At 39.9% G+C, this 144,179-nt stretch overlaps 1 protein-coding gene and 1 long non-coding RNA gene across 3 annotated transcripts; one reads left to right on the forward strand and one right to left on the reverse strand.

The window, feature by feature from the left end:
• The first annotated feature begins 5,779 nt into the window (after nucleotides 1-5,779).
• brinp1 (bone morphogenetic protein/retinoic acid inducible neural-specific 1) lies at nucleotides 5,780-109,282 on the forward strand. Of its 2 annotated transcripts, none has more exons than XM_020082579.2 (8): nucleotides 5,780-5,916; nucleotides 30,957-31,224; nucleotides 55,763-55,953; nucleotides 63,922-64,091; nucleotides 81,442-81,547; nucleotides 94,426-94,662; nucleotides 98,528-98,750; nucleotides 107,784-109,282. In XM_020082579.2, exons 2-8 carry the CDS (start codon nucleotides 31,007-31,009, stop codon nucleotides 108,922-108,924), a joined length of 2,286 nt encoding a protein of 761 aa, XP_019938138.1. In that variant the 5' UTR covers nucleotides 5,780-5,916; nucleotides 30,957-31,006; the 3' UTR covers nucleotides 108,925-109,282. The 2 variants fall into 2 exon arrangements, with proteins under 2 accessions (XP_019938138.1, XP_069369950.1); XM_069513849.1 differs by lacking the exon at nucleotides 5,780-5,916 and adding an exon at nucleotides 21,943-22,016.
• LOC138405424 (uncharacterized) lies at nucleotides 55,142-57,911 on the reverse strand. The gene is made up of 2 exons (XR_011239161.1): nucleotides 57,798-57,911; nucleotides 55,142-55,443 (listed from the first exon to the last, which is right to left on the reverse strand). It is a non-coding gene; the product is annotated as an uncharacterized lncRNA (long non-coding RNA).
• Nucleotides 109,283-144,179: the final 34,897 nt, after the last annotated feature.

Genomic DNA, 144,179 nt, shown 5'->3' on the forward strand with positions numbered 1-144,179 from the left:
AGGTAATACTTTTAAAAGTTGATGTCATCGTGTTTGGGATCCGGCTCGGCCGCCTGTCTTATTACTGAGAAAACTTGCTGAAAATGTTTGTTTTTCATTAGACTAGCAGAGAGGCTGGGATGGTATCATCTGCATTCATCTGTGATTCTCCCACTTGACCCTCCCCCGCAAGACATAAAATTCTCATGACTGATGGACCTGCTGGCTGTTTGGACATCTGTCTCCTCCCTCATAGCCCTGGCAGGGTAAGGTCTGGGTACAGCGTGACAGGCTTGCGCGGCAGCATGTGCTAACACAGGGCAGAAACATCTCCGCGGCCTAAGCCTCAGAGATCAGCCATTAGTAGGTTGTCAATCTTGCGAGCTCTAATAGTCTTCTGGGCGGCTAGGAAGCAGATTCAGCCCATGGCTTCCAACAAGGAGGTATATTTGAGATCATTACAGTCCAGATAAATTTAGCTGCTGTAAGGGAATTATGTCTGTGCTGGTGGAGAATGAAGCATAATTATTGCAGTCATGTGGATGATGGAGTCAAATCTGTGCTGCATAAAAGTGTATTTTTACTTGACAGTGCTATAAGCCCAGAACACTGAGTTTCAAACTTTGGTAATATTTGGCAATAAGGAACATGCGCCAATTAAATGCTGACATGCATGATGTTAACATAGTACTCCTTAATTCCCCCTTACAAGACGGGAGTTGATGCCCGTTAATGAGGTTACTGGTGTGCGTGACCCTGTCAGCTACAGGGCTAATAGGGTGTTACTACCAGACCTACTCTTTACTACCATGGTAATGTCTGTTTTTAATAATTTAACTCAGGAATAATAATTTGCAATGTAAGAAATTACAAATTCAAATTTACATCTAGACCTTTTTCATCCATTTGTAATCTCCACAAAGTTTGTTTCTGTTCTGTGCATGTGCCTCTGCAATGTCAGTGATTCTGGATATTAGAATCCAACTACATGTAGGTGAAAATCGTTGCTGAATTCATTTCTAAATGTGTGACTTCCATGAAGGAGGTTGTGTTTTCACGCCTGTTGGTTAGTTTGTTTGTTTGTCAGCAGGATAATGTGAAAACTACCCAAAAGATTTCCACAATACCTGCAGGAACATGGGCCAAAATAGAACCCACTGAATTTGGCACAGATCTGGACAAAGGGGAGGATCCAGGAATCCTTTTTTTCACTTTCTTTAGCAGTGCAAGATCAAAGACAATTACACAAATTTCCTAGGGAATAACTCATAGAATTAGGGGACTGAAATATGTGAGTTTGTGCAGTGTGGGGCTTGGTTGACTTTAAGGGGCCTTAGTGCAGGTATGCCTTCTACTTAGTGCCGTTGTCATTGTTAATATTTGAGTTATTGAAAGGAATAAACCCTCCTCGGTCCCTCAAGCCTCAAACAGAACGGGCAGGAGGGCATTCAAGTAAACAAGTCTGTGATGTAACCATGTTACACTTTGAGGACAAACAGCATTTGTTAGCAATGGCATTGAAGAATAAAAGGGGGGGGGGGTATTTAGCATCTAAACAGTGTTGATGTTTGCAGGCACATTTTGAAACTGCTCTGTACGCTACCGCTGTTTATTCGCTGTTGGCCATTTAGAAATTTTGGCAGAATGCTAAACAAGGGTGGGGAAAAGGGAAGAATTCTTGAAACTAAATCTTAGAAGCACTCACACATTATTCCAAAAAATAATAAAACCCCATTTAGAGAGTTTTAGAGAAGACATTTGTATTCTGTTGCAGAATAAAAAGAAACAAAGAAGTAAAACTCAGAAAAACTTGCAGCCTAATTCCATTTGGACTTGAGGAGTTTGAATTGAGTCCTCATCCAAATTCACTAATAAGACATTCATGCGTCTGTCACACAGTTGGCTGTGCCTGAGGCGCACAGTCCCTGAACTAACCTGCCTGTAACGTATAGAATCAGATCAACAGAATACCTCATTTTATCCCTAGCAGCCTGACAAGAGTCTGTCTCCTCACCACTTCTAGTCATTGCCAATGATCGACAAATTCAAAACTATCAAAAAAAGACGCTCTGCAGCTCTCTATCTGTACTTACCTTTTCAGAAGCTATGCAATAGCCTTGAAATACACGATATTTTGATATAATTGTGACTGTGTGGTACATAATGGACTCCAGAACCCATTCAAGTAATTCAATCATTCATAAAACTCAAATAATTTATAGACCTCATCCTTTCTTGCCAACGTTTCTGTCTTCTCAGTCTGTTTGCCTCTTCTTTTAATCCCCCTCTTTCTTTATAGTTTGCCAACAGCTCCTCACCAGCACTTCCCCTCTGGAGACGGGGGAATTTAAAATATGGATCCTTCAACACTCTGCTTGTCATCATCCAACCACATGTGCACATGCACACAGAGCAGTGCACATTTCATCAGACAGGTGTACTCAGTGGTATTGATGGTTCGATATCACATTCATGACCAGTATGTAGTTTTCATTCCCTGTACATCTGCACCAGTAATACATTGAACATCTAACTGCATACCATACCATACAATCCATGTGATTTACTTTTGATTTTGATGAAGGCTTGACTGACATGCATTTCAGATACACAGTTTCAGAGCGTGTCCTTGAAAAACCTGTTCAGTCTTGTGTAGCAGTACAAAATGTGTTTTTTGTGAGTTTGTTGTTACATGCAGTATAGATTATGCAAAATGATGCAAGAGAAGTGCAACTCAAAAGTACTTAAAATAAAGTGTAAATGGCCTCATGACAAATTACAAAAGTAACATAAGATAACACAAAAATAGAAATAAGAGGGTAAAAGAAACAATGAATTAATCCATGTTGTCAGAACAGCAAATTAATGATCAAAATATTTTTGGTGACTCATATCCTCCAGTTCCAGTAAATCTCAGAATCTCATGATGAACAAAGTTAGAGGAAATGTTTCAAATTAAATTTCATGGAATTATGAAACGTAATGACTTCAATGATCCCTGGAGAATAATATGTCTGCTCTTGCAATGGCAACTTGTCACGTGCCTCCATCACTCCCAGGCTAATGACTCTGTAATGGCACCATTTATCCATCCAGCCTCATTGAGTACAGTGCGGAGCCCGCCAGGTTCTTCGCCTGGTAGTTGACGCTTCGAGCACTCGATTGCGAGCGGAACAGTGGAGAGCTGTTGAGTCGCGAAGCTGCAGGTGATTCTAACAGATACAGTGGCATCAAAAACAACAAACAAGTCAAATGTTTCCTTTTCTACCTTTTCTTCTATGATTGGACTTTGATCGACAAGAGCAATTATAAATTAACTTCTAACCTTAAGTTGCTGTCACATATACTCTTCAACTTTTGGATCATTAGAAGGGAAATATAGGTTCCTTTCATAACTTTAAAGTTACACCATAAAGTGTTTTTTCAAACTGTGATTACATTATCTGCTTTTTATCATATTGGCATTTGCTTGCCGATATATAAAACGTTTCTCTTAATGAATTAACAGTGTAGGACATACATACATTTATGTTTAACATTACAATGTTTATTTTTTTGATTAAAGTTCTATACTTTTATTTATAATGAGTTTATTGAGTTTATTACTATGAATGATCAAGTCTACATTTCAGTTCTTTTTCATAAGGTTTTGATAATGATTAATTGTTAATATATCAGCCAATATATCTGTATCAGAGATTGTTACTGTCTAATATCAGTGTTGGCAGTTGCCTCCTAAAAACACTTATCTGTTGGGCTCTGTCAGTGCGGCTGTTGTCTAGAACCAATTACTATGAAGTATGGGAGGAGGGACAAACCAAATTATTAAAAGGTTCAACCAAACCAAAGTAAGATAAGCCCACTGTTTGTTAATCAGGGTATCGCATCACGTCATCAGCATCATGCCTCTAAACTGAGTGGAGTGTTTTAATTTATATACATTTACATTATTTAAAACTTTATTAGAGGCGGACACTATTCTACGAGTGTTACCTGGTAAGCTTGACTTAAGTAAAAGCAACTGGCTTTGTAATATGTTGAATCTATTAGCATAAATATCATTAAGCAACAATTACATGATGAATGTGGTTCATTATTTGCTGAAAATTATGCCAAGTATTCATGTGATTTGCATGTGCAGCCTGTGCTTCTCAAATTATCAAGTGATCGGGGGAGGTGAAGTCATGTCTAACAAAGCAGACACAGAATACAACACAGTGAGCTGAGCTGTTTTATTTTGTGACAAAATAAGGGTTATACAGAGACTCAATAAGTTTTCATATCTTTTTTTTATTGTCAGCCAATATTGATGTCTAGATACCCCAGTCATCAGTGCTGTTTTTATAAATACTGATGTGAGGGGTCCCAAACCCCCAATGCAATTCCACAAATGTGACAATTTGTTTTTCTACTTTTTCTGAATTCATTTAACTGTTAAAATACATTTCTTGTCTCTCGTCTGTAAAAGCCTTTTCCTGCAAGGCCAAAAATATAATGTTAATCAAGAAATACAGAATCCATTCATGTTTTGGCCCATTCATGTCTTTGGGCTCAAACTGTCAAATCAAACACTAATATAAGAATCTGTATGAAAAACTTATCATGTAAAGCACTGGAGCCAACTGCCTGCTGATCTGATAAAGCTCCATCCACTGTGGTGTTTAAAACCTGACTGAATCACAAGTGACATTAATTGGACTATTTTACAAGCTTATACCATTATTGTATTTGATCATTCAACTTGTTATTTCTCCTTCAACTTGTTAATTCACATTTATCCATTTCATTTCTTACAGCTCTTTTAATCTCTTTTCATTTAGCTTGATTCTTTTCAACATCGTACTTTCTGATTTTAAATTGATTCCTTTTGTTTCGTTTTTAAAGCCCTGTACATCACCTTGAATCTACCTCTGTGTATAAATAGTGCAACATCTCCCCTCAGTGAATTGAGCAGCAGAGATTACACCTGTCACATGTTCAGTTAACATAAAGATCGACCTCTTTGGTTTCAGCACCACTGACAGCAACCAGCAATGTCTCTATATTATTGAGTTTCAGCACCATAGACAGGTAAAGCAAACCCTCCTCAGCTGTGGGAGAGTTTAAAAAAAAAAGAGTTTTGCAGTTTCCAACTTTACATTAAGTCACAGTCACGTTGGGTTTTATGCAAAGTACACTTCCTACACGTTGCAACTCAACGCCTTCTCACTTTATGGTTTCTTAAGAATCTCAAAGCACACAGCCTCTCTGCTCCTGCAGCTGTTAGACCTCCACTAGTTTGGCCCACCCTTGTCCACCCAAGCCCCCTGTGGTGGTGGGCTTTACACCCACAGCCTCGGTGTGAATATTTACCTATCAGCAAAAAAAAAAAAGTCACGACACATCTTCTTCTCCTCACCCACCTCGGTTCCCTTCCGCCCTCGTACAGTCCGGACCCACCCCTCACTGCCTGCCATGACCGTCCTCCACAATACGAGCCTGTGTTCTTTGTACCTCCCCTTCCTCGCCCTCAGTCTGTGCGTCCCAGCCTCCCTTCCTAGATATCCCTAGCACACCACTCCGCCCGCAAACGGCTCCTACGGTGAGAGGAGGGGGTGAAAAAAGAGGAGAGAGGAGAACAGTTTCAAACACGTCGGCATAAATCTCGCATCTAGAGGCTCCCTTTCTTTTTTGGTGTTGCTTTCTCCAGCTCTCTTCTCTCCTGACTGGACTTCGCCACTTTCTATCCCTCTGCGCGCCAATGCCCGAGACCGCGCCGAAACGACGGATTTTTCCCCCTCGAGCATGACAAGGATTGCCGAATCATCCGCAATCCAACATCACCGACCGAGCCACCAGCATGAGCACTGGATACATATGCTCCAGCAGAAGTTGTTGGCCGGAGAACTAAGACATCTTGGAGCACAGATACAGCGGAGAGGGAAGAGTCAGTTTTAGGTAAGTGCGGCTTGGACCTCTCTTCCCATCATTTGGAGATATCTCGCAGATATTTTTCTACCACGAGGTATGTGCTCCGGTAGGCAGGGCTGTAGTATGGCACAATTATGGCGATGTTGCGTGGTCAGCATGTTACTGAGGTGGCCGGTGATGTCCTTTGCGGGATGGAGGCTTTTTTCCCCCTATAATAAATAATCGCTCTGCTGGTCCGTCGACGTTGATGCTCTTTAAAAAGACCACATCATGCGCCTCCTCATTACCGTATCATCTCCAAACATTAGGCAAACGACTCGAATTATATGTGTACTCGACTGCACACGAACGATTGTCCCCCCCCCACCTGCACGGTGTGAGACAGCATCTTTCCCGAGGTGATGCTGCAGAAGTGCGGACACGTACACGAAGGAGTACCGAACACATGGCGGAGAAACAGTGGGGAGAATTTGGTTGGGTTCGCACATCATTACGCAGAGCTGCCGGTGGATGAATGGCATTAGAAGAGGCAGAGAGTGAAGGTGCGCTGGCAGGCCTGCGCATCAGTATTTGTATTCAGGAGAACTCCATTCGCAGTCCAGTCCTGGTTGTTTATTTAATTCTTTCTCATCCATGTTGATCAATTCATCCCATAAACTGCTGCTATCCATGAAAGTGTCACCCCCATCAGTCTGGATGTTGGACCGCGAGTTGCTGTCACGCTTCCTGTGATTTTTATTTTTATTATTTTTCTCTCTGGATTCTATTTTATGGATGAATCGCTGCCTCTAATGATTTCTGTGACAGCAGATGTAGTCAGCTGCCTCTCTGTGTTTATGTGGACGTGCTGGTCTGCCTTGTACGTGGCTCTGAGCGCATGAAAGGGCGCGTGCACGACAGCGAGCACGTACATGCTTGTTTTCTTGTACGCTGTCTATGCATGTGTGTGTGTGTGTGTGTGTGTGTGTGTGTGTGTGTGTGTGTGTTTCACCACTGAGGCAAAGTTGGCCGTTCTCTGTTCCCCTCAAGTTGCTTTGATTGCTGTTCCACTGACTAACTGCGAGGGGAGCTCATGCACTTTTACGCTGGGTGTCATCATGTGGCTAAAGGCAAGATAACTGTGCATGATACTGATACCAACTCTATGAAATTAGAGAAGCAGCTTCTGTTTGAAATTGGTCCGGAAGCATTTATCTGCACTTCCCTGACTGCCACTGCAGCTTTTTTAGTTTTGTTTGTCATTGTGTCTGTGTTCGGAGAATGGCTGAGTAATTACATTCATGTAGAGACCAGAAATGTATTTACAGAAAAAAATGTGCACTTCATGCATTCATCATTGCATGAGGTTTAGAGTAGGACTCTCACCCTATTTAAGAAAAAAATGAATGGGCCAAAATGCAAGATCTTAATCTAACTCAAAGTCTGTTTAGCTTAGCCTTTAAAGAGCAAGTCTCCAAACTGTCTGCGAGGCACCCAACTGTGAATAATCCCTCCATACTGAATGTGAACTTTGAGTCAAGCTTTACTGTTTGAAATTAACATTATGCTGACAGCAAATCAATCCACGCCGCGATATGGTTCTGCCTCCATGTGCGGCGCAGAAAATTGCACCGGCGGCGGAAATGGCAGGAAGAAAAAGCCGGCCCCTATTCAGCACGCCTCATTCAATCCGGTGGCCTTTTCAATGGCAAAAACGCTGGCAACATGTAATCATTTTCCCAAGGAAAGCATTCCACATGACATTGCCAAATGGAAATGCCAGCAGTGGCTCAAAACTATATCATGTCATGGCTTTAGATGACCTGATGATGATAATGATGATGATGCCTCCAGGGTCTGGAAAGAGAACTTCGAGCAACAGCAACTTAAGTCGACTGATGACTTCTCCCAAAGAATGTAGCTATGATTCTTAAAATAAAAGGAACACCCATCAGTATAATTTGAAGGAATGGATAATAGTTTATGCATTCACAATATGTATAAATATATATATATATACACACACTGCTGCTCTTTTCCCTTGTGTATATACATACATTTTTACAAACAGTCTTTGTGGTGGATAGAGAACACTATTGGCAGAACCCACGCTCGCTCCCTCTGTCTGTCTCTCTCTTCCTCTCTGTTCTCTCTTTGTATTTCTGTACTGGCACGGCATTGTTTTTATGTGGGTGCTGGCTGCAGCTGTAACGGCCAGAAGGCTGCCTCCCAAGAGGTTTGGAAAAAAAAAGAATCTGTTTTTATCAAAAACAAACAACAGGGTCCCATAATGACATGTGACAAAATCTCACACAAATGCTGGCGAGCTTACAATATTTTTGGAAAAGCAGCTGAACCATTTGACCTCCACTGGGGCCGGTGTGACCCATGCACCGCTGATATAACTCCACATGAGACCCCATGCTTGTGCAGAGTAATGATGAAATCAAAATAATTCTCAGCTGGAGTTTCATAATTAAAGGGTTGGTAGCGGATCATAAGTGGTTAATTGCATTCCTGCACAGCATCAAATTTCAACCATGTTAAGCCTTAATTAAAAATTCCAGGAGGGAAAGGGTATTTTTTGTTTTAGTTCCTCACAATGGCCTTTTAAGAAAACTTTCATCTGAACACCCTCCGCTCAACTGTAGAGAAACACTGACTCATTGTGTGAGTCGGCATCTGCAGTTTTGTGAAGGAATGTTTAGAAATTCATAACAGGATCCGCCACTCTCCACCATCTTTGTCAGTTACCAAAGCCACAAAGTATGGGCACAGTGTGAGGCCTCCGGGGAGCTGAGAGTGGGCTCGGAAAATCATCACAACGGGGACAATTTTATTGTTACAAACTACTTAGGCATTCAAAACACACCATTCTCCATCTGAATGCAGTGGCCTCACTCTGTTCTCTCCCTGTGTCAACCTCTTTCTGTGCTCGCAGCAGGCGACCGCAGACTGGATGTTTGTGAGTGAACAGAAAGCACCGCATTTTATGATACAATCAAGAAATGCATGGCACATCAAAAGTTAGTGAGCAAACAGAAATCTATTATTTATTAGCCAAACACACATGCACCTTCAGCTCCTGAAAGCAAAGGCTGCTGCAGCTCGCGTTCCAAGTGCTGATCAACCTGAACGCGATGTTACTTAAAAAATCATTAATATTAAATTCATTCATGGGAGCTGCACCTGTGGAGTGTTTTGGAATGGATTAAAACGGGCAATATTATTTGATTGTGCTTGGAGTGTAGTATTTGTGAGAGAAAAAAAAATCACGACATCCCAGAGTTCCTAATTGATACTGATGTTGCTGGTAAAGTTTGAGTAGTAGGTATCATCCACCCTAAATTGCCTTCACTCATAAATATAATTCCTCTAAATATGCCTCATGTTTTTATCAAGATCCATGAATTATTAAAAACTCCCAATGTTAAAGTAAGATATCTGTGCACATAAATAATGGCGCTCTTTCTTGGCCCATGTCCCATCCATCCACCGAGTACCACAGAAACCGCTCAGTAGTTTTTGCACAATTCTGCTGCAGGGGTGAAAACATACACATTTTCTCAAGCACATGTTTTCAAGACTTTTGCTTTCAAATATGCAAAATGCAGAGCTCACATTTTGGTTTAATACCCTCTGCACCTCTCTGCAACCGTCCATCTTGACCTTACACGTAGTAGTTGCCAGGGAGGAGACACTGGATTGAAAAACGAAGCTAAATTGAGCACCTACAAACCCAACCCCTGTGTCATTAAGCACTGCCAGAGACTTAGTTATTACTCCATAAAAAACATGATAACTCTGACAACACAGTAATAACCACAGAAATTCATCTTTCCTGACACCCCCCTTGGTCTTCGCTGTCTTGCTGATAGCACCGGTTATATTTCTTGTTTGAATTTTCTGCCCTGTGTTGCAGTGGTCTTTCACATCGCAGCGCACAACAGAGGCCTGCGCTGGCCGGTGATTACACGTAGAAGCTTTAACTTGATTTGTTTCACTGTTGCCTCCCATCTTCCCTCCAGTGGTGTAATTTGATCTGATCCAGTGGAGAAGTTATGTCTGAGGCTTTTCAAACTAAATAAAAGTCCTCTCGTTTGCAAAATATCATAGGACCCCGATTTGTTTGGAGATGAAATGCAGTTGTGATCATGACTTTGCAATTAGCTAATTTTGTTGAGGAGATTTTCTTTCCCATCTGCATCTGTTTGGTAATTTTGTGGGCAGCCGTGGTGTAAACCCATTTCAAGGGAAATGTAATACTGTCTGGATTATGTTCTATATCAGCGAATTATGTTGATATAAACTTTCACAGCCAGAATATTCACAAATTCACAAACATATTCTTCACTGTGATTGTCTTGTTCCCCTTTTAGCAAATGCATTCACAGGTTATTTATGTAGTTCAGCTGCTTTTATCAGTATTTCTCCATTATATATGGATTCGACGACTGTCCTAGTGATGATGGACCCAAAGACAATTATCACCCATCTCTGCAGTTTCCACTTAGTTCATTGCTCAGGCTCCAGGGCCCGTAACTTTAATGTTCTCACTCACTCCCGATGCTCACACATACATCACCACGACACACTGGCTCCACATAATAAAGCATTTAGCAGCTAAACAGCCAAGTAACAGGGAGATAAGTGATTTTTCAGTGCACAAGTCTTCAAACGGACACAAACACAACTCCATAAAAGCCAGTGATGCTCTGTCGGCTCAATGTTGGAGAGAAATTTGTTCCATGTTGCAAAAAAAAATTATTAATGCAGGCACAACCTCCAGCAGTAGAAGTTAAAGAAAACTCCAGTCCAGTTACTTTTACCATATCTTCCAACTGTAGCCATTGCGATCAGGATTTGCAGATTCCTTCAACCCCAAAACACTCACACAATCAGGCAGCTTGTGTGAAAGATAAGCTTCTAGCCACTTGCTTTACCAAAGCTTTTGCACAAACTTCTCCAGACTTCTGCAGCACACATCCAACCGGTTGGTTATAGCTCAGTTTTATTGTCCACTGTGCCAAAAGTTTAATCAGGCTCCACATGGAAAACAATATAAAAGTGATTTGTTGGTGGATTTAGTCCAAAAAAAAGAAAGAAAATAAAGCACAGAGTTACTACCACAAGATTATATACAAGTTGTCAGTTCTATTAGATGCTTATCTCACTTTAAGATGTTAGCAATGGCTGCCTTGTTTCATGAATATAAATAAACCATTCATCTACTGAGTGCAAACTCTCTTTGGAATTGATGAGTTGATTCAATAAATTGCAAAGTTATTAATTGTTGTTCAAATTCTGGGCTCAGTTCCTCAAGTTGTCGTTTTTTAAACAAGCCCAAAACTATTATTCATGTCTGTGACTCAGCTAAGTGTCTGCCAGCGTTAAAAAAAGTGCCACATTTTAAGATGTGAATAATCATAGGAAAATAATCTTTCTGAAAGCAGAAAAAATAATAATTATGCCTCTCACAGAGCAGGCTTTAATCTTTCCAATCTTCCTCATGCTGACTAGCAGGCGAGAAGCACTCCCTACTGGAATATTTTAGGGGCCCTCAGTTATTCTAGTTATAAGGAGTGGAGAAACGTTTGCTGAAAGATTTCAAATAGTCTGGGACTCCTCGTACGAAGGCAGGAGAGGGGGGGTGAGAGGCTGCTATTTTCAGTGCATACAGTATGTACCAGTTTTGAAAAATTTAACAGCAGAGCGGTCATTTGGGAGAGTGAGGAGATTCACAGACTGACCCGCGACCACTGGGATGTTGGTAAGTCAATGCACAGTTGGCTCATGCTTGTGGCTCGCTGCATTGGTGACCTATATTGCAGCTCGGGGCAGCAGCAGTAAACGACTGATCAGATAAAAAAAAAAAAGAAGAACATTGTGCAGTGTAGTCAAAGCTTTCTTATCTGGATAAGCTGCTTGGGAGACATGCATCAACTCCACAGTTTTTGTTTTATTCTTTATAAGGTCCAGTGAGATTTAGGTGAAAAGGATCTATTGGCAGAAATGGAAAATCAAATCATTCTAGTGATGTTCTCACTCGTGTGTTTCATCTAAATAGTACAGATTGTTGTTTTCTTTACCCTTAAACAAGCCCTTTATGTTTAGATACTTTATGTTAACATCAGGAGCGGGTCCTCTCTACGGATGCTGCCATATTTTACAGTAGCACTGGACAAACTCAACACCTTTTGAGTTTTTATGACAATTTATGACAATTTATGACAAAATTCTACACACTGAGCCTTTAATCTTACATCACAAAAAGCCATTGGATCAGCATATGTGCACTGATTTGATTCCCAATTTGTGACCTCCCCTTGGTATCTAATTGTAAAGTGTGTCCTGTGACACTGTGATTGCGAGCTGCAGCTTCCTGTATGTAAATGTACTGGATTTTGTGACAGTCCGATAATCAAATCTATAAAACAACTGCACATTAATTTAACTTTGATTCCCCCAAGACCCGCACCTCTTTTTGTAGAAGAGTACTCATGCTAATAATGGAGGCTGCGACCAAAGAAATTATCAAATGCATGGGAGATGGTGTCAGCTTCACTAGAAGAGACATAGTGAGTGTCCCTCTTAATTAAGGCTTCAATGGCAAACTGATTTTAAACCACACCTCTCCCTCAACATCATCACCTTTTCAATTCACTGTTTTCCAGAGGTGATTCTGCTCAAGGTGCCAAAACTCGCCAGAGCGTGTAAGTGTCTCTGTGAAAGTCCCTTTATGCTTTAGAAGTAAAGCTGTGAGGAACATTTACGCTAGCTTGCTTGTGTTTGGGCAACAAAAAGCTTTAACAGGTAGATGAGGATGGCAAATCGAAGTGGTAGGAAAACATAACCGAGGCAGCAGCGTGTTGCCTTTAAATTGTAACTGTTAATGCAAAACTGAAGGAGATGCATTTCAGTGGCGCAGCGTTCTTCTTTCAAACAACTTCACAGCTGTAAGAGGTATTGTTGTGCATCTGACTCCTGTAGCACAAGGAATGACCTGACACTGCACTTTCACAGAAGTACAAACCTCTGGAGTGTTTTATGTACCTGACCTTGCCCGTGTGTGTGTGTGTGTGTGAGCCTGAAAATCTGCCACGGCAGCGGACACATATAATAATTAGAATTCTAAACATCGCCCCTTCGTGTTCACTACTGTCAATCATGTCCCAGTGGTGAAAACATTAGTTCACTTTCATTCTCAGTATGTAAGATTTACTGCATAAGCCATGCATCCTGTCACATATAACCCGAGGAACGTTGATTGACTTGACACCCATGCATATCTGTGATCATTTAACATTGCCTTCAGGGCTGTTGCTATGGCAACTCTTATAACCTTGTATCACGTCTTCAACCAATGTTCTTGTATTTGCTCAGTATAAACTTCTATTAGCTTAATTTTCTACTTATCATTCATGAAGTTATTATTTGGAATATATTTTAAATTGATTCAATGAATGAATGATAATTAAATAGAGCTTTATATCAGACCTGTCTGTTCCACTGATGTGAATTCACTGCTATAGCTGGATTTTCCACACTACTGTGTTTTAAAAAGCGGATTTACTCCTGAAGGCTGTAATATTGTTCTGGACATTATTAAATATAAACTGGATTTGCCTTGGGATGGAGAATATGATTAAAAAGTAATGAATAAAATATGAAATTGCCTCCAGGTGTATATCCATTGTTGCTGTTATTGCCTGGCCTCTAAACAGTCTTTATGTTTAAGTTAATGGTTGTCTTTAGAACTATGTATGCATGGACTGTTAACATCAATATCCACATGTTCTAAAGAAAAAATAAGCTGTTTTAATGAATTTTAAAAATCTGTAAAAAACAAAACAAAACAGGGGCATCTTCAGGGCATCTGCCTGTGCTTTGTGCTTTATGAGTTATTAAAGCTGTATGTGCTTTGAAATGAACAAATAATGCATGCAGAGATGTGGGGGTATAGTTTATATACTCTACTTACTACAAAATAAATATTTCTCATTTTATTTTTTAGTATTTTTCAGTCGAAAGAGGCTGAACTGGGTTTAAACATCTAAAAAAAAACGAAACTAAAGCTGAACCCTGCCAAATCCCTCATGTCATTTCCACTGAAGATGAAGCGAGCAGGCTGATGTTGACTGAAAGATATTGAAGCAGATGGAACTTGTGTACCTTAAAACCAATAATGAAGAAATGTACTCAAAAGCTACATCCCCAGTTAAAGAAGATCACTACCACAGTCTTGGAAAACTGTAGATGAAAAAGAAATCCAGCCTCACTGTAGGATACTTAATACCAAGATATTATTTTCAGCCATAAATACGACCAACTGCGTTATTAAAAGTTAGGAAAAAATCCTGGATTAAAAAGGTCAGGCCACAAAAGCACTCGGTTTGCAGCAAAGAAGGTTAGGTCAACTGCCAGCATGGTTTCCGAGAGAGAGGATCAGACGTTGCATATTTAAATGTTGAGAGTGAACTGTGGCCAGAGAACTGCTATTAATAGATAAAATGCAGAATAAAGTGAATATAAAAACACAGTGGAACAAATGGGACACACTGGGGACTCAGTGCAGGATTCCACTCATTGTTGCAGTCATAGCAGTAATTTCTTAATTCTTTTCACCTTGGTTGAAATTGTGTTATTTCCTCTGACCGTGTGAAGTCCTTAACATTTAGGTCAAAGTGTTTATAACTGGAAATATGCTTCAAAATCGCTGCTGCTCCTCTCAGTGTCATATATTTTTTCCAGGTCCACTGCGCAGGTTTTCACGTGGCATAAAATCAATAGCAATGAAGAGGGTCAGTGCAAGAATGGGATACGTCTTCATATTGAGTTTTAAGTTAAATTGCAAGTGTAAGTACTTTTTAGGGCAATTATATCAGCTCGTTTTTAATTTAAAGGGGGGAAAAAAAGCATTTTTTTTATAAATGTTTAGTCGATTGTTGCAGTTTCCTATAGACACCCTATGTTAGATGAACCCTGGGAAGGTTTAGAATTTCAAAATTAAAAATGGTGCTAGCCTGGTTCAAGACCTCTGGATTCTTGCAGGTCTGGTGTTGCTCTCGGTGACATAGGTTTATCCTGGTTGGAAAACATCAGAGCTTTTGTAGTTGGGATTAAAGATGGAGACGTCATCTATTTCCATAGTTGGTGTACAAAAGCTTCACCGTCAAAAATAACCGTGACAAAAATGTGCACAGGAACCCGTTAGATTGAGGCGTCTGGACTAGTTGTCAGTTTTCTTATGAGCGGTCAAAGTCAGATTCCCCCACAAAAAGTTCAAAGTTGGTTACACCACATCTTCCTTTATTAGGGTCCGACACATGAAATTTCTGTTCCATTGGTTTCTTACTTAAACAAATCAAACATGCAAAATGTAATATTTCCTGGGTTTTTCATAAAATGTGCATCAGAACTGATCAAAGATAATCACCCAACCCAATATTAGGTTGCATGAAGATGATGACATGTCAACATATAAATAATACATTTGTATAAAGATTAAACTAACTTCCCACTAGGAAAAAGGATAGATGAAGTCATTTTCTCCCTGTTATGGATGATAGCGATGTGATTTATACGTATGCCTCTGCTTCCACTCTTAAACCCTTGGGGCTGTTTATCATTCTGCTCGTATTTATCACTGGGGATGTTTACAGCACTTATTGCATCCTGGATGAAAAAAAAAAGTCGGGTCGTCGTGTCTGTCCGATTGGCGTGATGGGCGTTCGCATGTTTGTTTACAAGACGTTTATTGAGATGCGCAGCTCTTGTGTTAGACTGGTGCTCTGAACCATGTCAGACTTGGTCTAATGACTCGCTCCCACTGCCACGTCTGTCGTGAGCCTTTCAGATCTGATTTCGGTTTGTATGCTCAGAGCACCTGCAGCTCTTTACGCAGCGGCCTGAACTCTTTGGGAACCTAATTGGTCAATTTAAATCCATGATCACGAACCAGTGTTACAGATTTGTCTTAGATATCTTGTATTTTATTCAGTTGTTTTTGTATAAAAAATGCTTTAATTGATTGTTTTCTTCTACCTTGTGTCTTTTGAAACAAACCACATTAAACCCAGTCCTAAATGAATGAAGTGAAATGAGAAAAGAGTCCAGTTTGATTATCAACACACGACCCATATTTTTTGGCCTGGTTTAGCTCATCTACACTATCTAAAAAGAAGCTTTCTGGCACATTATATTAACCCTATTATTTCAAGAGTACACTGTGTGTGATGGTAATGCCCAGAGCCTCATCACCACCTGGTTCCTAGCTAACTCAACTAAGCGTTCAAATTCTCCTTCATGACAAAATTGACCAAAACAGTCTCAGTGCAGCAGAGGCTATCATGCACTATTGGACTCCATTCACCTCTGCTTTGGTCTCCGTCAAGGCTGTTGGGATTACCAATAAACAATGGCAGCGGGTTGCCAACTGGCAAACTAGCTCGATTGCCTGGTGGAGGGTGAAGACCCAGCCAGCTGGCCGCTCTTTACCACTGGTGCCAGCCACGGTCACTTATAGAACCACATGGGTAGTGTTCAGTATAGATGAGTGCTCGCTCTGTTGGGCATTCATCATCCTCTGCAGGTTATAACCCTGTCAGGGCCTGGAGGTAAGAGCAGTGCTGTATACTTATAATGGCAGTTTACCCGTGTTAGATAGTAGAGTGTACTGCCATATAATTTTGCTCCAGTGTGAGCTTGTGCCATTGTGCACTGGCTGCAGCTGCCCTGTTCGAGTCTGGTACTGTGCGTCCCACTTCACAGAGGAGACGATCGGAGGGTGAATAAAAGCTCAAAGTCAGTCAATTGGCCCTGAATTGCCTGAACTTAACTGCAATATCAGCAGTGCACAAAAGAGCCGCTGGCGTGGTCAACTTTCTTTTTTTTCCACCCAGCTTAACTTGCTCAGCCCCTCACATTGACATCAGGGCCAGGTGGATAGGGAGGAAGTGAAAGGAGAGGAGGCAGTGTGCTCGATTTATCAGTAATTATGGAGTGCTATTTTCTCTGTCTCCCATCTATGTCTGCCCCGGGAAGCAGTAGCCATTCTTTAATCTTGACACCCGGTGATCATGTAACGCAAGGAAGTGCCTATTATAGGTGGAGAGAAATTGGAGGGGCCTTTCTCTCCTGATCCTCTTCTAAAGGAGCTGGGGTGGCAGGGAAGGTGAGTGTGGGGATACCTGAGTGAGGGGAGAAGGGGGTCAACAAGAGATGGAGCTGAAGGTAGTGCAGACAATTACGGAACTGGTTTTCCAAACTCAAGAGGTTGTGCACAGTTGAGGCGTTAAAAGGAACATCGAGGCATTCTTCAGTAAGTTTTTCTTCATGAAAAAAAAAAAAACTTGCCAGAGGACATGAGAACTAATTTGATGTTTTAGATGAAAACAACTGCAATGTTGTGAAATGTGTAAAGCAGAGCAGGTCTTTATACTTTATGCTGCTCCCTCTGGGCTCACCTTTTCACTCAGGCAAACACAATCAAGAAAATTTAGGGATATACTTTGAGATGATTGTGTATCAGATAATATTAATCAGCATATGGAGATGCAAGCCGGGAAATGCTGAGTTTAAGTGCTGCTTTTGATTTGAGTCAGTATCTCGCATTAAAAAAAAGAAAAAAGTATTTCCATGGACATTGAACTTCACAGTTAATTCTTTCTGTGTTTTTAATTGGGTAACTAGAAACCCCTTATTAATTCAATCCATGTGCGTCTGGCTCAGGAGGTGATGCAGTCTGCCCACTAACCAAAAGCTATGGGCAAGATACTGAACCCCAGATCTATGTACCAATGTGTACCCCATCTTTGAAGAATATTTGCTAAACCCAGATAAAACAAAAATGTTATTTTCCTGTAATTTAATTCTTCCTTGCTAACCCAAAATTGCAGTTGCGCTGTACTGCCACTAGCAAGTACTGTTTTTAGAGCAGTGAAGAAGAAGTCATTTCTGGTAATGTCGCGTTGCCAGAACTAGCTTAAAATTTGGTGATATTTCACACTGAGAAGTCTCACTTGTAAACGTGTACCAAATGCAAGACTTCAGTGTGAAGTTCCAATCATAACTTTTGCAATAGGCCATACAACAATGATAGCAATTATCACATCCACGCAGTGTTATTACCATACAGCTTTTAAAATAGTTGTTTATTAGTTATTTTTTATAATGCGTTGATATTGGTTCAGTACTAAGTCCAGGTATCATCTCTAGGTAAGACTAGAGAAACATTCCATGCAGGAAATACATTGATTTTATTCTGCGAAACTTCAATGGGTGACACACTTGTTTTCTTCAGTGAAAACAGCAGAGACTTTGGAAATGATCATTGACTGAGTGTCTTAACATGAATAATTTGTTTTCTGAACCGCCTGTGGTACTAATCTGGCACCTTACTCCACAGACATCCCTCTCGATAAATTCGCAGCAATGTGAAATCACCTCGTGCTGAGATAATTTCTTTCCATCAGGCCTATATGTTGTTCTTTACACAGAGAAGACAGACGTGTGCAGACGCTAAGTGGTTGAAGCATGAATGAAGAATCCCAAATCGGGGCCCACTGTGGGTCTATTTGTTACGCTGAATTGCCGTTTTATCACGAAAAACTGACAAAAACCGACAAAATCCGACAAGCACGCCTGATCCAGACAGGGAAACGATTTGTGTTTCAGTCAGATTTGTGTTAGAATAAAACTGCTGACTGTGTTCCGTCTGAGGAAAGATGCTAAGTGTGCACTGTAAATACAGAGCAACTCATATATGATTCAGTCAGCCACTGCATACCGCGAACATGTTCTGCTATGTCTAATTCCCGGCAAGTTAATTATGGATGCAATGCCACAGTGATGTGGGTATTCCACTGCGGTGTTGAAGTTACATCATAGCTTGATGCGGTGCTTGGTGGAGGGTTGCTGTGTGGTGGAAATGCATGTTGCAGCAATGTTGCCTGAAGGTTGACAATGTTGCGTCGCAGTCAGATGGCGCTGCGTTCAAACCTCAGCCCTGCGTGGTCGCCTTTGTGCGGCGTTTGTGTTTGCTCTGATTCTAAATAGATGTAATGAAAGCTCTCGACACTTTCACCAAACTGACACTGGCCTCAGAAATTGATTCAGGAAATAGATGCTAAAGGGACAGGATGATTATTATCATAATGCTGTTACAGTTGCAACAATAAGATATTACATTATGTGGTCATTAACATGTATTTAGTCTTTTATGAAATATGACACATTACCAATACGTTTTTCATTGATCCTGTTCATTGATTCTGTTTCTGTTCACTCAACCACATAAATACATATGATCTGTACTGTGCCATGTTTTGCAAATGGATGATCATTGATTAAATCTAAGGGGACATGGACTTGTATGCGTTTATATAAGCATGAACAAGTTCACAAATCACACACGTCTGGGCCATCTCCAGAGACCTCGGTGCTGCTGATGGAGCTGGTGTTAGTTTTAATGATGGAGAGGCCAGTCCAGGTGAAGCTGCAGCCTGGGCAGCTCTCCGGCGTTTTTCGCTCACTCAGCACACCAACATGACACCGATGTAGGACAGAGAAGAGGCAACGCGGCACATTCAAGTCACAGTGGTGAGCATAAAGAAATTTAAAAAAGCAGCAGTCTATAGCCTTTGGCTGGGTAACAGCCTGGCTACGTTCAAGGAGCAGTCGTTCCGAAAACAAATCACTTTTAAAAGAGAAACAGATAGTGACATACTCTGCCAACGTATTATTGAGCACAGGAGGGATTCCACAGAATGTGCTTGTACTTTGATGCTCCGCGCCAATGTTCTTTTGTGTGAACGGTTCATCAGACAAGTCTTTTATCACTGTAAATGAGCTTAGCGAAAGTTTAATAAGGAAGGCTACTTTTTTTTAATTCCTTCACCTCCAGGCTACTCCTTCATTCATTACTCCTGCGAAGCCACGCCTTTTGGCTGCCATCCTTTCAATACCACCTCCTTCCATTATCACAATGGTTTAAAATTCAGGAGGCAACCTCCTTGCAGTTCTACCTCCAATCAAGCAAATCTAAAATATACTTCTCTCTTGCTCTCAAGGGAGATTATCACTAAGCAATGATCTCTATATTAACCCATTCAACTGAACTGCATAACATTGACTTTGAACTGAAACACTCAAGTTTTCTCCACATTTTCTCCCATAAAAGAAATACAGCAATGTATGGCCTCTGTCCCTAGCAAAGAAAAAATGATCCACAATGAAAGCCAAGACCTTGAGTCCAAACGCTATCGCCACCTTACTGACGACTGTTCAAACTGCCTCCAGCCACATGGATAGAAAATGCAAAGGTTGTCTCGTGTGGACAGGAAAAAAAAGGTTTTCACAGCAACAATGGCATTGATGGAAAAGCAGTGAAGCAGGCAAGAAAAAAATCAACCAACTGAAACCGAGTCGATAAGAAAGTTAGGGGAGGAAATTTGCCAGCCGTCCTTATCGTCCCTAAACACACCATGAGGACAATCTGTTTTGTTAACGAAGTTCACTCTGAATGGCAGCACTGAAATGCAGTTTTTTTTTGCTGACAGCCACTTGTGATATTATCAACTTCTGACTTTTAATATCTTTAGTAAAAATGTATTGTTTCAACATTAAACTATAAAATCAAATCCACTGGCTTATGTTTTCGAAAGAATCAAAACTAAATGTAATTTTTTGCCTCCATGTTATTTTAGTTATAGGCTCTATAGTAATTTTTGTGCATTGTTACACAATGCTTGTATTATTATACAACAGTTCACCTTATGACTCATTTGACTTCTTTCCTCAAGAGGAAGGAGGCCAAAGAAATGCTGGAGCATGGGAAATGAAAATGCTAGCCTTGTGGCAAAAACCTCTGAGCTACGGCATAAAAAGAGGACAGCTTAGGGGGAGGACGGCGGCGGTGGAGAAATTTCAAAGGCACGAGGTCAAGAGCACTCTATTTTCAATCTTAACATGGGGAATGGGTACAAGTCAGCCGCTATAACCCATATCAAGGGCGCGTTTTTGTAAACGATAACCTCCCAAGAAGAGGAGACGGAACGGGCTGCAGAAACGAAAGAGCTTTTCTCAGCGAAAACCCACAATCCTTTTAGTCATATCAGGCCTAAAAATGTCTGCTCAGGATGCCTTTCGCACATGTGGCTCTGTGTACCAGGATTGTGTGCGCACATGTTAGAGCACTCGTGTATACAGTGCATGACAGAGCATCTCCCCAAAGGTGCAAAGCAACTTATTCTTATTTGAAGCACTCATGAAAAACATTAATTTAGACAAATTAAAAACAGTTTTGACCTCTATTTTTTCCCCACGTAATTGCACTCACGTGTCTTTCAGATCTATCGGCCAGTTATATTTGCATTTGTAATCAGACAGTGACAAGCACCCAAAATATGTCCAAATGAATGATTTCCATCCGTTTTGGGTCTTAATTGTTATTGTCCTTGGCAGTGCTGGGTAATCACTACAAATGCCCCCGAGGCTGAATGGCAGATGTGTCCAATTCAGCTGGAGGCTAGAAGCAAATCCATAGCCCATCCCTGAAAGACTCTTTATATTTATGAAATATTGCAGCTCCAGTGTTAGTATGATTTCAGTATGAAAAGTAGTGAAATCTATAGGTACTCTCTATTAGTCGACAAGCTGTGAGGAACTACACAACACTAAATTGCAAATGACTAATACTGTAGGTTAATAGATGACACTAATTTGCAGTTGAAAGTGTGTGTTTGTTCTAAGTGTGATGGGGATTGATCCTGGCACCGGTCAAAACACCCTAAGAATATTGATGTTCATGCACAATGCTCACATGAGGTGTACGTGCTGCGAGCAGTTTAGCTTAGCAATGCTTAATCTGCAAGGAATTGGGATGGGAGTGTGTTCTTTTTTTTTGTTTCACCATCTGCTCTGCATCTCTGCAGATTTTGCTGATTTATGAAGCCTGCGGAGTCTGTGTCTGCTTTCTGCTTTCCTTCCATTTCAACAAATTTATGGCTTTGAATTAGGAACAATAGGAACAGCGGCTGTCACCTTAACACCCTGTTCTTTCTGTTGCCAGCGAGCAAGGCGGTGGGTCAGATTGGGGACTCTTGCCAAAGTCTCGGGAGTGGTGATCCGTCAAAGGGGTGAATAAGAAGGTAAACATCAAATAGAGAAGAAAATTAGGTCAGTAAATCTAGGAATCGCATAGGAGTGCAGCGAGCAAAGGCAAACAAAAATAACCTACAGCAGCTGGACAAAACCTCTCTCCACATAATGCCAGTAGTTCACTCCCTTGAGAGGGCGGCAGCTGTTATGTATTTCAGTCAGAGAACCACCCCCTCCTTAAGAACGGAGTAAACATGTAAAGTTGTCATGAAAACATTAGTTGAACACTTTCCTTTATTTTTCCCCCTTTTTTAGTACAGACCATTTTTCCCTGTGATTTATAAACACCAATAAACGGCAGACATCGCACAAGTATGGCAATTGTTCCGAGTGCAAGCGGGGGAGGGAGTTAGGGTAGAAACACATTGTATTGTTCGAGCCTCATCTCGTGCAGGAGCTGATAAAATCCAGGCTGGGGAAGAGGAGCAACATTTCTTTTTTCCCGACCAGAGTTCTGTGCCTCAGATAATGAAATGGGATCAGCAAATCTAGTCCTCACCCTGATAAGGTGATACTTTCCTCACATGTGTCTTTCTAAAATAAAAAGCAGTGCTGCAATCCAATTGCGTGTCGTCTCACAGTTGCCTCGCAACAACACTTCATCACTCCCACCCCGCGGAGCTGATAGTGAGATTTGAATTAATTGTTACAGACACAAGCAATTATGACAGATCAGTCACAGAAGGGAAAGAAGAGGAAGGAGGATCTGCTGTTTAATTCTGCTGGTAATTACAGTAAAAAAAGATGATGATGTGAGCTTCATCGCAGTTCCATTAAGTGCAAACTGCGGATGTTATATTTTATTGAATGTTGAAAACACAACTTGAAGGGCACACGCAGAGCACATACCTCCGTCAAGGCCCAACAGTTTTCTCATAAAACCACATTTACATTCAATAGATCCAGATTTTCGTGTGGATCAGCACCAACTTAATAATAACCAATGATGTCAGTGCCCTGAAATTACATTTAGATTCATGAATGGATCTGTGAAATCAGTTTAAATGGTAAAAACGGCCCATCTCGCCCTATCCAAACATTTTATGGGTTTTTCCTTCAGTCATGCCCCACCCCTCCACAAATATTCACAGAAAAAGGATGAGTAATTCTTGTGTAATGCGGAGGTAACAATGAAAAACATCATGCGTGCATACAGACATGTATAACCAGGAAAGCACCTTGGGTGTATGTTTTACTAATCTCACAGACTTATATGCACTCTCTCACAGGAACACCTTTTCCTACTCATTCTGAGACCCTCTTTCCTCCCTGTTCATCCCTTCTTTTTGGTCCAGACCTTTGGGATGTAGTCAGTGGAAACCATAGCGTTGATAACGTCACTTGACATTTACATGCATGAGCAACGAGGAACTGCTCCACGAACAGGGTCATTTACATCCTCCCAGCAACTCCTATTCTGCCTCTGATTCATGTCAGGGGCTCCTCCGGGTGCATTTTCAGTGTGACCAGTTAAGGGAATGGAATTTGATCCGCCATTTTTTTGCCTCTAATCATACATTTCTCAAGCGGAACATTAGGAGAACAGGTAGCATGCAAAATCTGTGAAGATTGGAGCATTCTGCACAATTTTATTCGCCCCCCTCTACTGCCTTTAGAAGGAAAGGTGAGAAACGACATATTCAAAATAAAGACTATGCCCAGTGAAGTAAATCGAAGGAAAGCAGTCAGTGGTTTCTCATCAATAAAAACACAGAGTAATTAGAGAAAGCACTTGAAAGCCAATTTGCGAGTTGACAAATGATCAATCTTCATCTGTGCCGTAGCCACAGTAGCATAAAGAAGCAGCGGTGGATGTGCTGACGAATGGCGTGCCTGAGTAGCTAGCATCTCATTCTTCAGTTCTAATAAGGTAGAAGGCTTCTGTTTTCCCTATCAGCTCCAAACACCTTCCCCTGGACAAAGATTGAACATGGGAATAAATCAGCGCTGCCATGCTCTTTTTCACTTCATGTGTTAAAGAGACATATGTTGCGATAATCAGTTGAGCTCTCACAGTCACAGCATTAAAGAGAAGATGTGTTGTGTGTATAAAAATATCAAACCGAAGGAGGAAAAAAAATCCGCATGGAACAATAATAATTCAAGTGTTGCAATATTTTTTTTACATTGCTCTCTGAGGAATGAACTTTTTTATTTCATGCAAAACGTTATTGCTGTTCCGTTCGTTTGTTAGGATCCTGTGCCTATACCTTTACCCTGCACAGAGATGGCTCTCAGGCTCATTCTGAAACCTTATTAATTAGTTTGCTTTATGGCAGAGACGGCGCTTGTTTAGAACCCTCTCGTAAACCGCCCCCACAGTCTTGCTGTTCAACTGGGCGGCGATCAACTAAACCTCGCAGCAAACCCTCGCGCCGCTTCACATGACAGATGCAGCCGACTCTCCCCCCCACCCACTCGGGCTCACATCCTCCCCGTCTCAGAACAGGTTTGGACACAATAATTCAGCAGCCAGGTAAATTGGAATAACTCTAACCATTAGTGAATTAGTTTGCTCTTTAAAATCAGCCATTGATCCCCTGCTCCGAGCTGGGCAGATTGGTTGCTGACCAACCAGAGAATTTAATTATCAGGCAGGAGTGTTGCTTGCTCAGCCATGTTTTCTGAAGGTCAGGGTGCCACTGCAGTCCTTACTAAAGAAACAACAGGGCCGAGGCGAGAGACTGGGGGGAAAGAGAGAATCCAGTACAAATGTAGTTAGCCACGCCGGCTCTCCCATTCCTCTGTTGCTTCCCGGCAATAGCAAGTGTCAGACCATTACCACGCTGTTTCAGACGTGGCTCTGAGCTAGGTAATAATAACTCTGAGGAAAAAGAGAGCAGAGTTGCATCTAAATGTGCTAAACCGGTCATCTGAATTCCCACTCTGTCATTCCCTTGCATCAGCCTCACACAAACCTTTGGTCTCCATGAGGTCATATTAATATGAACTAACTTATGATAACCCAGAGGAGTATAACATTTTTAGGCTGCCAGCTATCCATAACCCTATGTCAATGGTTTTTGCTTGGCTGTGCGCATTATACCTGTATCACTGACTTTGAATTTGATCGGAGGCGCTCATGCTAATAACAGTTCAGAAAGAAATCCATCTCCTGATATTGTTACATTCCCATCCAGAAATAATGCAGGAAATAAATACTGCATATTGGTGACCAAGCCTTATGCACGAGCAAAGAAAGAAAGATGGATAGTGCAGAGATACAATATATCTACTCCAATTCCCTCCAGTTTACCTGTCCCCTTGCAAAAGGCCTCATTCTTCCCTGGTCTCTTGCCTCCCTGGGATGAGAATACAAATAAGGAGAACAAGCCCCCCCATTCTTATGAACTTTATAGAATAAAGAGGGACACTAAGGGCCCCACACAGGGGAGAGGGGGATTGATTGGCAAAGCTTGTGACTGCACCAGAATGGAGATTGAATCCCCTTGAATTAACCAGAATGGAGGAGGAGTTGCAGCATGAATAAGGCTGTTTAAAAAGAGGATGGAGAAAACAAGCCCCCCCTTGTCCTATCTTGTGATTTCCTGAAGCAGACATCCTCCCCTTTTTACCCTGCTCATTCAAGGGTAAACGTGATCCACTTTCTGTCTCTTCCTCTCCCCCGTGTCACTAATCCACTCTGCAAATAACAGTAATCTGCAAATAAGAGAAAATAAAGAACATTATGCTGTCATGGCATCAGGCAAACATGTGAAATGCATGTAGGGGTTGGTGTATGAAATGATTTCACACAACAACAGGACAAAAATACTGCAGGATGGCGAGAGAGGTTGATTGAGTACACTGGGGTGGAATGTGATGTGTTATTTTATTCGTTTAGTAATCAAACAAGTGCTCTTAAAATGTAGAAAAAGGTGTCATTTGTTAGCAAGAATCTATTAAAAGGGGTTTGTTGAACCAGCTCTGCACATTTAGTCTCTTAATATCAAGGTGGTTTGTCTTTATGATTAAAAGTGCAATCTTTATAATAAAAAATATTACAAAATGAATCTGGTGTGGGATGTTGGTGGTGGTTTGGGAGACGTTTGCTCTCGCCTCAGCCTTTTCACATTTTGTCTTCCTCTTCGAGCAAACCAAAGTCCCGTGAGTATATCTTTCCCCATCATAGTGAGATCGGCCTTAAGCATCCCTCTCAAAGAAGCCATTTCCCATTTGAACATATCGAATCCACTTCAGCGAGAGGGGGAGAGGAGCACGGTGCCAGCTTCACTTCAACGCCGCCAAGCTCCTCAGTCTACAATCTACTCAGACTTTGACGTAGGTGTGACACAGGCTGTTGTAGCTCTTCATGTCTAATGGAGGGATCGAATGTATTGTTCACAGAACGTGAAGAAAATGTATTTAGATTTGAAATTGGACTTAATGACCAGTCCAACAGATTATTGGCATTGCTGCTTGTGAGCAATGAATGAAACCTGACAGGCACTATTTAATTGACCTTAGCGTTATGACAGTATCACCAAAACTTCTGTCACTATGACATTTATAATGTTGGAGTTTGTCATCTCCTCATTAAGGATGTAGCTGATTTTTGATACGTGTCCCAAACCCCCCAGATCCCCTCTCATAAACACCCAAATATACAGAATTGGAATCTTTATCTTAACTTTATCTTTAAATATCAACCTCCAACCCCTTCAACCTTTTCCACTTTTGAGCTGGGCTTGCAGAAACAGTCCCATCCTCAGTATCAGCGAGGGACTGGCTGTAGTGGATGGACCCCGTCCAGCTGTTAAACTGTCCCCGTGGTTCTTCGCCAAATTATTTGGCTCTCCTTGCGACGGCATTGAATCTGGGCAAAGATTATTAACCAAATGTTTTATCTCCCCCCGAGCTAATTTCACATCATCTGCCCTCAGTGGCTTATTTACAAGGTTTGATGTTTAGCTTTGGCGAGTCAGCACTTCCTGCGCGTGAATGCGAGATTATTCTTGGAATAAACTTGTCTGTGAGGTAAATGCTGTCAACCGCTCCTTGTAGCCTCCATATTTGAACTGAAAGTCTGCTGTAGAGTCTGCATCTTATAAAGAGAAGAATTAGAGTGTGTGGTTCCAAATCGTAGCCCATTTCCTGCTGTGCAGCTGGTACGCTGCACCACATGACTCCAACCCTGGAAATCACCCCACCCCCATGAGAACAAGGTTTTGCACCAGTGTTCATTGATTCAAAGCGCGGCCCTCAAATTGTGCCGGGAGCCTGCACTACATTCATTTCGAGCAATCCATTAGTCTTTCTTCTGATAATTATGTTTTCCAACTACAATAACCTTTGCTCATTATTAAGACAAATGTGATCTTTTAATCCTGAGAAAATAGTTTGAATAATGGAAAAAAAAGATATGACGCCACACACTGATCAATCGCAGCATTAAAATCAGATTCCTGTTTAATGTTGAGAGCTTAAGTTACCACAATGACTTGTATTTGCTCATTATTCCTCTTTATCACCTGCTGTTTGTTCCCTTTTATATCCCAATAAATTATGGTTTAATGTGTGATGATGTTCAGATGTGAAACACAGCGCAGACGAGCAGAAAATCCGGCGTGAGATGAGACCATTTTCATGGCAGCACAAAATAGAGTGATCACATACGAATAGAAATGGCTTCTAGAAAGACGCAGTTTGCTCTCATCATGTGGCCATAGGAATGTTAATGTTGTCACTGCAGGAGTGTTCTCAGACGACAGTGATGCCTCAGGTGGTGGAAATCACTGAGCCTCTCGGTCAACTGCAGGACTGATTTCCCTGGTACAGCAGCACATGCTAAAGCCCTTTCTAACCTGCAAGATGGATATGTGTATCCTTTATTCCACCCCAACGATCAATATGCAAGGTATGAGCATGTAATCGAGGGGCGTTGTTGTTCCACATCGGAGGTAGTCACGGAGACAAATCGATGTTTTCGTAAAAAGGGACAGATGGAATGATGGGACGGTGTCACATGTTACACCTCTGATCCCAAAATTGTGTCAGCGTGTTTGGTTTAGTGTTTCAGTCAAGCAAAGACAGGATATTTAAAGTGTTGTCCTAATGGCAATAATTTATAGCTAAGGTGTAGCCTATAAATCCATCAGTCTCTGTGTTTGTGTCTGTAGTAAATTGGCTTATGTGGTGTCCATCAACAACCAAAACAAAATAATCCAAATAACGTCTCCACGTCTTTACAGTTTTCCCTGGTCTGGAGCAAATTATTTATGTGCTTCTTTTAATAGTCAGTAATTTTTTATGATATGCTTCCAAAATCATCTGTGCTCATATAACAATTTTTTGTGGTCCTCTCCTGCAAAGATTGGTCGGTGGACAAAATCTCCAAGGGCCAATATAAAATCATACAATAATATACAGCGGAATTCCAAATGCAAATACACACATTGCTTTATTTAGTCCAATACTCCAATAAAATCCCATCCTACATTTCAAACACTCATCACAATGTGCCAATGAGACAATTCAGATTCAGAAAGATTTTATGGGGACCGCTGTAGTGAAGTAATTTATTTAAATAACTTCATTAATCATTAATTTGCTGAAGCATTGCTTGGAGTCGATACTGCATTTTCTAAAATGGTCAATATTAAGTGCTGAGAAGGTTAATGATCACAAGCACACATGCATACTGTATAAACACCCATCATTTAAAGTGACCAATAAGAACTGGTATTTTCTTTAGATATGTTTTTCACTGACACTTTTTTTTTATACATCTTTTTATATATATATACATATTCACTCCCCATCTTTTCAGAATATCTTTACAAATCCTCCTTCTTAATCAGATTGCAATTCTTTTATTTTGACAGCCGAACTCAAATTAGTCTTATATAATTAGCAGGCATGTTAAGTACACTGACATATTTTGTCAATGCCACTGAGTACCTGACTGATGGAAGGGGAAGGAGGCAACTGCAATTATATCTGAAATGCAGTATTCTTAGTTGATGGAAGAAAAGTCATTACAATCAGTCTTAACTGATTATACTTTACATATGGCCGGAAAATTATAGTTAGTTACACAAGTAGAAACATTCAAGTCATCCCAGATTTTTCCAAATAGTTGAAGCAGCGTTTTAATATTAAAATACTGAATGAATTTAAGGTGTCATAAGAAACTGACACAATAATTTTAACCATGAAAAAAGATAAGAAAATAAATCACCCTTTAAGAATGCCTTTGTGATCACTTTTAACTTTTTGCAATCGAGGAGTTCATCATCTATTTAACAGGAAAAGATTAAGCCCATTAAATTCTCTCTGCTCTTTTATGATGTGTTATTGTCTAATAAACCGTGAAAAGGGTGAAGAAATTTTTTTTTTTGCATACACCAGCACTTGATAGTGTGCGGTTATGTGTGCTCCGCGGCCAGGGGCCAAAGTTCTTAAATGCAATTACAGATGAAAATCATTTCCTTATCAGTAACACAGACATAATTTCACTGCCAAGTTCATAATAATATGCACAGTCATTTTAATGATCTGTTTGAAATCTCTTTAACCATGATGTGATGTTAAATATTCTGTTTTCTTTCAGTGTAATGGACTTTTTATTGCAAAATAGCTGCAAATATATAGGAAATCTTGTAATGCTCTTACAGTATGTTAGAATATCAGTCATTGTATTTGCAGCCTAGAGTTACCTTTAAAATGCCCAATCTATGCACGGCATTTTTTATAATTTGGGCTCTTAAGATCTTTTTTTAGTAGATGTGTTTCTACAGATCTTGCACCGTTGCTGATCTGAGTGCAGTTTTTTAGATGCATTCTCTCTTTCATTATACACTAGGTCACGCTTTGTATTATTGTGCCATTGTGTAATGCTAAGGGCGACATTACAGTTGTGTTATCCATCTCCGGTAGCTTAAGTGGAACCAAAGTGAAGTCTCATTTTGCGTCTGATGACAAAAAAGGAAACATTTTGTCGCACTTTATTCTTTAACAATTCATGAAGTTCTGATTCAATGGGTGAAAGTTGAAAATCTATCTCTTTTTTTTTCAATTATTAACCATAATGTGGTGTCCTTTCAGTGCAGTAGACTTCTTGCTGCACAATATCTGGAAATAAGTAGTAAATGATAGTAGTACTATTATAATATGTTAGAATATCTATCATTAGTTATTGTATTTTATGCCTGAGTAAAATTTAAATTGCCCAATCCATGCATCATTTGTCCCTTTTATTTTATTTATTTTCAAAGGCCATGAATCTGGGCTTGTTAAGATCTGTTTTTAGAAGAGGTTTCTACAGATTGATGATCTATGTGTAGTTGAAAAAAGAAATAATTATGTCTTTTATTATACACTGGGTCATGCTTTGTATTATAGAGCCATTGTGTAATGCTAAGTGAAGTTTCATTTTGTGTTTGATGAAAAAATGGCAACATTTTGTTCCACAATGTTTTTCATGAAGAGGCGAGTCAATAGTTGAAAGTTTCCTGCAGCAGTAATTGACACCACTGGGTTAGGGGAGGTGGTGTTCTCCCACATTAATGGCTGGGTGTCATAACATATCATGAAGCAGCCTTCTAACCTTGTCAGAATTTATCATGACACCAATTATATTTAAAAAAAAAAAAAAGAAGAAGGAGACAGCCACACGGCTCTGGATGTACTTCATGCTCATCTGCAAAAGGGTAACAGTCTTGTATGGAGGAGTACAATCTGTGTGGTGTTCTTAAAAAAAAAAAAAAAAAAAAACTCAGGGGAGGCGAAATCTGAGAAAGTGCAGAAAATAATACAAATCATGTCACAGCAAAGTGACAGTGACAAGGGCAGTATCTTATTTGTTCAGTACAACACAATTAACCTAACACTGTGGCATTTTCTTGTTCTGCTAAAATAGACTTTGTCATGTAACAGCTCTCTTTTCTGTGTCTCCCTCCCTCCCTCCTTCTTCTCTTCTCTCCCATCAGGTCTCCAAATAATGGAGCGAGAATGAACAGAGAGCGGCTTAAAAAAAAGCATGAACTGGAGGTTTATTGAGGTCATCTGCTTCCTGTTTATATGGGACCATATAACAGTTCAGTCTTCCCGCCAGGACCCATTGGCCACTGAGCAACATGTCACCAAGCAATATGACTGGCTCATCTCTGACCGCGGACCTTTCCACCACTCTCGAAGTTATCTGTCCTTTGTGGAAAGATTCCGCCAAGGATTTACGACCAGATATAAAATTTATAGGTGAGTTCACTTTCAGCCTGTGTACTGATGCCACACAGGCTTTTTAAGAGACTGTCTTTTTAACAGCTTTTCTATTTTCACATTTTAGCTGCAAAAAGCAACACTGTGTACATTTTGAATATATTAAGTATGCATTTTTAATATACATCTACAGCCACTCTCAGCGCTGCAAAGTACTTTCTGCTCCCTGCACTCCTTTACTCACGTTCCAAGTCTTTAGACTGTATATAAAGATGGATGACACGTCTCTAATTTATCCCACTATCCAGAAATGACACCAAAATATATTTGACTTGAATGCAGCCACCCTGCACCGATGACATCATTAGCGCTGCCATGGTCCCCCTGATAACATTCATTCAACTTATCACGAGTCAGTCTCCGCTGTCAATTATGACGGTTCCCCTCATTTTTAGAACCACCTAAAATGACAAACATCATCTGCCAGAACAATTACTGGATTTTGATTATTTAGTTTGTTCTACTAACATGGAGGAGGGAGAATTTATGACCTTTCCTGACAGCCACCAGTGGGCGCTCGGGAGGCGATGGCTTCACTTTATGTGGAGCCATCATGTCATCCTTCTTTATATACAGTCTATGATTCCCTCAAACTGAATGACGTGCAATAAAAAAATAGTGGGAAGAGTAAGAATAAGTAATAAAACTGCAGGATGTTATTGCACGGATGCACATTCATATTAAACTGCCAGTCAGTAACATGTACGTTGCAGAGAACGCCTCTATAGAAATATAGCATTGTCAGGTGCAGTGTGCCTGAGTGAGAAGTGCTGCCTCACTTTTATTAATTTCTACAAATCTGCTCAAATAAAGGGGGGTGGGGGGGACTTGGATAAAAGGGGGACAGATTTCAAAAGAGGAAAAATGGTACAGCAGAGACAGAGATATCCTGACCTTTATTCTGTTGTACGGGTCAAGACCCAAAAATGCTGGATTCTGCACTTCACATAATTCAGTCTGATTGCGTTTTTCATTAGATTCTCCCAGTCTGGGATGCTGCATGACCTTCAAAGTGCAATATAGTGCCCCAGATGATAACACAGCTTTTCTCCTATAAATCCATTAATGACATCACCAAGATCACGATTTACCTTTTAGATTATATATGAACCAAATACCAATAAATTCAACATATGTTTTCACAGATGTAATATTCTTCTTTGTTTGGTTGCAGCCAAGGTCAGGGTGCATTACCACCATCTACTGTGATGGTGCACCCTTCCTGGAGGTTCTGCATTAATATATTCTGATATGTGATACTAAATAATATTTAGTGGCTGCAGAAAACACATTTGATCTTCGTATTGACAAAGTACATATGGCGTGTTTTGGCACATTGAATATGACACATTAAAAGATACAACTTCACACCAAAGTTATTTCAAGCCTAAAATGTATAAAGCCATGTTGAATCTGCAATCTATTGTTATTAGGGAGTCATTTAATTTAATTAAACCCTGCTTTCGAATTTCAGACACATCAAAATATATGACAACAAGAGGTTTTCAATATTTCATGCGAACCTAAGTCTTATATTATGGCTATTACAGATTGAATCATTGATTATGGGGTATGGATGAACGTATGGGATGTTCTTTATGCGTCCCAATCTGGGAAATTCTGTCAATACTCAACTTCCATGTTTTCTTCCTTCCTTGTGACCAACTAATACTGTTTGACATTCAATAACTATATTAGGTTTTTTATTTTCCAACTGACATTTTTCCCTCTTATCGCACATCTCCTCATATTTCACATACGGAGTCACATGTAAAGAAATATAAAGGCTAGACGCCCTCTTTCTTACACTGAAGTGCTTTGATTCCTTTGCATCCCTCCGCAGTCTGCTCACCCACAACTGAACAAAGACTGAGAAGGAGTCATTCGCCACATTCTTTTGGCAGTTCTCTCACCGAGTTTGTTCTCTTCCTCCCCCCCGTCTCTCTTGGTAACTTGCCACAGCCCCCCAGTCCCCACTGGCTTTCATGCCTTGATATTGTCACATGAACAGTAAACAATGCATTTGCATAATGTGTAACTTGACAGAGCGCGATGTTGCACAGAGACACGAATCTCCGAGGCAAAACTTTTAAAGCGGCTTTTCACAGACACTGTACAGCCGTGGAGTGTTGCCTGTGATGCTGCAGTGATTTATTAAAATCAAGTGCGTGTGCTTGGATGTCGGGCGCTGCTGGGAGCGTCGCCGGGCCCAGGTGGCTCCTGTTGTTTCTCCCTCTTAACAGAACCATTAGTGGCTCCAATTCCACCCATCAAATATCCCTTTCCTCATTACATGACAAGTAAATCTTGCATTAGGTATGGAAACATGGACGTAGTTCTCATTAAAAATTAAATGACGGCAATCAACAATCCACGTTCACTTCTGTCAGACATCTGCAGACCTGTCCGACAAGAAAGGTTTGATAGATTCCTTGTACTTCTGCGAATCACTCAGAACATCACTTTGAATAGATCCTGTATCCCATGCTATAACACATAATACATTTCTAGAGTACTGAGTTGACTGAATGCAAGATGCTTGGAAGATATGAGTGAATAATCAAGTACAGTATTCAAAGCAAGGGTGTGAAACGTTACTGCAGAGGTCCAAGTGTTTCCAAAGGATTTTCATCCACATGGACTACGAGTTAATTTCAGCAATTAGTTCATCTTTAACCAGAGGGTGAGAAAAAATAAGTGCCATCAGCTGGTGTAGTGTTTGGTTGGAATGAAATCATACATACCCCGAGTCCTCACCGGTACATGATTGCCCGGCTCGCGCTCCCCTCTAACCAGCAATGAGGACTGAATCGCTTTGTAAATTTCCCCGGGGACTTTCTCTGCCTTGACGATTTAGTGGTGGAAAGTGGTTGAATCAGATTTGGGGGAGAGACAAAGCATCCATTCCACTCTGCTTCTTTTTACCGAGAGCGATTACCCCCGGAGGCATGCAGCGTGGACAATGCCAACCTGATCAGGAACAAACAAATCTGCCCCCATCTTTAATAACACGGGCATTGTGCCTAATGTGAAGGATAAACACGGATTCAGAAGGTGCCAGTCTCCTACCTGGCACTCTGAAAGTTCACTGTCGCTTGAAGGATAAAGACGCACCACAAGGCACCAATTACCCTCTCCCTCCTGTCATTTGTCTCTTAAAGAAATGACAGAAGTGCCTTTTGTGCAAGTAATTGTTCTATGCTGCTGCAGATTGCAATCTTCCAACTGAGTTCCCTTTTCTTTTCTAAAATTGTATACATGAGTGTACATTTCCTGGTATTCCTCAGTGAAAAGAAAGCCACTCTTACCGCTGCTCTTGTGTCAGAGCTACGGCTCAATAACATGCATCGATGTGTGCTTGAGTCGCTGTTGAAATCCGATGGCCTGTTTTGGTCACACAAGCATCTTTCGTTGTGTCGCTTGTACTCTATTATGGAGGTTGAATGTGTATCAGATGATGCGTGTTCTCTGTTTGGTCTTTGTTCACGGAGCGCTATCTCAGGTTCTTGTGGAAATCCAATATAAATGCAAATCCAGTCACCATTAATGCATTTTAAAGGGCTCAAATCAGCATTGCACTGTAATCAAAGAAGCGAGTTGGGGGCTGTTATTTAGAATAATAATAAAAAATGGAAAAAACTGTTATGAAAATGCATAGCTCTGATTGATCGCACATTGAATAGAGAGGGTTGATAGAGTCACTCTTGTCACTGGGCCAGGGCAAAACAAAACATCAAATATCTATCTAAGAAATTGAACAAAGTCCTCTAATGACCTGTGAAAAATAAATTCTGAATCAAATGAAAATCAACATGGTGCCAAAAAGCGGACATGTCTTTGGACTTGGTTGAATACATGCTAACAGTGAATTAATCATCCAGAATCTGAAACATTGTGTGCTCCATAAGTATGATAACATAGTGGAAAAGCCAGTCTCATTAAAAAAGGAAACTGAGCCAATGTACCTTTTACGGCACTGTCTCAGATAATTGGAAAGCCGATGGTATAATGTCTGTTATCATGGCACTAAATTACAGGCTCATTAAAACCTAGTACATATACACTGTACATACAGTATGCTACCGACATCACATTAATTGTCTTTCTGTCCTCATCTGACACAGATTATCTTTTGTGTTAATACTATTAGCTTTAATAACATCTGACTGATGCAGCAGTTGAATCTGCTTTTCTTATGACTAATGTTGTGTCCACTGATTTCTCAACTGTATAAAATAAACATGTTTTTGTGAAGCTAATGGCTAACAAGGTAAAAAGTCAACAGCCTCTGGTGGTGGTCACAGAAAGCTCCTGCAGAACCGGGCACTGATTGACAATGACACGATGTACTTTACAACTGTCACAGTAAATTCTTGGAGAATGTAGTTTTACACAATGTTTACTGATGAGCATATAAACATTATGTAGTGAAGATGCTGAAACAATTTAAATAAAGGGTATTAAATGTTTTTTCGTTATAGAAGGTGTATAAATTCTTGAGTTGTGGTTGATAAATGGGTTGCAAGGACCTTTGATCCCAAATTCTAATCAGTTCATCCACGTTCGTGCAAGTGAACATTTGTGCCGAATTTGCTACAGGCGTCCCAGACATATTAAGTTCATAGTGCAAAAAGAGGCCAGTGACCTTGATCTTTATCATATTCTAATCTGTTCATCCTTTAGTCCAAGCAAATCTGTTTGGACCAAATGTGAAGACATTTCCACGTGGTGTTTCTTCCTTTCATAAGAGTGGGACGGACAGAAAAGCCATAAAAACATGTATTTCCATTGACTCTATGATAACTGTCATACTTTGACATATGGATATTCAAAATGGACCTTAGTCCCTCACCTAACACCACTGCTTCATCAACCCTGCACGTCATGTAAACTTGGACAGGCATGACATGGTTATATTTTATTCCAAAACATTATGCACAACTCTAACTGAACATTTCCATCATGAATTAATTATCCCTAACAACCACTTGATCAGCATTAAACCTTGAATGAATAATCTGCAGCTCTAATTTGCATCTGCAAACGTCTTTTATTTCCGTCTCTAATTTAAACCGTTCATCAAACAGATCGCCCTGCGACTCGGGTCGCTCTTTATTTCAATTTTTTTTTTCTTCTTTTAATTTGTTGTGAGCGCAGTGCCATCTGTTGCAGCGAGGAGATATTGTAAAGTCTTTCAACGAGCGGTGACGACAACACATTTGAGTTTTCCTTGTGTGGACGTGTGTGTCGGTGGCGATCTGGGCCCCATTTGTTTTAAACAGTAACAAGGTGTAACATTTGTCCGACTCAGGTCTTGAATTAGTTCGGATGAGCCATCTGTAATTGGATAGGGCGAGGGAAGGCGGATTTGATGTAGTCGGCAGATTTGCTGGGAGAGGCTGCGGCTATGTTTAATTCAGCAGGCTGTAGCCGAAGGAAGGGAGGGAGGAGTGGGGGATGAAACAGACTGAAGAAAGAGGACAGGGACATCAGTGGGGTCTGAGGAGACGTTAGGTGGTGAGACAGGAAGGTGCTAAAAGTGTGTGATGAAGAAAACCTGTACAAAATGCTAAAGCTATAGAGGCAAGGTCCAGTGAGTAAAGCGTCCAAACGAGGGGTGGGGGGAGCAGACAGGTAGGCGGGCGGTGCGGTCATCGTCAAGGTGAGAGGGAGACGCCACACTGAGGTATTGTAGCGGCTCGGATGAGTCACAAACAGCTCATACCCGAGTGCGCCACTCTCTCACAAACACATAACTACTTATTCTTAAGGTCTCCTCTGCATCTTATCGCAAATGTACTGAGAAAATCACATGTTTATCGCCAGTTAAAACGTTTTCACTTACATGCAGGACTTAGACAAGGATTAGAAAATTGCATGCTATTTAACTTTTTTAAATCCCTCCTTCTACTTATCTACCAATGCTCAGTGGCTGACACAACGTTATTTTATTTATATATTATTCATTTCTTTATTTATTTCTCAGCAGTGACACATGCGGTCTCTGAAGGATGAACATGGAAACAGGAATCAGGCTGCTGCTACACTTGAGCAGAACTCAAATTAAAAAAAAAAAATGGATCAAGATGCTGACCGCAAAATTCACTATTTAAATGTGCTGGGGGTGTCTGGGGGTGTTGCAAGTCAACACTCATTTCCTGTCAGCTCCTGTTGGCTTTTGAAATAAATGTAAAGGTCTACTTAAAGGACCAGTGTGTTGGATTCAGAACTGGAATATAATAATTCATAATTTTCATCAGTGAATAACTACAACAAACTAAGAACCATTGTGTTTTAATTTCCTTTAAATGAGCCCATATCTAGGAGCAAGTCTGCCATGTTGCGATGTTGTGTTTACTACAGTAGCTCAGAGACCACAAACAACACTGGCTTTAGAGGGGGCCTATTCATTTTTATGTTGAAGCCACAAGTTGTCGAGTTGTTGAAGTAATAGCAATAGGTGAGTTAACTACAATTAGTTCCTTCCTTAAGTACATGATGCATTTTAGCTGTTGGCTTGTAATTCAGGATGCTATTTTTCCCAACAGCCCTTTGGGCACAGTCAGAAAAAAGATAATTGCAGCAGACATTTGCTATAAAATCTATATATTTTGCACATTTTCTAAATTATGCTGTTACAATGCGATCCAGAAAATCAGACGGCTCATGAACATGGTTTCACCAAAATAGGATCTTGGCCGTCACCTCGCAGTTTGGCAGCAGATGTAAATTCCTGTTTGCTGACTGAAGCAATAAACATTTCCAACACTTGGATTCTGAGCTTCAGCCAATCAGAGGAGCTGAAATGACATCATCTCTGTTGGGCACCAACTGATAAGAGCATCTATGTTTTTCTTGTGAAGAGGAAATTATTGTGTTTGTATTATTGCAAAGGGGCATTTGCTGTACGGCACATGAGAATATCATAGACATATTGTCTGTCATACATTTTTTTAAATAAAACTTAAGACTACATAACTGAACATAGAAATACAATTTCTATAAATATAAATCTAATAATATATATATAAATATATATTTATTTTATATATAACATTTTTATTTCTTTTACAGGAACAAGCAGACACATAAATACACACACACACACACACACACACACACACACACACACACACACACACACACTTAGAATAATATCCTGGGGCTCCACTTTAAATACATTAACTGGAGCACTGCTGATACCGGCGTTGATTTGCATTTAAGTTTGGGAAGATCAACAGGGGCAGATCTGGGGAGGGTCTTTGTGTCACTTCCCTTTCCAACCTAGTGGTAAAAAGCCCCCCCTCCCAGTGGGATGACTTAATTACTGGCAAGGAATGGATGGTAATTAGAGGAGAAACAGGAGGCTAGAAGAAACTGTCAGGGTTAAGTACTGACTAATTCACTGCGTGGGACGCCTGTGCCACTCTCCTCTGAGACTGACAACACAGCGTCACAACAAGCTCTGAAGCAGCCGTGTCGCATGTTTCCGTTTTCAAACAGATTCCAGCCCTTGGTTTTCTGAATATACTCGCTGTGGCAACACTTTCTCTGTTTAATTCACAAAAGTAAAGCTCGACGACTCGACCAATGCTCTCTGCATCTTCTGCTTCTGCTTTATTTAGTTTTATCTTTTAAAGTAAGTCAGTCTTTTCATGTCAGCTGATTGGACCTTGTTTCAGGTTAAAGTTTGTCGGAGCTGAAGTCCCCAAACTCAACAAAATAAATCTGTTAGTAGTGTTTGACCTAATCACAACACTAATGACAGAGCAGGGTAAAATAGATCTCTTTAGACCGGCACTTAAAAGGGTTAATGCTTAAAAACAGGGAGGGAAAGTGCAACAGTTTTTAGGTCTCAAAATAGGTAAAAGTATAAGCTGACTAATAACAAAAATGATCAGTCACCTTGTGAAACCACATTTAAATTTACAGATAAATATTTTTATTTGGATCTGTACCAAATGGCACACATTCATAAATATCAGTCCCCTAAAGATGCCAATTAAAATGTTGCAAAACAACCTGTCCTCCAAATGATAAAGAAAGTATGGGAAAAAAAAAACCTGGATTGGCCTCTTGATCTGAATCTGTGCCAGAATTTAATGGGTTTTTCCTTGAGGCAGGTTGAGTAGTATTAGCGTAATCCTGTTAATTAAACAAACAAACAAATGCAGATGAAAACATAAAGCCCTGACAGGAGTAATAGTAATGAAAGGTCAAGATTTAGGTTTTTCAAATGGATGATTTTTCCAATAATTACCAATACCCACAAATAACTACACCCTGAATTACTCACTTAACCAAACAAGATACATACAAATGACAACATATGGTTTAAAAATACATGAGCTCGGGACATGTTCCAGCTGGAGCCGGTTTAAAACATCTCTCTCTCTCAACACCTCGGCAGAGACGTCTTTCCTCTCATATTCCTCTTTGCCTCAGTCATTGTGCGGCTTCTGTGTTATGTATGACCCACGTGACTACCAAGAAAGGGTTTATTCCAGGCCTCCTTCAGTACGTCTGCGTCTGTTCACTTCCAGCGAAACACTGAAAATGTCGGACATGTCATCTCAACTGTGCTAGAAACGTGGTGCAAAACATGGTTTGTTCTGCTGTGGGAACTCACAAAGGTTACGTGTCCAACATTAATTTCAGTTGAGTTGTTATGTGCTTTCTAGCTCAGTATGTTGGCAGCTCACCAGTTTGTGCTGTGATCCAGTGGAGACACCACAGTTTGATGTGTGTATTTATTTGTTACATAGCTCAGTAATTAAGTAACTAATAAATGGTAATTTCAATATCTGCAATTGGCAATTTATTAAAAGCAAAATGTAAAATTGAATTTGTAGAGTTGACCTCTATGCAATGTTCAGTTTTTTAAAATCCTATTATTGTTGCTGTTCTTGGGTAAAATTGTCCCCCAGATATGTTGTAGCTAGGTATAGATACATATGGTTCTAAAGTGACATTTGTATTTATTATTTTAAACAATATCACATCAACAAATAAGGTTTGGTAACCTTGTATTCCTCAATGAAACGTCAGCTTCAGCTTCTTCTCGTCATTAATGTCCATAGACTAAAATAATTTACAAAGACAGTGCAACTCTATGTCAAATTTCATGTTGTAGTCAGTGCAATATATTTAGTTTGATCCGTTGTAACTTCCATTTACATTCATGAAAGGCAGAGCAGACCATAACTTCTCTCAGACGCTCTTTGCAGTGAATAATGGAGCCTTAACATAACGGAAAACTTACATCAGCTGGATGTTTGTCATTTAAGGATCTTTGGGTCAAACTGACCCCGTGGAAAATCTATTTAAAGACGTCGATTTGTAGGGAGGCTGAAGCGTGAGAACTGTTGTTTTGCTGGTCCTTGACAGATAATAAGCCAAAGCCACAGTAAATCATGTTGAAAACAAAGATTTATTACATCATTTCTCTTTTAGTGAAAAGTGCACAGTATGTATAAAGGGAGTTTCAGAAAGAGGGCACAGAGTTGGCCGGCCTGATATCCTCAGGAAGGTTGTTCTGATCTCTAGGGGCTCACACAGCAAAGGCCTGATACGGGGGGTTAACAAGTAATGACATGTTTCTCATTTTCAGACTTGGAGCAGCGAAGCAGCAATGGTGTTATAGATTATCGCAGACTTGTGCATGCTTGTGTCCTTTATAACACCTCTGACGTGATATCTAGGAGCTAAAGATTGATTTCAAAACACAAGGAGATATTGTGAAAAAGTTCATATTAACCAAAGCCAGTGGGTCTCTATGAGAAAGCAAAGAGACTGTAGCTTATACAACTTTTCTTTCTTGAATCACTCGCCCTGAGCTTCACATTATCTGAAAAAAAACGTGTGTTAAAACTAGCAAGACAATGGAACTCATCAGCTGATAAAACAATCTTTTGTCCGTTGTTACCATATTAGATGGTTTTCTTAAATAATTATTGTGATTACAAGAAAATAAAACATGACGGATTATTACACGTTGGAATATGGATCCCTGAGCCCATCTGGTTCGGACAAAACATTTTTCAGTTTTTGTCACATCCTATTTCGCGTTCTCTTTTGTCCTCTGCATGTGTTTGATGCCTTGTCTACACTTCTGATATTTACCTGAATATTTCCCCCCACCACACAACCTTCATTTTACAAAATATCTCCGTCCATACCTTAGAACGAATAGAAAAGCTCAAACAAGCAAATCAAAGATCCGTCATTTACCAGAGAAGAAAGCTGTGGTCCAACCTGAGGAAATGCCTCACATGTTTGTCTTGATAAGGGGACATCAGGTGAACAGCGAATCTCAAACTGAATTTTTTTTTTCGAGATGTGTTTTTCAATTCAGTTTGTAAAGAATGTTCCCCGAACACAAAGGTTTCTTTTAGTGAGAAAACTGTCTCTGTCCAAGGTGCTGAAATCAAGCGTCTCTTCACAGATTACACTGCGGCTCTCAACAAGTTGACAAAACAAATTTCAGGTATCTACCTTCCAAACAGCAATATTAAACAAACTGCATTTCGGATATCATCGCATGGCCACATACAATATAAGAATCTTGATAGTGAAGAAGCTATTTAAATATCATGGTTTTAAAGACAGTGAAGCAATTTGTAAGAAGCTTTTCCCCCCTCGGTAGATAAAAACACGAATGGGCTTATTGGATTGAAAGGGGCTGTTTTTTTTTTATCATTATACTCACAGCAAATACAAAACATAGAAATCATCAACATAATGCTGTTTTATTTGGGGTATGACTGACAGTTATTGTAGGGCAAATTGAGTTCATCAGCAAATGGATGATATGCAATAAGCTGCATCTAAGGCACTGACAATAGGAGCGCTTTCTTTTCACTGCCTGAATGCTTTGACCTTGGTCGTTTTCACGTTATACATAGAGCGGGAAAAACATTGTTTGTGATTTCATTAAAGGACACCGACGGTGATGAAGTGTTTCATCAACTGTAAACAATATACAGAATAGAGGGGGAATTTTCCATGTGAGACAGAAGCACATTAGAATAGATGGAATAATCTTTTGAACTCCACTGGCTCTTGTGAATGCAACGTAAACAATATTTTCCGAGGTGATCATTCATCCATATGCTCTCCCCCCCTTCGTCAGAAATTACTTTCTAGATATTTTGAGTTTCCACACAACTCTCTGTTTTCACTTGAATGCAAGTCGGGGTCCGTCATCTCATTGTCATATAGGCTCATCATAATTGCCATTCACTCCTTGCCCACACAGTCGGAGTAGTTCATCAGAAGAACTTCTCACATTACACAGTTGATTAGATTCAAACCCATGCTCGTGTCACTCACCCGTGCATTCGCTTCCGGCACCGTGTCCCATAAATTTCTCCAGATTAAAGTACATTAAGAGATTGTGTTTGATTACAACCATTTTCATTTCCATGCCTCGTGCGCAAACAAAGTTTTTACACCAGCAATCATATTCCATTTAGGCAAACATGTTCCATTTAACGATATGCTCAAATGAATGGTTAATGACTAGAATGCTTGAGTGAACATGGAATCTCTTTAGGTATCGTGGTACATAAAGTTCCTGACTATTTCAGGATGAAGTTTTGAAGTTTCACTGTCTTAATGTGAGGGTCCGCCACAAGAATAACTTGGTTAAAAGTTTGTGTCGTTTTACCGACAAGCAAACTTTATTGAATTCACTGTGTCATTATGGTAGTAAGTAAATTAGATTTATGCTGTTTATTTCCCCTCTGCCTTCACTTGAGTCTGCAGACAATTTATTACAGGGTCAGTCCATTTCCCGCAAGCCCAAAATTAAATAAAATGATGACCCAGCCAAAAGACTCTCTGAAAACAATTTATTCCAAAAGCAGCGCAAGTTATTGGAAAGATTCTCAGAATCATTTCATTCTTTTCCCCCCTCTCTACCTCTGTACATACTTACTTAGTGCATCTTGCTTTACTGAATGGAAGAATACAACTTTTCAAAAGAGAAACTGTAAAATTTAGTTTTTCTAGCACATCCAAAATCTGAAATCCTCAAAGATCTTCCCAAACTGAGGCCTCACACTGTAAGATTTAGCCAGAGGTGGTAAAAGTACACGCATTCTTTTTCAGGTAGAAGTACAGACACAAAAGTACAAAATGCACTCAAAAGTATAAAAGTAAAAAGTAATATATATATGTATCATAATTGTTATTTATTTATTTAATTATATGGAAAATATGTGCAAAATGGCATTTTCATTTGAAATAGTGCAAGTAAAACAAAGACAGCGGAGGCTTTATTTAGGTAGTAAGAGTAAAAGTCATAAAAGAAAAACTCAAGTACAGATACCTCGAAAATCTACTGAATGTACTCTGTTTCTTTCCACATCTGGATGCTAGAACATGTCTTAAGGCACGAGCTGTACCTTGTAAAGAATCCTGAATAGACTAGATCATAAAACCAGAGATGGGGGTTGCATGGCACATGTCGCACATGTGTTGTATGGCACCCTTCCCCCCCAGATGCAGCCAACCGTCTGTCGAACTGGGAAACATATCAAACGGATCGTGTTGTCGCGCTGACACAAGCACACAGTTGAGGTTCACGGCAGATTCGACTGATGGAGGCAGCAGGTGCAGATGGACCTTGACAATCATGAAAGCGGAGGATACAGAAACCAAAAAAAAAAAAACATGTGCGATGCAGTGACTGTATTTAAGAGCCAGACTTAAACATCATGTCACAGCACTCTGGAGTGAGCCATAATAACAAGGCTGCTGCACGTAGGTGACCAGTGAAAGTATAATTGCGGCTCTCTCCCCAATCATCTCAATACGAGTCTGGTCTTAAAATAAAAACCTGGGGGTGTTACCAAGACGTCTGCAAAGTGGCGAGACTTGCCTATAAGGTCTTTGTTAAAGGCTGTGTTTCTATACCTGCACGTTGACCGTGTACATCACCATCATTTTGACATAATTATTCTGATTCTCTCTCCGTCTGCTCATCTTTCCCTCCCTCACATCCTCTGCTCTGACAACAATATGCTCGTTTCCACACTGATGTCAGTATTTTACACAGATGGATCCTGCATGCGTCAGACGTGACATCAAAACCTGAGAAGATGTTGATTTTTGCACCGGTTGTCAGGCTACAGTCTAAGTCAGAGTCTAAGTCAATAGCTTCTCTAAGTGTAAGACTATCATGTTTAAGACTAAATATATATATAAAGGATATATAAGGACAATGAATCTTTCTATACTTTCTTAAGAAAAGCAACTACTTCTGTTAGTGTGTACAGTATCATTAACTTGACAGAAATGTGGGGCCCTTAGTGAGTCCAACTCAATCCACTGTTAACAAACATCTAATTTGATCGAAACCTATTAGCCTGGAACTCTCACTTGGATATTTTTACATGGCCCCTGTGCTGATGTTTATCTTCTTTTTTTCTTTAAACACGATAAGAGAATTTCAAAATAGCCCCTCTGATTTCCTGCACTATTTACACCTCTGCGTTGAGAAATCTCGGCCCATGCCAGAACTGAGGTGAAAATAAATAAAACAAGCAGAGGCAAAGAAGCTCGGGCCAACCAAAATAACATCCCGCCTCTTTCTGCCTTAGTGCTTCCCTGTGCACCGGAGCGTAGGATTAAGATTCATTCTATAATATTTTGAATGGTTTCGGTGGCTGAAATTCATACAGGATTTCAATTGTATCTCTGTCTGTTTGATTTATTGCTGTGCTTTGCCTCCTTATTACCATGAAAGGCCTGGATTTCTTATTTTTTTCATCCTGTCAGGCTGCTGCATAATACTGTGGCAGCACAGGAACAAGGCTATAGGTTCTTAGGACTCAGATTACAGGGACCTTTCCCAAAGAAATACTGTTATTACTGCTTTCCAGGGAACAGGAACATGCAGATACTCAGCCAGGACCCCTCTGTGTTGCATTTCAATGTGTGCCGAGACAAAGTACTTTTTTAATGAATGATGTACTACATTTGTTAATGCCAGGGAGTGTTTGGGAAGGATGACGGGTGTACAAAGCGTTTAACTCTCTAAGCAGACACCAGGGTTTGCATTCATGGTCCTGTCTCTGCTTTAGACAGATTTAGACAACAGCACTGCTTTTGTTATAGATTGTGAGCAACTGTGGTTAATTTAAGGACTCGGCTTTGGTTAGAGGAAAGATTGTGGTTTGGTTTAATACAGACAAAAGTTCCCCATGACTTAACCCTGTATGCAGTGGACTGCGGTCCCTGTTGTTCATGTATCAAACTTCAGTGAAAGTCTATCAAACTGTCCTGCACCTTAAACAAATGAAGCTACTGGGGTAATCCTTGTTGCTTCATTGATTTAGTCTGCTATTGTTAATAAAAACCACAAACAACCTAAAATTAAAGTGGATAGAAAGAAGAAACATTTTAATGTATGGATTTGATATGATGCTGATCCCTCATAACTACAACTGAGCGATGTCTTGTGACATAAAACGATTGGTGTGTTAGAAAATGCTTGTCTAGTTCCACTGTATACATCTCTGACGTGAATAGGTTTGGTGTTGAGCTGCCACAATAAATCATTAACGGCATTATCATCAGAAGTAATGTCATTGTTCTACATAGTTATCAATCTATTTAGAAAACGTGACACAAACATGGGATAGCTCGAGGTAAAGCTAGTACTATCGAAATATCCATTTAGATAACCAACCTAAATACTGAATATAATGCAAAACATGTTGAGTACATTCTTTGACCTAATTGGTTCATTATATGATAAATAAAAAAAATAAAAAATGAATAGAGTCAATTATGTGTTACTGTGCTGAAGGTTGTGTCTGATTTCAGGAGGCAAATCCCTCAAAATCAGCTTCTCTGCTTTTCAACAACTAATACGTTGATAAATGAGGCTGACAGAGCTTAACCTTTCCAAAGACACAAATTCAGTCAGGCAATGAGATTTTTCTTGCCCAAATTTCACAGGAAATGTATCATTTGCAACCCTCACTATGTCAGGATCAATAGTATGCCATTTGGTAATGGTGCAGTCTGTCCTCGTAAATTCGAGGACAGCCTGAATGAAGTTTTATTTACCAGGTGTTTGCCCTCTAGTGCTCATCGGTCAATGGCAAATCACATGAGCTGGACAAATGAAAAAAGCCGCCGTGGGATGTAAATCTCACCCAGCTGCTTGTTGGTAGCCTTGACAAGTTGCTCTCCTAAGGAGGCACCCTCTGAAATTCAACGCATATGGACAACCATAAACCCTGCTGTGCAACATGGCAGTCTAGCAGTAATAACATTTTTATGAACTCCCTGAGAAGATATCATACCCAAGTAGAGGAGATCACGTGGCGCTGTTTCTGTGTGGGAACACCATGTACGCAATGAAAGGGAATAAGTCAATACTGTGTAGGAAGACAAAATCGCTTCACAAAGTCGTTCATGGGGGAATTACCATTATTGGATCAAAGTCTCTCCCGGTCCTAGCAGCTTGCCAGTGTTTTCTGTTGAGACCATCGTGGTGCACCATCATCAGTCACGATGTGGCTCCATAAGAACAACGTGGCACAGATTCAATCAATGGTTTCTCAAGAATGTTTAATGGGCTTCTGTAAATAATGCAGGAAGCTATAATGCCAAAATCCCCACGTGTAGGATCATTTCTAATTCATTTTAATCAAGACACTATTATGGCTGTAGGCATATGAAGTCATGGAGATGAATATAATCCCTCTCTACCCTCGGTCATATACTGGGTCACTACAACACAGAAGTGGCGTTGAGTTTATTTCTACTTTTTCGGCGAGGCTCAAACAGGCAGACTGTTTTGTAAAGTCACCCTGAATTTGATAGTTTAAAAGGAGATAGTTGAAAATCATCTTCTTGCGTTGTATCCCTGTCAACCAGCAATTGAAGCATCAGTTAAGTCATCCCCAACAAGCAAGTGGTGGAACGAATGACTGAAAATGAAAAGGTTCATTTTTCATCGAGGCATGAAAACAAACGCAGTGTTGAAAAAGTGTCTGCTCGTCCTCAAATGAGGAGGAGCAGACACTTTTTCAAAAACCAAACACACGGAGTCTAATCAGGGAAGTTTTCCACTTCCACAGGCACCACGAAAATACTCCGTCTCTTGAAGCAGATTCAAAATTTCCTCAGTTAAATTCAGAAGCTGATTCATGTATTTGATTTTGGTAAAAGCTTCTTTCCCTTTTGCCCTGTCCATAAAACAATGAAGCATTATCCTCACGTCATGGAGAGCATCCAGGTTAGTGACTGCACCACTAAAGCTTAGTTTATGCTCACCAGTGCTGTCCTTGCACATGGCGGCACGTGCCAGAAATGACATCACTTCCGCTGGCACGTGCCGTTCTTTTTCGGATGGTCATGCACCTCCCAAATAGTTTTAACTTGTTGCACGTCTAGCGAACATGGATTGAGCTGGAGGCAAGTCTGCGAAGAGACATTCCCTCATGGCTCCTCCAGGGAGAGTGCAGAACTAAAGGTAAAGACGAAGTATTCTGCAGGAAACTGTTGAAAAACATCCGTGACCGGTTTGTCAAGGCAAAAAATCACTCACAAGTCCGAGTCTGTGTTCCTGGAAGAAACAAGCCAATTCCAAAATTGTTCTGTGTATGTTTTCTTCTTCTTCTTTTTCGCCTTTTTCTGGCGGTGTGATTGTATTTTTCTTATCAGCAACAACTAACATTTAGGAGAAGTCTCGAGCAACCACGCCTCAAGCGAGAGTGAGAAATGGAAAGGTGATGTGTCGATGTCACAGTTGATGCGTGCAATGACCAAACTGTCGAGCATATCCACAGGGTGAACTCTTCATTTAACTCACGCAGCATTAGCTTTCATTCATTATATTAATTGACAGCAGTGACTGGCAACCATCCAGCGTGCGGACATGAGTTTCTCTCAGATTTATAAATATATATCAAATATATGTATCATGGGAACATGGGTGGACTGACTCCTCAGACGTGAACAACTGGATGACTCCAGAGTAAGTGGGAGGGAAACTGATGGAACCACCAAGTAATAGCCCCCATGGATGAGAGGGCTTTTAGTGGACACTCTACAGCAGACGCAATGGAACAACAGGGTTTTCCAAATAATGTAACTCTGAATTAAACATTCGGATGGTGACTTCAGCAGCATAAATATTGAATGTCTGAGTAAAGTGAGACTTTCAGCATGATGCATATTGTATCTTTATCTATAAATTAAAGCTTTGAGGCTAAAAATACAAAAATGCCTGACACAGATTTCAGATATTTTATGATTTATGCATTTAGCATGTGGTTTTAATATCCCACCCAATCTATAATTGATCATAAACCTAAAGTGACAACAGACTGGTATCATCACCTCTGTGACACTGTAAAAAAATTATCATCATAGGATTCTCAGCAGGACAGGAAACGAGAAGTCGCTTCAGGAGTGGCTTTATTTTCGTCTCGCACAATTTTTACATTTCTTGTCACGATTCAGTTCAGTAACTTTAAGCCCAGAATGTGCAATAGGCTGAGTTCAGTTGTGAGTCTTATTCGCACAAGAGAGAGACAAAATATAAGTACCATCATTTGCATTTGGAAAAAAAAAGATCAAATTAAAAGCACTGCATATTTAGGGCAGAAGTAAATATCTACCAAACATAACTGCTGTCGCTGAAGGAGACGAGCGCAGTCATTCAGCTCAGATGAAAAATCTGAGATAATGTAAGATTTATTTTGGCCGCCTGTTTCTTTTTCTTGTATCATTTTTTTGTCGACAACAGACACATCCTTTAAATCATACTCATGAAATGCTGAGTGTCACACTGTTGCCCTTTATTGTCTGCTTCAAATAAAGTCAGGCTGTTTTGATAACACAGACGTGTTTATAGCTGGATGTAACATTTTTGTTCGTCTTGTTTCATCCTAAGTGGTTGTCGTTGCTTGAAGGAGGAAATTGCGCAGGCTTATTTGTCAGATATTCACAGTTATTTTATTTTTTTTACCACAGCCTGTCAAAGGTCAAGCTGTAAATGAACAACACATCCCTCTAAAATTGTGTAGTGTTTGACTGTAAAGTGTTTGATACAATGTGAGTGGAGGACAAGAGGGAAACAAGAAGCCAAGTATGACAAGTTTCTATAATTCACTGACACTCGTGCTTTTATTGCTCTCTGATGTCATTTATGAGGCGCCCGAGAGCATCTCCGTCCTGCGCAGCCAGTTTCCCATGCAATTAGAAGGAGATTTTCTTCCAGCATCTCTTTGCCGGCACACTTCCACTTTGAATGACTGTCATACGCTTGCAATTTTTTATTTATTTTTTTATTTTTTTAAATCTGGGCTCCAACACCGGGATCAGGATAGCGCCTGTGGTGTCTCGCTGTATGATGGTCGTTTCCTGCCACTGTCAGAGCTCCGGGGGATATTCACTGGATGTCAATACGGCCCAGCTCTAATTGAAGCAGACAACATGCTGCCTGGAAGGTGTTGTGACATTCTACAGTCACACTTTCCACCCATTATGGTTACAGAGGCTTTAATGTTCATAACACCAAAGGACTAAAATATCTAACATTTATACTGCCTGAGAAATTTCACAGTAATTTAAAATAAAAGCTGACTGGTATATAGGTATTATGGTCATATGCATAATTGCTTCAAACTGTAAGACATCATTATTACTCTAAAGATGTGTAGTGATTTACACAGTGGAAACTAAAGCGCTATAATGGATCATACATTTGGGATTTGTAAATAGACTCTGAAAATAACATTCACTTGCACATTTCTTTTACCTAAAGGAACCATGTCTGAAGTCAGTGGTGCAGCATTTTAAGCGCACATTATCATGGAAGTATAGGTGGGTGCAAAATCCAAGGACGCTCTGCACACATGCAGATCACTTCCTCTGCAGATGAGCGTTCTCTTTTACTGTCTGGCAAATCATAACAACAATTTGCTGAGGTGCAAACATCTTGCACAGTAACTTTCCTTCCCACTTTTGAACTAATGGTTGCTTTGGACATTCCCTAAATGCACTTGTGTGAAGTGCTTTAGTCCATGCACACAGATTGTCTCAATAGAGTTGTTTGTTGGTAGGAGTGGAGAGTTTACTGGGTTCTCCTTAAATGCTCTGCATCGCTACCACTGGAACAAAATAATAAAACAAACTGCTGATTTGGTTCACGTGGGCTCTCAGATTTCAATCCTGCAGGTAAACACCATGTGCTTTCTTAGATCCCTGAATTATGGTGGCAGCAAATGCTCCCTTAGCGGAGCCTTGATTTAGCAAAGACAACTGAAGAGCGAACGTGCCACTACAGGCGGTGTTTTTGTTTACAGTGCAGCCAGACAAACCGGCTGCAAACTTTATTCCTGCTGTGCATGGTATGAATAGTTTACTAGGCAGCAGCAGAGAGGAACGGTAATGGAGTTGGTTACACTTAGGAGATGGAGTTGTGCAGCCTGTCACCTGCGACTCTTCATCTAACATCGTCATCACTGCGGCTTTTTTGTCTCGTTCTCTGCAACGTTTAAAAATGATCCGCTGACAATAAGTGACAGGTTTCCTGACAGACACGTTTTTAATGAATGACCCTCAGGGACAAACACACTGCATACACCTGAAACTGTTCCACAATAAAAGAGATTCCCAGTTGGGCATTTTTAAAGTGATCCTGCGTCAGAAGGAAACATCCAGTTTGCATTAGCAGTAACATAATGCAGCTGTTTTAGGAGAGTGAACAGTAAACAGTGAAAACTATATAAATGAGATTAAATCACAAAGCGTAATAATGGAGAACATACATGCATTGTTTCCTGTGTATCCTTTGTGTGTGGTTAAATCCAATGAGGGAACACTGGACCCTGCCAATAAGTAGATTGTAGTGGCATTACTGAATGTATATACACTAAATGCCTTTATAGATAAACTAAACTCCAAAAAGAACATTACAGCTTAAATGTTTCACAGGAAAGTTGTACTCTCCTGTTTTAAAACAAGTTTGTCTATTTGAAAGTGCCCAAAGTTTATTTCAAAGTATTTTCAAGCTGCTCGCGGATGAAGTCGAGCAGAATAATGCTGTTAAATTGGCATCATTTACAGCTGATGCATCGATGCAATGAATGAATCATTGCGCCCCTTGTAAACATCACTTAATCCAAAATAACAAAAACCGGGACACTGGCTAGAAATGCTTTGGTACATTCTGTTAAATATTTTATTTGTTTTCATTCTGCCATCTTTAATTTGTTTGATTCTGCTTCTTTTGGCATCCAGTGGATCCTCCAACGATGACTTTCAAGTGCGTTCAAGAACGTTCTCGTTAATTTGGCTCTAACAAGGACAGACGGACACGACAGACTGTACATGCTCCATGCGGAAAAAAATAGAAGCCAATAAAAGTTACTTTTGCTAGGTTTATTGCTCAGGTGCTGATTGAACAGGCTTAACTATAGTTGCCTCTGCTTGATGTAGTTTCTCTTTACAGGGTTTTATATTATTGATTATAATCAATAAGCGCCAAACAATATTTTTTTTCCTCTGGCCTTTTCTTGATTAAGCTCTAAAACAGCAGCTGACATGATCGAAGCCTCGGGTACATTAACAGGAGCAACTGATCTCATTCTCATTCTGATCTGTGTTAGATGAAGGAATCGGCTGAATGATTACAGTAATGCATTTTCGAGCTACCGCTGTTCCTGTTTACTCAGCTAAACTGTGCTGAGACAAACATTGGAAAGGAATCAGATAAAGCGCCGGTTTCAGTGGGGGCACTGAGGGATTAGCCGACTTTAGCTAACTCTATCATGGAGCAAAGTCTTTGTTCAAAATGCCAAAACGTTGCTTGTTGCATGTGTGTGGGATCAAGGAGTGCACATTATCCTTGCATAAAGATCCAACGTTTGGCAGCATAAGCCTTCACCATTAAAAGAAAAACTTAGGTTGCGTGCATCGTTCTCTGTAAGAATTATAAATGATCCTATTAAGACCTGAGAATAAAAATGCACACAAAAACCTGAGCATTGTTTAAAACCCGAGGAGCTAACAGAATTGAATAAAAAAACTTAAATATGTGCTCTCCATTATAAATCATTGCCTTTTCCCTGAAGTTCATGGACATAAAGAAAAAAACTAATAAAGCCAGCAAAATCGCAGAGATCATTTTTTTTCATCAATTAAACACTGCTGTCCTTTGCGGTTCAACTTCTTTGTGAGCTTAGAGCACTGAAAATACATTCCCCATAATGCATTTTGTCTTTCCAATGAGTATTTCAGTGAATCACAATGTATTTTATCCACCATGTGTCTTAAAAAAGATGACATCATATGAAATTCTAAAGGCACAGAGGCTTAAACAGGAAGAGAAAGTGCCACAGGAAGCAATTGTTTTATTCACATCCTCGCTCACACATTCGCAAACGTGTGACCATATAAGAGAGAAGCACGCAAAAATCGCACCCGGTCCCTATTCATTTATAGAAACTACCATTATTTAATGCATATTGTATTATCTTCACTTCCACATATGTGAATGTAACGTATCAAGCTTCTCACACCAGTTACTCAACACCATAAAGCAATAATCACCTATGTTCCCATTTTCTCCTATGCAGCTGCTGCACCATTTATCTCCTCTTAACATCTTCTGATAGGTCATTAAACGGGTCTTGGATGTGCGAAGTAAAGCACTGAATCATGTCGCAGGTTCCATCTGCTGGCATGCCTAATCTGGGGCAGAGGGGTCCAAGTACATATGGCTGCCACATAAAGTTTTATACAATAATTGGCACTGACGCAGCCGCGAGGAGGATTCGGTGAAAATGAATTGATATCTAATGCAGGCTGATACTATAACAGGATACAGTGAGAGCCCAGCAAAGACTGGGGAAAAAAAAGAAAGACCTGCTGCAAATCTAAAAATGTCTCTTGTTTTTCTCCTGGTTCCAATGTTTGCTCCAGATTTCAGAAATAACAGCAACGTGTACTTCTTACACAGCAATGGAGGAGTGGAAACTGAGTCAGCATGTACTCGTATGGGATGTGAGCCTTGTCTCGCCAGATGAGAACTTGGAATTGCAAAAGGTTTTTGCAAATTTGCCAATGAAAGGGTTCATAGAACATGTGGTGGGAAAACATTGCTCTGTGATATATTTACGATTAGAAAGTAAATAATCTAAGAAGTCCTTCACTCATTCCGACACTTCACGTTCTCTTCTTTCTGCTCTTTGGCAGTTTCCTGTCTCTAAACTTCCCTTCCATATTTTGGGAGCTGTAACGATATTTCGATTATTACCTCAGAAATGCTGGCTCCATTATAAAGTTGTAGCATTGCATAACAGTCTGGCGGCAGAAAGGAATGAAACTTAAAAGGCTAATATAAGAGTGCTGAATGGGGCATTAAGGAGCGCTGCAGTGAAGCCGTGCTAAGGCAGACTGACACATCGCTGACTCCGTGTCAGAGAATTCAAGCTAAGTAACCAATCAATTTGAGGGGACCCACCTATTCATGGTGGAATCATTATGCTGCGCCCTTGAGGGCTGCGAGGAAAAAAAAATACTTGGAGGAAAGAAAGCTTTGCATGAAGCTGCTACTGAGCTGCATTGTAGCTTTAATCCACATCACACTGTGCACAAAATAATAGTGGGTTTGTCATAGTGTCCTGAGGAAACCTTTACCTCCAATATGTGCTACTTCAGACAATTCCTCCTGATACGTCTCGACTCCGATTCAGTGTGTTCACATGTTGAAGAACAGACATCCACCAGGAGTATGATTAACAAAAACACTGTATAATAGAATGCATTTGCTAAATGATTCAGGGAGTCGACCACATTAAACTTGCATAATTGCTTCTAATATCATTGTGTGTTTGGGCCTGAATCATCCGGGTTTATTTTTCCCCACAAGTAATTATGCCAGATTTTTAAAGTGCAGATCTGCAGGATTTCTTGTTGGCAAAGCAACCTTGACAATCTTTCTGAAAAGGGGCCATTGGCTTTAATTTTTATGGGAATAACAATAACAAGGAAACTCCCCCCCTTTCTCTCTTCTTGTTGTATTGTTACTGTTCTGTTTATTATGTGGACAGCAGGGAAATTTACATTTTATTATCACAAGATGTGTTAATGGGATTTAAATCCACACAATAATCAAACCTAATAAACATGCTTTCAAGTGTGTGAGATATTATTTGCATTTTAATTTTACCTGCACCTGTGATTTTTATTTTGAAAGGATGTCGTATTTACGTCCAGAGGTCAGATCTGGATTAAAAGCTTTCAGGGTAAAAGTGTTGAGACAATGAAACCATTAGTTTGTGCTTGATCTGATGTTGTGTCTGTTGCACATGATGTCACAGATTAACTGTAATTACGCTCATTGTTTACACACTTATGGCTGCATTTAATATGGTAAATACTATCAATAATAAGGAAACCACATTCCCCCTTGTCTACTGTGTGGAGAGAGCGTGCCCTTCTCAATGAAAGTGTGCTCGTGTATTTGCACACAGCTCAGCATGTGCATCACGGATATATAGACGACAGTGCATGTTTGATGTGGTGTTGAGAATCTGCCGTATGGAAATAGAAACATGTCTGTATTTGACAGGAGATCATGAAAACCACAGCTTCTGATTAAATTAGCATTAAAATGACAATCCTGCTTTAGTGAACCAACACATCAGAAAAACATCTCCTTGGTTGTGTATGTAAAGCAAACAAATGGATTTACATGTATGAACTACAAAACAATGCATTTGTTTGCAACTCTATACTGACTATTTCAGCACATAAAAAATGTGTATGCATCACTTACGCTTTATCCTCTGACTCAGTAACAGTGTTTTCTTTTGCATTTTGCACACCTCAAGAACACCTGGTGTTTTTTAACCACAGGACGCAGTTGTTTGGTTTTTCTTTAATATATATTCTGTAGCCCTCAGAGAAACAGATTTCTGTAACATGATTTTTAGGGGGAATGATTTCTTGATGTGGGTCTCAGTGGGGACAGAGGCAAACATGAACGTCCACACAAATATTTTTGCAGGATCTTTTTTTTAAACGTCTACGCTGTGAAGTGCACCTTTAACTGCAGCCAACAACAACAAGGCTAGTACAAGGTGAAGTTCAGCGGGATCATTGTTGGTGGATAGAATTCCTTGGTTTTGGGGGGGTTGTGTCGGAGCAGAATGTGAGGATGGTTACCTGAAAGACATCACAAATTATAATTAAAAACAGAATTTGATTGAAGCCTAAACAAACACAACAGACCAGACTCATATATTAAAGATGTGTGTGTTGCTGCTGTCAAAAAAACTTTCATGTTCATTTTCAGATCTAAGAAATCAAAGCATCTTTAGTAAATGTTAAAAATACTCCCAAATATTACTTTTTCATCTTAATCATCTGACAGATTGGGCCAAAAAAACTGCAATTTAAAGGGTTTTACGATCGTTGTTGATAGCGTATTTGTATCTTCTAGGTAATTTTGTTCTGAGCTTGTGTTTATTCCTGTGATTTTCAGGGAATTTGCACGTTGGAAGGTGAGGAACACAGCGATCGAGAGGAGGGACCTGATCCGGAACCCTGTGCCGCTCATGCCTGAGTTCCAGCGCAGCGTTCGCTTGTTGGGCCGCAGGCCCACCACTCAGCAGTTCATCGACACCATCATTAAGAAATATGGAACCCACATACTCATCTCTGCAACCCTGGGAGGTAAGAGTGGTTCACTGGTTTCATTTGCTCTCTCCCATGCTTGATTAACTCATTGTTTTTAAAAGCCCTCTACATGTGCTTTGTGTGCAAGATACATTTCTTATGCTGCAAATATGACTTGATCTAAAAGTGGTACTAGGTACCAAACTGCTAATTATTGATATGAATAGTTAATTTGAATTGTATTAATTAAACATAATTAATATAAATAATTTAAGATGTTAAATTTTTTATTGATTGTATAATTAATTATCCCGGATAATGCATGCAATAGTCTATAAAGAAAGACAGATCCCCTTTCAACAACTTAATGAATAAATATTTCTCTGTTCGTTTCAGCAAATAAACATCACAATTCAGTGACCCGATATTATTGTACTGTGAAACGGCGGCGCCTCATGGTGTCCCGGATTATTCATCTGGCTGTTTGCAACAATGTCAAAACAGCTCAGTGAAACAGTTTTGGGCCAAGTTGTTCTCCTGGGTGCTGAAAAAGTCTCCCCACAGCAAAACTGCAGCTACATCACAAGAGGGCAGGACAAAGCAGAGAGGAGAAAATCTCACAAACACACAACTTTTTCTGCCGAAGCATTTGAGTGACCTTAAAGTTGCCTCAGTGTGAGACCGAAATGTATGTGAGATAGAGCTGCATCTGTACATTTATGCTGAAGGGAAAAAGAAAAGATGGTACTTGGCAAAAACTTTGTACAAACAACAAAAGCTGAGTGTATTACAAATTTAGAGCCTGTAAGACTAGGGTTGGGTATCGTTTGGGTTTTATCCAATACCGGTGCTAAATGGATACTTTTAACAGTACCGGTGCCTAAACGCTGCCAGGACAAATACTTCTTTCTTAAAAAAAACACATAATAATGGAAGTTGAAATTCAACATTAAAAGTAGACTTAAGTGCAAAGCTCTTAACACATTACAAACTCAAGAACTAAATACACGTTTTGTTGCATCATGTGCTGCCACAGCCATGAAAAACGTGTGTTGCCACCAGGGTTAAGTGTAATGTTAACTATATGTCAATGTTGCCTGTAAGCAGGGCAAATATTTCAGTACATAGCTCAGGCACCGGAATGAGGCACCGGAATCTGTGGTGTGATTTGGTCTGGTAGGTCCCCCACATGTAGGAACTGGCACCTGATTGGCTCTGGATTTCGGTGCCCAGCCATATGCAAGACTTGGGTTTACTGTACATGCAGTCATGTGGATTTGTCAGCTGTCTCCGGTTGGGAGCCACTCTATTCCATCTCCTCTGGCTTTCTATGACGGAGCTATCTGATATCCACTGACACCTCACCCCCACTGAACATGTGTGGGAACATTTGATAAGTGAAAATTTAAAACTTGCAATATCATAAAAAAATAATGTGAATTCTCACAAGATTGCAGAAGCAAGATGTCGCCCCCAGATGGAACCTGTGCCCCAAATATCCTCAACTCAGACTTTCAATGAATAATTTCCTCGTATCTAAAACAATACATATATTGGATCTAATGCATGTGTTGGTAAAGTCTTTTTGGGTAAAAAAGATATCTCAGTGAAAACAATGAAAATGAACAACTTCAAATGTGTCGAAACAGATTTAGAATCCAGTTGGTGTCTCAGGAAACGAGGGGTTTGACAGTGACGCTGTGGATTTTGTGGGAAGGTATTTAAGCCCTTGACCGCACTTCATCTGGCATTTGAAAATCAAAATCAACTCCAAAAGGAAGTTGTTTAAATCCACATTGACTTTATATCCACACTGTGTGCTGTTTTGTTTTGCTACAACAGATTGAGAGACCAAATGTTAAACCAATATGACGATCATAGGAAATCATCATTTCACTCACCGAGACCATTACAGTCATGATCCGCCTCCTGTGGACTGCGTCTCTTCATTATTCGACTTCCTGTTCTTGTTCTTCCATGTCTTGTCACTTCCCTTCTTGTTATGTCATTTCCTGCTTCCCTGTCACATGACTCATACTCACCTGTCACCTGATCAGACCAGCCCCTGTGTTTCCCTCCAAGAAACCCCATATATACCATGCTTTGAATTCTCTTTGTTGCCAGATCGTCTTCGAGTTTAGTGTCTTGTATAATATACTTCAATCTTTTTTCCTGTTCCCCCTGGTTTTTGGACTTTGCCTGCATCATCTCAACAAGAGCTACTTCCCTGTTGTTTCATTAAAGCACCATTTTGGTTTTCTGTACTTCTGGGTTCTTCTGATATGTCTTTATACAGAAAGGGACACAGTCATTGCATTTTTCTGTAAAAAACAAATTCAACCTGACAATTGAATAAAATATGATTAAATACTTCATCATAAATACTTTGAATGTGATTTATCTAGAAGAAATGTCTCTGACTTTTTAGAGTATATCGTTATTAGAGGAAATATGACTCAACAGAACCAAAATGGTTCTTTAATTGTTTTCAATGTAATTATTTTTGGGAAAATAAATAAACATCCCCAAAATCCAACTATTGTAATCAAATATATTGTAAAGTCACATTAAATTTGCAGTTGCACAAACTCACTGAGGAACGAGGAATTAATTTATCTTATGGATGATTTCAGTATTTTGGATGTGCTTCCCAAAATAAAAAGCGAAGCCCCCCCCCTGCCAAAAATAAATGGCTTCTCCCTCGTATCTCTTATCTTATCTGGAGCTGGAAGGGATCCATAAAGGCGGCTAACAGTGATAACTTTCCCAATTGCATTTTAAAGATATAATTAGGAAGATAATGCATTTCCTCAAACCCTGTATTACATAATTGTGTGCATGAAACATTGGCAAGTACTTGCTTCAAGTTTTCTAAAATTATATTTGCAGCTTAATAATATCGTCAAATGCTTTTTAGAAACTGTCATGATACTTTTCATATCACGATTTACCTCTTTAATAAACTGACACTCGAGCATTTAATAAAGAAATAAATCTTGGAGGACGTTCAAATATTTCAGTCCATTCACCATAGACTTTGCAATGATACTTTTGTGTAATGGTGCAAAGGAATATCTGGTGTCAATGGTTAGAGTTGCAATATCACGTTCACTTCACTTTGTAAGGTGATTCATGCTGCCAAACTAATTTGGGAAATTGGAAATCCAATATTTGGGGGAAACATTATATGAAGGTAAAATGAAATTAAGTGTTTCTAAGCCAGAGGGGATGTAAAAATGGCTAAAATTGGACAATGGATGAATAATTCCTTACAAAAATAAGTCACAGTATCATTTTCAACCACAGCATCCGTCTTCGTCTTATTGTGTTGCATCACCACATATTTCACGCTGTCGTTGCATATCTCGCCTTGCATGCATTCTTTTAACCTCTGTCTCCTCTTCTCCACCTTTGAGTTATCACCATATTATCTTTAACCTTGAAGCCATTTTGTTTCAAGTCGTGGGTCAGTACGCTCTTATCTCAATCTTGGGGTTGCCCATTAAAGAGCGCGGTTATATGAACCAATAAATGGGCACACCGGCACTAGTGATAAAGAAAGAAGAGGAGGCCCATTCTCTCTTTAGCCATCCATTCTGTGTGGTCTCAAGAGTCATCATACACTTGAGGAGGGGGGTTGAACTCTTCTTCTCCTAGGCGATGTGAAGTTTAGTGGAAAGAGTTTCTCAATAGAAATGGTTATAACTGTTGACATTTATCAAGCTTGTTCTTTTTCTTTTATCGGCCTGCTGGTTTTGTGAGGCTAACAAATGTGCTTTACTGCTGTGATCGAGTCTTTCAAGTGCTACATCACCACCTGACATGAATGAAATACAACTGACTGAGCTGATAACCACTGAAATGTATTGAGGAGTCATTTTGGACAATTGTGATAAGTCTGCAGTCTGCCTTCGGATATTGGACCATACACTCCCCGCTCTTGGAATTACTAAATTAACTAAATATGTTACTATATTAAGTATTACGCTTAATTTTAAAAAGCATTTAAAGGAACAATATTTACACTTAGCACTAGAACTGACATCATTTGCTGAAGCACTTACCTGCTGCTTTTCTCTGAACTCAGAATTTGCGTAGATATGCAACATACGACAGATTTCCCAACAAAAAGAAAACCAGTGAGTGTGAAACTGAAAAAGACATCAAAAATGGTTTGACATAGATGCATAGATTCGCCTGCAGTCACTGTGAAGGATACTGGAGATTTAACTTTATTGACAAATCCCAACGTCTCTACGTGCCCAAGGCTGTTAGGATGGAGGCTGCACAACCAAGGCTGTGATGCAAATGCAAGAGGAAGCCATTGCTCTCGAGAAGAAAAAAAAAAATGAAAGGGTGATGGACAGTTTTGCATTTCGCTAAAGCTGTGAGCGACACGTTTCAGCACATCTGTCACTTTCGCTTCCTCGTGTGTTTTCAAATCGGTTTTCCACTGCGAGAGCGGCGCTGCGGTTTCACTGCGAATGCTGAGAGGTCTAGAGCTTTTGAGTCGAGAGAAAAAATTGAAAGAAAAATCATGGCAGAGCGGGAGCACAAACTTTATTTATTATATTCCCAACAAAAAAATCCATTGTTGTAAAGCTCGTTGTCCTGCATGCAGGGCAGGAGAGGACAAAAATACACATCTCCAAATGGGAATACTGAAGCTATGAGTGACAAATGCAAAATAATGGTGAATGCTTGGCACAGTCACACAAGAGGTTAATATCAGTCACAGGTTATATTCAATTGAAGAGGGTTGCAAGAGTCTGAAATGTGTCTAAAAACTTAGATCAAAAACAGTTTTGTTGCTGATTTCTTTATTTTTCTTCTTTTACACCGATGAGCCAAAGATTCAGCTTGTAGGAAGGACTGCATGTTGGCTCCAAAGACTTGTTTGCCCTGCTATTCTCCTGTGAATACACAACCTCTGACTGGATCAGAGACCTTTTCAGCGCAGTAGTCGGATGCATTCAGGGCTGAGGAGGAAGAAGCGGTTTACTGAAATGACTCGCAGTCACTGGAGCCTGAGGCTAGAGTTTCATATGCACAGCTCTGGCAGTGCCCTGGGTTGCATTTGAAGACTACACTGTCTGTCAACACTACTACCTTTTGCCAAATCACACTTGAAACTTTTTTTTGTAGTTGGAGTAGTTCTGCTGCCAACATAAAAAGTACAGATCATACTTTGACATTGACATTTCTTACTTAAACCACCAACAAGCTTCAGCCGAGTAGAAATATGATTAATTTAATTCCTCTGCTTATTCAAATATATATTTTAAACTTTAAGCCATGACATCTATAAAAATGTTTTCAGAGTAGCTGGGTTTTACCACACACTTTTCTTTAACTTCATGTCTACAATTCACACACAGCAACTATAAGCTACAAGCAACTATACTTCCACCAAGGGAAGTTATGTTTGTTTGTTAGTTATTTAGTAGTTTGTAAAAGGATGTGGTATGCGTCAGTTAAGAAGCCATTACATTTTGGTGTGAATTTGGATCAGTGGGGCAGTTCCAGGGATTATTTTTTTTAAATGTAATATTGCAAGACTGTGTGTTTTTTAACGTTGTCATTGATTCTCAGAGAATATGAATGTGCGAAAATTCCAGACATACTAGTGTGTGCAATCATGTGTGGATCAGAACTCAAATCTGGATCTAGTGGCTGTAAATGGGGTTTTTATATTAGTGCATGGTAACAAACAGCTGGAAACCATCAATGTGTAGCTTAGAAATGTAACAGGGGCCTCAGCTTTAAGGCTTGTTTTAATCTAAGTTTTATTTTTATTTATTAATTATTTTCTGCAAATATCACAAGGGAAGAAAGATGTGCATGCATGAGAGAATGAATGAAGAAGGATAGTCTCTAAATGTCTTTTGTTTTTATTCAATGAAACTTTTCTCTCACCCTTTCAACCTTTAAAAATAAAACACTCAAACAGCCTTTTAAAGTTGTTAGGTAGTGAGCACCTGCTGCAATGTCCTCATTTAACTAGAATGTCCACCCAAGATATAAACCCCTCTTGCTACACAAGTTCACGTAGATATACACAAATTATATGTGAATACTGCATATTATTTATTAGATCCCCTTACACATGGACTGATTTTGAATATCAATACTTAAAGACCTAAGCTCTGTATGAGCTGATTAATTCTGGCAGGGTTCCAGTGAGCCGTCTGATAATAATGTACCAGGACGTATTACTTACAGATAGGTGAGCACAAATGGTTTTTTTAAAGCCACAGAGGTAATGATTTTTGCCTGAGCTGCAGCAATAGCCACAAAATATTTATGTTCAGAAGACCGACTTAATGCCACACTAAGTTGCAATAGAGATTTAAAAAAGGGCAAATCAAGGGCTTAATGTGGGCCCATTATTCTTGCGCAGTAGTGTAAGTCAAGTGTGTGTAAGTAACTTCGCTATCCCCTGAGGGGGAGAGAGCGTGGCAGCGTCAGAGAACGGGTCCTCGTCCCCCCTCAGTGCTTCTACTCTAACCAGGCATGAGACATCGGCCCTGACTGCTACCCACCCGTAGTCACGGTCACCACAAGTTAAGTGACCAATTCCAACGCGTCGCTCCGGGCCCCATAAGCATTCGCAGCACTGGAAACCTGAACATATGTGACGTGCTCTTGAATGAATTCCAAGCATATGGTTTGCCATTTGAACGGTAATCTTCGAAGGAAAGATTGTGCGAGCTGGTGGAAGTGAATTGGTGTTTGCTTTTTATGCATCTGTGCCTGCTTGTCGGAATGAAAGATGCAGAAATATGTCGCGGAGAGACTGAGCAGCTCAAGCCTTTATAGTGTGTCAATAAACAAACATATGACATGCAAATAGGAGCGATTGTCTGGTGCTGTGCAAATATTTGGCCCTGCTGCCGCTCTAAGAGTTTGCTTTCTGCCCCACTTACTGAAAGGTCAGCGGTTCAGTATAAATACGATCTCTGTATTTCCTGTGGAAATTCAAACCTCACCTGCAGCACATTAACCTACGATGAGGGTCATGTTTGTGGTTTTGAGGTCTCTCTTCTTATGGAATAGAGTTTTTTTTATTCACAGCAGTGCTTTAAAATCTGCATCCCATTATCTACCTCTACCTCGGCAAATGAGTTTGGATTTCAGGGTCACTTTAGTGTACGTTTGAATGTCTCAAGTTTGACACCACCAACAACCAGAACAATGGCTCGTCAGGTGTGTTTGGCTTGAGTCTATTTGACAGTGATGTCTGTAAAATACTAAATTATTGAGATCACATTTGATTTTATCTCAGGCCTTTTCAAAACGAGACAAAAAACAAAGATATAATTTAACATACCTCCAGGCAAGGTCGGTAGACGGGGTCTGTAATTTAATTTGAGCAATGCTCAGGAATTATTTTTATTCAATCATCCTAATTATAATAAGATCTGTGGAACTGTGTTAATCCAGGTGAATGCAAAACAATTTCATTTTACTGATAAAAGCTAAAATCCTCCTCAAGTTGCTCCACTTGCTTAAATACCAGCGGCAGCCGCTCCTGTTATTTTCTATTGTGTTTATTTCCAAAGGATAAAATTCATTTGGTATTGAGGCAAAATTTTTGTCCTTGGGGAATTCATACCACACCAAGAGGAGTAAATCTGGAGACATTTCTGGGGATGGTTCCAACTGCAGATAAAACAACAAATATGGACACTGGTCCTGGAAAACTGGGGCATCTGGTTTCTCCAGCTAAAACTTCGTTTTCAGACTTCTGACTTATCTCAGCGTGGTATGAGCTCCGCTGGCTGCCGCGATAAGCCTGAATCGAGCAGCTCTCACAAATAAAAACATCAACAGGACACTCATATTATTCATTCAGTGCTCCTTAAGTAAATATAATTTCTTCGCTTTAGACCATGAATACTTCACTCACCATTTTGCTTTAAAGCTTAAGTACATCAAGTACTTTCCCCCCAAAAAAACTTCCAAGTCACTAGAAGTGGAAGTATAATCTTTAACCATATTTCTCTTTCCTTGTCCTTCCTGCAGGGGAGGAGGCGCTGACTATGTACCTGGCCAAAAACAAGCTGGACAGGAAGCTTGTCAACACCACTCAGAACGTGGAGGCCCTCCATCAGCTCGCCTCCTCATACTTCATTGACCGCGACGGCACGATGAGGAAGCTGCACGAGATCCAGATTTCCACCAATGCCATCAAGGTTGGTGCATACTCAACCAACGTGTATTTGTTTTCTTTTGCAATGTCACACACGTGATACCTGGTCTGCCTCCTTTGTGGTAGAGTAACACATAACCAAAACGAGAGGGGGGAACAATCATCCTTTCTCTTATGGAGAGGGAAAGATTGCTCACACATTAACAGGTTCTAACCTGTGATCTCAGTTGTCAAGTTCATACTCTTTAGCTGCTTTCAGACATGCACTGAACTCTGGATGATCTCCCGACCTTCTTCAGAGGGGCTGAGTTCTGCCAGTCCTCCAGTAACAACTGTGGATAATGTCCGAATGAGCCCATATGAGAACACAGCAGGAGATCCTCCAGAGGATCCACCTTTACTGCGTTCATGACGTTTTTAAAATGCTACAGACACAAAAATTAAAAATAATATAAACATCTATGACAGGGGCTGACACTGGTGTGGATGTGCTGTAAACAAATACATGTGATCTCCACAGTGGGATTTATACGTCATGTCCTGCCTCCTGTCAGATACACCAGCCCTCTTCCAAACACTGCACAGATTTGTGTTGTTGTGAACACATCCGAGCGGAGAATCTCTTGTGTTCATTTGTGAAAGGCAACCTCTGGAGAAGGTCCGGACCTTCTCTGGAGTTCATGCCTAAAAACGTTTTCTTGCATATACCTAACCTATAGGTGAGAAATGTTGTGAATACTCCCACCTACCCCCACCTTCACTAATGACACAGAACAGTTAATAGAAAGAGGGTTTAGTGTTAGGAAAATATAAACTCAGCCTACACACACAAACAATGTGTTCTGACATCAAGTCAACAATGTATTTTCACTCTCTCTTGTAACAGATGGTGTACACTACAAATAAATACAGTAAAAAAACAGAAATGCAAAGATGGTGCATCTTACTGAATTTTCCATAAACATTAGTTTAAACTAAAACATTTTTTTTACAAAGAACTCACATGGGAGAGTAGGTGTGATACATATCCACGCATGCAGATGTGGACGATGATAAAAACATACATCACATAACTGATTATAAAATAACTTCCTGTACTCATATTCATTGTGGGTCAGGGTCATATGAGATCCGGTTTAAAGAAAAAGCCACCAGGAAGTGCTGAAAATAAGAAGCTGGAACACAGAGATTGATTTAGGCATTTGAGCAAATGACCCATTGTGTTTTCTCTACTGAAGAGAGTCTCCTCTTTCTGTTGTGTTATCAGACAGATTAAAAAAAGGAACAAAAAAACCCATTGTGATTTGTAAACAGTGCGAGCCTTCTGCCTGCAACTGACTTCTGGCCAATCGTGGTCATTCACATGCTCATTCACGCAGGGACCCTCAGGAGAGAGGGGGCCGGGAAAAGCAATTGCAGAATATAAATAACTTTAAAACCCAAATAGGCCTGAGTTTTGGAAAATCCCTCCCTCGTGACAGTGTTCATACAACAGGGTCATTGTTGGTAAAATGCATGGATAATAAATTCTTCGAACTGCAGGAAAGAAGTGATGGAAAAATAAAAACTGCTGAATATTCACTGACATTATAAGGTCATACATTTTAAAGAAATGTGTCTGTTTGTTTTAGTTGTTTTTGTGTTTTTTCTCCGAGGAACCACATTGCTTTACTTTGCACGCTCGCATGAACGTGATGGCACCACAGATGCCACCGCTTGCCGAGTATTATCATCTTGCGAGGTGAATCACGCCTGATATGTAACCGGTGATAGCCTTGCATCTGTCCACTGCTCTCACCTCATCCAAATCAGTATGTTGTTTTCTCCTCAGTACGCCCACAGCCATGTAATGAATGTAAGTACTCATCCTCATGTGGGAGGAGGGAGGCAGCATGAGCTCGGATTAAAGGCTCCATTTAAAAGTTATTTTTGTGTGTTTCAACTGACTGTTTTTCAGCCTAAAAGAACATTTGAGGTCCACTAACAAATCAAAAAACTGACTTTAACTGTTACTTTTATTTATTTATATGATAATAATAATGATCATCTATTGCACTTTATATTTATTGAAATATTTTTGCTCTTACAATATTGTTATTGCCTATTGTAGTTATATGATAATGACAAAATAAACAAAGTTATGATTTTTCATGGTAATAATATTAGTATTGATGAATTGAGCAACCATGGAAGGCTGTGGCCCTGTCGTTGGAGCAGGTTGTCCACTAACCAGAAGGTCGGTGGTTTGATCCCCCTGCGCCACCAGTCCACATGTCCTTGGGCAAGACACTCAACCCATAAATTGTCCCTGACGGCTGCTCCAGCAGAGTGAGAATGATGTGGTAGAAAAGCACGACATACATAGAAAGTGCTGTATTAATGTGTGTGTGTGAATGGGTGAATGTGACTTGCAGTGTAAAAGCACTTTGAGTGGTCGTTAAGACTTGGAAAGTGCTATAAAATACAGTCCATTTACCATTTAACAACAGGGCTTCATGTTTCACTTCCTTCAGAGAAATGTTGGTCTGTTTACTATATTTTGAAAACTAGAGTTGTGCTTAATGTTATGTTTTCATCTGTGTTTGTTTGTAATTTAGCAGAATGACAAAGTTTGGTTCAGGATCAGGGCGTGGATCCAGGAATTTCTTTAGAAATGCGAGGAATTTTCAACATTTACATTTTTTCTCATAGTATAATTCATGGAAAATATGGCATGTTTAGAGGACTGAAATTTATAGTTTAGTGAAATTTGGTGTAGATCCAAATAAAAATTTGATCAGATCGAGTGAATTTCAATTTGGTTTCCTAAGGGGACTGTTGGAAGTGGAAGTATGCAGTCACCAATTCCCCTTATCAAATAACATGAATGTATCGCATGAATTAAATTAGGTTTCCTTCACATTTTCCTTTAAATCTGCCATGAATCTTATCAGATGTGTATCAAAATGAAAGAATGGCTGCATAACAACAAAACCAAAGTATTAACACGGAGCACGGCCGCACACACCAGCATTATGATTCCATGTGTGTACCTGTACGACAAATAAACAATACTGCTGGACTCGTGGCCCCAGGGCAGCAATTCTTGTCTGCAGTGACCTTGCTCATATGCAACCAGTTTGCAAGTTAATGCATGCATGACAAAAAAATATAAAGCCAGAGTAAATGTGAGCGTGCAGCGCTGCTTCTGGGATGTTTTGTTATGTGAGTATGTCAACTTGATTAACATGTTTGCAGTTCAGCAGCACGGACTGCTCAACTCCATTATTATCATAGTATAGTTGTTGGGACACAGTGAACCCTGAAACATTCAGTGTTGATTATGGACTCTGCAATGCATCAGTGTAATTTGAGTATTATTCCATCACACCACTCAGTAATGTATAGAAATTGCAAATACAGAACAAGAAACATATTCACTAAAAGTATATCTAAAGCCGCATCCTGACACAAACATAATACACATAATGGGAATGATGCTTTTTCTTTTCAACATTTGGACACATCACTACAGGCAAACTACCTGTGGATGAAAGAGTTGTAAAAGCTACTTCTGCACGTCCACTGTACCGCTCCTTGAAAAAGCACGAAGAGATTGAAATGGGAAATGAGACTGAATGTTGTACAGGAAATTGACAATGTGCTGTTTGTTCTTTTTGAAGCAGATAAGGTGGGAGAAAACACAGACAAAGGAAACCATTGATGCCTCTGTACCAAAGTATTGTGTTTATTTTTGAGATAAACTCTGAAAAATACGTTCAACAAAGCCGCAGGTAGAATCGTGTTACTTGCTACCTACCTCAGATTTTTACCAACACTGAATGAGGTGGTGGGTGTTAATTTCAAGCCCTGGTGATCATAATTATTTAGACTTCTCTGGTTTTCCATGGGTCTGCAAACACACAATTCATTTCTGATTGCAGATGTGAAAATAGACTGAGCCAGAGAAAAAAAATGGAACGTCTCATGATGGTAAAGACTTTCATTCTGCAACAGTCCATCAGCTCTTGTAAATGAAAGGGCAATGATTTTCATTTAAATACATATCTGTATCAATCTCTGAGTGAGGTGATAACAGCAATATTTGTAGTATTATGAACTTTGTGTCTGAGGTAACATTCCCAGAAATAATACAAAAAGAATCCTACTGTTGCACTTTCAAATTAAAAGCATTTAACTAGCAAAACATGAGTTAAAGTTTACTACGAGGCAGTAAAGGCAGCATGATTATCAGTGAGCTTACACTTACTGTTTTTCATCAAACACACAAGACGACAGCCATTTTCTGCAGTTTCTGACAGAGGATCAGTTTGAAATATTGCAGGGAGTAATGAAAGGAGAAGAAGCAGCCGCAGTGAGCTGTTAGATGAAGAACTGCAGGTGTCGGGCTGCACACCTCCAACTTCTCAGCAAGACGACCAACTTCTCTCACAGTGCCCTGCTGTTTGCAGACTGATGCCGTGTTGAGCATAAAATCAGATCACTGCTGCTCACAGAATGATGGGGAGAGGCCAACTACTGCCAGACTTCTTTATTAAGATGGCTATAGTTTGTTTTGCTGCTTCCAGAATTCTCTGACCTGTAGCACCGACAGTAGCTGTATTATTTACTGTTAGCACCATTATGGTGTGTGCAATTCAACCAGGACTGAAAATGAGTGAAGTCCTGGCTAAAGGGCAGAGTTGGGGGTTAGATACGCTAACCCTAGTGGAAGTGTTTTTCTAAACCTGACCAAATGGTTTTGTTGCCTAAAACTAACCAAGATGGTTTGTAACCTAAATCCAACAAAGCTGCAAATTCAATTTGAAAATAACCTAAATCATTATTTCGAACATTATGCTTTTTGTTTAACACATGGTGTTGAACCCTATCTCTTGAGTGAAAGTCTTGTACACATTTGCACACTTGTCTAAGCCTCCCTCTTAGAGAGTGGTGTTTGTTTATCACCTAATGGTGGCACCCAGCTTCCCAACCATTGTAAGACGCATCCTTTTTTGCACTGCACTTAAATTGAATAAAAATAAAGCCCATTACTTTTTTATTGCTCTGGAGTGAAAGTATCCCACACTGGCCCTAATAGAAGACAACATATCTGTCTGAAACTTAGTTTTAATAAAGTGAGGGCTGTTTTTTATTTCAGGACTAGACAATTATCTGTTCCCTCCACTGTCACTGAAGTCTTTTAAAGAGAGTTCCATTATGGGTTATTTGTAGCCTTATTATATTGTTAGGCTAGTGAGTATTTTGACTCAATTTACAGTCTGTCACAGTCAATCAGCCGTAAAAGTTTTCAGTAACCAAGTACTTCTGTTACCTCAACCTAAACTAAACAAGAGTAATTCTAGTTTCACCTGCAGGAGTTCCGGAATGCTTGCGCAACACGTTCTTCTGCCAAAGTGGAAATAATTTATAGTTTTCAGCCTCCTCCAAAGTCTTCACATTCACTTTTCATCAAAAGCGACTTCCAGCTGAACTAAACAACTAAGGATTCAGGACAGTAGCAGAGCTTGAATTAAGTACCAGATGCTACATTTGCTCAATAAATTGTAAACCATCAGACAAAGAGGTGCACCAGAGGGCGTAGTGAGCGCTAGTTAGGAGCGTTAGAGTGTTAGAGGTGTTGGGAGGGGAAGTGCTCTGTGCTGCAGAAATCAAGCGGAGAGAAAATCTGTCAGACAGCCAAGAATTATGCCTGTCACAGATGATGAGCTCGAAAAGAGTCTGAGAAATTTTAAGAAAATAATTATGTGAGGAGAACGAGAGCGAGAGAGGAATCGGCTCGCGACAGAAGCTCAGGCAGTTGACTAGCGGCCACCGGGAGAGAGTCTGCAGACGTCTGACCGAACCAAAAATTTGGTAAGCGGCCAAAAGCTGTTACACATTCGGATGGATATGGGAGGATGAGAAAATTGTTCAAATCCATTCACTGTGCTACTTGGTACTTGTACGGCACACACTGTGATCACTCACATACATCTATAGGTTTCACAACCAAGTACTTACTTCATCAGATTGTATTAAAAACAATTTTTTATATATACTTTTAACAAAATTTCAATGGTAATTGTCTGAAATGATCTAAAAATATATATTTAATTCACAATGCCCCCCTTTACTTATGCAACTTTACTGTACGATGTCATTAATTCCCACAGCAATCAGAAAGCAGCAGTTACAATAACCTGACAAAAGTCTCTATGGTAGGTGTTCTCACCAAACTGACAGTTTTCTGCAGTGCATATCGGTGAGGGTGCATCCTGGAGGCACACTGGACACAAGCAGGCAACAGAGATGTGTGAAAACAACTAATTTAAATGTATGTCTGCATCACCACACATCCTCGGGGCTGCCCATTCCTGCATGTCTTCTTTCCACGTCTTCAGCTCAGTCTGCTGGGGGGAGACAACTGGAAGCCTCATGCTCCTGTTTGCCAGTGGCTCTGCCAAAAGTAGCAATGAGAGAACACATTCTAATTGCAATAGTCAGACGGGTCTATGACAAATAAAGCTTCTAAAGAGGTATTTTTAAAAAGCCTTCAAAATACTGTATATATAGTACTTTTTAAAATCGATTTTGTTAAGTATCTTTTCAAGCTGCTTATTTTAATTTAATAATTGTTTAACTGTATTTTGAGCTTCGCCATGCAAGAAATAACCAAATTAAAAAGTTTGACAATTTGCAATAAGCAACCATTTTAAACATAGTGAGCATGGATAACAATCTTTTTAATATATTTCATATACATCTACATATTTCATTACATCAGAGTTTAATATCAAAAACTGTTTTACATCATCTTTGTAAGGTTGGTTGGTGCATTGACATTATTTTGTTAGATTATTGGCTTCTGCAAGATAAAATAAAATTGTCCATACAGTAACTCCAGCTCTACCACAGCTGCCGCCATGCACCTGTGCCCGTGAGCCTGCAATAACACCTCCAACCCAGCCGTCCCGCACACCCACCAGTGCTCCACCTCCCCGTCTCCATTCAAGGTGCGCCATCCTAGCTTTTTGTTGCTGTGACTGACAAGTGGATTAAGGAGCTCTGGCAGATGAGACTCCGGGTAGCAGGAAGTCAACCATGACAAAATTAAGCAAACCTGACAGTGGCTGCTGAGTCAGTTTCTCAGGGAGGGAAGGCAGGAGGCGTTGAGAGGAGAGGGTATCGATATGGTGCACACATACACGCACACACACACAAAGTTACTGCAAAGCTGAGTGGGCTGCACATCTGCTGATCAGGACGGATGGACCTGCAGCATCTGTCAGAGGTGAGGCCTTGTCTCAGTTTAGAAAAGGCTCACGATTGGATTGGTGACTGAGAGAGTTAGTAAGTTAGTTAAGGGGAACGCAGCCATGCAAGATAACTTCTCTTTCACCTCTCAGATGTTTGCATCCTCTGAAACTTGGCAATGAGTTGTTTGAAAGTTGTTTGTTTCTTGTTCTTGTATAAATTAGAAACTCAGTTTTAATCTTTCAAGAGAAGCAAACATGAGTGTGCTGCAGAAAGTTGCTATAACAGGATGTATGACTGCAAAACAGTGGCGGTTTTTTTTATGTTACAGATGCCGTTAAGTGCAGTTAAAAACATTATAATGCTGGAGATCATTTTTGGAGTGGATATCTTCTGCTCCGTTAAAAAAAAAAAAAAATCTGTCCACATATTTATTATTTTTCAAAAATATCTCCGTCCAGACGAACAGAAAAATAACTGCTCAAACAAGCATGCTGGCCCAGCAGGAAGTCTACATCACCCATCAGGTGCTAAATTTAGCTGCAAAGTTGTAATTACACCGAGCAGTGCACTGGGATGTAGCTGCCATTGCTTGTTGTTGTTTCTGGCTCATGCTTTCTGCGCACAGCAACAGTTGGCCTATACAACAACAATGACGTCATTGTTTCCCATAGAAACCAGAGTTATTGAAAATCTGCACTTTAGAAGGCGTTTGGAAAAATCTCTATTTTAGTCACTTAAAACAATGTTTGTGGTGTTACATCAAAGTCACGTTTTGGGACACATTGTGTTTTTTTATGCGTAATGATTCAGTTTCAAGCTTAATTACTGAGCAAAACAATCCAATGCCCAGGGGGCTTCTAAAACCCCCAGGTTGTCTGTTTGTGTCATTTGTCTATGCTAATTAGATGATCAAATTCAATGATATGTGCTTTAAAATGACATTTTAATCCAATCTCAAGGTCTTGTATGGAAGAGATGTCCAATGTCAAAATTAGCTTTCCTTTTTGCAGCTTATATTGTGAATACACGATGCGTCTCATCGAGTCCCTCAAACTAAATGACACAAAGAACCAGAGAGCTGCACGTCCTTTAAGTAATGTATAATTCTAATGTGCTAAAAGTTTTCTTAAAACCCGGTATGAGTTGTATAGGATGGGATTTCAAAGATAACGTAGCTGTGTAGCACTTTACATAAACATTGCACCCTTTAAATTATAGGCTATGTATTGATGCACAAACTGATCATTATGTTGTCAGACAGCAACATCATGAGAATTTTATATCACATAAAATACAGAAATCAATGTTGGCAGACCTTGAAATAGACAATCATAGTTTGTGGTTTTATTTAATTTCACTGATATAAATAATAAGTTCTTATACTCTAAAACAATGTGCAGGATTGTCAAATATTCAGTATCCGAAAAATCATCTATGACTCATCTGCGTCCTGGTGTCTCTGGTGTACAGATAACGGCAGAATAAACTGCAGTTCTCCAGTCACGTTGCCGTCAGACAGACGGTGATCAGAATGTGCAGAGGAAGCAGAGTCCTGCAGAAGGCAAGGATCTATAAACACAGAGAACAAGGGCTTTGCTCCCCCAATATTGATTCAGTGTGGCTGCGAGACCTGCTATGGAGTGCAAACTTACAATCAGGGTGAAAAACACATGTCAATACAGCAGGAGCTGTTTTAGATATTTCCTGTCTGGGTAAGTAAGCAGGTCCACTTTGTTCCACTGAAATATGCTGCGTGGCAAATGTAGCTTTAGCCTCTGGGATTCATGGTTTCACTCGTTTACTCATAGTTTACTCATTCACCCACTTTATTGACAGCATTTTGCACCTTACCACTACTAAATACTTCCAATGGAATCATGTATGGTAAATAATAAGCAGTGAATCTGCCCAAAAACTACACTCTGAATACATAAATCATAATAATAATAACTTTATTTATACAGCACTTTTGCAAAAACACGTTTACAAAGTGCTTCACAGACGTAAAAACAGAAAATACATCGTTACATGCAAGTTAAATTTAATGCAAGAAAATGGATTAAATAAAAGTGATAAAACACACATCTGGTTATGAGCAGCATAATAAAAACAATGAAATAAAGCAATACAAAAATAAAAGAGTAATGCATGCTCTTCTCAATAAAAATAGCTTTAGAGTGCTAATTATGATAATTAATATTCCACAAGTAGTGTCACATTTTTTATTATATTATATCATATTTTAAATCCATTTCAATTTTGAACTTAGATTGACAAACTCCCCAAGAATAAAAATTACAATAACAATTACAAATCCAGCAAGATTTGTGTCTTAGCTTAGGTCCAGCGTTTCCGGATGGGAAATGTTGAAGCATTGTACAAGAAGCTTAAAATTATCCTATATGGAGGAAAATGTATTGTACACAACCAGAGTGGGACTGTGTCGAGATTCTGGAGCACATTTGTTTTGAAAACACTGCTCCGAAATTATCGAGAATTATCGTACATCTGACAACACTGCTCATGTCACTAGAAGTTAAACGCTGAAACCAGTGGAACATCCAGATTTAAACATCTTGTGATAAATAGAAAACAGGTTTTACTAACTGGAAATACATGTGGACACCAATGACTTTTCATAGCAACTAAATGTTTGTTGTTCTGTCCAAGATTCTCCTTCTATTGTCTTCAACAACATTAAACTTGAATACCAAGGAAACAAAAGTGGTCAGAAAGACCTTGTTGAGGAAACCCTTGTTACCCAGGAACGGCCCATTAGCAAATACAGTGGCTTTATTATACTCCAATTAGAATTTTGAAGAGAAAAGAGGCTTTGATTTGGAGATGGCTGCACATTGTGCAGATGTCAGGGACAAGCTGGTGAATGCCCCCCCCCCCTTTCAACAAAATGTCCCCAATGGTTCTCTGCCAACTTTTGTCTGGCTCTTCGCCTGGTATCACAGAACTGTTTCCTGTGGATAGCAGTTTACCCTCGGACCAAAATTAAATAGTAACCAAGACTGAGACTTTCCTCTTTGGAAGAACACATTAGTTTCTTGGGTATTTATCTCTTTATATACAGTCTATGGTATTTCTATAGAGTGGGGTTCACAAATGACAAACCCTGTATTCCCAAGATGTGTACCTTTGATTTGTGTATTTATATTAATCCATTTTATACATAAAAGTGATTCCTCTTACATCAAAATTAACTATATATATTTAACTCTTGAAACGTAAAACAATTTAAATGAAATTGTAAATAGATGTGTAACTGTAGTATATCAAAACACAATGCTGTGTACCCATTTTGCAAGTTTTATCTGATTAAGAGCGGCACTATCAGAATATTAATGATGCTGCAGAACGGTACGTGAACATCAGGGCAGCCAGCAGGACTAAAACACGTCCGTCTTTGATGACATCAGACATCTGTGCAGGCACTAATGCAAAACTTTCTCATTATAAACACAGTCGCCTTTTCATCTGCAAGAAATACAAACAATTGTTTGATTGTTATTGGACTCCTACAGGTTACACATGCTGTGCGAGCAACAGCGGTTTGAATACTGAAAACACATAATAGAGCGCTATTAAGGTTACATGTTAAATTATCCCCCAAGGAGCCGTGATGTTATTGTTAAATAAAATTCAGTGGTAATTAAAATCAGTAATAAGTATCGTGACATATGTTTTGAACAGCAAGCACTAGTGTGTGTGTGTGTGTTTGTCCCATGCTAGATCAAATTGCTTCCCACCAAATGTGTGGACTGATGGACTATGTGCATAGAGGCTGGCTGAATTTATCAAACCTTTCATCCTTTCTGGCTCCCCGAGCCTCTGAACTAAGAGGTCTTAGCGGCATGTACGTTAATCAAAACAAAAGTCACATTGCAGCTGTGCTGCCGGCTCCCTGAGCGCAACCTCAGCCTTGTTTTTTACCTGAGAACCCACCTATCTAGAAATACATCTGCTAAAAACAAATGCTTTGTGTTGCTGCCCCGTGGTGCATTGAAAAATACACCAAGGCAGTGTGAATGAAGAACACAAAATAAAAGTTCAAATATAAGCAAAGAACAAATGGCAAACAACTCAATCACGGATGGTACTAAACTGTAAGATCCTTTTCACATCTGCCTGTCTTTCACTCCCTCGTTTGAAACATGATCACATGCAGCTATGACACCTTGCAATCATGCATGTATACACTGAGACACACAGGCACACAGCAAACCCACAGTACCGAACACGTTTGCCTGGGGTTAAGATCTAATGAGATCGCACAGTATCGGAGGGGCTCCTGCTGTACATCATTTATCTCCATAATTGTATCACAGCTCTTTTATTAAACCGAAAAAACATCACAGACGCCATTTAGCATAGAGGTATTATCCATTTTTACTGGTTCATCAATCATATTTCAGTCACTCTTCTGCCAAAATCTGTATTCATTATCATTTTCAAATGCCCTGCTGACACACGCACACACACAACCGCTGGGCTGCACAGCACGGACACAGGAAACATTTCTCTCTATCTTCATTACAGATTTTTTTGCAGGAAAAAGAAATCATTTGAAATTAGAGACGTGATCACATTTCTCCGCGTATATTGTTCGTCTGAAAACCAAAAATAATATGTACTCAATGCGAAGAGAAGTCTCTCCCCACTGTGAACAATATCATGTCTCACTGATAGTAATAAATGACATGTGGTTGTTTGTCCAGGCCTTGCTGAACCTGATTGCTGTGAGCCAGGACTCCAGTGGGGAGGGAGGGTCATTTAGAAAATAAGATACCCAATGGAGTGTTTTAATGGAAAGAAAATGTCAATTTTACGAGTGAGTGTCTTCCCGTGAAAAAAGTGTGATTATGCAGGAAGAAGTATGATTAGAATCCGACTGCGTGCATACGACTGAGCGTCTGAGTGTGGCGTGTCTACTGTATATCCACTCATGCATTACGTGTGCAAGAATGCATTCCTACTGGGCAGTGCACTCGCTGCATCCCATACAAGGTCACCTATCCGTGCAGTCACTCTGGGCTGCGTTCAATATGCATATTTCCTGATGATGCTGCAGTGCCGTGGGTGGTGGTGGTGGTGGTGGAGCAGCCAAGGCACATACTATCCCCATTTCACAGCCCAGTCATGTGAGCCTCATGTGTGGTGTTCGGGAAATTTTTACGTTTGCAAAACTGACCCAGATTTTTGGCGTATGCAGCAGCAAAGTTTTCATAAATCTAATTTGCTTTTGCCACAAGCAGGCATGACGGATTTTATTAGCAGCCTTGCTTGAGTTGTGAACTTAAAAATGCGATGATTATACTCTAATTAGAAATAGCCCAAAGTTGATATTTCTCTGTATCACTTAAAACAAATGAGCTACATTCGAGATGTCTTCTACGCCTAATTTAAATATGCATGCAAGGAACGTACAAGAGAAATGTGCTGCTACACGTGTTCTTCAAGTCCGGGTGGATTGTTCCTCTGTGTGACTTACAGTAACAGTGCAGCCACATGAAATATGAGATGAACAAGGCAGAGAAAGAAACGTCCTCAGAGATCTTCCACTATACCAGTAACTGAGGAGCACGTCTCTTCATTTCTGTGGAGCCAGAAATAGCAAGTCATTAAGAGAATGGCAGGTGATGGGCAGATTAGTGGGGCTCAGCAGAGGCGATACGTAATGAAGACACTTCAGCCTTACAGTATTCTTCCCTGCACCACTCACCCATCTTAGTCCCTTCATCCCTTGTTTTCCTTTTCTCATAAAACTTCAAACCACTTGTTTTTCTCTCTTTCTCCTATTCTCTTCCGGTCTTTCAAGTTGATGCAGAACTTTGGGGACACGGTGCGATGTGAAGTCGAGGTGTCTGAGAATATGCTACTCTCAGCGTGGCTTGAAAAACGGAAAGGAGAACGCACGGCTCCCATGACAAGTTACAGGAATTATAGAAATAATGAGCGCCCCGTATGCTGTGATAATTTTAATGAACTTGCTGAAAAGTGGTTTTATTGCACAACTGAAACACATCCAAGGGTGATATTTAAATGCACACTTCTCCATCTCCATCCTCACAGGGCTGCGATACTAATATACAGCTAATACTAATTAAGTCTTTTTTTTATCCCATACATTTTGAGTTTTATATTCCAAAGCAAGTTACTGTATTTTTAATTAATATATGCGTACACAGATAAAACCATCTGTGCTTAACCCACATGTCATCTTTTCAAATGATAACATTAAATGATGAAATATTTCCTCATTTGTCCACAGATTTAAAATAATGAATAAAAAAAACTTAATTTTGATAGAAAATGACCTAATTTGCAATCACTCCAATTAGGCACAAGTGAGTCATATGACATTTACAGCGGAAATTCCAAGACGCCTGCAGTTATATATTTCACAAAGCTCTAAAGATTTAAGTCTGTTTTGCTGTTACCCTCGGAGAGAATATGGTCTTTGTGTAAAAATACCCTGCATTCCTGTTCTCTACAGTCATTGGTCAATGTTCTCTTTGTGCTATAAACTGTGAAGCTCCAGGATCCTAATGCTGCGTGTTTGTATGAGTCACCCACACAAGTGAATGTACTGTATGTGTGTGCACAGTGTATGGTTCAGCTTGCTGTTGGCTACAGGTCCCTGATTACAGTGGGCTAATAAGGCTGCTAACATTTGTTTTTTCAATTTCACGACATGTATAATGAGTGCATGGCATTTGACTATAATATACAGTTAAATTGAGAATAAAATGAAACATCCTGTTACCTTGAATAAAAATGACAATTTGGTATTTTTCTGGTCTTGAACATTGTTGGAAATATTTTTCTTAGATAATGAAATTACACAAGTTAGAATGAGGAATTGTTTCATATTATATATTTCAACAAAGAAAAAAAATAGTGAAGGATAAGCTCATTGTCACAGTGTTTGGCTGGCAGACTTTCCCACTGATGATTCATGCACGTGTCAGAGACATGCTCATGTAAGACTGGTTTTGATGTGAAAACACAAACAATATAATTGAGTCTCAACGTACAAACACACATGCATCCAGTACCCACACATTTTCCTACACACACCAGACGTACTGCAGCTGCATTTGTTTGTATGTCACCAGGATGAACTCTGCATTTTGAAGTTTGCACAGACTGGCGGAACTTAGTTTTCTGACATTCGGGGCTTGGGGAAAAGTATGTGTACATTTGGTTCTTTGGATCTCATGTGCATCATCTCTTATTTACTTGGTTAGATGATTTTCTTGATGGCAGATGACAATTAGGGAGGATGTTCCAGAACTGTGGTTTCTGACTGTGGGCTGTGATACAGTCTTGGTCCAGTGGGATTCCACTGTTGTGTTCTGCTTAATAATCTAAATCCTCTTAATCCCCTTTGGCCCACTTCAGTCCTTTGATTGCTCCTTGTATTTTTATTACGTTATACTCCATTTTCATAATCTGGTCCACAGCCCTCGCATGGTGCGTGCTGCAGAGAAAGAAAAGAGACGGCCTAACGAGTGCTGTGTGCTGCTCTATAAGGTCATTCAGATTACAAGGGTCACTCTCTAATCCATAAAGCTGGGTATGTCTGCAACCAATTTGGTAAAAAAAAATTCTTGGAGAAAAACATACTGTAGGTTAACCTGGCTGTGGCCTGCTACATTTATGTGCATGCACAATCATTATGTGTTTTGTGTGTGTACTGTAAATATAGCTGAGCTAGCACGTTGTTTTTGCTCACTTTGCCACCTGGGAAGATGTCCGCAGGCGACAGAGGACAGATATTCACTTTGCTCAGTCACCATGGATCATGCAACACAACCTTTCGAGGGAAGTAATGCATTCAGCGATAAGCACAACAAAAGGCGGAGGAAAAAGTGCACTGTCAGCAGCCATCAAGATGGCAGAGTGTGATAGGCAAGTCTGGCTCAGTAATCAATCTGCACATGGACTCTATGCAAGGCCACAAAGTGCATTTCAAAGTCTGCTGCTTGGCTGGAAGGAAATTAAAAAAGAAACAGGCTTGGGAACTGGATGAAAAATGCAATGTGATGATTGCTAGTATCTCATAAAATATCTATCTGTCTCACACAGTCAAACAGTTGTTAAGAAACAGGGTTTTACCAAACTCAAAGTCAGTTTAATGTTGCTGGTGATGTTATGTTCCATGTACAAAGAATTGCTTAAAAAGTTCAATTCCACTAAAAACTTTAGGAACATTGGTATGTGTAATGTCTGATACCGCATCATTTAGATTTGTATTATTAGTCTCTATAGCAGCGATTTAGCTGCTTTACAGTTTAGGTAGTGTTTTCCCAGTGCTGGAATATAGGGACCTCTTCTGTAGGATTTTCTGCCATTCATTCAAAACAGGCTTTTTCACTGCATGTGCAGCTCCTTAGAACATCCAATAGGAGCGCCCTCTCTCTCCAAACTTCCCTGAAGTGATAGTGACACATACAGCTATGATTTTTACATCATTGACCTGACTGTCATGTGTCAACATCATACATTTTAAGAGTTATTCAGCAGTAAATACTGAATACTAAGATGGTATAGATCTTGGAGGCTGCACCTCTCTGTCTCCCCTTATTTTCCATTTTCTCTATCAACAGCCTGATGCCAAGGGTAAGATATACATCTGTCTAATTTCTTGGTTGTCAGCTCACCATCTGGTGCTGTGGCAACATTAAAGACAGGAAAAATAGTATCATACTATCAATCACAGACACAAACACACACTAGTGCAGAATTCATTAATTACTAATACCATCGGTGGTGACATCTTACAGGCAGATTGGTATTTTTTTTGTTTATACATCAATGTGATATTTTGTCAGGTTCAGTTTGACCCTGCTTTTTTATCTTATACTGTGGTTAGAGATATACAAAAGATAAACAGTTAAATCACAGTAGAAGAATATCTAAAGAACCATGTTATGATGTGGCAATACTTTGTTAGGTGTAGATAAAGATCATGTTTTGGTTACTTCGTTAAAGTAAGAGGACCTTGGTCACACGCTACATTCCGTGTAGCAATGAAACATGCAGAGGTCAGAATTAACTGCCTCCGCAAATGACCTTTGAGAGGGGAGAGTAATTATCAACCTGACTTTGTTTTCCCTGGTGTTTGTTCACTCTCTGCGCTCCCATCATTAGAATTCCCTGTAACGATGAAACCACTGCACGCTGTCTGCTCTGCACAGCAGATGGACAAAGTTAGCGACTAGCTGATGAACATAATGAAGCATTTAGCTGCTTAAGAGTCAGATATAGTGCTCAAGAATTAGACCCAACACATTGCATATAGACTCAGCAGACACTCACTAGGTGGCCAGTAATTCCAAATGAATGCTAACATGTCAGTATGCAGCTGTTAAGAGTGAAAAGAGTAAGTCTGCCATGACAGCAAATCTTTGAACGCTCTTCATAGCCTGCCATGTTCCATTAATAGGACTGACATTTTATTTTTGTACTCAACAAAGACACACTTGAGGTTTTTAGATGAGATGCATCTTGTCTTTGTGGACTGTAACAGTACTTATAAGAACAGCTTGAAGACCTTAATGAGCAAGAGAGATTTTACTTCTACTTCTTCATAAACTTTGGAGGCTGGTCAATTTGTTATTTGTCACATCTGAATAGCATCAATATTTTTTTTGACAGTAGGTTCACAGGAACGGCCTCAGAGCTAAATAATGTTTTCCTTCAGGTATTCCTTACAATGCAAAAGAATCAAGAGCTGAATCAATGCATTCACTCATTAAGGCAAACAAGAATAGATATATGAGAAGCTGTCTTGATGCCTTTTGTTACTCCAGAATGTCTGTTGGCCGCATGCTGTTAAATGTATGACCTCATGCAATTAGCCTATGATAAAGTGAAAAACTGTGAATTACCTAATAGACAGCTGTAATGAAGACATGTTAACATTTGACATTGCTAATGGCTGGTTTTGTAATACCTGTTTTTTTATGTTGTCTTGTGTAAAGCACTATAAGAGGAATACATCAGAAAAGAATACGGAAAAAAAGTACACTGTTCACTATGGCAAGCATCTAAAGTTCCTGTGCACATTAACACACGCCATCAGTGCGTTTGCTCGCCTCTCAAACGCATCTCTAATTTGTTTCCTAATTCTCTCGCAGGTGACGGAGACACGGACGGGGCCACTGGGATGCAGCAGCTATGACAATCTGGACTCGGTCAGCTCAATCCTGCTGCAGAGCCCTGAGAGCAAGCTTCATCTGCAAGGTAAACAAACCCAGCCCCATCAATATTTTCAACAGAGCCGCCCCATGATGCTTGACATAACCAGCCAGCGGGGTCAAACTCCATTTTGGCCTCGAGAATCAAAGGCGATCTGCTTATAAAAGTGGAATCAGGGAGAAAAACGGTTTGTGCCTTCTCAGAAATTCAATGTCAGTGCATTTTTTAATTGGTGCTGGGACTGGGATGGATCTGCTTACCGATCCCCTCGAGGGATTGTGATGCGATTCTCAGAGGTTATAGATGTCTGCTCATGCTCCGACATGATTGTCCTACATCTTTTTCAAAGCTTTGATCAAGGATGAGCCTGAATTCAAATCAGTTTTATGATTTGTGCAAACAATTTACAGACAACACTGAGAGAAAGTGAGAAAGCAAGAAAACACAATTTGTACGTATTGTTGTACTTATTAATAATAATAAGTAGATTCAAAGTCTAATATATTTGTGTTCCATCATTCTGTATCTCAAGACTCCAACACATAAATATGTCCCATTTTTGTATTCCTCCAAAAGGATTGTACGAGCACTTCACTCACATATCACACATCAATGGATTCAAATAGAAACTTTTACCCATTAGTGGTTATGTCCTTTTAAGCGAAAAATAGTTCCATCTTGAATATTGACACAAGTAATAATTAGCCTAAGAGAAGGAATTGCTTGTGGTGACAGCCTCCCAGTGGGAAAGAATGATGAAAGACGGTGTCACCGTGGTCAAGTGTTTGAGCAGAGTAGTTGGTTCTTTGATTTATTTGAGTTTACGTGGGTTATTAAAAGATGTTTGAGAATCACAGAGGCATATTTTCAATCCAATCCCCAACTACCCCCTTTTCCGTTTCCTTGCTGACGGGATCATTCCTCGGTTTGTCAAAGAAACACTTTTAAGTCCTCCGCTGCCACTTACTGAAAGGACTCTATAGGTTTTGGGAAAAGCTTTATAGTTATGCTCCGAATGTATTGGCCTTGTTCTTTGAAGACTGTTCTGTCACCTGACTGATATATGACAGGTCTGGGAATGATTCTTTCTTTTGGCTTGATAACGACTCCACAGGAATGAAAAAGCCTTTTGTGATTGGTTCCTAACTTAGAGTTTTATATTATAGGCTGAGTTATATTTATGTGATGTGTGTGTGTGTGTGGGCGCTGGCTGGAGGGAGATCTTGAGAGTTCTCCTGAAACTGTGATCCGTTAAAAGCAATTATCTTTTCTGCCTTTAATTAGAAAGATGGTGTAACTTCTTCGACAGTCACAGTTGCTCTTCAAAGTGATGGCACTTCAACCAGCCCATGCAGTGGCATGTAGTCAGTGGAGAGCTTTTAAGGTCTGCGCTGCTCACATATATTTATAATAAGATCCAGTCATTTAATTCACCCTACAGTTTTCACTCTGTCCTGAACTCAAGTGCAAGCATAATAATTAGAATTATTTTAGTGACACATATGGTATGTTCCTCTCAGATCAAACCTGCCATGTGGGGATTTAATGAAACGGATACGTTTCCTTACGTAGTTCTGATATTTGCTTTTTTCGTAAAAATGTGTGTTGTATTGTTAGTTGGTAGAGTGATGCCTGGTGGGTGCTAACTGGCTGCTAGAGTGTTGACATGTACTTTCAGGCTATAGGGTGTCATAAGGTCATAAGGATTGCTAGGGGATACAAGGAAGTAGTCTGGAGCAAGAAACCAATGGAGGCAAAAGGAGATTGAGTTTAAATGTCACTCAAGTCGGGGCTCTACCCCAAACTGGTGCCTCACCCTAACCGTGGGGCGTTTCCACACCTGAAGGTCTTGACCAAGGTTCATGTCTTTGTTGTTTGTGGTTTGTAGAAGGAAGAGCATCCGACGACAATAATTCAGCAGCTAGTATTCTTTCCATTTCAATGAGAAAATTAACATTCTTCTCTTCAAATATTATACTTTTAGAGCAATCCTGCAAACCACTTTCACTTCTTTCTTTTCTTATGTTCTTTAATGCCGTCTCAGCTTCCTGCAATTGGTCCAAAAGTCTGAACTATCCAAAAAAGTGCTTTCATGCGGCAAACTTACCAAACCATGGCTCAGTTTCATGCAGACTGAGACCACCTATTTTGGTCCATTGGTTCGTACTGTGGTCAGAGGCACTTTACACCTGATATTTTGGTTTGGATTAAACTGAAAAGTCATATTCACAGGTATAGACTGTTATAGTAGTTAAGTATACTGTCATGGCACATATATGATGTGATTGGCCATGGCCGACTCCAGCCCCCAAACAAATCAAATGATTATACGATGATGGATCACCCCTGTTCCCACACCACTTCTATGTGTGCCATAGATACTGCAACATTACCTCTAGTGTGTGCCGCCAAACAGTGCACTTTAAATTCCTGGAACCAAAGGGTCCCGAGCTTCAAATGCGTCCTCTATTCTGCTGCGGCTCCAATTAAACCGATGAAGTGCTTGAAATAGAAATAGATTTAGACAAATTAGAAAAACACACACACTCAACAGAAGATCATGTTTAAAGCACTGTCTGAGCAGCATGTGTATGAATGTTATTTTTTTCCCCCCTTTATCTATCTGCACTTTGAAAGAAATTGCATGTGTAGAAAATTGCAAGTTAATGGTTGAGCCATTTGGAACAACATGAAAACCTCTCAGTCGTTCCCAAAGCAGCTTGATCACCTTTCATGTTACCTGATAGATTAACTATATCTCTTGACTGGACTTCACAGTTGGGGCCCAAAAAAAATAACAGCTTAAACAGCATTGTCTTCTTTGACTACCCACCACAAATGTACTTTATAAGTCGTCCCTAGAGGAGGAAGGCATGTGCTGAGCCCAGGACCGCTCTAACAAGCTCTAGCACATCTAATGAACACCCGCCATGTGTCTCAATTTCAAACGCCTGTTGACCTTTTACCAGACAATTAGCTAAAATGCAAAGTCTGGGCATTTAAACTGTGGGGAGGAGTCACATCTGGCCAGGGTGGACGATCACAATAACATGGCAGCGCCATGGAACATAGAGGACCTCATCCTGCAACATTTTAGTTGATATTGAACTATAGATTTTGTTGTAGTTACTAAACTAAATATTTATTTGCAAAATCTTTACAGATTAAATTCCACTGACATGTCTCCAGATGACCACAGTATATTTATCTCTGTGTTTTGTTTGCTCTCTCCACACTGGTAGCCTATGATTTATTTTAAAACGTGCAGGTATGGCAGAGGAGTTTCTTGTAAAAAGATTTTAAAAATTAACAATGCACTTGTGTTGTACGTCTAAAATTTGGTGAAATCAATCAATAAAGAGACGGGAGAAAATCTACATCTGTCTCTGTGAGGTAATGTCGACCAGAGGGAGCGTGGAGCTGCACCGTTTTACTCTGTTGTAGTCAATTTATGGTTTCCTCAAATAACAACAATGAATCTCAGTTGAATACATTTTTTCTGTAAGGTGTAAACAAACATGCTTTGACAAATTCGCTGAAAAAGTTTGTACTCAGACATTTTTCAGCAGGGGGAAATAAAGCAAGGAGATAAAAGCTTGAGCCACTGTGTGAATCCAAACTAAAATATTCACTGGTTAACAAAACATAAGTCAGTGGTGATGCAGCACAACAGGCTACCAACACAGGCTGAGCCAGAACAGTCAGATACAGTGAGCAGTGTCATCAGAAACAGAAAGAGAAAATGTTTATGACATTTCCTGAATTCTAGCTTTTTTGGCAGCTCCTTAGGCTCCAATGTAAACATGTATTTTTCTCCAACTGAGCTTTGGTGGGAAAGTGTTTTTGAGACGAGCTGTCTAAACCACCACGAGAAAGGGAATGAAAAGACCGCAAACAAATGTTAAATTCTATTTTTAGATGGTGCAGTTACAGAATCTCATATAGTTTCTTGCACTTTTCTATTTGTGTGACGCAGTTGGAATTTTAGTTTTGCAAAATATATATTTATTATTATTAATAGTATTATGTTGGAAACTTTTTGTATCTTGGTATATATGCATGTGTCTGTCTGTCTGTCTCTCTGTCTGACTATCTTTCTATCATCTATCCATCCATCTGTCCAACCATCTAGATATCCACTCATCCATCCATCCAATGTGCTATTTATCATTGTCTCTTCCTAAATTAAGATGTCACTCAGTCTATACCTTAATCACCCTAATTCATATTTTGGACTCTTCAAAGTCAGATTTTTCAGATATTAAACAAAATCCCTTCATACATAATGCTGCTACACCCACACCACCTTTGGATCTTGTAAAAACCTTAATCTAGACGAGCCATTTAAATTACTTATGAATTAAAAGAAGAGGGGATCATATTAGTATGCAGCACCATGTGAGTCAAAAGGATGCAGTAACAGTCAGCCCACTCTGTTTCATTATATTCTAATTAAACCTTTAATCATGCCTTTTTCTCTCCCGCTTTTCTTTATTTTTCATTCCAAACCTCAGCACTTTATCTACCTCGAGGCCTGCATGTAACTTTGGTGGAAAATAAATAGAAGGAACTGAGGACAAGCTGGTAACCAAACATTTTCACAGATTGGTTTTGAGTGAGATTAGGTTCAGAACAGCCTGAGACAGCATTCTGGTTGAAACTAAGGGGGAAGAAAAGAAGCACGGCGAGTTAATTTAGTTGTGGTCAAATCTTTTCCTGTGGAGACACTTCTTTCCAAAATAACAGAAATTTTCAAAAAGGGATTTTTTTTCTCTCTCTCTCTGCTTCTCAACCCTGTGGTCTGCTCTTTGTGCGCTTGTGGGGCTGTGAGCTCCAGATAACACAATACGGATATGACACTCCCTGGATATCCCCTCTGTTTTCACTTAGATTTACTTTAGAGTGCTGCAGTGGAATCTGACATCAAGGGAGCTACCTATCAGTCCAAACTCAGTCTCCCGCTCGCCCACAGTCCTGCTTTGTAAAATGTTTGGCAAATTAACCAACACTTTGTGCTTCCTCCATTTTTCCCCCAACAATCATCAGAATTAAAGATGGCACTGGAACCATTTTTTTCACTTTAGATTTCATGCATGACTTAGTGAGGCTTTGATCTATTAAACATGGAACTTTCCTTTGCTTCAACTTAACGTGACTCTGGAGGTTTCAGTTTTACATTTTCCGGCATGTGTAGCATCAGAGTGCGTGCTCCACGCGCCATTTTACTCGCAGCTATAAGAACTACGGCACAAATGAGAAACGGAATGTGTCATTAGCAGAGAACTACACTGGTGGACATGCAAAAGGAACTCATTGATCTTAAAGCTGTCAGCCCACATAAATAACAGAACAGCCTTGCACACGTTGATGAATCTGAACATGATAAAAATCGACCTCTTTTGTGTCTTAAATTATCAGCTGCAGCAAAGACAAACAGTGCATCTGCAGCGAAACCCATGAATCTGAAACTCAACAATCGGAACAGAGACAATCCCTTTTTTTGTTTATTTTTTCAAGTTCATTCTGAATAGATCGGCACTATTTAGCTTCACTGCAATTTGGGATTTAAATACACTTTGGTTCCCCCACATTAATTTGTTCTTTATTTTGTTTGTCCACTCTCCAGGCTAAAGCCGAGAAACCTGATGATATTGGTTTTGGCTGGATTCTCACCCTCTGCTTCCCCTGGGATCCAGAAGTAAAAAAATCTATTATTAAGGCGTGAGAATTAAAGGAAAGAGGGAATTAGCGTGTGGCAGGGAAATTGTCAGGGTTTTAATTGTTTACTTAAAATCTTATTATGCGGTATGTTTCAGGTTGTTGGGAGAAAGTCCATTTGTTTTTTATATTATTTTCAAATCCTCATGTCCAGCCATCTGCTAGTACTAATTATTGATCACCAGTTTTTAATTGGTGTTTTTAAAAAAAAAAAGAAAATTAAAGGGACTTTCAGGATATTAGGCAGAAGACTGAATTATCATGTGTGTAATTTGTATTGAAAACAGCAAATTAGTCACATGCAGTGCAGTGACTGGGCCAAAAAAAGCTGAAAGGCCCAGGAACCCCAACAAGCCATTACCTCACAAGGACCCAATCACCTCCAATATGGTTCTCATAAATTGGCTGCAAAACAAAAGCAAACTAATTTGCTTCCTTCTATCCCCACCACATGCTTTTCTCTCTACGTTCTTTTCCCCTGGTTTCCTCAAGAGCCCATCTTGGAAGAGCCATGAGCCTATCTCGGAAGATTTATGAATATGTTAGAATAGCCTGAGCCAACAGTTTTCAAAGTGGTGAAGTGAAAATAAATTAAACTGGCCCTGTAGGCAAGTCGTGCGGAGAGTGATGAATTAGATACTCATTGCTCTGTTGCTCGATGCCTGTCGCTCTTTTCAAGTGAAAAAGCTGCAAACATTACGGGGGGAAGACAAACAAACATACAAATCAATTAAGTTGTTTTTGATGACAGACTTGTTGAGGAATTGATTTGAAGACTAAGGTATGTCAGTAAACACAGTGTCCTCGGTTTATTAAAGAGCTGTTTACAGAAGAAAAATCTTTGATGCAAATCATGGAGAGCAAACGTCGGAATAGCAGCAGTAAACACAGGTATTTTCTTTTATAGTCTTTCTCTCTCCATAGACACACAAACCATTGTTTGGCCTTTTACTGCCTTTCCTTTTCCTTATACAATCATGGACACAATACAACCAAAGGATATTTAATGATTGATGATACTTATACTGGTTTGAGACATTCACTGAACTCCTGGGAAACTGCAAACATTCTTCGGAGGAGCTGTATATGTGAATGCAAATGTTGAGGCGGAGAACTTCCAAACATACTCCAAGTAAAGTTTATGAGGGAGTTTTTAGAACACCACTGTTGCCAAAGTGCTCATTGTTAGAATTGTTGGCTTTCTCTATAATTGTGTAAGGTCGGTTAGAAAGGCCGATGCCAGTATCGATGGGATGCATCCCAGAGTTCATGTCTGAAAACAGCTTTAGAAATCGTTGGGTAAATTGAGCTATGCCTCACAGATTAGCGAAGGCGGTGGCGAACCACCTCTTAGACAGGCTCATGTTGTCGAACAGAGACCCTTTATGAAAACGTGCGCCCCTTTTTCCTTCATAGAACTGACAAGGCGGGACAATTTTCAAGATGGATGGCTGCACGTGTTCTTGTTTTTTTTTTCTTATTCCTCGTGTTCTGTGTTGACCGGGAGGTCAGCTTTCAATCGGAAGTGGTGAATCAAGAGCGAGTTTCCATTTGGGACAAGATGACCATAAACCCCTCATTCACCCACCCCCTCACTCACACTTGCCAGCTGCAGTTTGCCATTTCTGCAAGTGCCACGGTTCTCCACTCAGTCTTTCTTCAATCGCTGACAGACTCTGTCTCATGAATAGATTGAGGGCGTCTGTACTCTATTCTTCCTTTTTACAGAGAAGAGACCTTGTAGTAGCCTAGTGAAAGCTGCTTTTACAAACACTTTAATTGTTCTTTATAGTAAGTCAATGTGCATTCATCACTTGGGTGTTATGCAAAGGTTTTAAGTCCGTCCATCCATCCATGTTTTATCAATACTGCTTGTCATCTGTGGTTAGGGGGATGGAGCACAAGGTGGGGTACACCCTGTAGAGTTCACCAGCATATTGCAAGACCAAGTGTCAAGTCATAATGAATAAAACTTGAGTACAATGAGGTTAATATTAAAAATGGGGGAGACTTGAGTCCTTCTGACTTGGCTCTATGCTGCATGTCTTTTCTGCCCTCTAGCTAGTTCATGTCCTGTCAATAAAGAGGACATGCCCCAAATAATACTTTTTACTGTTTACCAATAAATACTTAATTTCCAGCTGAATCAAAACCTTTAATACATATGCATGATATTGTATTTATATGTTTTTATGATGCCAGTACACTGATAAAGTGTTTGAGAATTTGAATAACATGTTACCATGTAAACCTCTAACACTTTGAATATTTAAAATACTGAATATGCAACCCACAAGGTTTAGTTTGTGTAATGATTGGATTTCAATTTCAGATTACTGCACGACTGGATGACTCAGCAGATTGTTTGCCCTTTAACGAAATGTAATGCAAACATGTGCTTTTCGATACAAACAGATTAGCATTATTTTTGTATTTAAGGATGTTTCATGTCAGTGATAAGTCTGGGCTTTTGATCTGAGACGTGTGTACAGCGCATCTTGACACTTTGAGGGCAGTTGTGTCTTTTATATCTGAAATGGAAATGTCAGAGCCTGTCATACATTCCCTCTTCCCCCACTCTCCAGGGTTCTTGTAAAACATGTGATTTCTGCAAGGGGCCCGCAAAGGGTGTGTAAGTTTGCGCGCGCACTGGGCACATGCGCTTGTGTGTTTGTGCACACGCGAATGTGCGACATGGGTACCATCTCTCACCAGCCCTACTGCTACTGCTGTGCGGGGACACATGGCAGCGCACGACAGAACAGATTGAGCAGTGCAACAGAAGAGCACGGGCAGCCAACAGCAACCAGATCTCTAATTACATGCAGAAGCCATATTTTGTAAAACAGCTAATATCCAAATTCAGAACAAAAAATATCACATTCAGTTTGAACAGATTAAGCATCATTCCAAACTGAAATTACAAATTTGTTTTTCGCTGCGCTGTGATCATGCACACTGGGAACAGAGAAGAAAAGTAATCACTGACTTTAACTCGACTTGTGCGTGTGTGTCCAGTGTGCAATACAACTGGCAACAACTCAGCCGGTGGAGAGCTCATCTACCTCCGCAGACTGTCTGCTCTCCTCAATCCTGCAATCGCTACACCATGCAATTTCAGCAGTTCCCTGTTCTTCACTCTAGAGGCAGGAGCAGGGAGCATCGAATGCCAAGACCATTTTCATACGTAATTTATGCTTTTACTGTGATTACTGCACCAGCATCCTTGCTTCCCTTTCTGTGCTAACAATACAAATAAGTAGGTTTCATCAAAGCTAACAATATATAGACATAGTGCAAAACACATTGTGTTCTGTAAGTCTTTTTGTGGCATACATACAGTACAGTGTATCATGTGTGCATATGCAGCCACTTGTATGTTAATTTGCTCTCGGAAATGGGATTTTCCATCCCCCTGCTGCTTTGCTGCTTCAAATATATCCATGTCTAAATATTCATGTAGGAAAAAAAAACAAAAACAGAGCATGAAAAGGACATTTGAGATAAAAATTACTGATTAAATTCAGTAGTTCAACACAAACACACCAACGCTTGAATAAGACGTAAAACAAAGAAATGTGCGTCTCAGCCCTGTTCGACAACAAAAGCTGCTGCCTTCCAGAGTGCTTAGAACACTTATGATAATCTACAATAATCTACTCAGCACAGACTCAGCAACACATTATCCGTTTGAATGCAAAATGCACCTCATTCAGAACTTTAAAAAATGCTAACATATTCTGAGAGCAGAGAATAGCTCCAGTGGAACATGTTATTCTCTGTCAGACCCAATTCATGGGCATGCACACACACACACTGTCAAAGACCTAAAGCGATTTATGCAAAGAAATGAAAAGTGGATAAATAGCTACTCTAACTGCACCTTTACCTCACAGTTGTCACTCATGTGAAATGGGCCACGCAGCAAATCTTAAAACTATATGCCCCTGCTGCATCAAATATCTGGGGATCAGGGAGGCAGCCTGGGCAGGCCTGCATGTACTGAGGGGAAACACAGGCAATCTTCCAGTTCAGAGGTCTTCGGTTTGTATCATGGCTGCAACAGTAATCTCCAATGGTAATTTAAAGCCCCCTCATCGAAGTAATGCACTTTATTGCACCGGTGGATTAAGTAATGATTATTTTGCAAAATTGCGGCCACACAATGGTCAATTAATCTTTAATGAAACCGTAACTTATGAGGCGGAGCGTGGCATTGCAATAAGCAGGCAACCGCTTGCCAAGGCAGTTACTAGCCTCAGTTGTGGCCCTCACTCTCCATCTATCACCATGTAAAAATAGAGCTCTCCAGGAAGACATTATGAAAAGGCAAAGTCACAGTTGCAGAATTTTTTAGCATTCATGGAATGTTTGAGGGCCTATATCCTCCGACCTACGTGAAGAAAATATATCAGCCTCTGATGTATGCAGTGAGATTAACTGCCATTTTGAGGCGCTATTTATTTAGAGCAAGCCAGGCATAGGGGTTGCAGGGAATTATGTGCACTGACAGAGCATGAAGTTGGAGGTTATCAAATGGCTGCATGGGAATTCCAATATGCACCTTTCGTTTCATCAGCAGCTCCTTAATGATGATAATCCAATACCCAGTGTTTTCCTCTACCACACACCTGCCTCAGCCCCATATTAACTGTGGATTTATGGTCCAGTTACTCTGAGTTTTCACATGTTACTGCACAAACACAGCAAAGTCACAAAGATGAATGTTTCTATAGTCTGATTAGTTTCTCGTTTCATTTTGGGCCCGGAGGACTCCACCTCTCAAACTCCTTCCCCGCTGCACTAACAAATGTTGATGGATTTACTTTTATTGCATGACATCATTTCTACACTGAAGTGGGTGGACGAGACATCGAATATCCAGTAGTTGAGTACATGCTCGAGTGGGAGAATATTGGGGATTGGGGGGAGCCGGAGAGGTGAAGAAACAAGAATGAGGAGAGTGATTGATGGAGTGAATGAGAGCCAAAGGATGATGGGGGGGATGAGTCGAGGGGGCATGTGCATGAGTGTGGCGGGAGTAGGAGTGAGTGTAATGAAGTAAGACAGAAGAGATGTGTACAGAGAACACAAGCAGAGGTGGAGGGAGAGAGGGAGAGGCACTGAAAACGAAGGGACAGAAACATTGTGGGAAGAAGAGAGTGGAAACAAGAGATCACAAGACTGATAGTACTGACCTGAGTGTCAGCATCCCGAATGGTTCCTTCTGCAATCTCCCAGCACCAGCACATTCATTTAAAAAATGAAGGTGCGTGCGTGTGTGCGTGCGTGCGTGCGTGCGTGCGTGATGGTAGGGTTAGGGGTATGAAGTATGGTTAGACAGGAGAAGCAGAGAGGGAGGGCTGAGGCACTTTGGTGTTATTGTGCACCCGGCCGCTGGCACCAGCACTGTCAGTGAGCCGCGTTGATCCGTGAACTTGCCATCTGGATTCTCCCACAAATCACATTAAAGTTTCAAGCCCAGGAATACATCAAGCTAAATGAATATTGGATCCAGGGGCCGCAGACAGGCCTGATGGAGAAAAAGCTCCCGTGCAACCCAACTCTTTTGTGGTCAGACATGATCAATCCATTCCCTTTACTCGCTCCATCCCTCCCTCCGTCTGTTCCCCTCAGAGCTGATGGGCAGTGGTTCTGATGAGGTGTAGAGGAGAAGGGAAGCGAGTGATATTTAAATGAGAGTAGACGTTACAAGGGAAAGGTTGCTTCGTGGCAGGGGAGTTGAAAGTGTGAAAGATTGTCCTCTGTGGTAGCCACACATGTGAACTCAGGTTAAATTTTTTCTACAGTAAATGTAATATACATCATTATTGTATACAGCTATGACCTTGATTAAAAGTCATAATTATGAATATACTATTGACTATTTGTATTTCAGGTTTTTTCTTTAAAGGCTGTTGCCATGACAGCGGATGTTGAAGTTCTCCTTTTGTCTCCTGAGCCAAGTATTGGCACATATTGTATTAAAACTTATACCCGCTTTTCAAATTACCCACTGTTATCAGGTTAGTGTATGTTTTTGCATGAGCATTAATTGCCACAAGCATAATAAGGATACAATTTGACTCTAACCTGAAAATAATTCATGCATGCAGTGTGAATTATTGCCTCACTTTCCTCTTCATTTCAGCAGCATTACGTTGTTTCATGAATGTTTGTATAAATGGATTTCAGCTTTAGGTGAAAGATAATAGGTGGGTGGGGGGAAAAAAGAAAAACTGTGCAATCATTCATCATTCAATAACATATTATGTTCTGGCTCCTGGTTGCATATTTTCTGCTGAAGCACTGTTTGCATACAGGTAAACCCATTAAGAAAATATTGCCTTGCAAGATGCAGTTTAATACAACAAGGAAAAAATCTTTTTAGTTCTTTTCCAATCCAGTGGTTTGTAGAGCTCAGGATTTATTTTATCTGGGCTTGGACTGAGGACAAAGCCTTTACTGCTCATCCACCTTCACGTCTACGAGATCCCTACAGTGAGATATGCACTGAGTCAGTATAAAAAATTATAAACTGGTATAAAAATTTGTTCTTTCAAACTTGAGTATGCAAACCACAAGCAAATCCAAACTGTAAACAACGCAAATGAAGGGAAACAAATTCTGTGCTGAATAAACCAACATGGCACCAGAGAGCGCTCATCAATCACACGTTGCCTCATCATGAGTGACCACAGACAGAAACGACTCAAGTAGAACAGAGCTTTGAAACTGTTCTTTTTAAAAGTACCGAATGAGTGCTTATGACACAAAGCAATCTTGGAAGAGCAGTCAGCCATTTCACACCCACTTTTTTCATTTCTAGTAACTTTTTCTCACATATGTGTTTATTATAGCAGTGAAGAGATTTCTTTATGAAGTAAAAAGTACATTCAATAAATAAAAGGGGGGGGGGGGTAATTGAGCTCATGCAGTAGTTTGTACTCTTCACATTTTTCATTAGATCTTGCCGTGAGCTTCTGTAAATTCTAAAGAGGAGTTTACTTTCTAGTGTGTTTTAATTATATACGATGAAAAACGTTAACGCTTCATTTCTTTTGTGTGTAATTGTGCACTGATTTCCAACATTAAGACAAATGAACAAGAGCGGGTTTGCATTTCTTCTCAGCTTGTACTTCATATCATAAACAATAAAGAATCCGTTACGCTTGATTAAAACCTCCCACTTATCTCTTTTCCAGGTCTTCAGGTTATTTTCCCAGAATACCTGCAGGAGAAATTTGTTCAGTCAGCTCTGAGCTACATTATGTGCAATGGAGAGGGAGAGTACGTCTGCCGCAACAACCAGTGCATCTGTCAATGCGCCGAGGAGTATCCCCAATGCAACTGTCCCATCACCGACATCCAGATCATGGAGAACACCCTGCTGGGGATGTCTGAGTCATGGGCTACCTCTTATAAAGACTTTGAGAACTCTGGTAAGTTAGAACTCCTTCTAATTTTCATTTAGTGCATCATGATAATTATATAAATAATATGTCATGTGAGTTAAGACGTATCAGGTTTTTTTGTAAAGAAGGAATTCTTGACACATTTAGCAATTATACATCTTAGGTGCATATTATTAATAAAAACATAGTAGCTCATATTCAGGTTCAGAATTTTAATTTGAATAATTACTTAAAGGGTTTATATGCTCTAATGTTCAAAAAAACATTACTGTCCATTGCTGTGGCTCCTCTTCTCAGCCTCAGTCTAAAACACTTGGTCTTAGCTCCTGTCTCTTTAAGTCCCCCCTCCCTGAAAAAAACAGTCTGCCAGCTGGACCACTCTATTGTGATTGGTCAACCGCTGCCAGTGTCAGATCTCGCTTACCTGCTTTTGTTGACATCACAATGATCAGCTGGACCGTATGAGGTGCTACAGGTTTTTCAGGATCAGTGTTTTTTTGTTGGGGAGACAAACTCCCTTTACCTAAGGTCTATCAATGGCCTTTTTACGTCGACTAAAACCCTATATAACAAATAAGAGAAAGAGGAAAAAAAGCATAATATGTTCACTTTAAAGGGCACAGATGCAGAGTTCTGACAGTTAAATTAATCCTTTAGTCCCTAAATGTTTATTGTGCTTGATGATACTTAAAAATGCTAGATAAGTTTGCACCTGAGACCTTTCTTGTTCACTACCAGAGTTAATAGAAAACCAAAGCTTCCTTATAATCGCTGCAGCAAGAAGTGTGAAATCTTCATAGTACTGGAAAATATTATAATGTGAAGGTCAACGTGTGTTGAAGTGCAGCTAATGCAATTTTGTTATTCCTACTCCAAAGACAAGGGGGTTTGCTTTCTGTCTCGGACGATAGTTAACATCTGTTTCCTCTTACCATCACAGTGAGTGTTTTATGTTAGTGAAAATCAGGAAACATTCTTATGGGCCATCATTGGAATGCACTGACATATTGTATTATTTAGAACAGGGCTTTTCAAAGTGTGGGGCACGCCTCCCCTAGGGGGTGCCAGAGTTATTCAGGGGGGGGGGGGGGGCGCAGTTGTGGTGATGTGAGGTGTTAAAAAAGAAAATGTGATGTGTTTAAAAAAAGCACAGATGTTTGAAATGTGTAAAAATGTGTGTGGAGTTGTTTATTTGCTCTCCGAGGGGGGGCTTACTCTCCCACAGTTTGAAAACCCCTGATTTAGATGCATGGGTTTGTACATAAGGAGGAAATGATGGCAAATAAGGGAACCTTCCTCTGCCAGGTGCTTGAATGTCATGGCAAAAATGTCTGTTGCTGTTGATGCAAATACAACAAGACACAGTAGAATATTGGACACGGTGAAGAAAAGAGCATGACTGTGCCCAGCTGTTGTATTTATTATTGATGGCATGTACAAGTGTCCCAATAAAACCTGCCAGGAACAAATAAATATATTTATGTCCCATAGAAGGAAGTTAATGTGAGTCATAGAGGTCCCTGAGTGCACAACACGTTTCTTTGGTTTAAGATAAAGGATAGCATAGATTCCTTTATTTATATATTGATAGCAGAATCAAAAATCTTGAAATATGATATCTTACATTATAAGAACATTTAAAAACAGGGGTGTTTTCCACTAATAATGCATTTTATTTTGTAATTAAATCAAACCACTGCAGAGAGATGTGCTGTAGACTAACCAAACTGACATGAACAGATTATTTCATAATGTTAAGTATGTTACGCATGTCTGTATTGTAGCATTTCTATCACCTCAGCATACTTAGTATTCCACTGACTCGCTATGATCATACCAACACGGGGTTTTTCAGCAATGTGGACGCATGGTACAGTGTTAGCAAGGTCAGCACTGATGGGAAAAATGCTTAGAGGCTTTTCTTCTGCTCACGGTGATAATGTACAGTACATCCACTACAAAGACCCGTGTTTCATCTTGGGAAAAAGGTCTTGCTTTGTCAGTTACATTCTAAAAGGAAGGAAAAGAAGTTATTTGATTTGTCACAACTAATATTGCCATCTTCTACTGCAACATATAATATGGAAAATTGGAATGGATGTTCTGTTGACTACCATTGCCTGTTTCTTTGGAAAATCTAACAATTAAATCTTTATTTGTGTAGCACTTATCTAAACATGGTTACAAAGTGCTTCACAAAATGGAAAAAAAAAATTATGAATAAAAATAAAAGGTATTCAATTCAGTTTAATTTTAGGCGACAAATCATAACATAATAAGGTCAAGACCTTAAAATGTATAGAGAAACCCAACAGCAACCCAAATACTACAAGAGCTAGTTTAGTTGTTTTGTTTCCTTTTTGTTGCATGTGTTTGTTTTTATATTGTAGCATCTCCTTTGGTACAATTATAACATAGGCATCGCAAATTCAAGTGGACAGACTATAAGACCTGGAAACTTTATATATGATGAAATGTTGCTGCTTTATGTCTGAGGGCCAACAAATGAAGGTATAATGGCATGAGGGGCAAAGTGGAGTTGCAGTGCAAGGGATCTGATCTTTAGATAAGGTGTATTGGGTGACTTGTGATAAGAGACATTCAAGGAGACTATGTGGACGCTTTGGAATCTATGTCAAGGAGGGGAACTGCGATGGCTTTGATGCTTGTGTAAAAGGACTTGGCAACTATTGACCTGGACTGGGGGAGTAACTTGAAAATTGATTTTTCTTTTTCTACGGTGAGGGACTCAGACAACTCTGAAGGTGCTGAAAACACACAGCTTTTCTAGGAAAAGGGCGAGGGCGGTACCTGACATCTCTGAAAACTGGGTGGAGGAATATGGCAAGTTCAAAACATGGGAGGAGAATCTGGCTTCTTTGAAGAAAAGGGGGAAGGGAGGTCTGACATGCCTGGAAGGGAAGTGGAGGAAATCCTGACATTTCTCAGCTGCGACTAAAAAAGAGCTCTCAGCTCCGTGGTTTATGCTGTTAAACTGTCTTTGAGAGGTCTGAAGGGGGGGGGGGGGGGGGTATACAGCACAGGTCTTTGAATGTCTGGAATACAGAGATCTGAATATGAAGAAGTTCTTAACCCTCCCAGAGACTATTTGTGTCATCTTTACCTCCAAACCCAGTTTATTCAGTACTAAGGGTTTAATCCATTTCGTAAATCAGTGTGTTGTCATTTATCACCTAAACTATAACAGTATTCAGACAAAATTTGGACCGAGAGTAGAGACGGTTATATTTCTACGAGGCTGCTTTGTCTGGATCTCAACCACTGACATCGCTAAGGAGACACTTAAAGCACTGAATTGTTTATATCTAATGACGCGCTTAAATCTATCCTCAGAGAGATGATAATGAGCTTCTCAGAGAGTCATGACTCATTAACAAACCAAATTAAAGTTGTTTTCCTCCTTTTGTGTTTGCCATCTGAGTTACTAACACCTCCATGCCCGTTGTTGCAAAAAAATTGACCTGTATTAAAAAAGCAGACAATCTCCCGCTACATTTTGGAAAACTCTGGAGAAAGTCCTGACCCAATTCTCTGGCGCTCTTTGGAGGTCATGTCTGAAAACAGCTTCAGTTGACAGAATGTATTCTTAGCAAGCAGTCCAACAAACATGAGGGAAACTCCTAGATAATATATCCAAGTTTGTATAGCTATGGATTAAAATCTGATTGTTTATCAGTTAATAATGAAGGTTCCTTCTGATCTGTTAAAATACTTAATCTACCTTTTTTTCTATTGGACTTATCTATCTGGCCAAGTCTTGCCTGGAAACAGATGTTGTTATTTAAATAATATGAATATAAAGTAAAATGAATAAATTCTCTCTATTGTGCAATCTGCTCACTCATTCCATCTCTCTCTCTCTGTTACCCAGATGAGTTCAAGTCCTTCCTGAAGAGGTTGCCCTCCACTCACTTCCTGCCCATCAGCAGTGTGCATCTCCTGTGGGGCAGCGACTGGGACCTGCAAGCCAGATACAGGCTGCTCCAGAGTTCCTTGGAGATTCAGCGGCTCAAGATCCAGCGCACCGCCCGCAAGCTTTTTGGCCTGAGCATCCGTTGTCACCACAACCCCAACCACCAGATGCCTAGGGAGAGGTGGGTAGAAATACGACCTGCACCTCATGGTGGAAATGTGATGAGGATTTATTTAGCAACAAAAACCAAGGGTGCTGTTGGTGATATTTTGGGATATTAGCTTTTGTGTTGTAAAGGGGTGATATCTTCTCTGAGGCGATGTTGGGGTTTTATATTGATTGTTACTTTATGAAGCATGAACAGTAAGGATGTCATCTATTATACATTTCAACTTATGGGTCTGTTGTTTCTGTCCATCAAGTCAACTTAGTGCTGAGGCTTGCACATGCCCAAAGCACTCTTGCTCACTCTTGTATTTCACGTTGCAGTCTAAAAAGAAAATGTTGCTGTGGGAGTTTTCTTGATAGGTCATTGCACACATCTGTCACCACCCACTGCAGTTGCAGCTTAAGAGCCCTGCTGCAGATGTACCCTGGTGTCAGCACTGCCTGAAAAGCCTGGAAATTCCCCATCTACTCTTACGAGATTAGAAACAAAAATCAGAATACACCTTGCAAAATATGCAAAGGTCCTTGCTTCCAACTGGAACACCTTTAAAACGGTGCAATGTAGGGTATGCCACCATATTAATGGAATCAGAATCTGTAAAATATTAATTTGAGTGTTCTGAGAATGAGCAACTGTCACCGGTCAGAAAAGGAGGAGCACACACACGCTTGTGTGTGAGAGTTGGCAAAGGTTTGTTCTGAAGTGTTATCAAAAAGCCACAGTATGCACTCCCTCTTTCATGAAGTACACATCAAGGGTGCCTGATGGCACTGGAAATAAGAGCGGCATGTTTATTTGCTTGCTTGTGAGAGACAGTTTTGCATCGGATGGTGGATTTATTTGTTTTCATCACCTCTGTGTGCATGTGAATACACTGTGCATACAAGCCTGAGTGGGAATAAGTGGTCTATAGCTCTGCAGGGGTTCCTAGATAATGTTTTCTCCACTATACAGATACTCGCTTGTTTTTTGAAATGAGTATAACTTGGTGTACAAAATATCAATTTGTGGCTCCCAGAGGCTCATGAAACCCCAGTTATGTCTTGTTGGATGAGAGCTAATGGTAATCTGCTCAGTATTTAACTGCATTGTAGGGGTTACGATGTTAAAAGGGTTTCCCACTCATGTCATCAGTCAGTAATGCAATCATTCCATTACTGCTTACCTGCCTCTCCCCTTGTCCCTGATTCAAGAGAAAATGCACCCCCACTCCCAGTGCCAACAGGGACCCCAGCCCTCACCTCTCCACTGGGCAGTCTATAAGAGCTGATCACAGGATGAGGGAATTGAAGCAAAGCTGAAGGCCCATAAAGCATCAGCCCAAGTCTTTTCAAGGTGTGTGCCAAACACCTCAGGGAGGCCTTCCAGCACATTTTCAACCTGTCAGTGAGACTGCAGAGTGGGCTGATGATGCTGTGAAAACCATCTTTCCTGGCCCCAGTGGCCAAGAATGGGCACACCAGGGTTCTAAGTGACAGCAGGCCAGATCCCTCATGAGAGCCCATTTGGATCCCCTCCAGTTCATACATCAAGCTGACAATGGGTAGGATGGCGTTGTCACCCACATGCTATTATGTGCATACTCCCACTTGGAGAGTCTCTGTGAGAATCGTGTTCACTGACTTAGTGGCTTTAACACCGTTCAGGCTCTTCTACTGGGAGGAATCCTCAGAGCTGTGTATGTTGAAGCTCCAGGGGTCACTTGGATCGCAGCTTAGCTCGCTGACTTAAACCAGTTTTTCACACTATGCAACTCAGATCAACATGTGGGAAACACAGTAGCTCCCAAGGGTTTCTACTATCTTCTTCTAACATTTACATGTCATAGACTTCAGTGCCATTCAGAATGATGCTATCTCCAGATGTTCCCTGGAAACCTGGTGATATTGCTGTGCATTTGAGGGCGGAAGGATAAATACGTGGGTGAGATGAGCAATCAAAGTAGATTAGACAGATGATATACTAATGGCAGATGATTCATCATCCAATCATCCTCCAATATATTAACATCAATCAGTTTTTGTACGCATGCAAACAGAGTACACTAGAACTTGATACTTTTGAAAAAAGCTGATACTTTCTCAAAGGGATGCGGCTGCTCCGTGGCACAACAGGGGGTCAACATAGTATTTTGCAATGTGCTGGAAAGGTCATAAGAATTGCTTTTGCTTGGTTGCTTTGACAACCTAGTTGAGAAAAGGTAAGTCATGGAGGTGAGCTTAGACTCACAGGAATGTTTTTGTGTGATTTATTTAATATGAGTCCCCTAGAAGCTCCTTAATAAACCATTTCATCCATGCACACACTGTCAGGTATAACTGTGAATATAAGTAATGGTAAATTCCTAACCAATTAATAATAGAATTACCAATAGATAAATTGTAATACCAATATAATAATATTAATGATAATAATGTATTCCCAGGACAACTGGTCCTCTTAAGTCTCATATTATTTTCTAGATGCAGCTTTAGCAGGGCATCCATATTATGCCACTCATAGCAGGTTTTAGTTTAATTAAATTAAGAAACAAGGGGAAGTTGCTTATTACTGAGTGCAATTATTATGATGTAAACTGGTGCAATCAAGTTATACTTATCCAAAAAAGATTTTAAGTATTAAATCACGTTGCCCCCTCACCGCTGCATATTAAATAAGTTCAGTCAATAAACATATATACATCAGCTAATGAAAGACGGGCACCTGATGCATTGTCCATACTGACAAATACGATTTCTCTCGCTTTACCTCAGCACTAGGTATCCATTCATTAAAACGCATTGTAAATTCTTGTTGTGAGCACTCACTGCAATAAGTGTGTGGAAACTTAATACGTGAACTATATTGGATTTGCTCTTGCATTTCCTGAAATCAGTATAGCAGCTCGCTTCAAGAAGAATGAACATAGCAGTTTGTCTTTGGTATAAATGATTAATAGTGACAGATATGAAGTAGCATCACTCCCAGCCAAGTCATTTGCATCCATTAATTATTCATGTTCAAAGTCAAGCATATTTACAAATATGAGTGTACCCTCCATATGATTAACTACTTTGCCCTAATTTATATTGATTTTGACATGGCACTGTTTATGTTTAGCATTAAAATCCTTACTTTTTCTAACAATCTTTGCTTATACATATTTGTATTCACCCTTACACTATAGCTATCCTCACATGTACAATCGTTAAGGATAAGGATCCTTCTTTTTCTGTTTTCTTCTAATGGTAGCTGCTCTTTTCATCTTATCTTTTCCTTGCGACTCAATGAGAAGGAGCTATGATGCATGTTATAGGAAAACCAGGGCTGTTTGGTACCCCATTACAAACAAAGAGTGAAAACAAACAGCTTCCATTCCAGCGTGTTTTCATTAAATTTCCTATGGCAAATCTAAGCTAAGCCATTGTATTTGATAACAAATACAGCAAAATAAAACTGTCTGCATGGTGCAATCAAATAGCTTATTGAAGGAGGCATTTATTTGATAAAATATGTTTTAGCTCGATATTTCAGAATGGATATGTCAGCAGTTAGAGGAGGGGTCATAATGACTGGGCCTGTGTCCAATAATGAGTAGCTAATAAAAAATAATGGGAATAGTTCTAACTTTGAGGCACCTGTTAAAAGAATCTGTTATGTGCCTTTTCAGTGATTTATTTTTTAAATTATTTTCAATCTCCTGAATTATTTAGGTTTCAGTTAGTCACTCACAAACAAGATTGTGGTTGGCCAACAGATCCATCCATCCATCCATTTTTCGGCTGCTTGCCCACGTTCGGGACACGGTGCCAGCAGGTCAAGCAAAGCAGTCCAGGCGTCCCTATCCCTAGCAGCAGCCCCCTTTGGGGGACCCCCAGGCATTTCTAGGCCAGATGAGATATATAATCTCTCCAGCATGGGTCTACCCTGAGGCCTCCGAACAGTTGAATGTGCTTGGAAGACCTCCAGTGGAAGGCGCCTAGAAGGCATCCTAATCACATGCCCCAACCACCTCTTTTGACATGAAAAAGCAGCAGCTCTACACGGAATCACTCTCAGTCTGGCCTCTCCCCTAAAACTAATTTACCTTGTAACAGGTAGAACCAAACCAAAGGCCAAACTAAATGTGGAAAGGTTGCTGGCAGGGCTGAGAGAGAGCCTTGCTGAAGGCTGGGACTACTGTGTCCTCGGGAACACTAAGCCTATGTGCTCCAGATCTGATTTATGTTATCAGTACCAACAGCTGAAAAATAATAATAAAGTCTAATGCATGTTTGTTGCCACCACAGGCATATAAAGTTCAGTTGTGAGGAAGAACAAGGGTGTGTCTCAACTTGAGAGAGGAAGTTTTTGTTTTACCATGGATGTAAAATGATTGCTTACTCTCTCAGAGAATATCATGACAGCACCCATGAACAAGCTGTGCTAAAGCAAACCAACTAGAAAGTATAAGAATAGCAAGTAATGGCAAGCGGCTGCTCCGCCTCCCTTGTGGCTGATCAAAACTAAACTGCAAAAGATGGCGAGTGGTGTGTTCACATTTCCCCTGAAAAACAATAATAATCACAGTTATGATGGTAAAAGATATTGTTGGCAGTGCTACCATTTGAATGTTTCACCAGGGTATATAGTAAACCCAGTATACTGGCAGGCCTCTACTTGGTAGCTACTCATATATTCATGCTGGGGAAAGATAACAGGATCCAGCCATCTCTCTGAAGACACTCTGGACCAAACTGCAGCACTGCAATGTGAAGTAAAATCAAAAAATACAGGCCTGCACCAGGAGATTAAGACATTTCATCACGTAGGAAGAGCCACAAGCAGATATCAGCACACTAGTGCACACAAGCAAACAAGTACTAGAAATAGCAGGTCCACGCAAAGGTACAGTATATATCAAGTCTGCAATTGAACAAACAAGAGGGGAAATCAGAGGGTGACTGCTTGCAATGTTGAAAAGATAACATGGACCTGTGGCAAGAGTGCAAGCAAATATATGACTAATTTAAGGCAAAGACAAAGTCTGGCAACAGTTTATAGTTCAAGTCTTGTGCTTTTGGCATGAGACAGAAGACTTCAAGCTGTTTTAGTCTGCAATGTCACGTTGGGAACAAATATGTCAAACAAAAGCCAAAGCATACAACCAAGATGCAGCTCTTTCTATCTGATAAAGTATTTGGCGTGTAGAATAAAAGCCGGATTGATAATAACTCTACAGACAATTGCACTCAGAGGACACTCAAAGAAGGTATTCACAAAGATAAAAAACACACTTTAATCGATGAAGTACTTAAAGAAAAAGAAACCGAACTCTCAGACAAAAGATTAAATTAGATTTAAAATCACACCACTATTTCTCATTCATTAGATTTAATATAGAGAGAAATGTTCCTCTCCAGACTGAATGCACATACTTTGATTCACAGACAAAACTAAACTTTTGACTCTTGATAACCATCAGTTTTGCCAGTGAGAGGGTTGGAAATGTGAACCACACTAAATTAAGTAAATGGCTACAAGACAATTAGAGAAATTACAATTCATCTATGGGAGATAATGATCTTATATCCAGATACATTCTTCAGAATCTATCAAGGATTCGTTTTTTTATTTAATTTTTCCAAATCACTGGATAAGAATGTATTCATGCTGCAAATAATATGCAGCAGTTCAGTGATTATATTTCTGTTACTCTGCTGGATATATTTAATTTGGCATTCTGGTGTTTATGCCAGTGTGTATGTAAATAAAAAAGGACAAAAAAGGAACATACCTGGAAAGGGATGTAACATTGCAAGGTAAAAAATATTCCCTTTAGTAAAATCATTAAATTATAAGTAAGAAAATTCCCCTTTTCTCTCAGATTTACTTAAAAATAAAACAATCCTCAGAAATTGAATGTTTTTGACTTAATCAAATTGGAATACTTTGCTGTATGATTTAATACTTCTTATTTTAGCCTAGAATATATGTTTGACTGGGCGATCTCCTGAATGCAGAGCAGATTTATTGCAGAGATGAGGGTTCTGGCAGACGAAGGCTGAGGCTATAGAGCAAATGGCGTCTTTTTGCAGGACGGAGCCAAAGATGGCTGAGCTGTGAGTGGGACTGGATGGCGGACCAGTCAGCTGGGGAATGAGCAGAGCAGGCGATGGAGGCTGGGCAGTGAGCGGGGTTGAGTACTGACCAGCAGGAGGATGTGTTGGGCAGCAGACTGACGAGGCAGGGGGTTGAGTGAAGCTGGGGATGGGTTGAGATGAACTGGTTACGGAGAGGGTCGCTGTGTGCTGGGCATGACGGGAAGAGTCAAACATGGGATGATCTCGGAGCTCAGGGATGTAACAGCAATATCATTGAAACTGCCTATTACAATACATTTTCTTGTGTATTTATGACTCAGATATTCATGTTTTTTGTAAATTTGTGTTTTCTTGTAAATCTACTTTCAAAAGAAGAAGTGGTCTTGTATAAAGTCGCTGAATTTTATAGCCTTGAATTCCTGTTTGTTTTTATGACTAGAAGAACATTCCTTTTTTAACCCAAACCACAATCCTTTTCTCAACCTAACCAAGGATTTTACCAGCCTAACACTGATCAAGTTTTGTGCTGAGACCATGATCAAGGGTCTGACACAACTGCTGCTGTAGAAACATGTCTATGGGTTGTATCTGTCATTTGATTTGCTCCAAATTGTATTTTAATGGAATTGCTCTGTTAGTCAATCTTCTTCCTCATCATGTTTCAGCTCTAAATAGATTTCTAGCCATTCATTACTTATTTGTTAATGTGCTTTGTGAGAGGTAGTATTTACATACACACAAATGAAGGTCTTGTGAATGTGTGGGAATATGGGATCATGGAAACTACAGCACACCTTTCATTTACCCCCACATTGTGAATCCAGGATAAAACAATGTGCTTCCATTGTCCTCTATAGGTGATCTGTTCTGGGCTCATTCTGGGTGTAGCTTGAGGGCTCAGTGGCCTGCTGAGAATGCAATGTCATCCATCATAGTTAATGCTTAGGTTCATTAACATGTCAAGCTAACCTTGACCATCCCTCTCCCCTGAAAAAATCAGGATTCCAAATTAATCTCCTATAGTCAGAAAAGAAGTTCCAATACTGTCAGGATGACAAGAAAATATGCCTTAGGGGAAATGAAGAGACATGATAAGAATAACAAGTAATGCCTTCCACTTGAGTGAAATAACACAACTCCTCTCTTGAAGGGAAGAAATTACCCTATTCCCCATCCTGACTAGATGTTTTTAACATACTGTGGTATGAAAAAGTAAGTGACCCCATTGAAATTACCTTCATTTACTGATAAATGTGTCTTTCAATGTGATTAGATCTTCATCAAAGTTACAAAATTGTGACTAATAACACACAGATCATCTTAAAATATTCAACGTGTAGGTTAGAAATAAATCTATTAACCCCTATCTTAATGACAAACTATAATAAGCTGTAGTCCTGGAGTCCTTTGTTTGTGCTACTTCATCAAAAACACACACACTTTGAGTTTGAAGAAGAATAATCTCCTGACGTGAATTAAAAAGCAGAGATCTCAGACTGCACGGTCAACAACTGTTGATTTATATGAAGCTGGAAAGAATTATAAAATCCTCTCGGGGATGATAGCTCTGTTTGAAAAACTGTGCAGAAATTGAGATGATATATTTTTGCGGCCACTTCCCCTAGAAGAGACTGTTGAGCTAAGAAAGACTCGAAGGAGAAGGATCAGTGTGGGGAAAAAAAATGAAGCCCAGAGAAATGTCAAGGCTCAAATGTCCTGGGTGAATTGGATATTTCATTACCCCAGAGTAAGGCCTTTGTATCTACATCATGAAGCAAGTCCTCCTCCACAGAGTCTGCCATGTTCCACCACCGTGCTTCTGCAGTAACACACGTCCTAGTCACTCAATCCCTGTTGATATGCAAATCATAGTGCATGGTTGTATGGTGTCCTTGGTGGGACATTATTGAAGCATCCACTTCTCTTCCAAAGGAATATACAAATAAAAAGACATGACATGAATGCCAGAGGTTTGCCTAAGTGCACCTTCACACTCACAAATGCTTCTGGGAGAATATTTTGTGAACAGAACGAACGAATAGGACCATATGTGTGGAGTGGGGTAAAAAGGGAACTGCATACCAATATGCAAACATCATTCCATCATGATTCGGAGCTGCTTTGCTGCCTCCGGGCTTGAACAGGTAAAATTAATTCTCAAGTTCAAGTTATTAAGATATCTGACATCTAACAAGACATTGACAGTGTACCTCTCCACCAGTTAAAGCATAATGAAAGCTGTGTGATGCAGGAGGACCATGACTGTTAGGATGACAGAAAATCCTTCTGTTGCAGCCCAGACCTAAACCTATAATAGAGATGCTGTGGAACGACTTTGTTTCTGCCACACATCTAAAAAGTATGGACCTGAAGCTGTTCTATAAGAAGAATGATCCAAAATACCTCTAATCGTGTTGCAGGGCTTGTCTACAGCCACTGGAAGCAGGTGTTTGAGGAGACTGATGCTGAAGGGTGTTCGATCTTTTATTTTTTCAAAAGGGATCACTTATTTTTTCTACCAGCACAATGGCTGGGGTCAATAAAGACAAAATTGTATAATGATCTGTGTGATTAGCTTGTATGTATGTATCGTATGGGCACATAATGCAGAAAACCAGTTACTTCTTAAGGGTGTTTATCAATCTATGTATCTATCCCTGCCACTGGTAAACAATAAATCTTTTATTTTCATTTTCTTGACAGCGGTGTTGATTAATTTCAGTATGGTTAAGACGCCTTATTAACACTGGAAGATAATACAGCAAAATTAAAACAAAACTTCCACTGTGATAATTAACCTGTCACAAGCTGTTCATCACATAGTCACAAATGAATGAAAATCCTCTGGGAAAAAAACACAAAACACCACAGTAAGCTATGAAACATTTAACAGCAATAATGTATGTATGTTCCATGTATCAATTCAAACCATATAATTAAATTGTCAATTATATCCATTGTTTTTTCATTTGTGTCTTTCTAGGTCTGTGATGCAGTGGCTCAACAGGGTTCAGTCCTTCCTCTACTGTAATGAGAACGGGTTCTGGGGGACCTTCCTGGAAAGCCAAAGGACATGCGTGTGCCACACAGGCGTCACCCTGTGCCTGAGACCCATCCCGTGTGTCATAGGCGGCAACAACAGCTGTGCTATGTGCAGCCTGGCCAACATCTCACAATGTGGCTCCTGCAACAAGGGTTACAAGTTGTACCGTGGCCGATGTGAGCCCCAGAATGTGGACTCAGAGCGCAGCGAGCAGTTCATCAGCTTTGAAACGGATTTGGACTTTCAGGACCTGGAACTCAAATACCTGTTGCAGAAAATGGATTCACGACTGTACATTCACACTACTTTCATCAGTAATGAGATCCGCCTGGAGACATTCTTTGACCCTCGATGGCGTAAGCGCATGTCTCTGACTCTGAAAAGTAACAAAAACAGGATGGACTACCTCCACATGATAATCGGCCTATCAATGAAGATCTGCCAGATGCGAAATAGCAGTATTGATCCCATGTTCTTTGTATACGTCAACCCATTCAGTGGCAGTCACTCAGAAGGCTGGAGCATGCCCTTTGGTGAACACGGCTACCCACGCTGGGAAAAGGTACGACTGCAGAACTCCCAGTGCTTCAACTGGACTCTCCTGCTGGGCAACAGGTGGAAGACCTTCTTTGAGACGGTGCACATCTACCTGCGTAGCCGTGCTAAGATCCCGACTGGCCTACGCAATGACACAGGTCAGGGTCCGGTGGATCTTGCAGACCCTAACAAACGGCAGATCTACATCAAGATATCTGATATCCAAGTTTTCGGCTACAGCCTGCGTTTTAATGCCGACCTGCTCCGCAGTGCTGTGCAGCAGGTCAACCAGTCGTACACACAAGGAACTCAGTTCTACTCATCTTCATCTGTCATGCTCCTGCTCCTGGACATTAGGGATCGGATTAACCGCCTTGCCCCTCCATCTGCACCTGGCAAACCCCAGCTGGACCTGTTCTCTTGTATGCTGAAGCATCGGCTCAAGCTCAACAACAGCGAGATGATCCGGGTAAATCATGCCTTGGACATGTACAGCACAGAAATACTAAAACAGTCGGATCACCTGACTGCGAAACTCTGTTGAACATAATGACATGAACAGACAGACAGCAAACTCAACACAAACGCCCAACAAATGAACTATGAAGGGATATTAATCTTGATTTTCTTTTCTCTTTCTCATTTTTGGACCTTTTCTGCCTTTTGATGTAATATTAACTTTGTAAGCATAATTCTTAAAGAGAAAAAGGAAAAGGCAGTGATGAAAAGCATTTCAGGAAGATGAAGAAGATTCATGGAACAACTCTAAGGACTGTATCATATTTGTCCCAGCATGTCTGTCATTCCCTTAATGAACTATAAAGAGCGAGAGAAAAAAAAAAGAAATATAAAATTTATGTACTGGTGAAAAAGAGGCCTTGATTTTAGTCTGAGGGATCAAAGGTTATATCTGAAACTGCCATTCTTTACTGAGGAAAAAAAAAGAAAAAGAAAAACATTTTTAAAGGAATAATGACATAACACAAGGGCAGTCCAGATATCCTTTTATTTCAGCTAATGTGCAAAATATTTCCGACGGTTTAATATCAAAGATGTTTATACATTGTAAGGATTAAATAGCCCTAGTGAGTAAGTAGTCAACAAATTACTTATAGACTCTTTATTACATTTCAAACCCACAGTGAGTCTGCATTGCTCTTTGTGAGTTATGAGGCACTCTGTCATTGTTCTGACACATAAGGCACACAGCAGGGCAGTAATGGATAGTCATGTCAAATAACAAAAGCCAGCTGTTTATATATACATATATATGTGGGTGAATGTGTGCGTATGTGAGTGTGCAAGTGTGCGCATATTTTTTTTGGCTTGACGCTTATTGCTGTTCGTTAATTGAATGTGTCATTTGAGAGTGACTCCAGTCTAAGCTGAATCTCGCATTTGGATCGCTTCTTCCCGTGTTTGAAATTCAAGCTGTGTTTTTTCACAAGGCAGTACCTCCTGGTGCGTGAGTGCAATATTGTGGTCTGAAGATTTAACAATCAATGCTATTTTGTACAGCTTTGCAAAATGTACATGTTGTGACTGCTGATTCGTGGAGCTTCTCAGCACCAAGAGCAAAATGTAAACATTCATTGTTCAGGCACATTTGCAAGACAACTTAAAGCCATACACTTCCCTGAGGTAGACATAAAACATGAAGCTCATCCATGTCTCCCTTACTTACATGGAAAAAGATGTTCCATCTGTCTGTTTTTATTTTATTCCCTCACTTGATTTCATAAATGAACACAACAAAAAGGCAGATGACAAGAGAGGGCATAAAATGCTGGATGCAAATTGTTCTGAAAGCCATTGAATGTGTCACAGGGGGAAAAAAAGAATATAAATGCTATATATTAAAACTTAAAATACCTTTTTGCAGTGATTAATCTGTAAGCTTTTATGCCCATGTGTAAAAATGTTTTTTCTGCATGTTGGTGAAAACTTTTATGATTTTAAATCATCAAAACTGAAATTTGATACACCACTATGAATGAAAAGTTTAATAACACCCTCAGTTTTCAGTTTTTATACAAAATGTAAGCAGTTAGTCTCCAGTTAATAACCCTAAATGTAGTAAGCAGTAAATTGGCCAAAGCAAAAAAATTAAATAAACATTCCCAAACGCTGAAAAATCATGTATATTTCATGGAAAGCCAGGTTTTTTAAAGGATTTAAAATTGGTTAAATTACAAGGGTCCCGCAGCAATGGAAGTTAATTAGACCTTGAAAGATACTGCGAACAATTCCTAAAGGTAAACCAACTTTTTTTAAATTACAAACAAAATTACTTCTGTTAATTACAAACTTGAAAGAAATGTGTTGCTACGCCATTGGATTCATAGGACAACACTGTACGGAAGGGTTTGCCCATCACAGTTCCCAGAATATCCCATCATGTTGGTTTAGTATGAACTTGACAGGATGTGATGTAATACATGCAACAACTTAAAACTGAGGGGTTGTAAAACGTTTTTCATGTCGTGTAAATACTTCAGAGGTCACACTTTATTGGGTTAATCTGATGCTGAAACATTGCTTTTACTGGTGACGTTTTGTAAGTCCACTTCATCACTTGCATATTTGTCCAGGACAAGAAATACAAGGTCCTCCATGTCATAGCTGTTCTGGCTTTGAAATAAAATAAAGAGGCAATTGTCTGTTGCCGCGGTGTCCCCCAAACTCTGGAAAAACCTCCCTACTCTAAAAGCTGCAGATGCAAGCTTTTAGAATAGCATTTACAACCCATTGATTCCATATGTCTTGCGTCCCTTGATGTAACTTTAGTTTGGTTGCCTTGATATTTTTTGGTTTAACTTTGTTGTATGTTTAAAAAGCTGTACTAGTCCTTTTATTATGTGATTAAGTAACTTGTGAGGTTAGCTGTAAGCAGAGGTACGTAAAATATCTGGAAACAACCAGTTAGGATCGGGACATAAATGTGGGTGGGTAAAACAATGAAACTGAAAAACAGGTTTCAAATTCTTGAAATAACCCAACATTTCGTAAATAGTTAGTGCAATGATTGAAGAAAGACATTGCAGCAGTCCTGGAATTTCTGGTGGTTGGGTAATTTGCAAAATTTCAATTATATATGTAGTATATAGTATATGTTAGCACGTACAGTATGTGGCGGCCAGTTCAGAACAACTAACACTCCGCTTGTAGGGCTCAGCTCCATGTTTTTAGGTTGATCTCACAGTACTTTCTTCAGTCTTTGTCTTTGTTAATGGCTCAATATCTCTGTCGTTGCTTTCAGCGTGCAAATGATGACAGCCCTGCTCCGAGGTGCGTCCGGACCGGGGCCTAGCAGTAAAATGAACTGTATCATGACTGGTGCATCTGCTCGGGTGTAGATGGTAGCGTGTGTGGTCTCACATTCTGCTGTGGCCCAAACACCAGCTTCTCTGCAGGGCAAACACAGTGGTAACTGCTAGATTCACATTAGTGTTGGAGGTTATCGGGCTCTGTGATGAATTCCGAGGCCATTATCGTACTTATGTGCCATTGAACCCTTAAAATATGTTAGCATCCATTGCATTACCACTGACGTGTGCATGCCAACAGTATCAGCGAATGGATTTGTTTAAGCGGATGCAGAGCTAATTTTGACGTATTGATGCTAAGCCCTCACAAGCCCGAGATGGCCATTATCCTACAGTCAATATAAATGCAGTAAATAGGGGAAATGATAGTTCAGCAAACACATTGGAGAATCCAAATGAATTGTTACCATGTTGTAATAATGATAATAACAAGGTTATTATTATTATTATCATCATTATTAATATTATTATTAAAGTGCCTGTTATCTATCCCTTTAACATGTTTAAAGCTGGAGGAAACCTTTTGATGTTACACAGAGGAGTGACGCTCCATTAGCTTCAGAATTCAAGACCGTACACGATCAAATACAAACGTTTCATCTCCTCCTGAGGTCTGAGCTCCGTGGAGGTTTGTGCATGTGGGGATTTCAGCCACCAGACGGAAACAAAGAATGACTTGTGGTAAAGGTGGATCTTTTTTGTCCCCTGTTGTACAATACATTTGTAAATATTAACTCTGTTACAGTAACAACGCTCTGCTACGGTAACAACATTATAAAAATATAAAAGTATTGAAAGGGAATACAAAGACTACTTCAAAAAAAGCCCTCCGTCTGAGTACATTAGCACAAGGAACAGGGCACTCATGTCTTATGTATGTAATTAGACAATTTATGACTGTTTTTATATTGTCGGAACATGCTGTACATTACAATTTAGTTTTGAGCCACTTGCAAGGTCCATAAAACAAGCACATTTACTCGTATGGCGTTATGCTACCACAGTGTTGCTTACATGTATCCATGACTATGTCTGAAGATTTTTACACCTAATACCTTGCCTATGTACTTTTTTGCTGTTCTGTTGGGATCATTATATCAGCTTATTTCAAATGAATGTTTCATATAATAATCTATTTCTCATTAAAATGCTATATTTAATAAGAAGAGCAAGGCTTGTTTTTACCATTTCCAATTCTAGAAACCACATCTATGTAGCACAATACATGCTAGAGCCCGACCGATAATGCCAACACCAATATTTGAGAACAACAAAATATTAATTATATTATTGTATTTAATCATATGCACAAAAAGGCCAATGGTTCTTAAGATGTCGCTATCAAACCCCTATGACAAAGAAAGGTAACTGAGGCTTGATATTTTACAGTCTGTTTTTTATATACATATACTTTATTTATATTTAAATCAGTTAAATAACAAAAAACTTGACTTAAGAAAATGCACCGTGTCAAATAAAAACTTAAATGTGCATCTTTTATGCATTGTTAATTCGGTAAATTGAAAAAGTGCGTATTTCAGTGTATTGGTTAACATAAACATAAATACTGGTATTGGTCAGGCTCTAGAACATATTCTGTGTAGAGTATTTTCCAAATTCGAAGAACAAACTAATTTCAGTGTCCTGCCGTGATCAAAGTACAACCAAATACCTTATCTCAGTCTCTGGTATTATTGAATATTCTCACCGTGGGCTTTATCCTGTCTCTGTCATTTGCTGATAACAGAGATATTACCCATGGCCAACCACTATTTTTTTTGTAGCTTTACAATTTATTGTTTGCTGCAATGAAAGAACCAGCGCCTGTGCTCAAAGATTCAAATCCAGTAAGTCTGTGGCATTCATCACCACAAGATTTGGTAACACACAGACCCACTATTTCTCTTTATCTTTTCACCCACGTAGTCATTTTCTGTTTTTGTCTTTATTGTACTCCAGTGGCTAAAAGCAGTGCTGGCATAAGCTTTAGAGTAGAATTGTTCTCTTAATCTTAAATTCAAATATGGGCCCATGATGAAGTTTGAGAGGTATAAGCCACTGACAGCTGCAGCAGCAAGTCGAATAAGTCAGAAAACTGTTATAGATACAGATACATTCATTTAGGGAATCTATAAAAAACATTGCATTGTATATTATATATACATATATATATATAATATTAAATATATACAGAAAAATCATTCCCAACATATGTCATCTTTAAAAAGGCTGTCTCACCACTGTGGTCCACTTTTTAGTTTGACATTTTGTGCTGCATCTGTGTGTTAGCTTTGTCTTGTGTGTCCATTTGGGTATTTTTCATTCTCCCAATACTTGAACAAAAAATTTAGTACACGGAGAATTGATCATGGTGATGCAGTGGTTAGCACTGTCACTTCACGGCAAAAAGGTTCCCAGATTCTGGGAGGGCCTCTCTGTGTGGCGTTCACAGCGGGTGTTCTCTCGCTACTCCGGCCTCCTCCTCCTCCAGTCCGAAGACATGCAGAGACTCTAAACTGACCACAGGTGTGAATGAGTGTGAATGGTTGTTTGTCTCTGTATGTTGCAATTAGCTGGTGACCAGTGCAGCATGTACCCCGCCTCTCATCCAGTGCCAGCTGTGATTGGCCAAAGCTGCCTCCACAACCCTCATAGGATAAGGGGTATGGATAATAAAAGAACAGTTTACAGAAATCTGTTTTGGTCACAGCCCTCACTCAGAGCTCCTAATGCAAACTCTAGAACATGCTCCTTCACATGGCTTCCCATCACATGGGAGGCCAGAACACTGGTTCATCATCACTGGTTCATAAGTCATGCTCCTGAAACCACTTTAAGATGACTTTAGTTTGATTAACACAATGGAAGGATTCAGTAGAAGATGGTAAATTGTGGCCATAAAGGGATACACATGGTCAGGAACAACATTCAGATAGGCTTTGGCATTCAAACAATGATTTATTGGTATGAAGGGGCCCAAAGTGTGCCAAGAAAACATTCCCCACACCATTACACCACCACCAGCAGCCTGGACTGTTGACACGAGGCAGGCTGAGTCCATGGATTCGTGCTGTTGATGCCAACTTCTGACCCAACCATCTGCTCGCCTCAGCAGAGATCGAGAGTCATCAGTTTTGGTGAGCCAGCTTCCCCCTTAGATTTCTGCTTTCAGCCCGACAGCAGCAGAACCTGCTGTTGTGTATCGCCCACCTCAAGGTTTGCAAAATGCATTCTGAGATGCTCGTCTGAGCATCACAGTTATTAAGAGCGATTATCTGAGGTTATCGTAGGCTTTCTGTCAACTCCAACTGTCTGACAATTCTCCTATGAATTCTTTCATCAACAAAGCGTTTCCATGGATGTTTTTTTGTTCTCTACACCACTGTAAGTAAACTCTAGAGGCTGTTATTGGTGAAACTCCCATGAGATCAGCATCTTCAGAAGTAGTCAAACTGGCCTGTTTGGCACCAACAATCATACCACAGTTAAATATGACTGAGATCACATATTTGAACATTAAGTAAAGCTCCTGACCCTTATCTGCATGATTCTATGCTGCCACAGCCACATGATGGGTTGATTGGGTAATTGCATGAATAAGTAGTGTAATGTGGTCCAACTAAAATACTCAATGCGTATATTCAAACTTACAGGATATGTGGTAATTGCAAACTGTTGAAGGCTAATAATGTAAAACATTAATTAATTTTACTCCCCCATATTTTTAAAAGTGCAGAGTACACATAGTTTTTCATTTTAACCTGATGTGCAGACTTTTGGTAGAATACAATAGGATTTTAAAAACATTACATTTAGGGTGATGGAGGAATGTACAAAAAGGGTAAAATGTATTACTTGATTGACATAAATGACTGCTTAGTTCCTCTGAGCTCCTTTCTTTTCAAAGAAAAATATAGTCCTGTCATCCCAGGCTGTGATTTAAACTAAAGAGATTGGATTTATAAAAAGTAAATTGAGGTAAAGCTTTTAATTACAAAAAAGAAAAGCGGCTCTTCAAGTAGCTTGCTCACATACAGAAATGTGCTTGGGATTACAATTATAGAATGGATTATCATATATTATTGTGCTTATGCCTTATAGACATGACCTTCATAGACAGAATTGCACAACTTAACATAAAAGCAAGGAAGCCAGTGACAAACATCCCCGGTCCAAAATTAAAGGAATGAAAAGAGAAAGGTGAACTCAAACCTTGACATGTTCCTGTTTAAAAGACGGAAATCAGATTACAAAATAAAGTCTCTTTTCAGAGATTGTGCTGCACATGTGAAAATGCTCCTGGAAAAGTTATTTCTCCTCTGCAAATAATTTAAACTCTGCCCAAGGTTTTCAGTCTTTTCAGTTTCTTTAAAAATAAATGTTCAATTCAAATATTCAAATCTTCAGAGTTTAATAAGGGTGAGGAAATATGCTGGTATAACTATTGGGTGCTTGTGGAACACAAATATCAGGGTTTGCACAACCAATGTCAGCCCATGCACTGACACTGTCCATTCAAATAACTTTTTTTTGGTAGCCGGTCAGCCACATGTGCATTTTTAGTGGATGTGAGTCCCTGCCTGTGAAAGCTTTGGCCCTTCCCACATTTATAAAGTAATCCCAGTCCAGATGTTTCAGTGGATGAACATCTGGTCCATTTCAGTGTAGTATATGCCAGGTATTGTATGCCAAGTAAACCTGGGAACTGGGGGCAGCGAGTGATACCAGGACCAGCTACACGGCCAAGTGTGTGGTCCTGGACATGACAGCAAGTTTCTCAGGGCACAATAGCAAATGTGACATTGTGTTATGCCAACCACAAAGGGCAGAACTCCATTTTCAACTGAGGTCGCCTTCATGGAGAAACAAAACTGTCCTTCAGATGAGGACCCTGCTGAGATGACACATTGAGCAACAAGGAGGAGCAGAAGCTGTCCTGGAGCTGACCAGGTAAGGCGACAAGTTATACTACTTTTTACTTTTACTTTAACAATCATGTGTTGTTTTTGCATTGTATGCTTTTTTGCACCGGATGAGGAACAATGTATATTTCAACGTGTCCATTGAAAAAACATTTATTCACATGTGATGGATTGCAGAAATTTCTCGGACATAATATTTCACATTACTAGACAAGCCATGAACTATGTATGTATTCAGTACTTCATTGATTGATTGTTACAGGCACATAGCCCTTGGTGGTGCATTTCCCGACAGCCTTGATGTGTCACCCCACAATGCCTTTGTTGTGTGGAAGGAGGCGAATCCATGCTTGAATCAGAAGAAGACATTCACTGGCAGGATTTTCCTGGAGGAATAAGAGGAAGCTGTAGTGATGCCTCTCGTTCAAAGGCACCAGCACTTTCCTCAAACACCAGCTTCTGCCGGATTGATGAGACACACACAAGGGCCAGGGCCGAGCTCTACAACCGCAGAGAGACAAAAGGAAGAGGAGCACACAGTGTGCACCAAGGGATGGAAAAACAAGCATCTTGTGTCTGTTCTGCAGCACATACTTGTGAGGCTCATGCTTAAAACATCACATATTGTCAATTATGTGCATGAGCATGATGCATCTACCATGATTGATAAATTAACAGATTGTGAACCCTGAAGCATCTTTAGCTTTCCTGCTGACTCTCTAAGGCCTCTGAAGTTGTTCATATATATATAGTGAATGACTTACCTCACTAATTTATTGATTTATTGAAAGACAGCTGCAAGGTTTCCCCTGGTAATATATTACAATTATTCAAATGTTTAAAAACCACGAGACCTATGTTATATCATTTGTTGACTTGTTTATTTATCTGATCCAAAATGTTTCCAACAACAATCAAACATATCCGCTTCACCCGTGGCTTTGTCTGTCTCTGCTATAACTTCTGGGGCAAACGGCATATGCCAATGGAAATCACATAGCTAGCCAGTTAGCCAGACAGATGTTTGTAGTGGTCACTCGTAATGGATCATTATGATTCATTGGTGTACATTTCACATTGCATAGATTTTCATCAGCAATGGTGGTTAAGACAATAACCCCCATGATTCCATGCTGCTTCACAACATCATCAAACTGTGTTTTGTTATTGATTTGATTGAGAGACCCCTAGTGGCCAAAAATATGCATTGTATATTTTAGTAAATATGATAATAGACTTTAGTCTTAAATCATTGTAATTGAATTTCTGAACATTTACACATTGGTATAATCTAATGCTGTATTGAGACACAAATAATCAAATATGAGGTAGCAGGTAATACTTTGGTAAAAGGTCGGTGGTTAGTTTCGCCTCTGGTTGTCTGACTTTGTAATAATCTTCTACGGTGCATGGACAATAAGTTGGTTGCCTTCATGAAGTAGCCACCCACACTTTAGCCATGCGCCTGCAGTTTTAAATGTTCTCCATGTTAATACATTCAGGCTTTTGTTTTGTGAAAGTAATGAAATGTCTCAGGGGAAAACACCTCCCAGTCAGTAGATCTGAATCCCACTCCAGTAAAACTATGTGTTATGTTGACTTTTAGAAGTATTTGACTGCTGCATATGCTATTGTAATACTGTGCCTATTAGTCTACTTTAGATTCCTATTTGTTAAACTAACAGGTTTATTTGCCTTGTATAATGCTAGCCCACTAATGGTGTGCTATATATACAATATAGACAGAGACATTTATTTATATAAATTAACATAAAATATACCCACAATTTAACACAAAGTATTTAATGGGCCATAATAAATAGCACCATCTTTAAATATTAAGAAGCAACAAAATGCCACAAAACAGGCAGTATAAAATCTCCATGACACAGAATTGTTTTTTATTACAATGGTGATAAAGCTGCTTATTCAATTTCTGACATTTACTTTATATTGTCATGCTTAAACTGGTATCCTCAGTACACATTTCCATGGTGCAGTGACTGAAGCTTCATAGCCGACACCTGAAGGAGCGCAGCACAGGAGCAGTGCAGCTGTAGAGGAGACAAATGCCTTCCTTCAAAGACACTGAATCCAATAGAAGTTTGTCACAGAGTGTGACTCATTTCATCAGGAGAAGGTGGCAACAATGTTCGTCACACGCTTAAGAGAGAAATAAAAAAAATACGACACAGTGCTATGAAATTTGTGTGGGAAGTGCAGAATCAGATACTGATCCCCCCGCAACCTTTCATTCCCCCTGGCTCACAGGAACTGATTATGTTTTGAAGCATGGGAATAAAAAAGAAAAAGTAGAAGAGACATATTTCTTAAAGTTCATAAATCCCAGAGTCTCCTGACGGTACGGGAGCAGACTACAATGATGAAAAGTGGGACAATGAAAACACACAACTCGTGTATAATGGATAAGCAGGGGGGACGATCCAGCCTGGGTTAAATATATGTCAAATAAATAAAGCCCATTAACAAGGAGCAGGTGAACTTACTGTTAAGTTTGTGCTTTCCTCTGGGCAGGAAAACAGCTGACAGGAATAAACACACTTGTTAGTGTACACTCTCGCCTTGCAAGGAATTAGACACAACCTGGCAGGTAGCTCTCCTGATAATTGAAGACACTGCACCGTAAACACCTCAAGGCTGTTGTTATTCTAGAATCTTGTTAACAGCTGTGGATGACAGAAATGTGCGAGTGCTGATGTTCGGGGCATTCTACACGACAAATTCTGTGACAAGCACGACAAAAAGTACAGCAACAAAGTATTTTAGGTGCAAAATGTTGTCACATGGCTCGCAGCTAGAGAGGAATGACTTCAAAACTCTTTAAGAGTGTTGTGTGTGTGGAGAAAACTAATGTGGTTTGTCGATCTGTCTTGATATTATGATGTTTTTTACGGGTTCAGTCGCAGTGTTATTTATGGTGGCCCCCAGGTGCGGGGCAAAGTCACAAAATTTGCAATGAGGACATGAAATAATGGATCAAAGCTACCTTTGGAAAAACAAAACAACACAGCAACACAATAAATCAGACTACCATGACAATTAAAAAACAAAAATACAAAGACATGAGGCTGACAGTGCAAAAGAATTAAAGGAGACATTTCTTTTATTAACTCTAACAAGGAGGTTATGTTTTCAACCCTGTTCGATCGTTTGTTGGATTGTTTGTTTGTATCAAGATTGTGTTAAAAAGTAATTGACAGATTACAACGAAACTTGGTGGAAGGATGTGGTATAGGTCAGGGAAGGATACATTTTGGTGCAAATCCAGATCAGGGGATGAATCCAGGAATATTTTTTCACTTTTGATTTCTCTGAGAATAATTCATGGATTTTGGTTAAAAAAAAAACCGATTTGACAATCATAAATGGGTAAAATTTGGTGCAGATACAGAATGTTTTGGGGCAAACTTTACTTAAACATACTAAAATTCACTAATCAATCACAATAGAGCAGGGCAGCTGGCCAATCAGAGCACAATGAGCTTTATTGGATATGAGACAGGTGAAAAGGGACAAAGGCTGAAAAGAGCAGCTGCAGCAGAGAAAAGTGAACATTAGAGCATTTAAACCCATTTCAAGTAATCACCCAAATTGAAATGTTAAACCTGGATATGAGCATCATATGTCTCCTTTCACCCCACACAGTCCCCAAAGAAATGCTGCAGTGATCTCCTCATTCTCCTTTGTAAAATGCATCTAGTTATGCATCCCAGTGGATTCTAAATGTGTCCTCATTGCTGGAAGGTGCTGACACATTTGCAACTCTGGTAAATTCAAGCATCACATTCTGGTGTGAGATTTCATTCTTCTGGTTACGAGAGCACAGATGTTAACCTGAGCTGCCTCGCATTTTCAGCAGAAGAGTAATTGGACTCACACTGTTCACCCTCTTCTTTCTATCCCTTTTGGATTTAGGTTTGAGAAAGTAAGTTGCAAGCATGAAAGAACCCTTTGCTTTAAACCTGAATAATCACCCACCGGCTGATAATTAGCTCCATATGTAAAGCTCTGGATTCTGCACTTGATTGCAATTGTGCAACACTCACTACAGTTACTGTAGTGAGTGTTGGACTGGTATTTATACACTATATCTTCTCATGTCTTGAACTCTGAAGTTACAATTCTCTCCAGACGTGTCTTTTTTTTCACCCATGTGATGAATTCACCTGCTCACTCTGTCAAAATATATTATTTCTTTCATTTTCAAAGTGTTCCTGGCTCGTCTCTGTTGCTGCTTGAAAATATATTTCGTTTGGATTGGACAACTGTGTAAGCACACAGCGCTGGGACTATTAAGGTCATTGAATGAGAGTGTACATTCTCACATTTTAGACATTGCACAGAACATTTGTTTCCAGTATAACGTCTATAGTTGTAGCCTCGCTTGCCATATGGTCCAATTAGATTTGGAGGTTGATCCAAGGGACCTGACATAAGCGGGACAGTACTCGGCAGGAACATAAACAGCCATGGTGGTAATGGAATTCGAAACCTTCTAGTTTATTGGAAGAGAACACCGTCCCTGTTTTATATTGGGTTCTGGTTTAATCTACTAACAGCTCATTGGTGGTAAAGAAATAGAGACACGGGTGGCATTTCCAGTATCGCTGCCTTGCAGCTTGGCGTAAATACAAATTCTGGTTTCGCCCTTGGAAACGGTGAGATTTTGTTTTCTCTTTCACCTTTTGTAAGCAGCCCTGAGTGTTGCCTACTGAATTATAAATGGCTCAACATGTGTTGTTGCCTCATGAAAGGAAGTTTAAGGATTCATTTTTCCACATACAAACCAATTTCCACTTCTTGGATGGTGGAGTCTTTGGTTCAGGTTGTCATTGGGACTTTGTTGATTGTTTTATTTGGCCTGAAAAAGCATAAAACATGTCACAGCAACTCATTTGTCATCCAAATTAGCAAGTTCAAGAGACATCTTGGTGAAATAAATAAATAAAGTGTCAAATTTATGAAACAAATTATAATAATAACTTTAATTGTTAAGTACTTCTTTAAAACGAGGTTCAAAATAAATGGCAATAAAAAGGAAATTAATCAAAATAAAAGGTAATTTTAAACTGCTAACATAATAAGGTTGAGACCTTAAAAAACATAATTATCAGTGTAGGATATTTCATTTCATTTATATATTAATTTTTTTAAGAATTAAAGGGATAATTGGATTAAAATGAAATCAAAAGATGGGCAGTCAGATTAGTTTCAAATGTTGCTACTCCCCAATGTACACAGCAGTCCTAACAGGCCGCTCATTAACACAGGGCCCCCAGTCTCCCTGCCCTACTTTCACTGTCTGATTGACAGAATGGGGCAATTTATTTACATAGCTATGACCGACAGCTTCACCTTTACCACTTAGCTCTCTGCACGAAGCTGCTGGCGGCTGTTTTGTCTCCGAGGCCTCGGCGTAGCGTCGCACAAACAAGTTCGTCTATTGTGAACGCTAACAAACTAGCTCTCCAGCCTGCTTGATCTAGACAGGCACTGGTGAGATTGATGGCTGTGACTTGAAAGCTGTATTTCAGAAACTGCCTACTCTCCCCTGACAATATTCTATAAACTGCTTCCTCTAGTAAATCCCACTCCATCTGTCTCTGTCATGGGGGAGACACACACACACACACTCTCACACACACAAGCACCATGATCACAGTTTCAAAACACAAGCCAGGAACACCTTTCTAGCCTTTCCCTGCTACTTTCTAGGGATCGTAGTAGAATGGAGTAAACCTATGTTGACAAATTCATAAGCTTTCCATTCATCAGCTTTACGTTGTACAGGGTCAAAGACGAGAAACCTGCTGCTATCAATTGGAGGGGTCATTGTGCTACTTTTTATTAAGGACCTGCTTCTGTTTTAGGGACAAGCTCCTCCTGGGTGTTGAGGGGAGCTCTGAGAGCTAAATGCCCAATTAACCTTGCCTGGCCCAGGCACATTTTTACAAATTTAAATGGCTCCCCAATGGCAAAAGGTAATTAATTAATTTAATGGGACGGCATGCTCACCTCATTGTTGAAAGGTGCTGAGTTCACATGACACTAATCAATGGGATTACCTTTGGCCTTATTTTGCATGCCATTGAGAGGAATCGTCGGGAAAAACAAATTATGATTTGTAGGACAAGTAATTAGTCTGCGCTGATACCAAGCTAGTCAGCCATCATGAGACAATTGGGAGAATGTGTCATTTTGACTGCAATGTTGCTGCTGAATCATAGTAGAAGATGCAAAGACATATAAAAGAATGTTTATTCAGCATGTTTACTAAAAATCTGATATAATGGCACATTGACACTCACTTGAATGTCTCCAAGATTACAAATTTGCACCTCAGAGAGAAAAAAACGCAATTAAAGATGCAAATTTATGGGATTTTGTGCATCAGGAGCTATGTCGAAATCTCTAGTTCCATCTACAGACAATTAAAACAGGAGTAATCATGTCTTGAGTTCTACGATTACCTCACGTTTTCCTGTATGTCTGCTCATCTCTCCTGCCACACTCACCACTCAGCACAACTCTCCACGAGCAGCTGGTCTCCGCCGGGTCTCCAGCTTCACTCCCTCTTAACCCCCTGCCTCGCCGAGTCTGCTCCCCAGCTCTTACTCACTGCAGTATGAAGCCAGCCTCCACTTTGAAAAACACAGTCGAACTATACCGTGCTGGCTTTACCGCAGTTCATTCTCCTGCCTGCTGGCCTCGTCATCTGACCTGGCCTGCTCACAGCTCATTCCCTCGTCCAGCTCCGTCCTGCAAACCATCATTCATAGCAGTTTCCCTCTTTCAAACAGAACATATTCTGGGCTGAAATCACTTGGGTTTCCTTATTATTTTAAATTGGACAGCGAAATATAACTTTGGCTCAGTATGTTATGGTCTTAATACGCAAATGTAGTGCGATGTGTTAATCTGTGTGTGAAAGAAAGATCACCTGATGACTATGACAAATTCCACTAGAAAATATTCAATTTTAGATCAAACTAGCAAAAGATTTTTTTTTATCCAAGTAAATTGGCTGTAGTTGTGTATTTTTTAACTTTAATTAGACAGTTCACCACATGTCTTATTGTTATGACTGCAGCTTTCATTGGATATGTTACTTTTTAGTCTCGTTAAATTATTTCACCCATCTCCCTCTCACATTACCAAACTCCAGGGCTTGTTTATGCCATCCATGTTGTTATGGTGAATCACTTTGGTGCATGTAATGGTCCCATTGTTCATTTGCATTCATATTCTGTGAGCGTTCGCCCACATTTCAGTAAACAAACTGCTCGGCTCTGCAATATTCTTCATCAGCTCCTCCAGACGACTGCAGCTAATAAGGCTCCAGCAGAAATGTACAGTAAATGGCTGTGGGATTTTCTCTCTTACCTTCGCGCTGTGGCTAAAGAGCCTGTTGCCTAGCAACGTCAGCCATGTGCATTTGTTTTGGTGTTAAATCTTCATGTTTTTTTACATTATTTATGAGGGGTTTTTGGTTTCATTTGAATTATATACAGGCTTGAAATCACCACACGGCCCTCTTCAATCAAAACTAATAAGGCGAGGACTCGACGGGCCAAGGATGAGTTCTTAGAAATAAGTGAGCCACAAGCTGCCTTTTCTGAGGTTTTGTCTATGAAAGCAAAGAATGAAGAATTTTTCAAACTTGAAACACCTTTGTTCAAGCGGATTCAGTAATATCAAGCATAAAAGATTTTCTTCTGTGCAAATCCCCCCAAAGAAACCCTTCATGCTGCTTACAAGTGAACAATGCTGCACATTAAACCATGACAATAAATGATAAGTAAACCTTATTGAAGCACTTTATAGCAAAGTGGTTCAATATGGTGAAGTAAATTCACAATGTTCTTTAATGTACAATACTTGCACATTACGAAGCAGCAAAAATGTCCCCTTTATTAATTTCAATGTACATAAAGTGACACAGTGACAGTGGCAAAGAGAGGCCGGCTGGCTGCCACCACGTGGGAGAGCACACAGTTTTGCCATCTGCCACCAAAATTTAGCAGCTTTAATATCTGCCTGTCGCTGCTGCAGAAACAGCCAGGAACCAGTGCTGCTGCAAATCAGAGATAGGATGAAATATTACACTGATGACAAACCTTTGCAGGAACAAAATACTATTCTGTATAGTTTACAAACATTTATATTCAATGTTGTGTTGCAGGAGAATGAAAGAGATGCTCTTTGTACAGAGATTTTTGACATTAACAACTAACTCTTGAAGCACCAAAGAGGATTTAAGTGATTGTAGCTCATTATTTAGCTACAGCTACTTTATGGTATAAGCTGCTCTCATTAAGCCCTCATTAATCTGCCATTTTAGTAAAAGTGTTTTTGTTGACATGAAACACCTATAAACTGATCATCAGTTAAAATTCTCAGTCACGCAGGTCACGGTGGATTGGTTGTCGATTTCACCTCTCAGCTCTCAGGTCATTTCCTGCTCCAAAGAGGTTTTGTTTTGGTCGTCAGGAGGATTACACAAACACTATTCAACGGATCTCTTAGAGAATATTTCATGGATCTTAATGAAAGAAATTCTGGCATCTTCAGGGGACTGTGATGTGTGGGTGATTTGGTGCATATCCAGATCAAAATTTCAGATCTGGTGAATTTAAATATGGTTTCTACTAAGAAATGTTTGTTTGATTGTTTGTTTGTCTGTTTTAAGGATTATGCAAAAACTACGATGCATTGAGTTTGGGCCAAGGAAGAACTTTTGAATGGATCTGATTAAGGGGGTGTATTTAACATTGTGATAGTGAACAAGTTCTAGTTAGAAAAAAGAAGCAGGTCCAGTTTCTCTCTACTTTTCAACTTTTCTTGGATGAAGCTGTCCTTGTACATCACCTTGAATCTACCTCTGTGTATGAAAGGTGCTTTATAAATAAAACTGTCTTGCCTTGCCCTAACCTGGTCTAATGTGATGGCCTGTCAGCTTGGTTCGATACCTTTCACTATTTTCAGCAGTGATTTTGCGAGTTTCTGAAAATTTAGTCATCACATTACTTTCTCTCACACTTCCTGGGAATGTGTTGGTTAAAAAAGATCAACTTGGAAAAAAAAACGGGTTTTTTTGCTAATGGGCATCCAACTCACCAGGATGTGTCAAAACGCAAGGACTAATGAGATGTATTACATCAGGTGGAGTGTCATCATGAATGTTTTAATCATTAAAAGTATTTTTGTGAGTTGTTGACTTTTATATATCATCAATGATTCTACCAATGTGTGTACCCCACAAACTAATTGCCATTATCATGAAGCAGAGAGTTGTCAAAATGACCCCACCGCTGTGGATTAAATATTTCTGAAATACCCTGAAAGAAATTCGTTCTCTCATCCTCATTTGCACAGACGTCTATTTAATGGATATGGCAGAAAAACGTCACCCCTCACCCCTCGACTCAGGCGGTAGACAATAATACAGACTGGCAAAGTGTATGTAAAACTGTCAGGGCTGATGAGTTAAGTGGGGCAGGAATTCATCTCGATTTACTCAAAGATTTACAAGCGGCAATGAGTGCGTGTGTGTGATGAGCAATTCACGGCTCAAATTGATGAGTTGATTAGACGATCCATGTTGCCCCCTCCAGGACAAGAAGGCCATTAAAGTCGCAGTGACCTTTTGTCTTTCAGCGTGTCAACAGTGAAATTGATGAATAGCACGGGATATTTCAACATATTAGCCGTCGCTCTTTAAGTCACACCGTCGTGTGAACCTGTGCTCTGCCTCATATTTTATTTACCATGCCATTCCCTTATCCTTCCCATCTCCTCTTTTTTAATCCTTCGCTCCACTCTTCCTCCCTGTGCATCCAGCCCCCTGTCTCAGTCTGTTTTGATCCAATTCTTAACAGCTGTGTGCACTTCTGTAAGTAAGAGTGAATCACCCAGGGGACTCTCATCAAAGGGCTGCCAGGAAGACAAAGAGGCTGGGCAGCCCTGCGCTAACTGCCAATGTCCTTAAAGGGGACTTGCTGGCAATGCCACCTTTGATCAGTCCACCATGACTGAATTTCCCACAGCACCGGGGCTATTAGACAGCTTCCTGTGTCATCCTGTAGAATTCAAACTAACGCTGTAGTTTCCCAGTGGCCTATTATCAAAACACCTCGTGTCCAGCGTGTTTCCGGCTCTTTAGTTTTAGCACAGCTCATTATACAACTTTAAATTTCTTATAGGAAATGTGGATTAAAATAAGCTGAGCAAGAATATCCAGTTAATGCACAGAAAATGATTTTCATGCTAAACCGTGAACATCATCAATATGTAATGAGTGTTTTATGTAAGAGGGTTTTATTACTCTTACATTTTGCTTTATCGTTTTTTACTTAGGATTTTTTTTATTTTACCCTGCTGTGATATTTAAATTTCTGATGAACCATGCTGTCTCTAGGGGAAGTTGTGAAACTGTACAGAGGTTGGAGTTGGGGTCTTCCTGCCTCATATAGTAGAGTAAGTTTCTTGATATGGCAAGGTCAGGCCAGAGTTTAGGCCACCTGCTGTCAAAGAACAAGGGCAGCCTAGCCGAGCTGAGCCAGTGCAGTGTCAGTCAAGCTGTGCACCAACACAACTGCTATCCTTTCCCTTTTTCTTCCCCATACCCACAACTTCCTTCCCCCCGATGTCCCTCTACAAAGGACGAGTGGAGGGTGGGAATGGGGCTCGGTCCCTCCCCTCCATCTGGTGCCGCATGCCTCTGTCAGGACGTCACCCTGCACATAGTAATGAAGGGTGTCATCAAGGTTACTGCAGGCTGGAATGGTGCCTGCTGTCCTCCTCTCTCTTTCTCTCCCACTCTGTCGCTCATCCTTGTCTCTCGTAGCACTTATTGTCTTGTCTGTGTGAGGAGCCAGTTGTTGGTAATCAGTGCTTTTTCTTTTCTAGCTGTGAAGCTCTGTAAGTTGCTGTTCATCTTATCTTTTAACTTTAAACTAGTTAGAGCAGTAATGCTTTTGATTTAGGCCACAAGGCACAAATTAACTGAATATAGGCTGTTTTGTCTCTAGAGCTGTATCTCAATTCAAGGGCAGCGTCCTTCAGAAGACCCGATCTATGTATTCGACATGGGCTGCATCCTCTGTTAGCCACGTAAACTGTGTCTTCCGAACTAAAATGAGACAGCCTGGTCTTCTTATTGCATCACTAGCTTGTCCCACCCTCAGACCTTATTTGGTTTATTAAAAACGTTGAAAACATGTTTTTTTAACATGTGAACCGTTGAGTACTTACATTTAAAAATACATTCTTATGATGTTTTTGCGATTTGTAGAACTGTTCATCACTGAAGCACAATGAATCATGGGACATGTTGGGATGGGAAGGATCCAATCGTTGGAGCCTGCATTGCTAGGTGGTGGAAGGACGCATTTTTGTGCCGGCCCCAGAATTGAGACAAAGCTTTTGTCACTTTCTATTTTAAGGCTCCCGCAAAAATATATCATAATAATTTGTTTGTGTGTACTGTAAGTGATAGAATCCAATGTGTTAACAGGCCCTGGTGTTACTTGGTATGTGACAGGTTCATTAGCTACAGATAAAAACTTGAATGGCACTCAGTATAGCACATACCTCTACTGAGGTCAAATTGCTTGAATTCAATCAGTCCCCTAAATATGCCAATTTTTGTATTTTTAGTCATAAATTATTCTCTGGGAAATCAGTGCAAATGTCAAAAAAAGGAGAGTTTCATTTTTTTAAAGAAAGCGATAAAAACATTTCTGGGACTGCCTCCTGATCTGAATCTGCACCAACATGTAATGGGTTCTTCCTGACCCATAGCATCCTTCCACCAAGGTTCGTGCTAGTTCGTCCAAAAGTTTTTGCTTAATCTTGCAAAGATACGAACAAGCAAATGGACAGGGATGAAAACATAACCTCCCTGGCTGAGGCAAAAGTTATTATTACATGCAGTAATAGATGTATGTATTTTTGGGAATATTTACTCACAGAGTCAACAAGTGACAATGTAGTAAAACTGTATTTCCACGTAACTACACAGATAAACATGGCAGCAGTGTTTCTGCCTAAACTGTCTGTGAAAGTGGTTCATCGAGCTGCACTCACATTCTCCAACTATTGCAATGATCATTAACTGAGCATTAGCTTTTAATCACTTTGTCCCTTTGTGACATGATAAATTGTTAGTTCCTTCGGACTGATCTATAATGTGTTATTAATGAAAGCAAATTAAAACAGAGGGAGGGGTGGCTCTCGCTGAGAAACTGCTCCGTCTTATTACTCTGGTTATTCTGACCTCATATAAAATGTTCTTTATATGCAAAACGCAGAGTTCATTTTTAAAGTATCATCACCATTACTGTCCATTAGACTGCTTTATAGAGTCATTTGCAATGCAAAGGTCCAAAAGCTGCTAAGAGAAGAGTGACAACATATTGAGCATTGTGAAGACTATATTTTATATGCAAAAGCAACTTATTGTGAGCAGTGAGCATTAAACTCAGAGACCGAGTGAAATCAACTACTTACTTTCCTCTGCTATTAACTTGAACATGTAATGTTTTGTCGAGGGTGAACTTAACTGATCCCTCTTGCGTCCGGCCACTGAAACGCCATCAGTGGCGTTGCTGAGCTCTGGATCTTGGTGACATTAATTTTACCGGTGTCACCGCTGATGTATGGGCCTAGTGGATGAACAGTGCATGCTAACCTTGGGAGGAACTGTTAGGGGTCAAACCTTACCCGTCTGTGCCGAGGACGCTGCATTTCCACAATAACATTTATCATTTATCTACAGTGTTTCTTGTTTACACCACAACACTTTATAACCTAAATTCCATTTTCCATTCCCCACTAAACAAATAAATGATTTTAGACTGATACATACATTCATTATTTTGCCGGTTATGAACTCCTGAAGTCTGTTACATTTAAATGAAGTCATCATTTCACGTTTTATATGGAAATTGAGTCATATACTGCACCTGCATTAGAACACAATTTTGGGAGAATCTCTGAAGACGATTCTCAAATTTCAGCACATTATCTCTCAGTACTCCGGCTCCTCAAAGACTCAAATAATAGGGCTGAATTAATTTCCCTGTTTCAAACCGTGGTGGTGAATAAAAGGTTTTTGTGCCTTATCTCTGCGTGGTATCTGCCTCGTCCCTCTTTGCCCTGCGAATCAGGACACAATGCAGGAGGAAAGAAAAGAGAACATTTTAACTGCTCAGTGCAGATCTTTGGAATGAGGGCACGACACCGCACCCATGAATCTCTTTGTGTGGTCGTAATGTCCGTGTGAATCGGGATAGACTCCTCATACGCGCGCCGGAAATAGCGCTCGTGTGAGTGGGAAGAGCAGGAGTGGGACAAGGTGGGCTCCGATCATTGTTGCTCAACCTTGTCAGACAGCGAAGGGAGTGCAGCCCTGCCAAGCTTTTAAAAAACCATTACTGTCATAGAGAGTGGCCAGACACACGCTATGAATGGGACTACGGAGGGAAATAATGTGACAGCCTTGGCAGCACGGTGCGCAGACATAGATACTGTATATGCTCTAATGGTGCCAGAATAGACAGTTACAGTGTCAGCAGTCCTGTAGCTGACCCGTGTTCGCACAAAACGCAGGTCGGGTTTAAATAGCACATTCCACACCTTATGTAACCATTTAACATTTTCAAAAAAGTATGACTCAACGCCCTTATGACTCTATTTGTCCTGTGCTTCTTGCTTGTGTTGCATAAGCAATGCACAGTTCTTATAGCAACACATGAAAGAATAAAGCCTTGAATTATTTTCACTTTAAACATTGAGGAATAGAGCGGAAATTCATAATTGGATTCCGCAGCTCTAGTTTTTTAGCATTTAGCCAGATAGAATGTTTGTTCCCCTTTAAATATTTTCACTACACTGGCTTGCATCAATTATTGTTTGCTATTAGAAATATTTATCTTACTGCCTCTGCCAATGAGGTTATGTTTTCCCCCCAGTAAGTTGGTTTGTTCGTTTGTTTGTTCACCAGCAGGATTACTTAAGCTACAGAGCCGATTTCCGCAGAACTTGATGGAAGGATGGGACATGGGCCAATTATAAAAAAAAAAAACTTTTTACAGAGGAGATGGAAATAAGTTAGAACAAATGAATTATTGAACTCAAGGAAAGTAAAAAGGTGGATGCTGTTCAAAACAAAGAAATAGAATAAAACAAAAAGAGGACTCTAAATTGGCAGAGTTAAAGATCTAGCTTAATACTTCCCCCCCACCAAATAATAAACACGTCCAAAACAAAAGTATTTCTACAAAATTGTCTTTCCAATTTCAAAGTTCACTTGTGAGGTTCTTTTTTAACAGTGGGAGGATGTTTTTTTTTGACATTTTCAACCTTTCCCAGGGAATAATTCATGGTATAAAAAAAACTGGTGTATGGGTCTGATATCTATGAGTGTGTGAAATGTGATGTGGCTTGATTGAATTTAAAGGGACTGCTGGGCCTTGGGGGAGGTACGTGCTCTGCTGAGTACCATTCTAGTTATGGCCTTAATTGATTTGGATAATGATCCTTACACCTTTTGACAATTTGGGAATTTTCAGTATCTGATTGCACAGCGCTTTTTTTTTTTACCTTCCAAATACAGCTCATAGAAATGAATTTGCAAAATTCTTAAACCTGGTGTATTTTTAACATTTCACTTCTCGTCCCTAGTCTATAATCACATTAGGACCACACCATTGATCTTGTTATATTTTTTCACTTTGAGTAATGAGGTCTGCAAAGACATTGAGGTCACTGGTTACTGATGTGTTGACATTGCCTTCTCCGACAGTTCCAACTTTTACTTTTTCTGGCTCCAAATCATTTGGCTTTTCAACATTTTCTTCAGTAAACAACAATCGTCAGCGGTTTAACCTTGAGTTGAGCTATTTTTATGGCCCTAGTTAGTTTTGAAACTTAAATTTAGCTCAGCCTCAGCTTACTTGGTTTGTATAAGAAATATGTCCTGAGGCAAATCAGAACCTTAAGTAATAACAAAAGGATTGAGGAATGGCATCAAAATAATACCCATAATCTCAGAAACACATTCACATCACCGTTCCTGCTGAAATCCCCTGACCAAGATGTAAAATCTAATACTGCTCTCCAAAGTTTTGTGTACATAAATAACAATGTAATGTTGCTGGTGTTGGGGGTATGTGAAAAACAACCTGGCCTACTCCAGAAAAAGAAAAAAAAAACAAGATTACCATGGGTCAGAGGAAAATACTAATGGAGGTGGGGGAGCTCTGTGGCTTTTAAATCCCTGGCCTAATGGACTGTATTGACCACATTAATAAAACAGGATATGTGTTTCTAATGTCCTCTCCGTTGTGCATTAGGCTTTGCTTGGACGACTCTTCCATTTGTTTGTGGGGATGGCAGATTTGAATCCTAAATTCATTTGATCTCTTGCAGAAAGCGGCCAGAAAAATCTCCAAATCCCCTCTCCCCTCCTGTCCATGCAATTATATAAGTGCAAGTTTAATAAAAGTTTCCGAGAGGACAATATCTAAGAGATGAAAAAAACACAATAAAAGAAAAATTACCTAAAAAGCTCTGACATGTTCCCCAATATCATTACCATATTATCATTGTTATTATTATTTTCTTTTTTTATGTGAGCCTTTCAGTGTTTCAGAAATGTGTGCACACTTTTTCCTGCAGAGCCTCGTGAGACCCAGGCGTCCTCAAATCCCCTTTGTAATTTAAAACTTGCACAGGGCCTCATATACAATAATACTTGTTATATAAGCCCTGGGAAGGAAGAACAAAAAAAAACCCATCCAGTCTTTGCCCTATTCTTACCAGGCTGGTTTACAATATGCAGAAATACACTGTCACTGTTGGGTTTAATAAACATCACTGCTTACTGGACAATATATTTAATTGGCTGTTTACAATTTGTTCAACATTTACTTCAAATATATGCAACTATGTCGCAATAATGTAAAACAGTCCGGGGAAAATAAGGAAATTAGTTTTAAACTATAACAGCCAAGAGACTCCAGGGATGGAAAAATATACCTTTGTTCATTGTCCCCAGAGGATGGAGTGTTCTCGCTGTGTAGATTTTCTTATCTTTTCCTAAAGCAGCACCAATGTTGACATTTTTTTTTACCCTTACATACTGTTCATATTTCATGCCTTCACATTATAAAGAATTCCCTCATAATAAGTGTCTATACTGGATTTAGAACTACAGATATATTTATGTGTAAATAGCCTATCTGACCTTAATCAATGGATGATTAATAATTATTTAATCTGGGGGAGTGTATTTTTTAGGTTTTACACTAATTGTTTTTGGAGGAAAATACTATCTTCTATCATCACACAATATCACATCCTGTTTTACCTAAAACAGCCATAATGATTTGAATATATTTTATTGAAAGTGAAAATGGCAAGAACCTTCTGGAACTGTTGTGGATTTATTATATAACCATGTTTAAACATCATAAATGTTAATACTGAGTCACTCGAATGACATTTCCGTTGCCAGCAACTTGATGTGGAAGTCAGGACCAACTGATTGTCTTTTGACATTAATGTCTCCCTCGCTGCCTGGTCCTCTCCCTCAGAGTTATCGTCATCAGAGGGGCTGTAATCAGAGTTTTCCACCATGTTGTCTTCATGCTCTGAGTCCTCCTCCAACTATCCTCCACTATCTGCTTCCTCATCTCGAAAGTTTAGATCAAGGGCCTCTGGCACAGTTTGTCCTGCTGCCATAACCACAGTCACCGAAATGGCAGCTCCCTCCCCTTTATAATGTTAAGACCCCCCAACCCCTCTATTGATCTCTGTTTTGAGCTCAGTTAGTTCAAATTGAATCTAATTTTATATTTTTAGATTATTTTGTGAGCATTTTGTAAGCTTGTGCTTGCAGGTGTAGCTCTGGTGTCTGTGTTAACGCACCTCTGTATGTGCACCATACATCATCACTCCTATGCTGTTTAACTCTTTCACTGTTTCGAGAATTCCCCGACCCGTCAAAGACCAGCAGATATCTGTCTCTGCTGGAACCTGGGCAAATTTGGTAGAACACAGACATAAAAAATACACACAGACATGTACAGTTTTTCACAGTTTTCAGTTCTTTTCAATTAAATAAAGTTCTTGTTGTTTGCAGCTATATTGACTCACATCTGAGTTTTTTTATTAATTTCCTTTTTTCACATATGACTCAACTTTAAGATTGTACATCACCCTCTCCTCTCGTCCGCCACTCAGCACGACCACAATGCACGATTGCTCTGTTAGTTACTGAGTTAGTTACATTGCTTTTCACGATGCATTGTGGGACACAATGAGTCATCTATATAGCTTATGAAAAAAAATATCAATAAACACTCAGATGGCTGTACAAAATGGCAAACTAACTGTATAATGGACTATATATAGTGAGTGGTGAGTGAACCTTACTCCCCACATGCTGCTCATTCCCTCATTAGTCCCTCAGTGGATATACTGTAGCTGTGAATCACTAAGCCACTGCCAAATTGTGTGTTGTGCCTCTGTAGCCATATAGCTCCCTGCCTCTGTACTTGTCCACCTACCTTCCTGTTCATGTTTCCTGTTTCTTCCTCTTTCTTGCTCACTCCCTTTTTTGGATTTCCTTCCCACCCCCGATTCACTGCCTGCTGCTGCTGTTGCTTTGAACCAACCTGCTGAGTCCTGCTTTCGAGTCCAAACATCCATTACTAGAGCCGCCACAGCAAAGATAATTTCCCGGCGATGACAGAGGAACTAAATCAGGCTCTGGTGCACACGTGGCAGGTTCACATAGCACATACATCTCTGTATGTGGCTTTGCACTTAAAATAAAACGACATCTTCCCATCCCTCTCTACAGGAGGACTTTTTAACTTTTAAAGCCAGCCGGTCACAAACTCAATGTTGCATTCAGTCGCGTTTCACCCTTGAGCAAGCGTTGTAGAGATTCATGGCTTTCCTAATTAAATTTTCGCAAACCTGGTGGAGCCCCTGGCAGCCATTATCTGCCAACAGGATTTTGATTAACTGGACACAAATCCACTATTATCGGGAGTTACTGTTTGGGGCTTATAAACAGCAGCCCCCTAATTAAAAAGAATCATGCAGCACATACCATGTCCAAAGTAATCTACATGTACCTTAGTTGTCAGCGGGGAGATGTGGAAAGTCAAACGCTTAAGTTGGTGCATAAAACAGTAAAAAACGAAGCCATGATTTGCATTTTGTTGTATTGCTACAAAAGAAAGTCGTGCTCAGCCAGACTGTGAAGCTCTGAGTAATATTGTTTGTCACAAAGTGAAATAGTCTTACATATAGGTCTGAAATGATATATCCTGCTTTGTGATATAGAAGATGTGGGGCGACATTTTCAGGGAAGAGAGAATTTTTGTTTGTGCGTCAAAAAATGATGCTGCAGCATAAAATGGAGCAAAGATTGAACACTTTGACTCCAAATATATGTTGCGAGTGTTACGTGCAATCCATTTTAACAAAGCATGGCCCATTTCCCTTTGGTGTTACTTGTAAACAAAAGAAATATGTTTACACCTTCTGCACACCACCTTTGTTTAATATTAAATTAATTTATCTTATGTCAGGAATAGCAGGGTGCATTAGCTTTGATAAGAAGTCAGCTTGTAAAAACCTGCAGCGGCTTTGTAGTGGAATGAAGATGGGATGACTGGTGAAAAAAATAGGTCAATGAATAAAGTGAATATTTTCATTAGAATGAAGATGACAATTTTTATCAACCTCTCACATGAAAGCATGTCACAATGAAAACCAACACCTCCTGTCCAGGTTAGGCCTCACACTACTGTATATATAAGTACATCTTTAATAATCAGTGACTTTGAATTATAAGTCTAGTGTCTGCAAATACGTAATGACAAAAATGTATATCATATTCTCATAGTTGAGAGTTGTTTCTGATACTGATTTGTGAAGAAAATGTAGTTTATTACACCAATCACAAAAAAACATATTTTCTTCTTTCCCTTAGTTACATAACCAATTTATTTTAGATACACAATAAAAGTACAGTGTAAATAAAAAACTTGAAGTAACTCATCAAATATTATACAGTATTTATTATGTCAAAAAATATATCCTTGTATAATACAATTCTGTCTACACACTAAAGTAGAACTCGTCGTAAATGTGAAAAAACATTTGAATTACTTCAATCTCCACTAATCCCCTCAATATCGTCTGTTTTCTCCCCTAACACTCCAGCAGAGTTAATTAAATAAACGTCTCACATGGTCCCTGTCTGAGGACAAAACGCCTTTCAGTCTATATGTTATACAAGATTTTGTTCACAACTTTAACAGGGCATTTTTTATACAATACTAACAAAAGTGCAAAGACCCAACCTTAACACAGTACAGCTAATAGTGGTGATGTTGGGAAGGGTATTAAAAATGTACAGGTGAAAATGTATTTACCCTCACCACAGAAAATATGAAGTTTTGAGGGAAGGACATAGCTAATTGCACAACTCAGCTCATAAGAGGCAGGAGCTGTTTGAGAGAAAATATCTTCAGCAGTGAATAGCATTTTCCCCGGGGAGATGTCAGTGCAGAAGAAAGAAACGAGCGAGAGTGAAAGAAGGCAGGCTGTGCCAGAGGTGAAACCCGTCATTTGACGTTTTAGTGTGTGTAGGTCTGTGCAACCTATTCACAACACTATTGTGTGTTATTCACCTGCAGAGCCAATCTCTCAGCTATGCCTTGCCTACCCAATGACATTTTTACCCGCAGCTTTGTAATGCTGGGACTGCGGTTCGTAGAGGTCCAGATATTTTTCTGCTGCAAAGTTTTCATTATATATTGTGACTACTATGAGATTACAAAGGAATGTCACCTGACAAAAGAAGACGTGCAGCGGGAAATGTCAAACTAGGACGTGAGCTGCAAGGTGGAAATAAAAGCTGCTTTTCAGCAGTAAAATAGGGCAGGTCCGTATAATGTCCACCTGCAAAGACGCGTTTGCTTTTTAATAATAGAAATCGTTATTTTTCACGTAGAAATGTGTGTTTGTGAGCACAAGACAGGGCTAGAATAGCAACAGCACAAACATACACAATTATTTAGGACCCACTCTCACCTTTCAGTTGTGTTTCTGTTTGAAAGTCCAAAGCAGCCAAAGCTTGATTTGTCTATTTTCTCATCACTTTCGTTCTCCATGTTTAAAGGAAGAGAAATCCAAAAGGGTTCAGCCACTTATGTTGGCGATCTTGGGAGAAGCAATCCTCACAGGAGTTCTGGTTTCAAGTGAAGCATCTGTTCAGATGGAAAACTTGTAGCCATTTGGCGTTGACGAGGCTTAATGTCTGCAATGATTTGATCTGTATCAGACGATGCGACACAAATAAAGGTGCTATTAGCACTAACAGCTGTGAAACTGCCAATCTAGCAGAAACATTGTTCAGTTTTAAACTTTAGAGATGTCCTCAGAGATGGAAATCAACAGAGATGTTTTCCTTCTGATTCTTTCACTGGAGGCAAAGTGCATTATGGGAAATGTAGTTTGTATGCACTCTTAGCCTGCAAAAAACGTTTTTAAATTTGCATTTCAGACAACAGCTGACGATCTAAGCGAATGGAGGGATAGTGAAGCAGAATACAACACAACAGCGAAATAACAATGCAGAACCAGACATTGCTCCTGATTTAGACCCAGACCAAGGCTCAGTCGTTAAGAGAGAAGTCTGAGGAGGAGAATGAGGAAGAAAGGAGGATCTTGGCAAGTTTGGTGGCTTTGTTTTTTTAAATGTTCTTCATGTACTTCATGTCTCTGCTTTAGAGGCTAAAAAAGCTTTTGTAAACGTTGGATCTGTCAGCTTTTCAGAAAACCTTCAGGTTGTAGGTGATCATTTTTAAGCAAAGTTTAGCTTTAGATTGTATTTCTTTTCAGCACCTTAGATCATAATGGGCTAAAATAAGTTACATCAGGTTTTATGTTTCCAGGACCTTTTGCTTGACTTTTCCTTGTTGGACTTCCTGTTTTTGTTAAGTCATTTCACTTCCTGCTTCCCTGTCTCTTGACTCATACTCACCTGTCACCTGATCAGTCCAGTCCCTTTGTTTCCCTCCAAGAAACCCCATACATACCATGCTTTGCCTTGTATTTGTTGCCAGATTGTTTTCTGTGGACACAGTCGCCTTCATGTTGTTCCCTTTTGCTTTTGGATCTTTGCCTCCTGCTCCTTGGTTTGGACTTACCTCTCTGGTTCTTGGACGTTTCCTCTCTGGTTCTTGGACGTTTCCTCTCTGGTTCTTGGACGTTTCCTGTATCACCCTCGAAAAGCCATTTCTCTGTCGGCAAGTGAAAGTTTGTATCATCTGCATCTGTCTCCTTTTCCTATGTTGTCTCTGCAGTGAGTGGGACAGTTTGAGTTTATTCATTATGTAAAAAATACACTTCAGGATTAAATAATATTTATTAAGGGCCAAACAAAGCCGGACAAAAGTACAACATCCAGTGCTGCTTGAGTACACAAGAGATTGATTTAATATGTGCTTGTAATGAATATTGACCTCCCTAAATCATACAAGAAAATCAATTTCCAAGAACATTTGTTGAACCTGTGAGAGAAACATAATTCAACATGGATGAATCTTTGCCATTTTTAATGTATAATTTAACCTCAGATCATTAAAAATGTAGAAAACCATTGAAATGGTTTTCTATGATCCCTGGCTCACACCAAACCAGATGAAACAACCTTGCAAACAGTGTTTCTTCGTCGCACTCCGAGGACGATGTGCAATTACATGTGAAGATCGTGCTTTGAAGGTTGCCCTTTGAGGTTGATTTTTTTTTTTACTTTGGCATCAATCCTGAGAATCAGTGCGGACCTTCCCAGTAGATATCACCCGGACTGCTTCAAAGAGACTTAAGATTTCTTGATAATGTTTTATCTGCTCATGATAGCTGCTTAACTCAGGTACTCTGAGATTACGAAAATGCATTTTCCACAAAGACAGCGTGTCAGCATTAACTGATAACTGATGAGATTCAAAAATATCACATATAGCACATTGTGTTTTCCTGAACAAAATACAGGCTGAAGCATTAGCGATTAAAGTGACATCAACGGCAAAGCCACACATATGTGGCTCTCCCCACCCACCAGAAATCTCTTGAAAGGCAGGAACGTTGCACCTTTATTCCACCACACCGAGAGACGAGGGACATAATCGTTGGTAGAAAACGGACATCAGGACAGATCATGTTGTAACATGTTGTGCCCTGATCCAGTGTGTGTTTTAAAACACACTTTAAATGACAGGGTTAGGGTTGTCGTACCGCAATGTAGAGGGATCTCTGTTTAAAAAAGACTTTGAATGAGCAGTGTATTTTTTTTTTACATCAGGCCTGGTGCAGAATGAAGTGACTAAGGAGGTTGTTAAAAATCGTGACAGGACTTTTTTTTGCTCATAAAAATAATCGCTGAGACCTTGCAATTCCACTGCCTTTTACAGCCAGCTTAAAGCTAAGCAAACTAACCAGGTGGCGATTAGTTGAACTATGAGGAAAGAAACTAGCTTTTTTCTTTTCCTCTCATGTTGCGTCCGGGTGACAAACACTCTACATCTAACAAACAGCTGTCCATTGCTCTGAAACAGATACAGTCAAGCAACAGTAGCATGTATATCGGCCAATGATTTCATTCTTTACCCGAGATAATACATAAAGCTTAATTGGAGAGGGAGAAGAAATACAAATGAGGAGACTAAACCCCTGCAAGACCAAGTCAAGTTGTGTTTTATTTAACTCTTCTTGGACAGCCTGACCTGGATGACTGAGACATTTTCAGTCAGGTTTCTGTTGTTTTCACTTTCCCAAACATCCTCTAACCTTTCCTCGGATTTATCTAGATTCTAAAACGCCAGCAGACTCGTCTCCAGCCGACTCGCATCCTCTATAATTTTGTTTTGGCCAGCCACAGGCCACAACATAATTTGACATAACAGAGCCTTACCTCTTCCCCCAGTCTGAGAATATTGTGACCTTTCATTACAAAGCCGCCTAGAATGCAGTTCAACGCCATAGCTTAGGGATTTGGCGAAGTGGATTGGTTTGAGAAAAGACTGCAGGAAGCACTCTTCTTAATGCCGGCAGTGGAATGATGTTTAGAAGTGCTCCAGGATGAGAGAGCAAAGACCCTCTTCCTCAATTAGATTGATTCAGAAGCCCAAAGCTTTAACCTCTGCTGGAACACAATTTGTCTCACTTTGCTTTGATATTAGGACGACGAAAACAATCTCACAAGTGTCCACAGTCTCCTGGCGTTGCATGCTGTTTGCTTAGTGCATGCAAGTGTATTTCTATTTCATGCATGCATGCATGACCACGTCCCATTGTCTATGAATGGACAGTAAGACGTCTCCAGTCCAATTGGCTTTGTGTACTGAGCAGGAGATGCAGGGTGTGTCTCAGGGAAAATGTTTGGTACTGAGGTTGTATCATATTCAATCTTGGTGTCAAAAGTGAGAGAGCAGCATTTGCCGCTACCTCATTATCTCCAATGAGGCACCTTTGAGCAAGGCCCTCTAACCCCATCCCCCACTGAAGCTGCATAGGGGCAGAGTGAAATGCAGCTTTGCTTGGCAGCTTGCAGGTGTGAATTGTATAGGAGTGATTAAGTCACGTCCTGAAAAAGAAAGCATCAGTCAGCGAAGCCTACAAATTAGCATAAATTACTTTATAACTATTTCCTCAGTGATATGTGTAATAGTGCAAGATGATCACTTGTGGCCTTACTACATAAAGAACTAAGTAATCTTATAGAAATCCAGCAATTGACTGACCTTTATGACTGAGCTTCACGTATGCACACACAGAGACCCACACACACACACACGTTTCAAAATGGGTAAAAAGAAAGACAGTGTACTCAGTGTAGAAGGTTTCTGTGTAAGATTATTTTTATTGGATGACAGGTGACAAAGAATACTGACTTTGTGTGAAAACACATTCAGAATTCAAACACCCACAAAATTATTTTTGGCAAATAGAAAGAGGTCTCTTAAATGAACTCTGGACCTCACTGTTCTTCAAACCCATTAACCAGTAACGTTTAGAATCATGTGCAATTAAGATCAGGTAAAAATGGCTCAAGACATTATTTAATTAATGCAATTTCTCATGTATGCTTGATGGCTGATGATGACATGGTAATGCATCCCATCAACAGCACATCCTGAAATCCTGCTCCATCCATTAAAGGTGAATTTGGCTTCTAAGCTACATACGTCTGGTGGAAAGAAAATCCATTAAAACCCTGAAACAGCTTAATTGAATTAGCTGATAGCTTAACTTTGATTAGTGAGAGAAGCAAACACACCTGAGGTAAAGCAGAGCCAGCATCCCTGGATGCACGCTTGAATGCAACTTGACTAAATCCCCACTATTCAGCATTTGGTGAACTTTTGCAGAAAAAATCTCCCAAGATGCATTTCCTCAACAGCTCTTCACCTTCAGAACTGTCTAAGCAAGGACGCTTTGCGAATCTTACAAGGGATTTAACTCAAATGGTCAAGAATTCCAAGTCGGCCAAGTCAAACCTGGGGCTCATGTACATGCAAGAGTAGAAGTGTTAGACTGCTGTATTATTGTCTGGTTTGACAAAGCCTATATTTATAAAAGGTTTAACATTTCAGCACAGGGAATAGAGAGAGCTGTTGAAAACCCACTGGCAGGATGAAGATCTCGTACCCACGGTGCTGCTGCCTGCACCGACTCTTTCTTTCACCTGCAGATTGGTCTGCTTTATGCCACGTTGGATTAGCCTCATACTTTACTGAAGCAAAGCTGATATATTCCTGTCACATTTTAATAGGGTATACAGTAAATGTAAGTACATATTTGATTTGGGTGTCAAGGCTCCGGGTTCGTGAGTGAGGGAAAAAATGTAAAGCCGAGAGAAAGTGAGAGCTGAGACGATCAATGCTATCTTACTCCGGGGGGGGGGGGGAAATAGTGACATGGATAAGTAACAGCAGCAGGAAATAGGCAGTGAGTTTGACATCTTAAATTAACCACTCTATTGGTGATGACAATATGCACACTCAGCAGATCCCGGACATGGGACAAAGCATTATGTGGATGACAAGGGATACATCTTTATTCAGATCCTCATGGTCTGGAGCCCATATACCAGGTGTGGCCCCAAGGGAGGAACAAGGCTGCCAGGCATTTTTTATTACCCTGGTACATGAGATAAATATTTACAGGTTTTCCACGTCCTGTGTTGAGATGGGACCGACTTAAAAAAAGATATATGCTTCAGAGGTGGGAAATTTTTGCATATAGAGGCATGGGAACCTATTAGCCTTGAAAGAACTTTCTATATTTCTTATCCATGTGGTGATGGTGTTTGTTGCTAAAACATTCGCTTTTTAAACTGACCTTATCAGATTTGACTTTGATGACACTGTGTCTCTCCCCATTGTCTCGACTGCCGCATTCTATAAACAGATAGTGGCTTAAATAGGATTTTCTCCCGCGGTGCAGGAGTCGTAATCCACTTTGTAACGTTACCTGACACGAATTGTCCATAAGTGATGGAAAGTGAGCCTTTTTGCTGAGGTTTCAAATCCGAGGACACATATTTGTGCAGAGCAAAAACAGCAGTAAGAATTTGCTATTTCTATTGAATTTTCTTCCCATAAATTTCATTTTGCCTTTTGCCCAAAATGCATTCTATTTTTTTCCCACCCAGAAATCTGTAGTGTCCAGGACGGTACAGTGAATGTTCAGATATGACGCACAAGAGAGGAAGAGAAAAACATGTCATTAATCATAAAAGTGTAATGCCAGGCAGGTAGGAGCGCCATCACACAATTCATCTCTTATTCTTTCATTCCTTCTACCCCCCCTCCTCGCTGTCCTTGATTCCACTCCTCCTCCATCCATTTCTGTCTCAGACCATTCCTTTCTTCATTGCAGTTTCCGTTCATTTTATCCCTATTTCCCTGCATCCATCACTCTCTCACTCCATTCCTCCACTCCAGCATTAATCACATTTTATCCCTTTATTCCCTCTTTCCCTTTGGTCGTGTTGATGTCCGACTTTCAGTCGCCGCCCGCAATGGTTTTGTTTGAATGTTTTACTGCAGATAGGAGGAAAGGAAAATCCTCCGACACATCCTGCTACGATAAAAGAAATGTGAAGGACATTGATCATTGATTTTTGTGTGAGTGCAGACTAACTGACGAGCAGGCAGATGTTTCTCTGATGTGATTTCCCAAGGCAGCGGCAACAAATCTGTGTAACCAAGACCAAAGGTATTCTAAATTATGTTGTGTAAAATTTAATCACTGTTATCTTAAGGGATAGTTCACCCAAAAATGATAATTCACTCATTATCTGCTCACCACTATGCTGATGGAGGGGTGAGTGAAGTGTTTGAGTCCACAAAACACTTTTTCATGGGTAAACAACGTTGCAGCCAAATCCAATACAATCGAAATGGCGACCAAATAAAAACATAAAATGCTTCCATACTGCTCCTTTGGTGTTGTATTGTCCACAAGAACCCAATGTTTTTTTGTTTTTTTAAACTGACCACTGCGTTGGGTGCAACAAAAAAAAAAAAAACACCTCGTAAATTTCCCCTGACAAGCTGCATTACTTTTGTACAAACTGCATCAAATCAAAGTTTCATGTCCAGAAACCTGCGCTCTATGGGTCCACAAATAGAAGACATTATGTTAGAATCTTTGTTTTCCCTTGTGTTTGACGTTCTAAACACACTGAGGTGTATGTAGATTGTGTTGAGTATTAAATTCAAGTTTCATTAGTATTAGATTAGCTCCATTGTGAAGTGTTTGAGCAGTTCAATCCATGACCCAGGTTTTCTCCCAGGTCCCTGAAAATGTGGTCAAGATGAGAGAAATAAAACAGGTGCAATCCATGTGAAGCTATCAAGGCTGCTTCATGTACAGCCTCAGAAATAATGGTTCTGCGAAAATCACTGTAGTTTTTCAGCTGCAGAACAGTTTAATCACATTTTTCATGTGATGGAGGGTAAAGTATTAAATGACGAAGAGCCGAGAGAGGAAAATCTCTCAAGGACAAAAGCATGATGCATGCTCTGCAGCCTGATGACTGCAGATAGCTCAGATCTCCTGGATATCTTTTATTGCTTTTATATTCGCTCCTGTTCGCGACTTCTTCATGAGCTGGATTTTGCTTCCTTGAAATGTATGTCTCCCTGCACGTGGAGAAAAAAAATAAGTGCCAGATAAGATACTTACCTCACCAACAAGCTTTTTAGTCCCATGCTCATGTCTGCACACCAATGATGTCTGTTGTCACAATACATGTTTTCACATCAATTTTTGCTCTGTTGGAAACAAATTGCATTGTGATTGTACAAGATACTGCTACAAACAATATAGACAAATAAAAATTAAAAAAATATGACAAATCAAACAACACATGTGCCTTTTAAAAATATGTTTTAAGCAATGATGATAATAAGTGATTTGTGAATATGATTTGAAAT

Source organism: Paralichthys olivaceus, chromosome 18 (genome assembly GCF_024713975.1).
Source record: "Paralichthys olivaceus isolate ysfri-2021 chromosome 18, ASM2471397v2, whole genome shotgun sequence".
NCBI lineage: Eukaryota > Metazoa > Chordata > Actinopteri > Pleuronectiformes > Paralichthyidae > Paralichthys > Paralichthys olivaceus.

What these genes read in the sequence shown, in the direction of transcription:
- brinp1 (XM_020082579.2), top strand. Translation starts at nt 31,007, where the DNA reads ATGAACTGGAGGTTTATTGAGGTCATCTGCTTCCTGTTTATATGGGAC. An exon ending in ACCAGATATAAAATTTATAG is followed by an intron (nt 31,225 to 55,762) that starts GTGAGTTCACTT and finishes TGTGATTTTCAG; the next exon opens with GGAATTTGCACGTTGGAAGG. An exon ending in GAGCAAGCTTCATCTGCAAG is followed by an intron (nt 81,548 to 94,425) that starts GTAAACAAACCC and finishes TCTCTTTTCCAG; the next exon opens with GTCTTCAGGTTATTTTCCCA.